The sequence below is a fragment of the Genypterus blacodes genome, unplaced genomic scaffold (genome assembly GCF_046128005.1).
Source record: "Genypterus blacodes isolate CSIRO-AG114 ecotype Tasmania unplaced genomic scaffold, CSIRO-AGI_Gbla_v1 ptg000044l_1, whole genome shotgun sequence".
In the NCBI taxonomy this organism is placed as follows: Eukaryota; Metazoa; Chordata; class Actinopteri; order Ophidiiformes; family Ophidiidae; genus Genypterus; species Genypterus blacodes.
The window spans coordinates 1598208-1742386 of record NW_027466857.1 but is presented as its reverse complement, the minus strand read 5'-3'; the positions used below and the strand labels follow the sequence as shown (position 1 = coordinate 1742386).

Below are 144179 nucleotides of genomic sequence, written 5' to 3'. Positions count from 1 at the left end.
ATTCACCCCTTAGGCAAGTAGCCTACATAGCAGTCAGCCATCCAACCAGCAAGCTAAACAGTCCAAGGTCCAGTGGGCAGTGGAAGGTCACATCCATAAGAGAGCTGACACATGGAGAATGCTGCTGCCATGATAAAAAATGCCATGTGTGATCACAGGGGACACAAGACACTTTGCCTATGTGTGTCTTTGTGCATTTATCTATGTTAGTATGAGTGTGTGCGTACAGTTTGTCAGTGTCAATGGAGGAATCCTGCTCTACCCTAAGTAAAAGTCAACAATAATTTCCTATTTTTATGATGCACAGAAGGAGATTTTAACTCACAACAGCCATATCCCTATGCTGTGTGTGTGTGTGTGTGTGTCAGGTGAGGAAGCTGAGGGTCAGCATGGGAGCAAACTAGCCACAATGTCCACATTCATGCCAAGCTGGACAGACATTTTAAGATTTCCCACCTGGTATTCATCACCATCCCTACCTGGTGTGTATAATTTCTTTTGGCTCTGTGCCATATTGGACCACCAACACCCTGACATGCCCTCCAATGAGTTCTCAAATAGGCTCAAGTTACAGGTCACTACAAACATTTCCTTATAGTAGCTCCACTAGTTTACAGTGTGAATACATTGTTTGTGATCTGGAAAACGTTTTTTTTGCAAACTCTCTGTATTTTTGAAGCTTGTAATGTCGCAAATAGAAGCGCTCCGATCGGACTTTGTTTCCCGAAGATATGACGTCAGCCGATTAACCAATCCCATATTTAAAAGGTGGGATGCCATGGCCTTCTGGAGCCTGCGTAAAGTAGGTCGTGGGGCACATGACGGTTCTCCCGTAAAAGGGAATTTGAATAGAAGGTTTTGAGCTTTGTTTCAGTAAATATATAACTTGTAAAACTCCTTCCTGAACAGTATTCACCACAAACCCTCAGGACAAAGATTTCATGTCAAGCCAAATATACACGTGAGATTTAACATTGCTGCCTGTCGGGGTTTTAAAGACTATTTCCAAAACATTTCAGATCTGCTAAATGTCAGAAAATGTTGTAAATTTTCACGCGATTTATACAAACATGTTCAGACTGTTACAAATTCCGATTTATCGCCAAATATCGTGTCAAATTTAGGTGTTTTTGGGATTGTGATATTTAGCATAAATCATAAAAACACAAACAGAACATTTGTGGGTGGACAACATATTCTTGAGTGGCAAGTCAGTGCCATTCAAGAGTGGCACTGACTTGCTGTTGAGGAAGTACTTTTGAGACTGGAAGGTTGTTGGATTGAATACCATGGTGAGGAATGTGAATGAATATCTCCTCAGTCCTCCCTCAGCAGCTATTATTGAGGTGCCCTTGAATACTTCTTGGCATGCCAAACTACTGCTATAGATGTTTAATGCCTGACAGGTGAACCGTGCCAGTACACTGGGTAATAAAACTTTATTATTATTTTATTTTTAACATTTCATACACAAGATGCAGTTGATGGAGCTTTACTACCAGCTCAGATATGGACTGAAAAGACAGAGAACACAGCAACAGTATTAAAAGCAATGTTTGTCAAGGAAAAGCTTTACTTTGCGGTCAATATGACTTCAGTAAAGGTCATAAAAATTTCATTGACTGTAAAAATCTATTTCTCATTTTCCACACAAACCAATATTGAACCTCATTTGAACTACTATAGAAATTATATTATTTAAACTCTAACCCATACTTCTGAATAAAACAGCCATGGGGCTCCAGTAGGTAGGTGTATATCTAGGGATTGAAGTTAGATTTTTATGGTGGTGAACTGTGACTCCGGGTGCCAAAACCTTACAATGTTACTGTACGTCAAAACAGCTCCCAATGTTGCCTATAGTAAAACCATTATGAGCTGCCGCTGTGCATCTAGACCTTAATAGTTTTTCCTGCAAAAGAAGGTTAATATAGATTTGTCCCAAAGGAGATTGTAGTAGACAGAAGTATATCTAACAGAGGTAAATCAAACATATGAAACCCATGAAATGACAAAAGGCAACTTGGAACCTTAATGACATTACAAACTATATTAAACAACAAGACCATTCAGGTGTGTAAGTGTCCCTGTTGTTTATATCACTTCTTATTTTAATTGCTCAGCATTGTCTCACCTGTAGTTTTGCCTTGCTTAATACAATCTGTAGTCATGCAATGACAAGCCTTTTTCCCACAGGAAAAGCAATTAAAGTCTAGGACAGCTGTGGGCAATTATCTTGACAAAGGGGCTAGAGCTAGACTGAATTGCTGAAAACAAACGCAAAGCTGCATACAGCTTTATACTGTACATATTAGAGCGTTTTTTGCCTCATCACGTCCCTCCAGTGCTCCTGGGAGGCATATAGCAGAACTCTCATAAGTACATAGCAGCGTATCCCACCAACATGGGGGAGATGGGGAAAGTGATTTTACAGAACTTTACTTTCTGCTGCCATATTCATTTGCCTTTGGTGAAACAAGCACCTTTGGTTTGTTTACTTCCTGCACGCAGTAGGGGAATGAATATACATTTTAGTTAATGGCTGAAGAGCCATTTATGGAGCCAGTTACAAATGGGAAAATGGAAACTTTATTAAGTTTTGGTAGACTATAAAGAATAAAGGATTTCTAATTAGGGGTATTGTATGTATACCTGTTTTTTAAATTTTTAGATTATTTCCCAAAATGTTTCATATTTTTATTTATGACAGATTATTGAATGTTTCAGATTAATGCTTTAATAATCGAGTTGTCACCTCTGGCTGACACCATTCACACCTGTAGGTGATTATCTCAGGCTTTATGTACGCCGTTTTGCACAATTAGAAGTCACTAATATGTAATGTAAACATTCAAATAAAAAAGTGAGAAATAAGTTATTGCAGCACAATAGGTGGCAGCACATTTTTTTGCTAGTTTGCAGACCACAATATAGAAGAGAAGTGTTGGGAGAATAATCAAACACAAGAAGACAATGGTAGATAAATGCAAGGGAAAGTGAGAAAACTGTGACCATTTCCCCATTTGTTATTGTGGACCTTTAAAACATTGTATGTGATGGGCAGAGGTATCCAAAGGAGCAGGCTGGGGGCGGTGTTGGGGACAGGCAGGGTAGGTCCGAGGGCGGGCGGCGAGACATGAGGTCGAGGGCAGGCGTAAATCCTAGGGCTGGAGACGGGAGAAGAGGTCAGGTGCAGGCGTGGGTCGGTACACAGGAGCTGAGACAAGATGTGGTCAGGTGCAGGCTTGGGTTGGTACACAGGTGAAACTAGATCAGACGAGGAGTACTGTCACGAGGATACAAACACAAGGAAACCACGAACGATAACGTACTGACAAAGGACAAACAGAACACAGGGGTATATCTTCAAGACAGGGGAGGAGACAACAAGACACAGGTGAACAACATTAGGAAAGGCAGGTAATCACACTGATGGGGAAACACCGGAGGGTAGGACGTGAAGACGCCTGAACCAGAGACAAGACATCGAGTTTCAAAATGAAACAGGAAGTGACACATGAGGTGACAGAATGTGACAGTACCCCCCTCTCAACAGGCGTCTCTACACATCCATAGAACTTTTGGATGCTCCTCCCGGAATGGAGGGGTGGAACTAATACACCGGTGCCTGTGTCCGTCGTCTGTCCGCTGCCTCCTTGTATGAAGAACCGGAGCGCGGCAAAGTGCGACGAGCCTTGACCCCTGTCTGACGGCACCGTCCGTGTAATCGGAAACCGCTTCAGCTGTCTCCTTGGCACTGGGGAGTTGATGAGGATGAGGATGACGGGGAATGTGGCGACGTATATGTGTATCTATCACCTCCCACAGTGCAGTGTGATCTTGCGGTTTCTCTGTCAGTGGGAACATCTCAAGGTTGGCACTTTGCATGTTATTGCCAGAGGTGCACCTTCAAATGGAATCCATTTATTTTATCTGTGCTTGTAAGCAGTTTTTTTATTTCCGCCTTGCATCCGTGTGTTCATTCAGTTCATTCAGATAATGAAATATATCTGCCAGGTATGCCAGCTTTGCACACCACTCATCACTTGAAAACAGATTTGAGTAATCGAACCTCTCGTTTGTCAGAAACACTTTAAGTTCCTCCTGCAGCTCATTCACACGGGCCAGCACCTTGCCGCGCGACAACCATCGGACCTCCGTATGGAGCAATAAGGCTGTATGCTCTGCTCCCATTTCCTCACACAAAGATGCAAATTTACAGCTTTTCAAAGGTCATGTCTTTACAAAGTTCACTAAGCTCACAACATCATCAAACACAGAAACTAGTTCTGCTGGTAAAGTCTTTGCAACGAGGGCTTCACAGTGCAAAAAACAGTGGGTAACAATAAGATCTGGGTTTCTTTCCTTCACTCTGCTAACAAAGCATTTGATGCGCCAGACCATGGCTGCAGCTCCATCAGTGCAAACACTTGTGCAATTTTCCCACTTAAGTCTTCCCTTGTCGAGATATGACCGAAAAATTTCCTCTCCTGTCTTTTTCTCTGGTGAAAACGCACATTGGCCAAGAGCTGAGAATGACCACTAATGTCCGTAGACTCAAGTTGAAACGCAAATTTCCCACTGATGCGTATCTTTTCCAAAACATGACTTTCGATGTCTGTAGACATGTCATCAATGCGTCTGGCAATTGTGTTATCTGAGAGCGGGACTTTAGCTAGGTCTTTAACCGCGTCAGGGCTGAGCATCTCGTTGACTATGGCTTTGCAGGCAGGTAGTATTAATGTCTCTGCCACACTTTTTTGATTTAGCTATGAGTTCAGCAACTAGGTTACTAGCTTTGATGGGTTTCTCGTTTACCTTTGTGGTTCTTCTCATAAAAGTTGCCTGTTTCACTGTGTTTTCATAAAATAATCCATCGACTTGTTTATAAGCGACAGGTGTTTAGTTTGCAGATGGCGCTTAAGCTTGCTTGGCACCATGGCGCTGTTGGACAGCTTCTCGCCACACACCAAGCATAATGGAGTCAGTGTCCTCTCATCCCTGGTGAAAGTAAATCCGAACAAAATATAGCTGTCATTGAATTGCCTCGAGCCCACCGTCTTTGCTTTCTTTTTACCACCACTCAAACTAGGGCCTTCATTTGGGTCAGAATCTTGTCCAGGGCCCATTTTTGGCCTACTAATTTTCTTGTCTCCAAGAAGGAACGGTCGCTACCTGTTGCCACCCGGATGAATATTACATTACTCTGCCAGTAACTATATTACAGCAGACTAAACTAATTAAGTGCTATTTGATCATTTCTCACGGCAGACTAGTGTGCCGCGGCACAGTGGTTGAAAATCACTGCTCTAATGTATTCCGTCATCACTTGGGTCTTGGGGCGAGACAGTGAACAGAGGCACCCCTTTGGAGGAGTGGTGTTTGGGAGGAGGTTGATGGCACGATCCCATGGGCAGTGTGGTGGTAGCGATGTGGCTCGGGTCTTGCTAAACACCTCACTGAGGTCGTGGTAACACTGGGGTACGGTGAGGTCCAAAGGCTGCTCCGGGAGCACCGTGGCAGCCTGAGGCCTGGAAGGGCAATAGGAAAAGGAGAAACAAGTGGCCGAACAGTTACCTCCCCACTGCACAACGGTAACCTGGGGTTATCGATCGAGCTGCGGATTGTGTCTCTGTAGCTAAGGGAAACCCAGGACGAGGGGGTGTTGAGGGGCCCGGAACAGACGGAACTCTAGTTCCTCTGTGTGCCGATCTAGGAAGGTAATGCTGACCGGCTGAGTGCGGTGAGTAATCTGCCCCAAAAGGCGAACGTCCAGGGCACAAGCCTCCAGAGGAACTGCCAATGCCCCTTCTCCCCGCAGAAAAGACACAGGCCCTCCTTAAATCTCCGCTCTGTCTCCTCCGGGCTGAGTCGTGTGCGCCCCAACTGCATAGGTTCCGCTGCAGTGACAGGGGGCGCCAAGTGGTGTGTGACTGACGGTTTGGTCTGTGCGAGGCGGAGCCAGATTGGCTCTGGCTTCTTCCCTGATCCTTCTGTCAGTTCTGATGGCGAGAGCAACGGGAGAATCCAGATCCTCCGCCAGATCGAGAGGATCGAAACCCGTGGAGAAAAGGCCCTTGAGGAAGTGAGGAGTGAGTAAGACCTCGTTCCAGCCGCTGTCCGCCGTGAGTGTCCGGAATTGAATGGCATACTCAGCTACTGAACAAACCCCCCTGCTGCAGGGTTGCCAGTGCCATTGCCGCTTCTCGGCCCGAAGTGACGTTTTGAAAAGTTCGGAGGGATTCAGAGAATCTGGCGAAATACTTGCACACCGGCGATCGCCCTCCCCGTGAGATGGGAAATGAGGAACGCCATTTTAGCTCGGTCAGAGGGAAAGGCGGTGGCTTGGAGCTAGAAATGTCACTCGCATTGTGTTGGAAATGGGGACAATCTCCAGAGTCACCTGAGAAAAGCGAGCTGGATCGAGGTAGGAGCCGACGGAAGGAGAGAAGCAGTGTGTACCGGGGCCGGCGGTGGAGACGGCGATTCCCGGTGTTCTGAGCTCCACATGAGTGGTAAGGAACTGAAGCTGCTCCCTAAAGGATTGGAGCAGGTGCGCTTGACACGTTACCATGTCCTTTAGCTCTTTTCCCAGGCGATCAAGGTAAGCCTGCGTCTGTTTTGTCCTGCCCCGCTGTTCCTGGAGAGTGGCCAGGAGAGGTGCTGTATCTGGCGGATCCGTTCTTGGTCATTTGCAGGCGTGGGTCGGTACACAGAAGCTGAGAAAGAAGACGTGGTCAGGTGCAGGCGTGAGTCGGTACACAAGGAAGGCACGAAAGATAACAAACTGACAAAGGACACACGGAACACAGGGGTATATATACAAGACAGGGGAGGAGACAACGAGACACAGGTGAACGACATAAGGGAAGGCAGGTAATCACACTGACGAAGCACAGGAGGGTAGGAATCAAGAGACCTGAAACATACAAGCGAGAGTGACAGTAAGTTTCAGTGATTTTCAAAATAAAACAGGAAGTGGCACATGAGTAGCAGACTGTGACAGGTTGTTGCATTAGTTGCGCCTTGTCTCATTGCCTGACCAGACAGTTGTGTTTTCAAATTCTTAGTCATGTGCAACTCATGACTCTTCAGTTTTCAAATTCAAATATTTTTGTAAAGCCTTGTTTATCAAGAGTGAAGGATATTTCTGTTATTTGAACCTCGTCTTGGAGCTGGCATTTGGATCCAGTGTTTTTTGCGCCGTGGCATTCTGACAGAACAAAGTCGCCAGAATGTCCATTCCCTTCACCTGTATGCTCAATGTAATGTACAATATCTGCTTCAATAAAAACAAATTGCAAAAATAAATGGATGGATTCAGCCAACTCTTCGAAGCCACCCTGTCCTCACAGAGCAACCTGCTCCAACAGCATGAGACACAGCTTGGCTCCATCCAGCACGGAGTGCAGGTCCTCACCGACTGTCATACGGACTTCCAAACTTCAGTCACCACCCAAGTGAACCACCTGACAGCCCAGCTACACTGACTCATCACCCAGCTGGAGACGGCCCCTACAGCCATGCCTACAGCTGTGGAGGTTCCATCTGCTCCAAGCCCTGCAATCGTTCAGACCACAAACCAGATGACCTCTCAGCCTTTGCGTCTGGCTTTCCCGGAAAAGTATTCAGGCCAGTTAGGTGATTGTAGGACATTTTTGGTGCAGTGCGATTTGCATTTTAAATACAATCCTGCCGCCTTTCGTTCAGATTAAGCTAAGATTGCCTTTAATCTGTCCCATTTACCCGGTAGAGTCGCTGCTAGGGCCACTGCAGTGTTGTCACAAAACTCAGAGATTTGTCAATCATTGATTTCATTTAAAGACACATTAAGTAAGATTTTTGATCGCACGTCCCTGGCAAATGAAGCGTCATGCATACTCATGCAAATCAGGCAACTCCAGAGGCAGGTAATCTCATCTCACTGACATCAGAACAGGTTGAATGCATGTGATATACAGATGATGTGGGAACTACAGGGAATTTCCAGAATTACAAGGAATGTGAAGGGAAAGTGTGACAGTGATATGTGGACAGACATAAATGTAAAATATGAGCGGTATAGTACTGGTTAAGTAGTTAAATTAGTAATTACATTGTTTTGTTTTCTATTAGATTAATATGATATGAATTTATATAATGTGAGCTTGACACACTGAAAATATATACAGAAAAAAAATGTAAGTGCTTTTTGATGCAAAATGTGTGTTGAGTGTTGTAATATCGACATCTTGTAAATGTTCACACAAAAGCAAGCAAAGTGTTGAACATGACCATTTCCTTTTGTCAAGGTGTTAAATTGGTGTGAGTCAGATGGGGTGCTGACACACGGTCGAAACTAGCAGACGTGTAGTAATGTGGCCTCACTAGTGGTCACCAGTGGAATATGGCATCCACCATTCTTTGTTCCATATTTAATAGAACTGACAGTTCACTTTAGATTTTTTTATTTAACATATTTTAAATAATAATATTAATGAAAATAAATGTGAAGACATAAGTGATCCTAAATAATTGGATTGTAGTAGTATTTTAAGCAGACAATTTAATTTAATTAGTGTCACAGCTGTCTTCAATCTTTGTCATTCAGCGTGTTTAAATGGAAAAAGATTCTCTGTGTGCTGTTTCTCACTGGGTCTCATTAACATGTTGGTTTTCATTGGTTTTACCTGCTAAACCTCTTTCAACATGTCAGTGTAATGGGACATTGGTGTAAGCATTAATAAAGGATGCTTTATGAGTGAGCTGAAAAGATCACTTTGCTTATTTATTGTGGAGCTTTTTTTTCCAATGAATCACCCCAAAGTTTCCTCGGTTACTGTTTGACTTGATCCATGTACACGCACACACATAGGCACACACACATACACAGTTGCAGTTATGACTCTGTTAGAATAAGGTTTACATGTCAACATTGATGCATAGTTACTGTTGTCACTAAACAGATATGTTTACAGTGTAGGCAGTCAACAGAAAGGATTTCAACCAAAACCCAAACAGCAGCAGGTCTGACAGGGGATAATGGTGATTGAATCAGAGGCCGTGGGAAGAAGGAATCTACATTGAAAACCATTGTTTTCCTCTAAGGATTAGCAAAACAAGAAATATCACATGATGGTGTCCGTTACTGTCAGGTTGATTACTTACTTAGTGAAAAAAGGAGCTTATTTGTTGCATAGAGTTTACACTACAGGTGCTTTCACTATGTATATAGAATAAAAAAAATGCTCTTCTTGGTCAAATGTATCAAAGCTGACAGACAGCTCAACAGAAAGGCAGTTTGCTCAATTGTTGAAATGCAAGCCACTAGTTTGCAGGAAGAATTGCAGTCACAATGGGACTACTACTTGTAGGATCCTGGGGTTATTTTGGGGTCAGTCATAAGCTGCAAAGCAATTGGATTGTTGAGGTTGAAGACTGATTTCTGTGGGACCAAATCACATATGTTATTCACAAGTTTTGAGTCCTAAATAAGTCATTATGTGTCCTATCCTAAATTAAATGTCATAGGCTTTCAGCAGCCGGGTCACCCACGGGCATAACAGATTGTATGTCATTTACAGATGTCACTGTAACTTACAGGTGTGTGTGGTTTTCACCTGTTTGATTGCACATATGTAGCATCATTTCAGCAGCCTGGTAGAGACACTGTTCATTTCTGTGTTTTATTTTGGTTTATGGTAAAATCACTTGTTATGCACAGGTCACCTGTTAAATAATGACAGCCAACCACAGTATCTGCATAATTCTACAATGCTAATGGGAATAGAACAGAATACTATATTGTTATCCAGCTCTTGAAACATCATGCCATGAATATTTTGTATCCCGTGCTTCCAGTCCCACGTTTTTCCACATAACTTGGAAAGTACCCGACAAAACAAACATTTCCACGCTTGGTAGAGCTTAAACAGAGGATGACAATGCTGCAGAAGCTCGCTGTGCTCCCTCTTGGTGTGTGTGTGTGTTTACAGTGACAGAGATAAATTAGGTTGTTGAGGACCAGTACAGGTTTTTATCTCGCTTCAACTTCGGTTGTTTATGCAAGATTGGTTAGACCTTCTTTATTTCACAAGTCACAAGTACCGCCATTGTTGTTTGTATAGTTGATTTAGATGATTTGGATTTTAGGCTTCATATAGGATCACCTGACCGGAGAGACCAACCACACAGAGTCAAGGCACAGAGCAAATGTAGGAGAATTCAAATATAATACTATAGCAAACCTTCTGTATTTGCACTTATTTGCACTTAACACGTCTCTGGCCTCTGGCTCTTTCCCCTCTGCTTTCAAGACTGCTAGAGTCACTCCGCTTCTAAAGAAACCAACTCTTGACCCTTCAGACATCAAGAACTACAGACCGGTATCCCTTCTACCCTTCCTATCTAAAACTCTTGAACGTGCTGTCTTCAATCAACTGTCCCTGTACCTCCACCAGAACAACCTTTTGGACCCCCACCAGTCCGGCTTCAAGGTGGGCCACTCGACCGAGACGGCCCTCCTGGCAGTGACCGAGTCACTCCAAACTGCTAGAGCGAACTCTCTCTCCTCTGTCCTGATTCTCCTGGACCTGTCTGCAGCATTCGACACAGTGAACCACCAGATCCTTCTCTCTACCCTTGAGGGAATGGGTGTCTCTGGCTCTGCGCTCTCCATGTTCGCGTCCTACCTGACAGGTCGCTCCTACCAGGTAACACTGAGAGGTTCTGTTTCGAAGCCACGTAGGCTCACCACTGGGGTTCCGCAAGGTTCGGTCTTGGGCCCTCTTCTTTTCTCCCTCTACACAACATCTCTTGGTTCGGTTATCCACTCCCATAACTTCTCCTACCACTGCTATGCTGATGACACCCAGCTGATTCTGTCGTTTCCTCCTGCTGACGCCCAAGTGGAGACGCGCATCGCTGCTTGCCTGGCAGACATCTCGGGGTGGATGTCGAAGCACCACCTGAAGCTCAACCTGGACAAGACTGAGATGGTGTTTCTCCCAGGGAAGGGCTGCCCGCACCGAGACCTGGCCATCACCATAGATGACTCCGTGGTGACGTCTACTCGGACCGCGAGGAATCTGGGTGTGACCCTGGACGACCAACTGTCGTTCTCGGCAAACATCGCTTCGGTGACGCGTTCCTGCAGATTCCTCCTCTACAACATCCGGAGGATTCGTCCCTTCCTCACCGACAAGGCAGCGCAGGTGCTGATCCAGGCTCTTGTCATCTCCCGCCTGGACTACTGCAACTCCCTCCTTGCTGGCGCCCCGGCTTCCGCCATCAGACCTCTGGAGCTCGTCCAGAAAGCTGCTGCTCGTCTGGTGTTCAACCTTCCCAAGTTCTCCCACACAACTTGCCTTCTCCGTTCTCTACACTGGCTCCCCGTAGCTGCTCGCATCCAGTTTAAAACTCTGGTGCTAGCCTACAGGGCAGTGAAAGGAACAGCTCCTTCATACCTCCAGGCTATGGTCAAGCCCTACACCCCCGGCCGACCACTTCGCTCTGCTGCCTCCAGGCGACTGGCTGCCCCGGCGCTCAGCGGCCCCTGCTTGCGATCGATGCGGTCACGGCTCTTCTCTGTTCTGGCACCTCAGTGGTGGAATGCTCTCCCGACTGATGTCAGGACAGCGGAGTCTCTGCCCATCTTTCGCCGCAGGCTGAAGACCCATCTCTTCAAGAAACACTACCCGGATCCTCCCTCTTAGAACATCACCTACTCTGTCCTAGCTCTTCTGATGCTCTTGTTTTCTAATCTTTCATTTCTAATCTGTCCTTTTTTTCTCATTCATCATAGTACCTAACTTATTGCACTTCTACTCTAGCTCTAGTTATGCTCTTAGCTGTTGGTTTAGGAAGGAAATGCGCTTACGATTTCTTGTGACCTGAAGTTCTTTTATCTACCTTTGTTGAACACACTTATTGTAAGTCGCTTTGGATAAAAGCGTCTGCTAAATGACCGTAATGTAATGTAATATATTGGGGCACCACCTACCAATGGGTAAATTCATTATTAAATTTAGGAGGAAATTAATCAAACACAATTCTTATTTATGAAGACAATTCAATCAAATCAATCTCATATCAGAAGTAATGAACTCTCTGTCACATTGACCCTTTGCACTCTCCTTTAAAAGAAATATACACAAACAAACCATTACCGATAAATGAATGTTTACTACTGTGTAAATAGACTAGCAACTCAATGAATAATAAACTAAACTAATGAATGCAATAATGAAATTAAGGTGTAGCAGAATCAACACGTGAAATTATGGAAGCAATGGTGAAGGATGGATGTGGATTACCTGAACACAGTTGTGAAATTTTCTAGCAGTCCAAATTTCCTATTAATCAGAGCTAAGTGACACCAACCCTTGGTGGAATTTCATTAAAAGATGTCAAAACCTGTGTTCTTGGAATGTTGTCCCCTGACCACCACGCTGGAAGAAGGGAGGGATGTCAACAGCTCTCTCTCTCTCTCTCTCTCTCTCTCTCTCTCTCTCTCTCTCTCTCTCTCTCTCTCTCTCTCTCTCCCTCGCTCAGTTGACCCAGCAAGGAGGATTCCTGCTAGCGAGAGGTGAAGGCAATGATGGCAGACTTGCTGAGCGATGATGGCAAAACCAGGTTGGAGTGGAAATGAAAATATTCAAAGCAATAACTATGAAAAATCTCACTTTTCTGAGCTTAGACTTACTACCAAATTAAAAATACATTTCTGACTAAGATGAAGACAGAAGACAGCTAAGGAAAGAAGAATGGAGAATAGAATATCAGAAGAATAGACTGAGCAGAAGAAAAACACTGCAGAGCTCAGAGGAGAGACTCCTCTGATTTTATCTTGTCTCCAAACCAGGGCGTGTGATAGGCTGGGCTGAGGGCCTTTTGGCACCAAACTGTGGAGTCCTGTCAAAACTTGATTCACGACAGTTGCGAAATGCCTGATGATCGAATCCTGCATATCCTAAAATTCACCGTTCATCAATTGAAATGTTTAAACACATTGGAATGAGGTAAATGAGTTAACACGAATGACAACAATTACTTTGACACTTATACATCTAAATGAATATCATCTATGTTAACATGCATTTACTAACTGAATGATCTTCTATGTTAAAAGGTTAAAGTTCTAATAATTGACTATTGGATCATTGTATATAAACTAAAAAATTCATTGTGACAAACTAGGAATATAGGAAATAACAAGGGATATACAAAGGGTTAATTCAGTGCAGATTGCAAAGGAAGCGCATGACATGAAAGGTCTCCAACATGGGTCACTATTGATCTTTTGTAGGTTTCACATTATTTTGTTAAAATCATAATCTGGCCAATTTTTGTCGTAGAAACTGGAGAGAGTGAGTAAGCGAGGCAGATAATCTTCAGGAATGTGACAATTTATGATGTCCAAGCTGGTCTGTGGCATTAGGAGATGGGGGAGACAAGCAGAGGAATGTGTGTGTGTAGAAAAATGACAAAAAGAACATATAGTGAATGACATTTGTGTGTCTGTTGAAATAACTTGATGACATCACTTTGTCCCATATCATAGCCGTAAAAAATAGATAATTAGATTAGATTACAAATACATATACTGTATATGAAAAAAGATCATAACACATTTATCTGTCTGTCTGTTCTTTGTGTCTCATCCTGGGCATCTCTCATGTTCACCTGTTGTATAATTCCTACCATTAGTGGGATGTTTTTCTGCCCTCTATAGATGGGTAAATATCCATATCCAGTGGCTCACCATGCATTGAGGCGCCGCTAAAATGTGTCCATCCATTGTGTGTACATGCTTTATTTCAAGTAAGCTTTGCACACTGCACTAAAATGTGCTGCCGTCTCGTGGAGCTCTAGGGCATTTATTTATGCTACTCTCAAAATTGACTCGAGTGCGTTCAATTTAAAGTCAAGCGGGATTCATCAGCAATTCTGCCAGTTTATGATCAAACTCTGTGTCATACACATGTGTCATGAATCAGTAGTGCACTTTTTTTTAATGCCTTCAATACCCACATTTTGATGTTCCGAGAAAGTAGGAAAGTGATCTTTGTCATCTTTTGAATTGCCTTAACAATCTAAAACTATTTTATGTTCAATAAGATCACATAACAATTGAATTCTAGACCCAAAATTATTTTATTATTATTTCCAATTTTTTCTTTAATCATTCAAATAGCTGCATGGCCAGATTATTGGCTGTGGTTCCTGAAGCCCCATTGTTGCCATGACTCCACACACTCCCAAAAAGGCAGGGTTGAGTTTGATGCCAGACCTAAGGGCTTGAAGCAGTAACTTAGGCTTTACTCAGACCTAGCTCATTTGGAGCACTGAAACCCAGAGTATTTCCCCTCTCAGATCGTTTTTTGATGAACACCACAACTGCACTTGGGTCTAGACTAAATCAGCCAGTCTGAGACCGAGACGGTGGTTTCAGCACGCTTGCAAATGCTCCATGGAGCAGTTGAATTGCAATCGTTATGTTTTCCAGGTAAGGGGTTAACTTCCAAACAATTCGGACCAAGTGGCATTTGTTTAAAAGGTTTTGTCTCCTGTTTAAGTGTGACTGTGTGAATCCCAGCAAGGGTCAAGTGTAAACATTATTCCCTGAATTGTTGAAATCAAACGCACTACAGATCTGAATAGAGCCTTAGTGCTGAATCCTAGTTACGCTTAAGGCTGGTGCTGGTTTGCAGATGCTCCTCCAAGTTGCCTATTAATGAACTCGCTCAGGTCCTTTGGCTCAGCAAATGTACAACTACAAGGCTCAGTGACAGATGCACAAACTAAGTCACTGTGCAGTAATTATGTATGGGGGCGACAGTAGCTCAGTCCATAGGGATTCAGCTTGGGAACCGGAGGCAGACTGGTAGCTGGTGAGTTGCCAGTTTGCCTCCAGAGCACTGCTGAGGTGCACGTGAGCAAGGCACCGAACCCCCAACTGCTCCATGGGCGCTGTGTAATGGCTGCCCTGCACCCCCTCTGTAATGCATGTGTTTGTGTGTGTGTGTGATAGTGATATGAGGGGGTGCAAGATAAGTATCAGTTGCATGCGATTTGCCTTGAATTGCATGCGAAATGATGAGTAATAAAGTATCTTAATTGGAAGTCGCTTTGGATAGAAGCGTCTGCTAAATGACTGTAAATGTATGTGCTGGCTGCCCCTCAGGATCGTGCCTTTGAACTAGTTTAGTCTTGGGTTTGCTGTTTCCATGCCAGGCATGGCAGGCGTGGTAGCTAATCTAGTTTAAATATTGTTCTCACCAAACTCAAACTGTTTTCACCACATCTACCAAACTCAAAGGAAAACCCTGCTGAGTCCGGAAATAATCAGCTCAAGTGTGAAAATATCTAAATACCTCACACCTGTTTTCGTCCTCTCTCTGTCTTTAGTACACACACACGCACACGCGCACACGCACACGCACACACACACGTACACACACACACACACACACACACACACACACACACACACACACACACACACACAGAGCAACAAACATTTTCACATGTTCACCTTGTCACCTCTATTTTCTGTTTTCATACACACACCGACCTTCACATAAAAATCAAACACATTTTCTCGCCCCCACACACATGCACTCTCTGCCATGACTGTCCATGCTCAATTTGACCCTGTTGGTTGCAAACAAACAGGTGATGGGGGGCCAGAGAGCAGGGGTGTGGTTTCTGTAGTACTACAAATGGACTTAACCTACTAACACAAACCAACACATGCATGTACAAAAATATCTAGAATGTTACCAATGACATCAGATGGGGTAATGCGTAAATAAACAAATGTGTGTGCGTGGTTGTGGGCTATGAGCTGTATACACACTGCCCTACTTCCTAACATAGATATGTATCTCATAGTATGTAAAAATACAAATGTTGATGTGAGCATTGTGTGTGTGTGTGTGTGTGTGTGTGTGTGTGTGCACGTCTACTTTCATCTTTATATGCAGTAAAACCAACGTGTGCATTTGTATTTTGTTTGCTAAAAGTATGCACGTCTGTTAGTTTATGAATGTGTGTATACATGTATATACAAATACTGTGTCTAGAGAGCCGTAAAACAATCTGTAATAATATACTGTGAAGATGTAAAACTTAAATAATGACAATATTTACCATTTTCGCCATAATGAAAGCGAGTCAGGATCAGGATTAGAGTCGTGTCATGTTTTAACAACAGATGGAGTCAAGCTGTCACAGTGTAACGTCGATCACGTACAATAAAAGAGAGGGAATGGAGGCAGAGATGAGGTCTTGTCAAAGTTTGTGTCTTACCAGGCTTCCTGTTGACGAGGGGATTGACACCAAGCTAATGATGCCTTTAGGGTCAAAGGTTGCAGTGACTGACAGCACAGATCCGGTCTGTGCAGAAGCATCCGGGCTGACAGTGATGGCAGACAGACATACAAAAAATAGCCAGACAGAAAGATAGACAAGTGGATCGTTGACGGGATCAATGGAGTACAGGCTGCAAAATGTTTGTCTGGTGGCGATAATGAGAATGATGACCAACTGCAAAGACAGACAGACAGCATTATCCCAGAGTAAGATGACCTCCCGCCACTGTGCCAAATTATTTATAATAAAATGTTATTAGAAAATTGTAGTAAGCAATAGTAATGCTACAGGTAACAGTGACAGCAGAAGCAATAGTAAGAGTTGTCACCACAAAAATTACCTTTAGGTGAATTGTGTGTTCAAGACCGGCATTCACAAAGGAATAATGTTTCTGTCTTTTCCAATCTGTTCATGTGAGCTGTGAAGGATTACAAAATACTTCAAGTGAGTTTATGAAAGTACAGCACCCGGTCAGGAAGGCAGAGCGAAGTACAGACAAATCACACATGCATGTACTCACTAGCAAACTCAGGTTCAAACAATACAAATGATGGCAGGAACAGTTGTAGCAGTAGCATTAGAAGAAAGCAAAACAGCCTGCAGGTCTTTTAATCTTCTTCCCTGCAATGGTCAGAGGGTAAAACGACCAACTGCTTAGCCAGATGATGCTGATGCGGCATAATCCCACATATGACATGACACACACACACACACACACACACACACACACACACACAGAGGTTTGCAGATGCTATAACTTGTTTCATGAATCCAGATAGCCTCTGACATGCACATGTCTCTCACTGTCACTCAGAATCACTCTCCTCTCTTCCTCCCCCTCTGCTCACATAAACTGCGCTGATAAATTATTTGGAATGAACAGTATGCAGTCCAATAATTAATGAGACATAAGAAATAAAATCCAATGAAAAGTGAGAACACATGGAATAAGATGTTCTCAGATCTGCTTTGGGTCATATTTACTAGAATATTAGAAATAACACTCATGTGCCAAGTGGAATGCCATTGCACAATAATAACAACCGTGTATTATCAGAAATACTTAGATTGTTGATAAATATAACATCAACCAAATCAAACAATCAGCAAAGAAAGCACAGTAAGAACATTTTATATACATTAGTAACTGCGTTTTTGTAATTAATCTACTAGTTGAAGGAGTTAATGAGTAAACCACAACGCTTACATTCTCTCTCTATATCTCCCTCTCTCTCCCCCACCTCTCTCTCCCATCACCATTGACCTCAGTGACTTTACCTCTCCAGCTCGCCCTTCACGCCTGCATGTGTCGCTCGCTCATTTCAATGCTGATATGCTGAGCACAGCACTCTGCCTCCTCAAAGGCAAAGCATGAAGTGCAGTGCGACGCGGCTCTTGCCTGATAACTAAACCACACCTTGTTCAACCCCCACTCCACACACACACACACACACACACACACACACACACACACACACACACACCCACACACACATCCTGAAAGTGTGCTCATGATAAGGGCCTGCAATCGACCTGAGTTGCCTTGAAATAAGGATCAATGTCACAGGGAAACGTAGATACTCAATTTCACACCACCAGATTGTGGTCGCTCATAAGCCTTCATTCTGTTCCCTCATGTGCTGCTGGCGATTTACAAGAGGCCTAAACAGAAGCTCCAACTAAGCAGATAAATACACAATTATCCTTCAGGTTTGAGAGAAGCAGTTTAAGCAAATACAGCAACATAAACAGCTTTTATCTATTGCTTCTCCTAACAGCTACCAAACTGGCTACAATGCTACAAATGACACACATTAAAACGAGATAGCATCTTGTGGTACAGGGTCTGTGTACGTTCTTTTAATTGGATTTACGAGGTGCTCTGAAAGACAATTCGGAAAATGAAAACCTGGGTCGACCAAAGAAGAAAATATCTGTCAATACAAAATGCTAAATCAGGACTGTTTTTAGATATCTTTTTTAAAAAGTGAGCGGGGGGAGTGTGTGCACAGCATATGGAGCGGGAGTCCAACCGCAGGACAGGGCAAACATAGCCTATAATGCCCTGCAGAGGTTAAATAAGAGAAATGGAAGCAAAGCTTTGATATTCATTCATTCATTCTTCTTCTCAAATTTTAGTTTCAGGAGAGCAAAAACAATGATTGGAATGTACACACACCATATTGTGTAAATGGATAGTGAGGGTGTATATTGATCACCAGCAGAGTTATTGATGTCGGTGACCTTCGGGCCCTGAAATGACACTCTACTCAATAATGGATCCACTCACTCTGACAAAGAAAAGTGAGCAAAGCATGGGTGTGTGCGTGTGTGTGTGTGTGTGTGTGTGTGTGAATATGAGTGAATGTAAGTGAAAGAAAGGGACACACATTTGGCTTTTTTAGATGCACGTCTTGTTACAGTGTATCTGGCAGTGCTTGGTGGTGGAAACTGATATAAAATTGGTGAGGAAGAGGAGTTGCATTGGGAGTGAGAACAGATGATACAAAACAAGTGAAACGAAACAAGAAATTGGCATTGAGCTCACAAACATTAAATATGATATTTTGATTGTCCTACATTAGCAGTTTAGTAACTTACTTGGTGTTTGTATGGTTTTGCATTAGGAGGAGGGCTAGGTCGCATCACTGGGTGCGTTGAGTCAAGAGCACAGACTGAGACAAGAAAGGGAAGAGATTCATTTGTTCCACTTCAAGCACTGGAAATAAATGATACATTCAGTCATTCCTCGTGCAACGACACGGAAGAAAAAGATTCACACACAGAGCTGCTCCATTTATATTTCTTTCATTAGAATACTGTATATTCAATTGGTATATTGGGAACTCTAAAGAGTATTTTTCATTCCTTTTTTTTCCGATTTTCCACCTCTTTCAACCAACATAAGCTGTTACCACTCCAACAAAACTCTTCCTGAGACTTAACCACCACTGGTAAAATCCTACATCGACTAAAAATCGAGTAATTTCCATTTGTTCATTGTGCCAAGGTCACTGTTAGTTTGAATAAGGCACAGCAGGGCAGCAAGAGATCTGTACCAAAGGATTTGTACATCCTTCTACCAAACCAGCTCCTATACTCAGGCACATTCATTCACATTCACACTCATTGTGCAGCTGTGTGATCAGACGCACATCATCTTTATGGACAATGAAGATGGATTTAGAACATTTTTATGTATCATCTCTAAACTTAGTTCTCAATAAAATAAAGTAGTTGACCTGCACTGTATCATCAAATGTTTCTTATAAAAACAACCCATTTGAGTTAAAAATGTATTTAAGATGTGACATGAACATAATCTCTCTGGGTATTTGACCTAATGATCATGCTAAACAAAGCGAGGCATGCGCTTAGTAACAGAATGGAGCAAATACAAAATCTCCACAGTCTCCCAATATTTTCTGTGAAGCAGATGAAAATGCATTTCAAAACATATTCTATCATCAAAATGTTCTATTCGTGGCGATGAACTGCAATTAATTTTGAGAGGAAAAATGAACAGATTGAACATTTTGTGAGAACTTGTGTCTCCTCCCTGCATCACCAATTTTTCATTTACTCCACATTTCCCCAAAGCACTGTTCCATCCTCCTGAGCAGAGTGACTAAGAGTCAAGTGAGGTTTAGTTGTGTAAGCTACGCACGTCCATCAACATCTCTCCACCCCAAAGCTCTTTGAGAAGACAAAGGATAACTACTTGAACACACCTTTAATACATATTTGAAATCAACGACTTGGATTCTTATATTCTAATTTGCTGTGCTTTGTTGTCGACCTCCTGTAGAGCGGACGGCACCGACGGTATCCGACCCAAGGGGAAAGAAATAGCCGGGTCTGGGATAGACAAAGAGGAAGAGTGAGAGAGGAGGGTTGCTAACTCCAAACTGTGCTGAAAGTCTCCACAGCTGAAGATTGAAGGAGAGCTAGATGAAAAAAACAGATAAAGTATTTAGTGTAATAATGCTCAGCTGTACTGGAAGAGAAGTCATAGTTAAATGAGGACGGAGAAACAGAAGAGACAGAGAGAAAGTGGGACTACAGATGAATGGGAGGGTGTGTGTGTGTGTGTGTATGAATCACAGTTCAAACCTCACAGGTCAGGCCTCTTCATGTCTGAAATATGAAGAAAACAACCGTGCTGCAAGAGAGGACAGAAAGCTGTGTGTGTGTGGGTGGGTGTGTGTGTATGTGTGTGTCTCTGTGTGTGTGTGTGTGTGTGTGTGTGTGTGTGTGTGTGTGTGTGTATGTCTGTGTCTGTTATTGTGAATTACAATGCAAGAATAAAAGAATGCTAGAATATGGGCTTGAGCCATCACAATATCGACCATTGCATGTATTGACATTTGCTGTGTGTATCTTTGAGGCATAGCTCGTCCTGATTGGTTCACAGTGCCACATGGGACCCCAACAAGACGAAGAAGCCCCACTTTAGATTGACAGGTGTGTGAGCAGTAGCCAGTCAGAACCAAGGTCAAATGGTGAGTCAGGCTGTCATGTGCGATGGGGGATGTAGGATTTGTAGTTTGGTTGCTAGGTGGGACTCTCTCTCTCTCTCTCTCTCTCTCTCTCTCTCTCTCTCTCTCTCTCTGCGTGTGTGTGTGTGTGTGTGTGTGTGTGTGTGTGTGTGTGTGTGTGTGTCAGGATGTAGGATTTGTAGTTTGGTTGCTAGGTGGGACTCTCTCTCCCTCTCTCTCTCTCTCTCTCTCTGTGTGTGTGTGTGTGTGTGTGTTTGAGCAGTGTGCATGATGAGGTTTTAAGAGTGCACAGTAAGTCAGTTTAATTGTGAGTGGAGTGTCCTTCCTTTTTATGTCCACCCCTACACACACACACACACACACACACACACACACACACACACACACACACACACACACACACACACACACACACAGAGACACACACACACACACACACACACACACACACACACACACACACACACACACAGCATTTTACATCAATTCTCTGTAGTGTTTATCTACCTTGTGCGGGTTAAAACACATCTGACAAGTGAGTGTGTGTCATATGTATGGCCAGGTGGCTGAGGTAAGGTCCCATGCAGCGGTGCTGATCCTGACTGTTGCCATGCATACTGTACAGTTTGGTTACTGATCCACATTCTGGTTGTTACATAGACTATTAATGAGCAGATAAACACATGTAAGGTTTTAGGACTGCTGTTATTTTTATGTTGGTAAAATGGGAGGCCCATTATGCCGGGCAGAGTTAGTGTTTAACGTGAACGTGACTGATAAATGATTCATAGAGCACAGCTATTCTGGTCTTCAACCTTCTCCGGCCAACACAACACACAACCTCACTCTTACCATCTCTCTTCATCTTCCTCTGCATGTCTTTCTCTCTTTCTTTCACCGCCACTATCATTGCCCCCTGCGTCCTCCCGTCGTCTGGCAGTCGCATTAGCGTTCTAAGCCGAGGAATAAGCCCGTCTATACGTTTTTGTTAATGTTCAGTGTGCGTGTGTGTGCACTTGTGTATTGTATTTCTATCATACCACAGGGAGCAGCCACTGGTATCCGCTCTCTTTGTGAGCTGTTGCTATTTGCAGAGTGTATCACATGAGCACAGTGGCACACGCACGCACACACACACACACGCTCTCTCACACATACAGATAAACGTGCACATGCACACTTACTCACATAGACATCGTGACCTTCACACAGATGCATTTACAAAACACTGATACTCCTACACACTGTACTGTATTTTCAGGTCACAAGCATGGAGAAGACAAAATGCAAACAGGGGATATAGGTACTTACACACACACACACACACACACACACACACACACACACACACACACACACACACACACACACACACACACACACACACACAAACAGAAGACAGTTTAAACCTCGGTGCCAAGAGATCTTATTGCATTGTATTTGTCAGAACAATGCAGAAAGAGATGAAGGAAAGTCCAAACTCGTTGTTCCTGAAATTAAATGGAAACTGATGTTGTGACCACATCACCACACCCTTACTGTTGAATTGTCAAACTTCCTCTTTCCCATAAATTCTGATTTCTGATGAGTCAACATATTTCCTTCATTACAACACTGAGCACAATCATTTCACTAGTGAAATCAAGTTGGATTGAAAGGACTGTAATCACAACATCAATGCCACTGTGTGTTACATGTTGAATGTGAAATTAATGTCCTCATTTCTGTCTGTGCATTCATTAGTGTGCAATATCTACAAATTCCATTTATATTTGTGTAAGGTGCCAGGTTTCATCATTGCTGAACACACACTGCAGTCACTGCATCTGTGCTACTGTATATTTGTGTGCGTGCGTGTGTGTGTGTGTATTATTTGGGAGCTGTCTTCTGGCTGTTCCGTGAGGTGACTACATACAAATTGATACATCATTATAATTACAATACATGTGAATTAAATGATGTCAAAGTGTGTATAAGCATTTTCAGTCATGTAGAATCGGTGCAGCTCTCCAAACACAGTCCAAGCACCTGCAAGTAACAAGATTCACAAGGGGCTCACACAGCTCTGTGGCACAATGCACTCTCACACTGTGGAAGGTAACGCCAAATAAATCATGTTGCATGGAAGTTTGAACTATATTTCCAGCACTGGTTAGGTGTTATGCCCTCCATCAACCACATTACAATTATGCCCCCACAAAAAAACATTTTATTTTTACAGATTTACTGAATAAAAACGAGTGAAAGACTATGAAATGCCATTTGAAGTACACCAGAAATTTGCAGAGATTATATAAAAATTACACCTACAAACACAGCCCATTAGCTTTTTGGGAGGAAGTAACATTGTATATGTTGTCCTGGGTGTACTGTCAACACAATGCAGGGAGTGGGAGTGAGTTGCAAAGTAGATGAGCCAGTAGGTGGAGAGGTCGCTCAATATCCGGCCTTCCTCAGGAACTCAGTCATTACAATGCACAATGCTTTCTTGCAAAGCTGTCTGCCATTTTCTCATGACTAAAACCAATACTTTCTCAGCTCTTCCCACACAGATGTTGAATGAAGCCTCTACTCCATCGCTGTATGTCCTCATGTCCATTGTCCAGTCCCCTTCGTTATCTCTAGAGATGTGATATTGTTGAAAGTACCACCAGCACATGCTACCCAAATACATTTGGTGTGCATAGGACCAGCAATGGGTGTATCAGTTTGGTAGCAGACTCAAATGACAAAGACTGGACTAAAGCTACAGATCTCTTCCTTCAACGGCATTGACGCCTTGTCTCTATATGTACATATAGTATATACAGTACATAATACGTTATGATTGAGCAAATAAACCAAAACTGAGACGGAAAATGGAACTGAAAAAATTAAATGAGGGATTTGCATCACAACTTCCCTATAAAGTAAGCTCAAATGTTTTACGCTTTCGTGGAAATTTATGGGAAAACACAACCTTAATTGTTGAATTTGTTACCATTTCTCGACCAGAGTAGAACCGACATCCCACCCTGTTCACAGATCTTCTGCTTATGTGGTCTGTGAAGCTCTATGTGCAGGTCAATGCTGCTTCCTATTCTACTACTACCTCCAATGGTGTTGATGCCCATGTCAAGGGACTTCCTCTGGGTGAGGAGCGTAACTATCCCCCTTTCTGTCATTCCCAGAAACCCAGTACTAGAATGCCACTCAGTGGACAGTCTAGGTTATGGATTTATTTCAGGGGACCTGGAAGTCCCCTTATTCATCTGTTTTTTGTTTGTGTGTTATTTTTCCTCTTCATAGTATTCATTTATATTTGAGACCTAACGAAATACTATTTGTGTATGATACATCCCTTCTGAGGAGTCAAGGGGAAAGGGGTGCAACACAGTCTCTAAAAGTATGATGAGACAAAGTCTGGGAGAACATGGTTTTATTTACAGACTTGGTCTGACTAAATAAAGTATTTACAGAAGATTCCAACCGTTCAAAGTGAAGCAGAGTGGACTGCCCACTCAAAAGAACTTGGGGAAACAAGTCCTGAGTTAGCTGAATAAACCTATACAGAAAAAAACTGGGAGGAAAATAAAAATTTAAACTACTCTAGTACCAGATCAAAAGTAACAAAGTCAACACACACCTGCTGGATATAACATAAATTCAGCTACGTGAAATATACAGGATACACTGAAACAGCCACACTCTCCTAGGACCTGAAATTCAGGAAAGTGAGAGCAAGGAGGGGAGGGAAAAAGGATGCACACACACAGACGACAAGGAGGATCAAAAGGACATAGAATACTTCCCCCCTGGCATGTAACAAGCATGCCAGAGCATTCAAGCTCTGAAAAAATAGCACTTTTTTTTAACAAACTAATTACAATTTCAAAATGGGAGTATCTGTTGTCATTGTGCTTTCAGATCCTTTGCAGAAGGCTCCTGTAGGAAGGAACACATTTGAAATTGTGATGCATGAACTTTTCTCCAATCATTTTGATGTACACTCTTTTGTATCTTTGAGCTTTAAAGATAACAAGAACATCTGTCAATGTCCTTTGGATTTCAACATTTGTGTAATCAATAATGTGCTACTATCATGTTTCTTCTGATCATCGGAAAGAACAAACTGATGCAAGCTTGTGAATAGTGGAGCTGACCACTCTTCAACTTGCATTTCTCTCCCCATCCCCAATCTCTGCACCTGTCAGGCGTTAAAGCAAACATTATAAGCCTTTATGTTGTTCCCCACTACTGCAGTGTGTGCGTGTGTGTGTGTGTGTGTGTGTGTGTGTGTGTGTGTGTGTGTGTGTAGACATTAAACAAGCATAGCTGGACTTAACCTTTACACCACGTTATGAAAACACAAGTGGTGGGGGCTGCTCAGGGTGCCCTGTGTTTGTGTTGTGTGTACGTGTGTATGTGTGCATGTGTGCATGTGTCATCTGTGCTTGTGTACGTTCATTATTTTGGCCAAATATGTGACTCTTACATAAAGTTTGAGTGCCCGTGTTTTTCAATTTGGTCGGTGTGTGTAAGACCATTTTGCAGGCATAGGTATGATGTTGTGTAAGGTTTGTCTTTGAGTGTGTTATGGCGGTTGTCTGCCTGTGGGGATGACCTGAGGCGCTTTTGTTATGAATTCCTCCAAGCCATCTGTCATAATAGAGTTGTATAGGGACCAATACAGAGAGAGGAGGAGGAGAGGAAAACTACTGGGCTGACATGACAGCTCTTGTCAATGGATTTAGAAATGGTTTAGGTATGCATAGCCTCTCAGCACAAATTGACATCACTGTAAGGTGTTGAAAACTAAGAATTTGGATATACTAACTAGTGCTAGTGAGTATTTATGTTTGAAGATTTTACATCATTACATTTTTACTCGATTACATTTAGTATTAGTTACTAAACAGTACTTCATTGATTCAAATTTTACATTGAACAGGACGTTAATTATTACATATACTGTATATACAACAGTATTCTGTATTCACTACAATTGACTCACAGCAAAAAAGTGGAATCCCTCTGCCTCACACATACACACACACACCAGAAACCACTCCCAATCATTACATTGCCTCACCAATCAGCAATTACAATGAAAGTGAGTGGTGTGAAAGAAGCAATACAGGTCTACCCTGTTACACTTGTATGGCAAAAGGAGGTGTTTTTCATCATTTGTCTTTAAATAATCATTTAGTTATCAACTATCGTTTAAAATGGCCTCTCTGGAGATAAGTATGTTTTGTTAGATGTTAGGATGCTGCTCGCTGCAGAAAGTAACAGGTGGGTGGACCCACGCTCCCCTCTTGTCCTCTGAATTTACATGGAGAATATCCTGGTTATTACATTCCCCATAACTAAATGCCCTACAGGCTGTCCATATGCAGATGAGCTCATCGGCAAATGCCTTAGAGGGCGGCTGTGGCCTCCCACTCACCCTCATTAGGCACAAGACCATGAAAAAAACTGTTCATCACTAAAATAAGTGATACAGCCGCACCCAAAGCAATAAAAGGTCATCAAGAAGTCCACAGAGTGTTTCTGCTCTTTGGAGGAAAGGTAACTGGCTATCATGTTAGAGGATTTCTACAGAACACAGGGTTGACTGTCAGATGATCCAAATTCAGTTAGGGTTTCACAAATTTCTGTCCCATTGAGTCCGAACAGGCCAACACACAGCAGAGAGTTTTGACCATAACTCTACAAAATGCTGGAGGGCTGACTCAAACCTAACCTGTAGGCAACTTAAGAAAACTCAACATCCCAATTATATTTCATCCTAATCGGTGAACATTGTTGTGTTTTTGATTTTCCTAGAACAGTCAGGTAATGCCCCCCATTATTACCCTAATTTTTATGACCTTTATGCCCCTTTATGTCCCTGTATAACCAATACAGATCCATTGTTGCTACTAAGATCTAATGTCATTATTGTCTGGAATTACAACAACATTGATGGGGCATAGCAGCTGATTCTCTTTCTCTTACTATTCTCTCCTTCCTGACTGTCCCATTGTCTTACCTATCTGGTGTACATGCTCTGTCCTTCCCTCTGACATATGGAGGCTCCCGCACCCTGAATGTTGTTTTCCAGTTCTCCTGGCTGCTGTGCTGTCTCCATGTTAGAAGGCTTGCCACGCCAGCAGGTTGTTTAGTGGGTCAACTGTTATCCATCCATTATCTTGCCACGCTGCCCCCCCCCCCCCCCTTCTGATTGGTAGATCATGAAAATAAACATATGAAACAAATAAAGATGACAACATGACAGCAGGAAATGTTTTGCAGTGAGATCAAAGATAAACACAACAAATGTGAAGTTACTGACTGTATCATGGTGCATCAGGCTCCGGGGAAGGGCATCGGAATTCCTGTTCCTATTTGGTGGCATAAGTGTGTCTTTCAGGAGGAATTTCAGGAGACACAGTCTACAGTCAAGTACAGGAAAATGAACTTGACACTTTTATAGCATTGACAACACCACACTAACCCTAACCCTTAACCTAACAAGAAAGTATGTATCACTTTAAGAGGGTGATGCTACCTAGATGTATTTGCAGCATTAAATTCTAGCTTTGACCACTAACTCACTCACACACACAAACAAATGATGAGGTCAATGTTTAGACGTTTCTCTCCAGTTGTAGCTGATTTCTTGCCTAACGTTGCTGTGTGTGTCTCTGATTATTTATCAGTTCATCAGAATTTGTTTACATTATATTTTCACATTACCTAAAATTGTCAAAATGTAAAAAGAACAAGATTTTTACATTGTGACGACCGCAATCCCCTCATTGCACTTTGGGACTCTGCAGAGCTGGAGCCTATGCCAGCACTGATTTGTTGAAAGACAGGGTAACTCATTCACACTCAAATTCACCAATTTAAGTCTTCTAAGTCTCCTAACTTGCACGTGTTTGACTGTGGGAGGAAACCAAAACCCCATAGCTACTGGGAGAACATCAACAACAACTCCACACAGACAGGCTCCAGCTTCTTTCCATGGACTGCTACCAATTTTAGCACCTCTGTCCTCTAGGAGGGAAGTGAGCACAAACATGGTGTTCTAGTCTACAGGGGGATGAGTAATAACTATAATTTGGGGTGAAGCAATCCTTTAAGCTAAATCACAAGGATTTTAAGTAACCTATACTGTGGGCTGTCAGTGTAACCATAGCTCTTTTCTTCTGTGCAAGAGTATTGATCTAGAAGGCTTATACTCCTGAGGAAGGTGATGTGGCCTTGAGATGGCCTTGGTACCAGCGGAATTAGAGGGAGCCTTATTATCATCTCCTTTCAGACACAAGAACACACACACATATCATCCAACATGCATACTAATTTACAATGAAAGATTACCAGTCCCGCAATTAGCTGCAACGACATAGACATATGGATAAACACTCATACACACATTCATAAATCCCCACATAATTATACACTGACGAGCACACGCTTAACATACACTGTCACGTGTCATACCAACCACTAGTCAATAGCAGTGCTAATGGGAACTTGGGACAAGCCACAGAGCCAAGCCAACACACTTGTGTGACACACTTCTACACGTATACACAACACATATATGCACATACACACACACACATACACATTTACTGTAACCAGAGAGGCAGACAGAGAGAGAGAGCGTGTCCCCTTCAAAGTCAGAGTTATGCCCCCGCTGTGTTTAAATGCAAATGTTGGCAAGAGGTCAACCAACTCTGATGCAGACACACACACACACACACACACACACACACACACACACACACACAGTGATGAGTGTGACATCACTGGAATGTTAGGCTGCTCATGTGGAACTGGCTGACCTTCGTCCTTGAATCACATGAGAGGGGGGATCCACTACATTATGTGTATGTGTGTGCGAGAGAGCAAGAGATACTGTATATGAAGAAAGAGAGTGACAGTGCGCATGAGTAAATGGATTAACTTGTGTAACTTTGAATGTGTGCATGAATCTATTGGCTAGCATTTTATACGTGTGTTTTTACATGTATTGCTCTGTAACTTTAAAACAAAAATGCCTCCATTTCTTAAAAAGAACAGGACAGAGACCTGATTAAATGAAATTAAATTCAGTTTCAATTCCACTTCATTTATATTGTGCCAAATCACAACAAATGCTCCAGGCACTTTACATACAGAGCATTTAAAGAATCCCAACATTCCCCAATGAGCAATCCATTGGCAACAGCGGCAAGGAAAAGCTCCCCTTTAACAGGAAGAAAACACAGGCAGAACCAGGCTCTAGGTGGGCAGCCATCTGCCTTGACCGTTTGGGTTTTGAGAGAATGAGAGAGAAAGAGAAAGTGAGAGAATCAATCATCTAGTATCAATGTAAATATATCTAATGATATTATTAGGGAGGCAGTAGCTCAGTGGGTAGAGCTTCCGCTTGGGAACCGAAGGTTTGCTGGTTGGAGTCCCTGCCGAGGTGCCCCTGAGCAAGGCACCGAACCCTAAATTAAACTGGTGAATTGGTAGGTTTAATTTAGCTTGTCATGAAGCGTGCTCAAAGTCTCGAAAGATTCTCTGTTCTCTGTTTGTTACCCAGACTGAGCAGCAAGCAAGAAGCTGCCCAATGGTTTTATACACAAAATACAGACAAGGCTACACCTGTTCAAGACAGATGAATATCTTAGTGCTTAGATTAAATTGATAGTACATTCTTGAGATAGATATGATGAATATTCAGTCAGGTTACAGTGACACAGTCCCTTAAAGATTGTGTAAGAACCTGGTGACTGGTCAGTATTACATGGTAAACTAGATACAGCTATCAAATGGTCACAGCAAGTCAGAAGCCTTCTGCCAGTAGAGGAATTGGGTTTTTCCCATGACATGATGCAATGACGTGGATATGCACAGATAAAGGGGGGAGGAGGAGAGAGGCGCTCAGTGCATCATGGAAAGTCCTCCAGCAGTCTAGGCCTACTAGGCAAAACTAGGGGCTGGTCCAAGGCAAGCCTGGCAGGCCCTAATCATAAGCTTCATCAAAAAGGAACGTCTGATAATTTAGATAAGATAAGACGAGATAAAAGTTTATGATCCCGAGGGAAATTACTGTGCAACAGTTACAGTACAGAATAAAATGAGAATCACCTCTAGTGCAAAAACAAAAGGCGTAGGAGTGCATGCGGGTAATAAAGTACACACAATAAGGGGTAGGAAGTACATACAAAAGAAGTACAAAGTAAATAAGGAGTACAAAGGGTAAAGTGCAGAATGTGCATCTGGCTGGAAGTAAGAGTAATTACAATATATACAACTTGTACAGCATACACGGTATATATGTATGGTAAATATGATATACTAAGAGCTTTGAAAGTGAACTCAACACAAATGCAGTTGCATTCTGGACCAATGGAGAGTCTTTAGGGACTTATTAGGGCAGCCTGATAATAAGAATTACAATAATCCAGCCTCGACGTAAGAAAATGCGTGGACATGTTTGTCTGCATCATTGATTTCAATCAATTGAATGGATCCAATCTGAATGGACTTCAGTGGCATGAAAGGTGGACATGGTGTGTACATGTGTGGCTTCATATTGATTTATGACCTCTAATGTAATAGTACTTTCAGTTTGCAGCTAACAGTGTTTTTATAGCTCTTGATTGGCCTTACATAAAACATCACAAGTGGCCTGGAAATGAATACACACTAGCTCACACTAGCTGTTCTTCTTCCCTCTCTCGCGCACGCAAACACACAGCCTTGATCTATGTGTAATGGTAATTTAGTTTTAGCAGATGAAATACCTTTGGCTTGCAATGGTCAGTTGATAATAGGCCTAAGTAAATTAGAACATGCATTTATGGCCTTACATACTCCGTACAACCTGTGTGTTTATGTGTATATATACAGTATGTCACAAGGAGAGTGACCTTTTATCCTTAGCTGTTTCGGCTTCAGATCTAGATAAGAAAATTAAAACAGTAAACACACTTGCAAACAAGCATTCTGGACTCATTCACCTCCACGTAATCAGAATGTCACTCCTACATTGTTTTTATAGGAGTGGTTTGAATGTCTTGCTGGAGGGCACTCAAGTCTGTTGTAATTGACCCTGCAGTAAGAGGAAAGGGTGATAGCATATCAGAGGCCAAGGTTTTTACATGCCAGCTGAAGGTGCCCTACAACTCCTGATAGTGTTTTGGTGGATTTGTGGGGCAAGAATGTAGACATTTTTTCTTTCACATCCAGACATAGATGCAATGACAAACATTGTGGTAGACACGGGCTGAATTAATGTGTTATTGCCATATTTACACTGGAGAAACATCATAGCTTTGACAATGAATGAAGAAAATAATGACAATAAGTCTAACCAAAGACTATTTTTAGACTTTAAAGGTGCAGTAAGTAACTCTGGAAGTGCAAAAATGTACTATACTATTTACAGAATAAACTTGATATACAGGTAATAAATTAATAAATAGTGAGTAAAATAGTGCAAAGTGTCTTTGTGCAAAACGAAAGTGAAATGAAATGATCCGTGCAAATACACAACAGTTGTGCAAATGATAGTAGTGGGGGGGTGGAGTAGAGTGGGCGGATGGAGTAGAGTTCAGCAGGGTCACCGCCACGTGGAAGAAACTCTTCCTGAGTCTGCTGATGCCTGAGGGTGGAAGGATTCTTTAATGATGTTCTTGGTTTTACCCAGACAGCATCTACGATAGATCTGTGCGATGCTGTCCAACTGTGTACCGGTGATTCTTTGGGCAGTTTTCACCACCCGCTGGAGTGCTTTCAGGTCTGATGCGGAGCAGTTTGCCATACCATACTATGATACAGTTTGTGAGAATGCTCTCAATGGTACAGCGGTAGAAGTTCACAAGTTCGGTGGAGATGGGTGGAGATGGGTGTGTGTGCATGACTCCCAGCCCCCTGAAGTCGACGATGATCTCCTTAGTTTTCTTGGTGTTGAGTGCCAGCTTGTTGTCAGCACACCACGTGGCCAGGTACCGTACTTCATCCCTGTAGGCCGTCTCATCTTCGCCTCTGATCAGGCCTATCACCGTGGTGTCGTCTGCAAACTTAATCATGGAATTGGAAGCATAGGTAGGAGCGCAGTCATGGGTGAATAGGGAGTAAAGGAGAGGGTTCAGCACGCAGCCTTGTGGCACGCCAGTGTTCAGGGTGATAGTGGAGGAGGAGAGGTTATCTATCTTAACAGACTGGGGTCTGTTAGTTAGAAAGTCCAGAGTCCAGTTGCAGAGGGATGAGTTGATACCAAGCTGGCTGAGCTTGGAGATCAACTTGGAGGGGATCACAGTATTGAATGCTGAGCTGAAGTCAATGAACAGCATTCTGGCGTAATAGTTTGAGGTGTCCAGGTGTGTCAATGTGGAGTGCCGTGGAGATGGCATCCTCAGTTGACCTGTTCTGGCGGTAGGTAGTCCAAAGTAGCAGGTAGGCAGGGTTTTCAGTGTGAGAGGACCAGCCTCTCGAAGCACTTGGCGATGATGGGGCTGAGGGCAACAGGACGGAAGTCCTTATTTCTACTAATTTGTGTCAGGTTGTTGGCAAGTTTGACCCTCTTCAATCTACCTTCCTGACTCACTGACCTGGCTCACCGAAGACTGGAGCCTGTGGGACACTGTTTTCAGCCTAGTGGCTAACTGAGTCACAGTTTATTTTATGTTTTCATTATGATGGTTTACATTGTACACAGTCTCCTCTGTACTGTTAATTTTGCTCTCACCCCTCCCTCAGGTACAACGGCTCACTCACACTTCCAAGACAACACCTTGAGGCAAAACTGCCAAAGTTTTGAAGGGACCTCAGTAGAGGAGCCTCAGTAAAACTCTAAGAGTTAAATTTTGTCAACTCTGATGTATTTTTACGACCTGAAAAGCTTTTTTACTTGACATTTTTACAGCTGGGTCACAGATTCTGACTGGATAAGAAACAGGGGAAGAATATGCAAATTATTCCCCTCAACAAATATCTCTTGTAATAGCCATTCTGATTAGCCACAGTTGTAGTGTGATGATATTGCAGAATGACTTTATCCATCATCCAGTGAAACATAATTACAGACGGTTGTTTGTGACATAATCATGAGCCTTTTATCCATTATACATAATAATCAAATAAAGATGAAAATGTACTTTGGAGAATTACGTTCTTTACAATGGTCCCTATATTGTTGGTGATCTGTGTTCTCCAGGTTTTTTCACAGCTGAATGCATTGGTAAGATGTGTATTTACTTAGTACTAATTACTTTATTGAAGGATAATAATGCATTCATGGATTAATTGAGTTGTTGTAAGACAAAGTCTAAGTTGTTTATTACTTCCTGCTCTGATAGGCACATACCAGTGGTACTAGCTCAGCAATTTTCCAGATAAGACTGTGCTACGCAACTGATTTAATCATTAAAAGCTGAAATAACAAAGGGGAGGTTTTAAAGATGATAGTAGAGTAGGCCATGTGATGAGAAGGCTATTATTTTCAGGAGTGCACATTTGCCAATCGATCAGGTGTGCGATTATGCACATTCAGCCCTATTGCTTACAGAAAGAAGAAAAACATCAGTCAATTCTATCTGATTGTATGTGTACATATATATGTTTTTGAGTTTGAATTTTTCCAGTAAAGAAAAAATAGTTCTCTTCATACTTCATTCATTTCTCTTTTATTTATCGTGTGTTGCTGCCCAAAATAACTTCCAAAACGTTCAAAGAAATATCCTGGCAAGTTTGTGACACCAAGTCAAAGCTGTGTGAAATATTGCAGGATTTTGATTAAAACTTTCATCCAAAGTACCTTTTAGCAGAGTTGGGCCCTATAAGATTTGAACCCTGCAACGTTATTGCTTTGCTTTTCCCAAAATGACTCGCACAATATTTGTATCTTATCTACTTCTATGATTGGAGAGCAAGCATGCCTTTGTAAGTTTATCTGTTCATCCAGAGTTGCAAGGAGCACCACTCCTCCAATTGCCTCCAAACTTGGCAGAAACGTTGTTCAGGGGTCTGGCATATGTGCAGGGTCCTTAACATTTTTATTTTATGTTCAATTTGCATTAAGAAATTATAGTAGAAGGAGACGGTGTCACAGATGTCAATGAGATTAATGACACACACTACGAAAATCATGAAGGTTGTCGCAACACGTCATGTTATTTGAGAGCCGGCAGGAAGGCTGGGGTGAAGGGGCAGACTTTAATAATCAATAATAAGAATAATCAAAGCAATACAGATTCATAGAGGTAAAACTCATGAAAATGTGAAATTAAATCTGGACAACAAACAATTAATAGATGGTATAATACACAAAATTGCCTTTATCTTATGGTTCTTCCTGAATGTGAGCATGTATGTTTGTGTGTGTGTGTGTGTGCGAGCATTTTTGTATGTGTGTGTGTGTGTGTGTGTGAGCAGCAGAATTATGGCGAATTCATCCGAGGATTCCCCCTACGTCTTCCCCTCTCTCTTGCTCTGTGTGTGTGTGTGTGTGTGTGTGTGTGTGTGTGTGTGTGTGTGTGTGTTTGTGCAGTCTTGTGGGCAATGAGGGAATTATGGGAAATTTCTTCCTCACTGGAGCATGCAAGGGGCAGGTGGCTGAGGAATAGTGTCTGTCCCCGCTTTACTCTCTGTCATCTCTCTCTCTCTCTCTCTCTCCTTCCAAAAAAAGCTGATTGCAATTTCAGATGAAAGGGCTATTTGCATAATCAACTTGTGCCAGCAGAGGAGAGAGATCAAGGGGCAAGGAACTACCCTACCTTGGTTGTTGTGTGGGATAATGTGGCATTCCAGAACTGCAGGAACACACTGGTTTGCTGCACATCTCAGGATGTGAAACTTTAACTTAAAAATGTAGCAACTGCTATCTCCCATATGCTGTCCAATGGCCGAGAGAAACCTATGGCTATTGCATCCAGGATATTGAGTAGTGATGGGTTCTTTTTGGCACTTCACAATTTGTTGGGGGGGGGTGGACAGCGTCACGGAGAGCGTCATGCGTCTCTCTCTGTCTTCCCGGCTCGTTCGCGACCGACCCATCACTAATATTAAGCAAAGCTGAGCAGAATTGTGCTCGGATTGAAAGTGAGGCTTTAGGAATTGTCTCTGGGATCTGCAATTTTCACACCAACCTGTATGGACGTCATTTTACCTTGCCGACTGACCGCCATCCACTCACAACCATACAGAGCCCAAGTAGAACAATTCCCTCATTGGCTGCAGCATGACTGGGCGTTATTGTTAGCAGCCTACTACTATACAATTCAGTGCTGCAACATTCTAATACAGACAGCCTTTTACGCTCGCACTGCACTCCCCTAAAGACAAACTTGGCACACACATCTCATACATTATTTGGAGTCTCTTCCAGTGTGCAGTGCTGACATTTGCAAGGAAACCAGACTAGAACCAATTGGGTTTTACACCAGCTAGAGGCTCAGACAGTACACCAACACTTCACATCAACAGAAAAGGTGAACTTACTATTGTACAAGGATATCTAATGTGGGGTAACCGCGTGATTGTTCCCCCAAAACAGAGACAGATTTTGTTGGCTGAGCTACCCACAGGGCACCCAGGTTAAGATGATAGCCATTTCACATAGCTATATCTGGTGGCCTGGGATCAATGCACAAATGTCAGCGCACCCAGAAATATCCACCCCTGTCACATTTACATCAGTAGCCATGGCCAGGTGCACCATGGCAGGGGATAATATTATTAATTATTAATATTATTGATGGTCAGTAATATAGAAAACCAACAGCATCAGGAAGTGGGGAGGAGTTGTGATGTGATGTATTGGCTATCCTTGTCTCATCTCTTTTAGGTAGCAGTTGACATTGTGCAGGTGTGAATGCCGCTCCTGTCGTTGGATTACTGTAGAATAAGAAATAAATGGAGTAATCTTCTCAACCATTGTGAGACTCTCATCCTACTTTCATTGATAAGAAAGTTAAGTACTCGCAATATTCATGAAGTTCTCCTGCTACTCACCATTCAATCTGTTCCCTGCCTTCACGCTGACTCAGCTCTGTGTCTCTGCTTCATTGGTGCACCTGTGTTTATACACAAATGGCTTTCAGAGGATTTGATCACTCCAATTGCCTGTAGATGGATGGCGTGGCTCAGGATGGTCTTTATTTCACCTATTCGCCAGGTTTTCTCCTTGATCAGTTGATTAATATAAATGTAAAAAATTATTTGTAGAATTAGAAAAATATTTGTCCTTTCTCAGTCTCATTTCCCATCACACACTCCTTTATACGTAGTCACACCCCTTTCCCTCTCATCGCTCTTCTTACATGACCCATTGCTCTTTCTCTACTCTCCATCACTGCCACCACTGCCCTCCCTCCCTCCCTCCTTTTTTTTTTATCACTGTCTCACTAATTCTCTCGCTTTGCTGCACTTGTCCCCTCTCTAACTCTCCTGACCATATACCTCAGTCTCCCCTCCTCTTCTCTCCTTCTCTTTCTCTTTGTCCGCCAAATCTTACATCTTTCGTCTCTGCCTCTCAGATTGTTTCCATCCATTGTCAGTATCAACATTCAACATATCAATTCCTTCTGAACAGGTTTATTATCTGTACAATTGGTTTCATAACATCATTAGAAGCAAGTGTGAACAATTATGAGTCGTGTGAAAACGATGACAAGTATGTTGTATTAATTTAACAAAATGTGTTTATGAGTAAATGTGTTTAGAGGTTTGCAAGTTTGCAAGAGTGGATGAGGTTTCCGGTTCCGGTGCTGTGCAAGGGGCAACCAGCAACAGTTACTCCCTCTCTCTTTTTAGCCTTAAGCTGTTTTTCTATTCATGTTATGTGTTTTCTGTTGCCTAATCAGTTACGTTAGGGTTGACTAGTGATTCCCTAACATCACATTCACAATGCTTTGGAAAGTGGTCTCTGTTTTCCTCATTTTTGGTACACTTCTGCTCAACCGCGTGGCTGTCTTTGCCCAACACTACGGTGAAGTCTTTGTTTACACGAGCAGTCAGCTGGTTTCTATTCGGAAAACCGCGTTGGCACGGGAAAAGCCCGAAATCCCCCAAGGAGTTGAGAAGGAAGGACAGGGGATGTAAGGCTGGGGTGAAACAACGTGAGATGAAACAGAGATACAAACCGTAGAGGATTCACCGAGAGAGTGGCAAGAGAAAAGGTGGAGGACTTGATACTTTTATTAACAACAAATGGTGTAATCTTAGCCATGTTACCGTGAAAGAACGTTTGTGTAGCCCGGACATTGAATTGCTCGCTGAGAGTCTAAGGCCATATTGTTTGCCTCCAAATCTTGTTTGTTTACATTCCTCCCTCGGCGACCGTGTCGCTCAAGAGTCGCTCACGAGTCGCTCACGAGTCGCTCACGAGTCGCTCACGAGTCGCTCGATGTCATCCACTCATCCGTGGCAAGATTCCAGACTCTGCACCCGGACGCCTTCACCTGCTGTATGCCAATGTTAAGGAGGCATACAGCTCCGTGGCCCTTCCTCCACTGGGAAGGTTTTACCATAACCTGATCCATCTGCAGCCCCTGTACAAGCCTCCTGTCCAGCGGCAGCCTGTGACTACAAGGACGGTGAGGAGATGGTCACAGGAGGCTCATGAGGCTCTGCAGGGTTGCTTTGAGGTTACCGATTGGGATGTGCTCTATGACATGCATGGAGAGGACATTGATGATCTCACGGACTGTGTAACAGGGTACATCAATTTAGGTGTAGACAGTATTGTTCCCACAGAGACTGTACGCTGCTTCCCCAACAACAAACCTTGGGTTACCAGAGATATCATGGCCCTCTTGAATGAGAAGAAGAGAGCCGTCCGTGTCGGTGATAGAGAGGAGATGAAGCACGTCCAGAGGCTGCTGAAGGAGAAGATCCAACAGGGCAAGGACACCTACAGGAGGGGGCCGGAGCGAAACTGGGAGTAGAGGATGCCGTCATCTTCCTGCTTTACCGTGCCTATGCCCATCTGGACAGACCCGGCAGCACTGTCAGAGTTATGTTCTTTGACTTTTCCAGTGCATTCAACACCGTGCGGCCTGCCCTGCTCGGGAGTAAGCTGTCGGCAATGCAGGTAGACGCTCCCCTGGTTTCCTGGATAGTGGGCTATCTGACTGGTCGGCCACAGTTAGACTGCAGGGATGTGTGTCTGACACTGTGGTGTGCAATACTGGGGCCCCACAGGGTACGGTCTTATCACCATCCCTGTTCACCCTGCGACTTCCAATTCTGCTCGGAGTCCTGCCACCTGCAGAATTTCTCAAATGGGAGGCAGTGGCTCAGTGGGTAGTGCTTCTGCTTTGGAACCGGAGGGTCGCCGGTTCGAGCTCCTGTCGAGGTGCCCCTGAGCAAGGCACCGAAACCTTAATTGCTCCCCCCTCTGCGAAGGGTGGTAATGTAATGTAAGTCGTTTAGGATAAAAGCGTCTGCCAAATGATCGTAATGTAATGTATTCTCTCTGCAATAGTGGGCTGTATCACCGAGGGGAAGGATGAGGAGTACAGAGGCGCCAAAACAGCTCTCAACACTGTGACTGAAGAGGAGCTGGGCCTCAGTACAAACTGTTGGATGCATTAAATGTGTGCCGAATGGAAGACTTTCTATACTTTCTAAATTAAAATTGCAAAGTAGAATTGCAGAATTTTGTTTTCTAGCCAACTAGCAACAAGAGCCTGGTTATTATCAGAAGTCTATCTCAGGGACTTTTGTTTACAGTAAGAAATGTGTTCAAAAGAAGAGATTTCTTACAAATATTAAAATTATCTATTTTTCAAAACATTACCTGTTATCCATGCATTGCTATGATATTGAGGCCCTGTTCAAGGCAGTGACCAGCACACTTCTGATCACAGCTCGCTTCTGCTTGCGAGGGGTCAGTTTGAGTGTAGTGGAAAAGCTACCAAGCAAGATTTAAGATTGAAGAAACTTTATTAACAGGGAGGCACACGTACACAGGAATTCTTGCACGATCCTCTACAGTCAAGTGTAGATGTTACACAAACAATTGGGGGCAGGTCTGAACCAATGATCCGCTGTGCAGTTTTGATGAGTCTTTGGAGAGCCTCAGTCAGCCTCAGTCAACCCTGGCGAGGGTCAGGGTTAGGCCACTTGGTTCAGCCCTGTCGTGGAAAAGGGCCGTAACAAAGAGTGTGGGACTAAATCTATACAGTAAGTGATTGTTCACGGTGATGATGTATTATTACCCTGTATTGTTTCCAATAAAACAACAGTTTACCTTAGTTACTCAAATTAGTGATGATTTATTTATGATGCATCGTTTTGCCTGTCTATCATTTTTGCACTTAGCATTAAAGGTAAGAGCTGTTTGAGATGTGAGTATGGTGAAATGAGAGACCACAGGGTTTGAGGTTTGGGCAACAGCATCACGTGTGATGTTGTTTTCATCACAATATGCAACCCCCATGTGTGTGTGTGTGTGTATGTGTGTGTATCTTTTCTTGCATGAGGGCTTATGTAGTATCCGATGTGATACTATATACTGTATAATATGCAGGACAGGCAATTGCTATATATATACAAGGTATAAATCTGTCTTCTTCAGTGCGTATTTCCTAATGTCTCTGTGTTTATTGACTGAAGAAACAGAGCAGTTATATCTCTGTAAACAGTAAATCATTTTATCCAGGTTCATTTTCAGACAACAGTGCAGAATAACAATTCCATAATAAAAAACATATAATTATACAAAGCAATGCATAAGGTAATTGTCTGTTCCTGTCTGTCTGTATCTCTGCTCCTTCCTGTTGCTGTCTGTACACACACACAAACACCCAAACACACACGCAGACATACACACACTAACATAACATAACTTTTCTTCACACCCACACACATCACTACTTTTCTCATGAATCATGCTCTATTCTGGTATTGAATGCAGTGTGTTGGCGTTTGGAGTACTGACTGAAAATACATGAGAGTCCTTATACAAACTGCAGCTTCAGACAAACTATCAGATTGGAAAAACAGGTCTTCCAGCCATATAGATATTCCCTACAAATCCCTTAATCCCCCTCAGACACATAATCACAGTAATGAACCCTCTCTCAGGTGTTATTACAGCATTCTCAGCTTTGTATTACCATTATTTTGTATAAGTATAAATCAGCACCCCCCCAGGAAAAGTTTCTGCAGGCGCCACTGCCTTCGGGAAATGGCTTTTCTCTTTACCTCTACAATATAAAAACTTTCTTTCTTTCGTTCGTTCGTTCGTTCGTTCGTTCGTTCGTTCTTTCTTTCTTTCTTTCTTTCTTTCTTTCTTTCTTTCTTTCTTTCTTTCAGAATCCAGAATCCTCTTTCAGTTCATTCTTTATTCATAGCCTCAGCAAACTTTTGTCTCATTACCCCACAACTGGTGAAAATGTTTATTCATGTTATTACATTCTTTCATTCCCCTACTATACATACAGTATATGTATATGCATCCATCATGCTCTCCTCGCCCATTTTACTAATGACTTACTTACTTTGATATCTGTATTGCCACCACACAAGAGAAAAGCTAAGAAAATGTCAGCTCTACTCTTAAATTAATATTGCTTTCCCTACTGACATTAGCTGATACCATAATATAATATATATATTTATATATATATATGCCATGCTCACCTTTATTTTACCAAGAAACAGGGAATGTTTTCTTATTTCTTATGCTATGTAAGGCTATGTTATAGTGTGAACTGGGATTGTGTGAACAAATACCACTGTGTGTCTACGGAAGTGTGTAAATTTGACATGGGTGTTACCATGTGTTGCTAAAAGGGAATGAGGGTATGCAGTTAAGACAGTGACTGTGTGTATGTGTGTGTGTACTCATGCACACGGACAAAATGACATGAAGTATTTGAAGAAAGAAAGAGAGGAATGCTATCTGTTTGTGTGTGTGTGTGTGTGTGTGTGTGTGTGTGTGTGTGTGTGTGTGTGTGTGTGTGTGTGTGTGTGTGAGAGAGAGAGAGGCTGACTCAGAGCAGTGTGTGTCTATTCTGCACTGGATGCGGTGCATCCATGGGTGTCTGTTTAAGGCATCTTCTGCTCTTCAGCACGCACGCACGCACGCACGCACGCACGCACGCACGCACGCACGCACGCACGCACGCACGCACGCACGCACGCACGCACGCACGCACGCACGCACGCACGCACGCGCGCACAGAGGGAAGGTGGAGAGAGGAGCTCAGTGCATCATGGGAAGTCCCCCCTCTGTCTGGGCCTCTAGCAGCATAACTTGAGGCTGGTCCAAGGTAAGCCTGGTTAGCCTGACAATAAGCTTTATCAAAAAGGAAGATTTTTTTAAGCCTACACTCAAGCACAGAGAGGGTGTCTATTCTGGACTTTACTGGAAATCTGTGCAGCGAAGCCAAAATGGGACAAATATCTCTTTTCCTAATTTTTGTATACACACATGCTGTTTCATTCTGGACCAATTAGATAGTCTTAAGAGACTTATTAGGACAGTCTGATAATAATAATCCAGCCTAAAGGTAACAAATGGATGGACAAGTTCTGCATCATTCTGTGACAGAACTTGCCTGATTTTGGTAATGTGTTTTATCAACAGCTGCTGACGAATGAAATACTCCTTGTAGCCTGAGGCCTGATAGCAGTGACATAGTAACAGGTGTGTTTGTTTTTTAAAGGTTGTCAGTGAATAAGAAACTGAGATGTCAAACTGTCTTCCTGTGAATTTGATAGTGAATGTGTGAGATATTGATAGTGCATGAGGGAAAGTTTGATGTGTGTAAGAGTAAAAATGAATAATGACTCATAAGGCCTCTTTATGAATTGCTGTGCTTATTTAGATTTAAATTGGGTTATGGAAGAAGCTGCAGGATCATCAGCAAACGTATTAGCTCTATGTGGAGTAAACATCAGGGTGGAATGATGAACTAATTTCTTTTATAAATCATGCTCTTTCTGGCTGTGATCAACAGAAATGACTAGGTCACTTTAAGTTTTCAGAGCTGAAAGTTGTATATGTTGACCTTTGGCATGCACTTCAATATTGCTTAGATCTCTGATATCAACAATGAGCGTAATAAGGATGTTTTGATGAAGTTGGTTTAATTAGTGGCAGTCTAGGTTTAAAGTCTTATAGCATCATTAGATAAACTATGAATTAGGTCCTGGATTTAAAAGTACTGGTAGAGTACTTAGTAGTACACTTGCAGCTTTGCAGATATTCCTGCTCACTACAGTAATAAAGTCAATGAGCTCCTCTGCTCCAGAAAACAAGCACCCCTGTTTTGATCATACGTTTATGTGGAGTAGGCTAATAATAAATTAAGTGACTTCTGAAGCAACAGCTGTAACACGACACTGGCGTCTAGTCAACCCTACGTCTTTGGCAGTCTGTGGTGTCTCGTGCCGTGCCGCTTCAGTAGTCATAGCTAATAATATACCAGTGACTCTAAGTTAGATTTATTTTATCTTTGGAAGTTTTTCCAAGTTCAAAATACCGTGGATCAGGGGTCTCCAACCTTTATGCCTCCAAGAGCTACTCATGTGTTACATTATTAGTAACATTTATCCACATGGCTGATTCTCCACCCAAACAAGCTGAATAAGCGAACATTTACAAAATGTAGATATCCAACATTTCCATCCAACACACAGACATTTTGTATCAAAAAGCACTTCAATTCATCAACATGAGCATGTTTTTTTCTCACACTAATAAATTCACATCATATTAATCTCCTAGAAAACAAAACTTATTATTATAACTATTATAACTATTATAACTTATTTTACTATTTGACTTATACTACACTACACATATCACTGTCACGATTTCCCTTCACATTCCCTGTAATTCTGAGAATTCCCTGTAGTTCCCATATCATCTGTACTTCACGTGCATTCAGTCTGTGAATGTGTAAATGAGATGAATGAGTGTGTGTTGTCTGCTGGAGTGAATCGTCTTAAGTTCACTCTTATGGAGCTCCTTTACCTTCTCTGTTCGTAGCCTGCTATAGTGATGGGAATTCGGGCTGTTTTTAATGAGCTAGAATCAGTGGCTCAGCTCACCAAGAACAGCCGGCTCTCTCGGCTCCCAAACGGCTCTATATTTGACCATTTCTGCCTTTTATATTACAGTCAAATTTAGTGCAAATATATTACTGCAATTATTCAATGTAATTATACTAAACCTTATAATTTCAATAAAACCTTAATTTCATTATTATTATTGTTATTTATTTATTTTTATTATATGTGATGATGTTAGCTGCATTGTCACTCACACAGCAAACTTTGTTTTCAACTTGCCACTCTTTTGCCACTCTTAGCAGTGTCACTGCCAAGGTCTCTGAAGTGTGTCTGTCACTAAACTCAATTACAATCCAGAAGACAGGACGTAAAATGTCTATAAAAATGACATGTAACAAACATGAAAGAAGTGGTGGTTCTTGATGTCCAGCAATCAGCTGTCAGGCAAACTGCAGTAGCCTATTTAACTCTTTCTTGCAGTGAAGCACTTTCTCTGCCGTATGTGTTTTCCTGTTTGGAAGAACACACACTGGATTGAGGGCCTGGGTGGAGCTTCTAAATCCCAACAGTTGTAGAAGCACTGACAGTAGCAGGCACGCGAGTTTGTCTTTTTCTTCCAACTGAACTGTTGGATGCACAGTTCTTATGTCTGTGAAGGATTTTTGTGGACCCTGCTCGACATGACAGCTTAATTTAGCAAATTCTGCATTCTGCGTTACGTTTCAAAATTGTTAAAATGCATCCAAATGCTGCTTTTTTTTCCAGCTGTCACTCATCTTTTCAGGCACGGCACTCACTGCACCGCTCTCTCTCTCTCTCACGACATTTGTATTTTACTGGGTGGAATTCTTTCGAACCAAGAGGGAAGTAATCAACTTTGTCCCCTGTGGTCTAAGTCCAACTGTCTATGTCCGTTTATAATCTGCCCTTTGCCTGTGTGCTTGTGTGTGTATTTGTAAGTATCCATGGATGTATTTACACTCCAATCAATATTCCTTCTGGTTTGAAGACAGGCAGCTTCACAGTACAATTCAACTCACGTTCCTCATCTGACAGCCATGACAAAGCAAACAGCAGAATCGGGATCAGTATCATTCCTCTGCACATGCTGCAGAGCTCAGTGTTCACTAAACAACTCACATATCGACCTCTCTACTCTTCTTTGCCCCTAGTTTGTGTATATCTTGTGTAAATACCGCCACAAATGCACAATAATGTATGCAAAGGCTGTAGGTTTTAAATAGATAGTCTCAAAGATGATTACATGTTTACAAATGCAAATGCAGGCATGACTATATACATGTGTATCTCATCGATTATCAAAAGAGTTTGCACTGTATATTGAGTGTATATAGAGTGTGCAACTGTACATCTGCCACACGTGAGACGGCAAAGAGCAGCATGCGTGTTAAACAATGTCAGCTCAGAACTGTCCGCAGGCCCTGGGTTCTCGACCCCTGAGCTATGGGAACAAGCAACCGAGCTGCAACACTGCAGAGTGTCGGAAATCATCTTGAGGGACAGGTTCAGGGGCTCAGATAACAGAAAGACCAGAGTAGCCCTAGGAAGAGCTTGAGTGTAGCTAGGGACAGAGATATCTGCGCCACTTGTTGTTCCTCTTGTTATGTACATTCATGTACAAAAATAAACAGGTATGTGATATTTTGCGGTCACCTATTATTACAGAAATCAAGATATTCAAAATATTTCACAATCTTCCGCCACAAACATTGACAGCCTTGATCTTCCCGATTGACACCTACAGCAGTGAAATAGTGGGGCTGCTCAGCTAAAACTCCAATTTTGTACTGAAAATGACTCGGAAATCTGGCTGATGGCAGAGAGGAAAAGATGCGTGTTTCTTTTTTTCCATGTCTGCACCTCTGTGCCTCTGCTGGAGGTTGGATATATTTTTTCTAAATGTTTGTTTTTGGCTCATTTGCTCCTGTTTGTGGACTTCAGCTCTGCCTTCAACACCATCATCCTGTCACTGTTGCAGGACAAGCTCTCCCAGCTTCACGTGCCCGACTCCACCTGCAGGTGGATCACAGACACGTGATGTGTTGTTCGCGAATGAGCCGGCTCAAAGACCGTCCGTGAGCCGTTTTTATTTTTTCTGCAACTTAATACAAGACAGGATGATAGGATGGTCTCGGTCTACCACAGGTACAGAGCAGGACAGAGGGACGCAGAAAGAGAGAGAGTGCAGTGAGTGCAGTGCGCGAAAAGATGAGTGACCGCTGGAAAAAAGCAGCATTTGGATGTATTTTAACAATTGTGACAACAAAAAGGCAGAATGCAGAATTTTCAGTATTAAGCCGTCACATCGTGCAGGGTCCACAAAAAACCTTCACAGACATGAGAACTGTGCATCCAACAGTTCAGTTGGAAGAAAAAAGGCAGGCTAGTGAGCCTGCTACTGTCAGTGCTTCTACAACTGTTGGGATTTAGAAGCTCCACCCAGGCCCTCAATCCAGTGTTTGTTCTTCCAAACAGGAAAACACTCCAAATGTGGAAAAATGTTACTAGTAATGTAAAACATGAGTAGCTCTCGGACACTTTTATTTTGTCAAAGTAGCTTTAGACAAAAAGGTTGGAGACCACTGCACTAGACTCATCCCGTTAGTACTATACCAACAACATTGCCTCAAAAATAACTTTTTTTCTACCTGATTTTTTTCCTTTGCTCTTTGCATCTTTCCTATGCTCCGAAGCTGCTGTTCAGTTGGAGAAGCAACTGGTTTTCAAAGTTAGCTGGGCTTAGCCAGGCTCACTCTTCACTGAATACAAGTCCAGCACAGCTGAAGAGGCGTTCACAGGCAGCAGAAGCAAGTAAGCAAGTGTTGTGTTTCAGCAATAATTTTATGATGTAGGGAAATTAATTCAAAAGGTCTATCTTGTCTGAGATGCAGGCAAACCATCCAATTCCCCTGTACCTTGTGTTCTTTTGGTCTTTATTGAAGGGAGGAAGTGTTCTTCATCTGAAGAGTGCTGACGAGCATGCTCCATGCCATTCTCTGTCAGTCACTTGGTTGAGATGATATTTTATGTAGTTTAATCCTGTAGTATGAACAGAAACACTTTCAGTGTACATAGACGGAAACAATTGGTCAGCATAATGCATTAAAGTGTTGGCATGTTAATAGCAAAATGTTCCCCTTAATTCTGTGGTAACACCTGGAGTATAGTTGCATATATACCATAGAAAAGACTTATTTGATGGAATGGATGGATTTTTACACTCACTACTGCTGACTGTTAAACTTGGATTATCTGTAACATTGATCATAAACAAAATATCAATTACCAATCAATTGATTAATTTATTGTCAATTGATTAATTGTATTATCATTTCTTTCCTGCAGTTGATGACTGTGTGACAGACATACAAAACCTGATTCTTTTACATGTAAATATTTAAAGCTTTGTAAGCAAAGTAATACATGGTCCGCTGGCCACTGTGCGTCAACACACTTCCACATTTATGTAGTGGAGCACTATGGGATTTTACTTGCAAAACAAGGACTTTTCTCACCTCTGGGAATCATGTCAAGCAGTCCATTTGTGTTATGGTTTGCACAGCCTTGTTGGAAAAGGACTTTCAGAGAGACATTATTGCTCCGAGTGTGCTGAGTTTGGAGGGCGAAGGCTTTATTTAAATATATATTTTTTGTTTATTTTACATTTTCTGATTTATAGTGTTTGTCCTCCTGTCTCCCATTGTTGATAATATTTTATTACATAAACAATCAGGCAATAACCAGGCAGTTTATGCATCCCCCAATTAGAAGAATTTGCTTCATGCTGGTGATTGCGCACGTTCATCAGTGAAATTGCAGCCAGCAGATGGGTCGTGTATCCAACACATTCTCATGAATATTGATCATTAATGTTCAGAAAGAGAAGGCATAATGTAAAATATATGAAAAACATGATAAATACAGGCTGTTCTGGAAACAATCACTAATTAAGCTTTACTGTTTTTGTTCCATGAATAACACTCAGAATACAGCTGAAATTATTCTGTAAAAGTACATGTATGTACTGGTTTAAAATCATAGGAATTCAGAGGGTTTGTGTGGTAATGGAGACAAATGTGGGAGTGCCTTCACAGGCAGATCAACGGAAAAACCAGTTTGTCCTGCCATTCACACAGGTGAGGAGACACACCCCAAAAACACGCCTCCCCCTGCTGCAGTGCAAGGTGAGTCGCCAAATTACCAACCGGGTGCAGATTTGCTGCAGGAAAAGCTCAGTGCAGAGGAAGACAGTGTTACGTCTATCTATCTATCTATCTATCTATCTATCTATCTATCTATCTATCTATCTAAAGGCCAAATGAAAGGGAGATAAACTGATTTAGAAGTTGAAACTTAGCAAGAGTAGAGTAAGAAGAAAGGCTGAAATATACAGTGAGACAAGAGGAGGTGAAGACAAGAAAGGATGAAGAGAGAAAAAAGCTGGGAGAGTGAGTAGAGAGGGGCTGGAGAGATTTGGAGGAGAAGGAAGAAAAGAGAAAGCTAGGAGGAACTTGAACAGACATTTGTGAAAAGAAAGAGATGAAGAACACAAGCGAGAGGTTGAGAGAACGCTGAGTGAAGCAGCACTGAGCGAGAGAGTGTTTCAGTCATGTGACAGAGCAGCACGTGTCAACTGGGGGTGTCTTCTCTTTCTTCCCCTCTCTCTACCTCACTCTTTTGCTCTCTTTCTTTCCACTTAGATACAAGAAGCGTCTTCAGCCAATCAGGATGCATGCTCAGTCTATATGAATCACAATGAGATGTCTCTCTCTCTGTCTGTATGTGTATGTGTGCGTGCGATTCTGTAATTCTGTCACTTATTTCTCCTCTCTCTCGCTCTCAGATTATATGTATATAGTGTATATACATATATAGTATCGTTTCATGTATACAGTATATACTGAATATATACACATATACTGTATAATCTATTTGTTTCTCATTCCAATCCGTCTCTCTTTCTATGTGCTTAGCTATGGATGAAAAGCTCACACACGCTGATTCATACTGTGATGCCTATAGGTTAAACACAATGCGTGCTAAGCCCCTACCTCTGTATATGGCAGATGTCAGGAGAGCGAGCGAGCGGGGGAGAGAGAAATAGAAGGACACAGGATAGAGATAGAAAGAGTGATCACATGTGTTTTTCATGTGGGATGTGCAGGGTTGTTGTGTGTGCATCTGCATGCAAACATTCAGTGAACAGATACAAGATATAAATAGCGCTTTAGTTTAACGCTTGTTTTCATTTCATTTAAAAAATACCCCAAAGAAGAAAATACCTCGTTCAATCATTCACATCTTCCGTTTATTCAAAATTTTGCCCACACATTTGTTTATATCACTGTTAACTAGCATTTCTCCTTTGTCAAAAGACAAATCTCCTGCACAGGTGTAGCATATTAAGATACTGATTAAAGGCCGAGGTTCCCCACCCCTGCATTAGTGAAACCACACACGCACCAATAAACACAAGTCTCACACACACAAATGAGAAACCTCCCACATATACACTAGTGAAATTGGACACATATCACTATGTGTGATCATACTTTGAATGCCAGGTGTTTGTTGCATGTGTGCGTAATAATACTTGTATTGTATATGTCCACGTTCACTTGTTTGAATCTCAGGTGACTGTGTGTGTGTATGTGTGTGTTAACAGGCTTGTTTGCAGACACGCACCCCTTTTATGAAAGTGTGCATGTCTCGGCATTTACAAGGCCGCATTAACAAATCCTGTTGATTAGAGGCTTCGTGGTACCGATTTTCCCTAATTGTGGGCTTTTGATTTAGTCAAGCCAGTCTACACAAACAAGGCTGAGATCAGTTGAGCTTCCTTCGTACTACAGGCCCATAGTGTAATGTCTAATTAACATAATCTTTATTCTGTGGCGCTGATCTTAGCACAGGATGTTACTTTTTGTCTTTGCCATTTTTGCAAATCCAGCCTTTAAATGAAGGCATACAATGTAATTGCTGTGTGTTGCATATCAAAAGCATGTGAGAGAAAAAATCATAATGGGAGGTTATTTCTGTTTCATCGCTGTGATTGTTCACAGCGGCCATACAGCTGCAACTACACAACGCTGGTGACAAACACTTTACTGCGGGCATTCATTTAACATTTACATGCAGAAATACTCATCAATTACTATAGCCGCCCAAGAATTGGACATACAGTACATGTACAGTTGTCACACAAACACAAGACGTTATAAATGTATGAGGTTACAGATGATACATATCAGCTTAAATGAAATTAGGAAGAAGACAGAGGGACTAAATTGCATGCTGGCTTCGCTTGCGACGTCAACAGCCTTGATACAGGTGTTACCACACACACATTAAATCACCTGGCATTAAAACAAGTATGATCACACATAGTGATTTGTGTGTGTGTGTGCGCTTTTACCAGTATTTGTGTGCGCTTGTATTTGCGGGAGGTTTCTCATTTGTGTGCGTGAGAGGTGTGTTGTTAGGTGGTTTCACTAGTGCGTGTGTGAATGAAACGGCTGAAATGGATTTTGTCCTAACAGTGCTTAATATATATCCACAATTGCATGAAATCAATAGAAACGTAAGTGCTCAATGAATGTGTTTCAGTTAACCGTTTTACAATTTATTACCACGTGCTTATTGCGTATAATACCCTACTGTGTGTGTGTGTGTGTGTGTGTGTCACTGCATGTTTAGTGTTTCCATATTCACACCCATTGTTTGGTAAATTTATTCACGTGTGTGATGCATCCATGCAGGCCATTGTATGTATGTATGTATGTATGCATACAGTGCTGCTCGAAAGTATGTGAACCCCTTGAGCAGTTTAGATTTTCTGTTGTTTTATCATTTCGTATTTTATCATCACCAGTTTCTTTAAATGAAATGTCAGGTTTATGTTTATCAATTGCATGTACTTGTTTAGAGGGAATTGGGTAAGTAGCCCACAAACTCCATGAAAGATGGAATTAGTGTATGTGCAAAAGTAAGTGAACCCTTTTAATTAGTAGTTTGCGGCACCTCCTTGCGTAATTTACTTCCACCAAACGTCTTCTGTTACCAATGACCATAATTTCTATCAAATTTAGGTCCAGACTTTGACTGGGCCAATCCAGAGTACGAATCCTCTTACTCTTAAACCATTCCTTCGTCGTTTGCTGGAGTGCTTTGAGTCGTTGTCATGTTGCATAACCCATTTTCTGCCATTCTGGTCAAGAATTTTCTGATAGGCCTGACAATTCATGGTTCCCTGGATAATATGGAGTCGTACAGATCCAGATGCAGAAAAGCAGCCCCGGACCTTTCCACCACCATGCTTCACTGTTGGGAGGAGGTTCTTTTCCTGGTACTCAGTGTTGGCTTTTCTCCAAACATGACGGCTTTGATTGTGACCAAATCATTTTATTTTGGACTCATCTGTCCAGAGAATTGACTTCCAGAAGGTCTCTGTGTTGTCCAAGTGCTCGCTTGCAAAGTTGAAACGGGCAGCATTGTTCTTTTTTGAGAGCAGAGACTTCCGTCTAGAAACCTTCCCATGAATGTCATGTCTATTCAATTTCTGTCTGATTGTAGACGAGTGTACATTTACCCCAGATGCTGCCAGAGAGGTCTGCACCTCTCCTGAGGTGATGGCCTTTTCCTGATATATTCTTCTTCTGGTGCTTCTTGGTGATAGTTTTGATGGATGTCCACTTCTAGGCAGAGTTGCGGTCATGTTGAATGCCCTTCATTTGTCTTACAGTGAATGTATGGAGCTGGAATCTTTTGGAGATGGTCTTGTAGCTTTCCCCACACTGATGGGCTGTCATAACATTCTCCCTGATGTCCTAGGATATATCCTTTCCTCTTTTATTCAGTGCTGCCTTTCCCAAGGATGTCTCATTTGATTGCTCTGCTTAATTGATTAATTTGGCCCCCAAATGTGTTCACCTGAATCTATTACCTACTTGATTTTACCAATGCAGCTGGGGTTCACTTATATTTGCACATGATCAAAAAAGAAAACCATGATAAAACAACAAAAACATCGAAACTGCTCAAGGGGTTCACATACTTTCAAGCAGCACCGTACAGATGCAGCTCAATAAATTTGAATATTGTGGAAAAGTTCATTTATTTAAGAAATTTAAAAAATTCAAAAAGTGAAACTCTCATATTTTAGATTCATTTCACACAAAAGGAAATTTTGTGTGAGTGTGGGTTACAGCTCATGAAAACCCAAAATTCAGTATCTCAGATAATTAGAATATTGTGAAAAAGTTAAATATTTAAGACTCACTTTTAGATATTGGAATCATCTAATTAATTTAAATCACCTGCAAAGGTTTCCTGAACCTTTAAATTGTCTCTCAGTCTGGTTCAGTCGGCTACACCAGTTGTTCCCAAAGCGAGCGGGGGGCCGAACATTGTTTTTTATCCTTTTATAACTCTGACAAGTGTGAAAACAAGTGTGAAACAAATGTATCAACTAACAGACACATTGTTGGGTAATTATGACAATTATGACAATGGGTAACTTGGACCCCTGTTTTGTGCTTAAAAATAGTTATAAATGAGGCCCCAGGTCATTTATGTTTTGGATCTAATGTTCTGGATCTTTGATATCTGAACCCTGGCAATGTGACTGAGAAAGCTCAGATCGTAATTAATGCAGTTTTTATACATCTCACTTGCACCATATCACCGTCATTGTTTGATTGTTAGATTAGATGCTTGTTATTTTTCAAGAAACTGTTCTGAAATGTCAGAGAAGGGTTCCATTTTCATTACTTCAGTGTTTTATGGGTGTGTTATTGTTCATGTGGTTCATGTGTTTTGTTGAACGTGCAAATGTCTGGCCTTTTTTCTGGTGTTCGCCTTGTGTTGGATAAAGGTTACAATAAAAAGACGATCTGAATTTGTCAATAAGGCCTCTAATATGAACATGGACTAATAGCACAGTTATGCTTCTCTGTCAGCATGTATGTAGGTGAATGGGTGCAATGTGCCGCTCCAATACGATAACGTGGATGTTTACCATTTACTCGTCTGAATACTTACGTGTCACTTAGCAGGTGGACTCCATGTTCTCAATGTGCAAGAACCACAGAGGAAATTGGGAAGCAAAGTGAAGAGGTAAACAAAGCTCTACATTGTGTTATTTTAAAAAAGAATTGCATTTTGGATTTTATCAACAGAAATGAAGAGAGAGGCAAGACCAGACAATACTGAATGCATTGAAGCAGAATATGTTCAGCTACATTATGCCTGATGATGGGTGCTTAGAATGTCTTGCTGACCTGTGGCCTGTACTTACTAGTTCTAAAATATGAATGCTTGTTTGTTTGAAACTTTTGAAAGTACATCTTAGATTTTTTTTATACACAGCATTTGAGGCCACAAACGGTGTGGACCTGTTAATTAATAAATTGCTCCTGTGGAATAATTTGTCCTGCTTCTTTACTCAACTCTAAATACATTGTATGAGTGTACAGAGGAGTGTGTCCCAGAATGTGAATACATGATTAACACATCTGTATTGACACATGGATTTGCTTACAAACGTACATGTATTTGAAGTGTGAATGAGTTATTGATTGTACAGCGGGATTATTGATGAAACCCAGACAACCGGGGTATTAATGTTATCTTTTAAAAGCACATAAGAAATAAGAAAATAAAGCCCTAAGCGCAGCTTGGCAATGTGGATGGTGGGAAGTTAATTGGGGATGAGAAAAATGTGTTGAAGACACGGACCCACAGATGCGGACAGGGGATGGGGGGAATGGATGTACTATTGAGCGGTTAAAGTTTGGTGGAGAGAAAATCAGCTTTTTTGGAGGTGCTTCTAGCATGAGCATTAGTAAAGTTAAGAGTAGAGGCTTCGCTCAATGGCATCAGGTCATCATCTTTAAGTTAAGTTTTGCAGAGGCTCAGCAGATTCAGGGTATGCTCTTGGATCAGATTATTGAGCGACTTGCTAGCTAGAGATCTGATATTAATAAGGCCCAAATTCAGGCCAGTCACTCTCCCAGGGGCACAACAAGGCACCACACATCCCCACAGTCTCAATGGAGTGAATTACACTGTTGGAAGATTGTCCATCCACATCGAGCGAGTGCCTAACAGGTGGCTAACGAGCCTATGACCTGGCAACCTCTAAGCTACTGTGTAAATTCAGTGCACAATCTATGTTTTTAGATAACATGTGGGCTCTGGAATCCCAGCCAACCCTCTTCAGCAGCTAATATGTTGGCACAGAACAAGCAACAAAGTTAGGCCTCAGTGAAAAACAAGTTTATTTATTTCTGATAATATAACTGATTTCTTGGTCACTTTTCCATGTGCGCACAATGTACTATGTTAACAGTTTGTCAACAATTTTCTTTGTAAAACCTTTGTAATTGTCATTGAAATCTCAAGAATTTAACTGATACCTTTCAGTGAGACAAGAAGCTTGCTATGCAAGCTGAGTGACCAGAGTTCAGGTACAAAACTGAAAAGCTGTTCCTATGTTAAATTAGGAAAGCAAAAAAGTTGTTCCTCTGTAACCTATGTTGCATCACCAAGCTTTCATGTAGTTTGTATGAGAACAAATAAAAGATCTGAATGCATCTGCAGGAATATCTGGTTAGACATGTCTGGTAACATGGTTACTAACATGGCTAGTAACCAAGACCAATGTTTGTCAAAGGTTTGAAAACAAACTTGTAAATTAGTATAATAAATAAATAGAAATACGGCAATCCCCTTCAAAATGATTGGCTGCAGACTTAACACTTTATTACTTGACATGACATACACATGTAGTACTCACTGGCTAATAAAGAGGTTTATGCAAAGAAATTTGACTTTTATAAATGAATACCATATGGACACACAGAAGAGCTGTTTCATCATAACAAAGTACCATGTCAATCCAGGTGCCAGAACTAAATTAATTAAGCCTGGAGACCAAACTGGTAAATCATGAAGAATGACTAATTTTCAACCTTCTGATATATTTTATATTAGACATAATTAAAAATGACCCACAGCCGGTTAACTGTTTTTTGACTGGATTAAATTTGCAGTCATGCAAATTGAATCTAGCTGCTGTTGCAAAGAAAGAGCCTAGTGGGTACAACATGCAGAGTGTGCCAAGAGTGTGCTGATCAGCAAACTCACAGACACAGAGGGCAGGATTCAACACCACAATTGGAGAAATTAGTTTTCGATGGTGAAATGTAAACTACAAAGTCCTCCATGGACCACAGCAGAATACAGCTTGTACACTGTCAATCCATATAGTGGAATTGATCTTCTATCCCATGCATCAGGGGCCTTGAGGAGGCATTAGTAGTCATGAAGAGTAGTAGTGATCCCTTTAGCAAAGGTTCCACTCCTTTCATTGAAATGGAGGAGAACCCCTCTATTTTGCTGGACAGTAATCCCTGAAGACATTGCTTAACTGCTTGCGGTAGAGACTGCTGTGAATTTAGTTAAGCTATCATCAGAGCATCAAAGCTAACAGTTAGTAGCCAGGTGGAGCTATGCTTGCTGGGCAGGTGTTGAAATCACCCACCATTTACTTCTGGCAGTGGCTTGTGGTTTTCAGCACCGCAGAGTGCCTGCATTTTTAATCAGCATTTTAAAAGCAAATGAAAGCGGGTTGGAATCCAGACAGAGATTGGACAGATAAATGCCAAAACATTCGAGAATGTGTTAATAATATCACACCAGTCATGGATAGGTCAGCATGTAGGGACATACTCACTAAAATCTATTTGTAGAATCTATTTGCATTCAGACCTTTCCTAAACATCTTAGGCTGTGAAGAAATGTTGGAATGGAACAGTGGTCCTGACCTTCACTCACATGAGAAATGTCACTCCTGCTAACCGGCAGCAGAGCCTTTCCATACAGCAACAAACACACCTGTATCATGTCCAAGTTATTTATTCCAACATAAATACCATATACAAAACAAAGCAAAGAAAGCAGGCTTAATTTCCTTAGTGATCATGTTAGTTGTAGGATTGACCCTTTACATGTTGTATTTTTAACTGGACCTCTATCACATTTGTTTTTCTTTCCAGCAAATAAACACTCACTTTGTCTCACAAAGATCTGATTAACCTTACTTGGCCCTGCTGGAAACTGTCCCCAACAGCAAACATTCTGCTCTCAGGGCTCTTTTTTATTGATATTACATTGTGTGGGGTGGGTATTTTCTCCTGTGCACTACCTTGCAGTTCGATGCCAACATTTTCCACTGGTTCAACTAATAAACCAATGTAACCAATATTGTGATGTGCAGCAAGTGGTAAAATGATCCACACATGATTAAATATGTAATATTTTAGATTAACACATTAAATGTTGACAACTGATTGGTGGAATGAAAATATGGACTCATTCTTCTAGTAGGTAAACAAAGGGCAAATTCAATGAAAATCAGAACTATTGAAATGACCACTGACCCCTGTGTACTGCAGTTTTGACAGTGTGGTACTTGTGTGTGGCTGAAACATTTGCAGCTTCTGGTGTAACATAAGTGTCGCACAGCCCCTCCCACTGTGGTAACTAGAGCAAAGGTGAAGGTCAGTCTGCTGTGAACAAGCCAGCCAATGAGTGACTGAGAGAGCAGCAGAAGATGGATTAATAACAATATCTCTCTCATATTCACTCCTGACAGTATTCTTCCTGCAGCCTTTCACCAGATTGGCCAACCACGTAATGAAATTCCCTGGTTACATGTCAATGATCCCTGCTGCCTTGAATTAAATAGTGCCATAAATCACAGGAAACAGGATTTGGTAATGTCCTCGGCAAGGCTCCTTTAAGGATAAAGGATAACGTATTTGTTTAGAGGATCCGTCACTTAATAAGACTTACAAAGTAGGCCTATTTAGATACATCATTACATTCAGAATGCTGATAGTCCCATTCGCTTATTATGTTTACAACAAAACACTCTAGTATATACTTCACATCGACAATAGTTCACTGTTTCCTCGAGATACTCTTCTTCCTCCCAAAGTTCAAAGACATGGCAGTTAGGTGAACAGGACCCATGAACAAGAAATAATCCTTTGGCGTTTGTCTGACATTTGTCTGTTAGTGGCTTTGCCACAATAATCAGGGAGCTGTGTACAGCATCTTAAGTCCTCATATGCATACCTCCAACACGGAGGCTGTCACTATTCTTAAACAGGCAAAGAGTGGAGAAAAATGCGAGCATTTCAAATATTAAAAACTCCTATGTTGTCCTAGGTATTTGTTTGTTTGTTTGTTTTTAACATTTTTTGTCATAAATGGTTACATTAATAGCTTAACATGCTAGCTTGTTGTTGTAAATGGGATGGGCTAGCTAGTGCTAATGCTAATGTTACCGCTACCGTAAATATAAATGACCATGGTACGAAAATAAACTAGCTGAGTGGTAATTAGTGTTTATCTGTAAGTAACTGCTTAGACCAGTGGTTCCCAAAGCGGGGGGTGCAGGGGGCGCAACAAGAGAAAAATGTTGAAAGCAGAAATGCTGTTACACGGTAACAGTTACACAGTATTACACTGTTAGACTTTTAATAATTCCACTGTAAAGGTGATTTTTCACTTTATTTATTTTGTTTTGTTAAATAATAAGACGCAGTTTTATGAATTGCAATGTTTAAAATAAATTCCAGTGGAGTTTGGAAGCTAAACATGTGTGTGCGTTTGTATGTGTGTGTGTGTGTGTGTGCGCGTGTGTGTGTGTGTGCGCGTGCACACGTTGAAGGGGGGCATGAAAATTTTCTTATCTACAATAGGGGAGCCCTGCAGAAAAAGTTTGGGAACCAATGGCTTAGACCGTTATGCAGATGTTTTCACAAACTACAGTGTTCTTTTTTCTCTCTCAAGGACTTGTATCCATCGTCTTGAGGTATGGTCTAGGTTTTGCTTTTCTGGTTTCCCAATCTCAGACTGTTTTGCATATTACTGTTCCCTTCTAGGATTTATATCTATCTCTAGGGACTCAAGAGTGTACTGTGTGAGTGCACCCTGCTTATAGTTGACTTTTTTGATTCAAGCATTTTTTACAGAATGCTTAATATTTACTATCCCTGATTTTTCATTATGATTGTTGTCTTCATTCTTGAGAAATATCAACAATTCAATTTAATTAAACATTATTTATATAGCCAAGGCAATGTCATCCATGATGGTTATTTCATTGGATAATGTGTATCTAAGGTGTTTGGAGCCAAGCACAATGACCTCAGTTTTGTGAGTTTAGTAGGAGAACATTGCAGGTCATCCAGGTCTTTATGACCATAAGACATGCTATGAGTTTATTTAATTGACTAGACTCGTCTGGCTTCATTTATAGGTAAGTTGGGTGCCCTTTGTTGTAAAGTTGAAGAAAGTGGGAAAAGGTTATTATATTAGTCACTCAGGGTCACGAGACCACAAGAGAACGAGTAATGTAATGTGAATCATAGACATTGATTTAAATATTTTGTTATATTTAATGACATGAATGAGTTAAAGTAAAACCATTACAATGATGCACGTTTATTTTATTGGTAGTGGCTTGCACCTCTGCACCATGGTGCCAGACTCTCGATTGGCTGGGTTGACCTGACACCTGTCCTGACAGTACAAATGAGTGGGGAGTTGGCTTTCACTGTGAATGTTATTATTAGACTGTTCCACCATGTAAGATCAAGAGGTTTCTTGTTGTGTGTTTTCTGAGTCAGAGGATCCAACTGATTTCAGTAATTAACATGAGGAGCATCTGAAAAACTTGACCAGGATCATAGACATGATTATACTTTGCTCTTGCATTAATTTTCTCATTCCTTTGTGTTACAAGTTGTGGTCAGTCCTGGTTTTAATCAAAACAGGATGAAAAAAGAAAAACAGAAATTTGTGAACTTCACATATTTTTTTGACATTAAATGCTTCAAACAAAAGCAAGAAATCATCATTACGACTAATAAGAACAACAGTTTTTTCCCTTAAACTGTAAAATTGTAACTTGTGGAAAATCCAATGATCCCTGATGTCATCTGAGGTCAGCATGGCCAACAGAGGTGTGCTGACTGTGTATTTGCAGCACCCAGTTATTTTTTGATCTGCTGATAGAAGCACAGAGATGAACTGCATGTAACCTGGGTTATTATTGGAGCGTTCACTTTGATGAACTATAGTACATGCCATTGACCACAAGGCTAGACAGATGCTAGCCTTGCTATGAGACTCTGACCTTGTTTTTGGAAAAGGGATCGCACCCTCAGGACTGAACGTTATTGAAATGTCAAGTTGGATGGCAAGGAAGCTGCTATCACGCATGAAGCATCTCAGCTTACAAACAGGGAGACAGGATTGTTTTTGGTGGTGGTGGTCCGCTGCAGCTCAGTATGATATAGTGAGGCACTAATGCCACCAGAGTTTCTGCACCTTATAGCTTCTTTGTTATGTTGTTTGGAGTTTTCCTTTCGCTTGATACATTGGTTGTGTAATCCCTGGGATATTCCTTGGTGTCTACACCACATTCTTTATTTCCTCTTTTCCCTTTCAGTTTTTGTCATCGGTACAGAGAGGTAACAAAATTTTACTCAAGCACAGACTCATAGAAAAGAGTTGAACAGACAACTCAGTGGAGTGTGGCTACATTATCCGAGCTCTCTATAAATCACATTCCTCCTCAGGAATATTTTATTCCATTTATCAATATGGTGCTGCAACCTCTGATCTTAGTTTCTCATGAGTGCTGATGATCTAGATTCTAGAAGCTGAAGGTTAATTTGCTGTTAGCCCCAGTGGAAAGGTCATCCAGTAAGTACTGGCAAAAGACCTGAAATGTAAATAGAAATGTAACATTAGGAGTAGACATTACAGGAACACCAGGTAACTAGCAGAGGCAAGGCGACCACTGATGTTACACATAAAATTCAGTTTTACTGGTCATGGCAGTGCATGTTAAATATCATCACACACCCTCTTTGTCACCACGCTGACGCTGTTTCTTTCTTTCTTTAACTTTAGTGTATAATTATGAGCAACATAGGCCTGACATTAATCTCTGATCTTATTGAATAATGAAATATTTTCACTTGTCAGAAGTACATTTGCTGACCTGAACAAGAAATCACAGTGTGCACTTTTATTATTTATCCATTTGTGCATACAGCACAAAAAGGCCGTGGACAGCACCTGTTTTACAACTTCACGCCATTAACACACTGTCATTGTTGTTACGTGTGTGTGTGTTTGACCAGGTCAATTAACTGTGGAAACTCATGTAATAAAAACAAATGTCGTAGAATTGTCATTAAAATGTCATAAAGATCCTTGGTGTAAAACCTCCATTTTGTTATATTTTAGCACATGATGTAATTGATGATTATAACATATTATAGAAATGGTGATCTAAACATTTAAAGTTAATTTTGTTACTGTTTCAGTACAGTTTTGTGTGTGTGTGTGTGTGTGGAGGCAGTGGGGAACCGGAGGGTCGCTGGTTCGAGCCCCTGCTGAGGTGCCCCTGAGCAAGGCACCGAACCACCAAGGCACCAATTGCTCCCCCCTCTGCGAAGGGTGGTAATGTAATGTAAGTCGCTTTGGATAAAAGCGTCTGCCAAATGATCGTAATGTAATGTGTGTGTGTGTGTGTGTGTGTGTGTGTGTGTGTGTGTGTGTGTGTGTGTGTGTGTGTGTGTGTGTGTGTGTGTGTGTGTGTGTGTGTGTGTGTGTGTGTCCTCTTGCTTAGTGTAACATTGAGATCACATTCAGTCCCAGATGCAGTTTTACAGCAGAATATGTTGTTGCCAAATAAATAATCTGCTAAATGTTTCATTAGAAAAATGTCCCAGTGAGGTCGCAACATGCAAGATCCAACAAGCCTAATTCAATTTCAGTCTTGCCTCATTGGAATGAGGCAACATCGAGATTGTGTGATATGAGCTAATGCTCACTGAAAAGCGTTTCCTTGACCACAATGTTGACTTGTTAAATGTGAAAATGAAAGATTTTTGTGAGTGATTGTTGGTTGTGATTTCTAATATTATTCAGTTTCTATTTTAAAGATCCAACAGATCCATGATTTAACAGTATGTGTTATATTCATATTTAGAATCAATAAAGCTTTTATTATACACCACAATTAGTTAGAACCTAGTTACTGCTGTTGTATGGTATTGACTGACTCAGACATATAATGTTACAATCAGAAGAAGCCATTTTTATTTTGGTCTTAATCACAGTACAGACAAAAAATAAACTATAGTATGAATGGAAATTGTCTATCAGATGACAGTTATTGGAATTGGAATCTTTGCTGGAACTGCTGATCACACAGAGCATTTTTGCAGGCAAAAGCAAATCTGCATTTATTCGAGTTTACATATTTTTCCATTTTCCATGTTCAGCTTGCAAAACTGATATTTAACTTTTTCGTTTTTTGGAAAGTGGGCAATTGGTAGCTTTCATTACCAACAGAAAATAGCAATAAAAGGCCTCCATTTGGAAAGAAATTACTGGAACTTTTTTCTTTAGTTAACCAATGGCATCAGCGAATGGCATCAACTGTGCTAGCTCAATGACTGACAACAGCTGATTTTGAGTTGACTAGCAACAGCAAAATGTTGCTGCCTGCACTTGGGTCTGTGCCAGTATCTTAATAATGATTAAGGCACGGTGATACACCTTTAGTTTCCCGGCCTACAGAGTGTGTGATCCCATTTGATCAGGTCCTTTGCCTTGGCCAAACTCTAGATAAGAACATATTCCAATTCAAGCACCAGTTATTATTATTGTTTGTTGTTTCTGGCTAGAATAATCTGCAAAAATATCCACCTATTGTATTTGTTTGACTATACAATTCTACAACTTAAAAGGTGGTACATATAGTGATTGAGGTTGAATAAATACCTGCTACAAAATAAAACAGTGTAGCCTTGGCAACACAGCCTGTGTCACACGGCAGCATGGCAACACATGGCAAAACCTTTCCAGGAATGTCAAGTCCATGACAATTTATGAACAAACTTCTACAGAGATGCATCTGAAAAAAAAAAAAAAAAATCAGTCAAATAACATCTGCAACAAGAAAAGTGTGGAATTAGAATTTTCTATTCATAAAATGTCTTACTGCAGGAATTCAACCATTCCACACACACAAGGTCATCCTATAGGCAGATGATATTTATGTTCATATAATTGTCAAAATTGTCCCAGTTCTACTTTAATCCCATCCCTTGGGATAGGCACTATATCTAAATTTGAATGGAAAAATAAAAAGAATAAACTATCATTACACAACATTACAAAAACACAAGGAACCATGGCAGTCTCAAAGCACCTTACTGTTTAGCTAATCAGATACAAACTATCATCAAATTGATCAATGCCTGTGAATCAAACAACTCAAACGAGTTCAGACAAATGAGAAGGAATTGCACTATCACACTTAATTCTAACAAGCTCAGAGATGTCACTCACCTGCACCACCTCATTCAGCGCAATGCATTCACTGTTCTTTGGCATTGCAATGGCCCCTTTCTTCAATAACTCAAGTACAAATGTAAAATCTAATCTAAACTCAACACTCAACCCAACAACAATAGCTTGACAAAACCCATCAATGACACATTGTCAACACCTAAAAATATTCTTTGAAAATATAAAGTAAACAGTCACTTAGCTCCTACACCTACCATTCCTCTAGAAACACAGATAGCAATCTAATCTATCACTCTATCTCTATGCTGACTTCTGGAACCATACAGGTGTATCACAATATATTAAAATATTGTAGTCTTCCCCATGATTGTGTCGCCTACTGAACCAGACTGAGAGACAATTTAAAGGCTCAGGAAACCTCATCAGGTGAATTGAGTTAATTAGCTGATTAGAGTGTGACAACAATATTGAACTTTTTCCACAATATTCAAATTTTCTGAGATACTGAATTTGGGGTTTTCATGAGCTGTAAGCCATAATCATCACAATAAAAACAAATGAAGCCTTGAAATATTTCACTTTGTGTGTAATCTATAATATATTAGAGTTTCACTTTTTTAATTGAGTTACTGAAATGAATTAACTTTTCCACGATATTCTAATTTATTGAGATGCACCTGTATATGTCAAAACATTTTCAACATGACCTAGAACTCCAACATGCAACTCATCCAGTATAAATGAATTCATAGAACACACCTCACAGAACAAAAACTGCATACAAAACAAAACTACTACACATTACACACTGTACTTATTTTCATTGTACTTGGTACTGCACACCCATACAATACTTCACAATCACTCATATAATCTCTCATATCCCCATTCCTAGTTCTCCATCCCTGTGATTAATAATTCAATGTCCCAATACAACAGCCAGAACAATCCTTGTTGCTCTAGTGGTTGCCAAGAAAACCATATTTATTAAGTGGAAATGTAGGAACATGACAAACACTACACCACTGAAGAATCTACTCATAGACCATATTTCAATGGAAACAATAACCACCTCCCAAAACCAACCACCCTTAAACAATGTGATATGCCAGATACACGTCGTCTTTCACCCAAAGAGTTTCCCCTGGAGAGCAGGCCCTAAGCAAACACACACTAAGGAAGGTTGATGCCAACTCGCTTGTTTCTAACTTTTTATGATAAAAAATATATAACTATCTTAGAGTGAAAATCAAAACTTGGCTACATTACTTGAAAACATCTCCTGTCTGTCTGTCTGCCTGGCAGCTGTGTGTGTGTGTGTGTGTGTTTGTATGTGAGTTTTCATGGTAATTGAGTGCACTGGTGTGGCCCCTCCCAAGAAGCAAGATGCTTTTATCCGGACCTCAAAATGTCTGATATTCAAATATGGTAAGAACAGTTTGGTGAAATGTTTGGACAGGAGCTGATGTGGCAGCTCAGCATTGGTCCTGTGATTGCTGCCTTGACAAATAGTGTGAGTGCCATAGTGCAGACAGGACAAACAAAAGCAGAGATGTGAAGAGTGAGACACACAGACATATGAAGATTTGACTAAGAAAATAAAACATTTAATGATGAATGGAAACACAATACAATTGCCTTGTAAAAAAAGGCCAGTGTGTTTTATATGTTCAGATTGGGTGGCTATCATACAAAAGTACCCACAGCAGTCTGTGGTAAGGACATGACAACTGAGTGAAATAAAAACCCAGTGTGAACGCTCAACAAAGGTCCCCTCACTGTACCTTACTGCTGCAGCTATAGAGAGACTCTGCTATATAGACAAACAAAACGATGAACTGAGGGGGAAATTAGGCAGATCCCTGTGTCAGCTACAACAGCATGTAGAAGATCTGAAGTATTAACAGAGGATGTGCAGACACAGTTTGATGCTGCCAATAAGAGTACAGCATGCAGGGGTGAGCAGAGGATCAATACACCGGTATAAGTGATAATATCCATGATGTGATGTTTGAGGTTTTACAATGCAGAGAAGAAGGATTTCTGTGAGGACCTCTGAGCTGTGACAGTACTGGTGACGTCCACAAGAGGAAGAACAAGAATAGACAATGGGTTGTGTTTGTAGGTGTCATTTTGGTACATGTTCACATGGCTTTACATCTTTGTTAATCGTCCAACATTGCAGTAAATAACCTCCAATTCTTGACAAATGACAATTAATAAAGTATCTTAAATCTTAAAATCTTAAAGATGATGTAGGGTGATGATGTCGTTAACAAGTCTCCTACTATTATAATTTGGTTAGCGGGCGGCAGTAGCTCAGTCCGCTGGGCCGGACAGCTGGGAACCGGAGGTTCGAGTCCCCCATGTGGACCAAGTAAGCGGACTGGTAGCTGGTGAGTTGCCAGTCTGCCTCCAGAGCACTGCCGAGGTGCAAGTGAGCAAGGCACCGAACCCCCAACTGCTCCATGGGCGCAGAAAAATGGCTGCCCTGCACCACCTCTGTAATGCATGTGTTTGTGTGTGTGATATGTAAGAGGGGGTGCAAGAAAAACTTAAATTGCATGTGATTTGTGCATGAATTGCATGCAACATGACAAATTAAGAATCTTATCTAATCTTAACTTGTCTTATCTTCTTATTTTATTTGATCATATCTTATGCAAATGAAACATTAAAAAAGTACATGAAAATGAATTGAACACTCGGACACTTTCAGTTCACATTTTCAAAATGTGCTTTTCTATGACTGATTTTTGTGTTTTTCCTGTTAATGCACAATCACCCAACACTGTGTGTCTATATCATTACTGTCAAGTTCATGCTACCCCACAACACTTCTCCACAGCTGAGGTGTAGGTAGCATTGACCCAGTTCTGTGTAATAATTTAATAATTTTGTCCATATCAATGTCAATGCTGTAATTGCAAGAAATAGCATTTAACTGAATAACTATTACATAGTTTTATCGTGGGTCCCCAAGAAAGCACTTCAAGGACCCCTCTAGGTCCCCAGACCTCAGGTTGGAGAATCACGTGTGTTAGCCTGGTTTGTTTGTGTGTGCACATGCAGGGGAGCAGATATCCTCGCCCCCTGCTGGCCATCCTCCCGCACTGCTCCTCCTCCAGCTCTATACTCCGCTCTGGCTCAACGGCTTCCTCATTCACTAGAAGATGGCGGACTGCGCTCCACTATTAGATGAGGAACTCTCGTCCTTTGTCTTCAATTACCTGACAGAAAACTCCGACAGCCAGGTAAGCTTCGGGCCTCTTTGGATTCACTGGACTTCGGGCTTTCCGGGTCGCGGTGCCATTTTGCACGTCGCCGGTCGTAACGCACGCTATGCCCCGCTGATGCGAGCCTATCGCCCGGCTTGTCAGCAGCATCTCCCCGGCTCAGCGCGACCGGCGTCGGTGTGAGTGCGTGCGTGCGTGTGTGTGTGTATGTGGATGTGTAGTCTGTCTTGACGTGTGGCTTTCACGTGTTATTGAAGGAAATGTCATCAGCTATGAGAGGATTTAGCAAATTAATACGAATAAATGCTTTTCTTGGCGTTGTGTAAAGGAGGAGCTGGCGGTGTGTTGCTGCTTTGAGGGAATATTTGGTATGCAGAGGGGCGCTTGGAAACTTTTGACGCATTCTTCGGGAAGTTTTAATTTTTGTGCCGGCGCCTTGGACACGTGGTGCGCGTCTGAACACATGAACGTTGCTTGTGCACTGTTATGATTATTAGACTTTATAAAAATCAATTCACAGGTTTCAGGTCTTTCTCGCTTAATGTTCACAGAAAGCAGCACGTATATGTCTTGTATCGGGTGGATGGATATTGCGATTTGTGTGTTTTGGTCAAAATCGAAGTGGGTGTTGAATAAAGTACATGTTTGTGCTAACAGTGCCATACATCAGCGCCTTGTAATGTTGTGCGTCGACTCTATGTAAGCTGCTTGCCATCACTGTGGGCTTAAAGTGGGGATTTCTGCAGGCTCTTTGGTGCGTTTTCAAAGTTAAGCACCGAAAAGCCCCACGCACGATTTCCTGTTATCTCTCACGATTAATCAATTTATCGGACGTCATTGTCTTGGAGGGTCCACGTGTGATCGATTCACTGGGATTTGCTTAGATGCTAAAGTTGGTGCGAATTACGTGTTAGTAGTCGTTTGCGTAACGTCGAGGCAGCGGTTACGAAACGACTGGTTGGCTTACATAGGTGGAGGTTGAGTGTGTGTGTTTGGAGGGGGGTGACAATCAATAAACCGACGATTCTGTCACGGATGGAATTTTGCACAGAATTTGAAAACAACGCCAACGCGTCACATCGCGTTGCATTTATTATGGCAAACACACACCCCACCGTAACCACCACCGTTGTGACCGCGTTGTGATGGCCATCGGTTCAATTCGGCAAACACCAAGCTGCACCGGTTTAAATAAAATGTGGTGTTGGTCACGTCATCATCAGCATACCTAAGAAGGGAGAAGGAAGTGTAGGTCAGCTCCTGAAGTTTGGCTTTTATTTTGATCGACTGACCGCTGGAATCACAACTGACAACCGAATTTACCAGGGGACCCCTCTTCTTCACATCAACCCATCAGTCGTTGCATGTGTGTGCTACTGCGGAAATGTCTGTAAAAACGTTAAAATCACATTTTCCGAACGGAGTCTGGCGAATAGCCATGAAATTCCCACCTGATAGAAGAGGCTGCATGGGCGCTAAACCTCCTGACAGACATGACATCACAGACGTCAACCTATCAAATAAACACAGGACCTCCTCCCTCCCCCCACCACCCAGTGTTTACATCCTTCCAGTGTGATGTTACATTGTGCTGTGGTGATCGTTATTGCTCCGGTTTCACGGTCATCCAAGGTGGGCGAGTGGGTGGGCTGTGTCACAGCTGAGTGGCAGCTTAAGCAGGTTAATTCAGTGTGCGGTGGGATCCAGGGAGGTTGTGGGCTATTTACAACGTGCATTGGCAACATGTGCAGACAGGAACACATGCACTCACACAAGGAGATGCAAAGGGCATCATGTGGAATAAGGAGAAGAAGTGGGAAATGAGGAGGTTGCCTCCTAATGAATGCAGCAATCTTCATTTTCCTTCCTATTTCCGAGTTTAAACAGTGGTGTTATACATCCAGATGACCCTATGATGATATGACCTATGGCGAGGTCATATCAACATAATGTTGCTGTGTCCTTTTAAATGCCAATGATAAATTGATAACACACTTAGGATCCTAAGGTATCTGAGTAATGTGCCTTATTGGCACATATCACACACCAAACACTCTTTTGTAGGATTGCTATACGATCATATTCCCATAATAACATGCTTGTGTAGCTCTTAACGTGTTTTTCCTACAGCTCTCATGCAATTGCTGCAAAGTCCTTGAGTGACAAACTCACACAATCTCACACACACACACACAAAGATAGCGTATATCATGGCTTGAATACAAGGAAACAGATCGCAGGTTGAGCTAAGCTTGCTCAACCATTCTTTCTCTCTCTAACTTCATGCGAATTTTGATAAGCTTATCGATACTACAAAGACTACTAAAATGTTAATATTTACACAGGGCTATTAGGGCTCTCTCTCTCTCTCTCTCTCTCTCTCTCTCTCTCTCTCTCTCTCTCTCTCTCTCTCTCTCTCTCTCTCTCTCTCTCTCTCTCTCTCTCTCTCTCTCTCTCTCTCTCTCTCTCTCTCTCTCTCTCTCTGTGTCTCTCTCAATGTCTCTTGCCCCTACCGGCTCGTTATTGTAATACTACTCTATCCTCGTGACTGGAGTTACAGAACAGGGTTGCTGCAGTCATGTGAGTAGTAGTGGAGAGGGTAGGGAGGTGTTAACTGTGACGTAGGCGAGTGACGGGCAGCCCCTCCCCCTCTCCTGCCTCCAACCATGTGACTGCATCCTCCTCTTTCTATGTCATACATTCTCTGCCTCTCTCTTCTGTACTGTAACCATATGCGCAGTTGGGGTCATCCCCCCCCCTCTCTCTGTCTCTCTCTCTCTCACACACACACACACACACACATACATACTCTGGTTTTAATGCTCTTGGTGCCTTACTCTTTAATGTTTAACAAATCAAGCTTGCATTTCTACACTGCTACATTCCAGCTTTTCGAGAGAAGTAACGAGTGGTGAATTGAGTGTTCATTTGGATTTTGTTTTTTTTTATGTAAAATACCATCACGTATCCCATGTTAAGCCCATATTTGTGCTTATGGAAATTACACAGGAAGTAGTTTGCTCTTTAAGGCATTTTTTTTTTGATTGGTGAATGGAGACGATTCGCAGTTTTTGCAGAAACACACTGCACACATTTGTCTTTTGTATTAAATTTTCGGGAAAATGCTCTGTTAATCTGATCAACTTGTAGCCCGTGTTCATCAGTTGTGATTGTATGGTTATTTAACCGAAGTGCCGCCATTATCAAAAACGCAAAACCCTCAGGATGCTTTACGTTTCCTAGTTGGAAGCCCAGTAGGGGAACCTCATTTGTGACAATCAAGTCAAAGTACAAATTTTGTCAGCTGTTGCCGAAGAGTGGCAGAGCCCCAAATGGCCTCCTGGGAGGGGTCACTGTATCCCTTCAAAGCGTTCTACTTGTCATGAAACTCAGACACAGAAATGCACAGTTGGTATTCCAGACCTACTTTAGTGCTAATCATTGAGCAGCTTTGATGGCCAGTCTGGACCGGTCCAGGAGATTGTCTTTGGGAAGATCAGCCTACATGTCCTGCTGTAACTAGATACAACCAGCCACTGGAACACGCTGGTAAAATATTAGCCATGGGGCTGGTTAGTTAGTCTGCTTAACCATTCACGTTGTCAGTAAGCCAACTACACGTGTGGTGTGGTGGTTTCCATATATGAGAGTGTACATTGACAGTGCGTCAAAGTTATCTTACTCTACCGGCTGCTGTAGGAGGAAACTTACCATTATTCAGAAACCAAATCCTACCATGAAAGTGCAATCGGCAACTAAAACAACTTAGGACGTAGGAAAGACTTGGAACCATAAAGAGGAGAAATGTCTTATCCCTAGATTCGAAGTCTGCTTGCTTCGATATATGCTTTGCCAAAGCTCCATATACTAATTTTACACATTATCAAGTTGACTAATCATGATAAAACACCTCTTAAGAGCGTAAAAAGCAAATTGCACATCAGGAAGAACACCGACACAACACAAATGGAAAATCTAATAAAGCTTTGAACCATTACTGTGCCGCAGTGTAGCCCTAGACGCGCTCCTACTATCAGTCAGCACTTTTTGTGTGTGTGTGTGTGTTCTTCAGGAGGTCATCTCTCAGTCATGCCTGTCTAGGGATCCTGTCAGATTTAGTTCCAGAGGTTATACAGTCTGCTACTTAACAAATCCAATGATGCTTCATGATGCTATTTCGTCACATGATGCTGTGTCATGTTAGAGTTTAAATATGGTTAGATGAGTATGTAATATTAAATAAATTTGTATTTTCTACAGAGTTAATAAGCCATTCACAAGAACAACATTTGCGTTGCCAGATTGTGAATCCTCTATCAGCATCCAGCATTGTTCTGTTCTGTCCCTGTGGAGATCCCTCATGGGGACAGAACAGTTGGATCACTTGCATTTTGGAAAAGATGCAGAATATCCAGACCAAACTACACTGCTCAGAAAAATATTTAAGGGAACACTTAAATCACACATCCTATGTTGATGAGCAAATTATCTTTACTGATGTACATGCCTCACAATCTTAACTACCACCTCATGCTACCAGTAGTGACACGGACACTAGCAGAACACAGAACTAGAGAAGAATCAGTGGGGAAGATAAGGAAAGAGCAACTGTCTGTGGCCACCGCATGCTAAACCATTCATTTCCTTTTTGGGGGTTGTCCTGCTTTTGTCTCTCCATTGCACCTGTTGGCAGTTTCATTTGCGCCAAACTTTGATTCACAATCATTTCTGCCTCCTAAATAAACAGATTGAAATCCCTGCGGTTGAACTGACTTGGTGTGAAACTGTGATGATTAAGTGTTCCCTTAATTTTTCAAGCAGCGTGTTTATACTGTTCTACTGACTATAACGTTTATAACTGTAATCCTGAAGTTTTATCACTCAACCATCCATAGGAGGTTTTGTTTCCAAGGTGACCCAGAATGCACTCATGACATGGCATCTTTAATTATGTCTTACTAATGATTTATTAACAATAATAAAGCCATTTTGCTGGTTCTGCTTATTGGTGGTATGATATAAATCTATTAAACGTACATTGATATTGGAAATATTGGAAACAGTATATTATCTAGTCATGACCATGCTCTGTAGAAAGTAAAAAAGAGAGAAAGCAGTAGGCAACAATCAGGTAGGCAGACAGGCAGCTTGGTAAGCAGATAGACAGGTGTATAAAGTAGCCGGAAATGTCACTCCTGAGTAATGGACACAGGTGTTATTGGAGATTAACCTGTCAGACAGCCGGACAGGCATACAGACAGGAAAACTGGGGACCAAAAATGTAATGTCTCGGTCCAATGAGTTTGGCTAATTTCTTCAATGTCCTGCATTTTCTCTTGGATTCTGCATCATTACCCCCCAGAGCACTCCCACTCTCTGCATTTCATTCCCACTCTTGCTCTTTTCGGCGCTTTCCTTCTGTCTGAGTCGTGATTTGCAGTGCTGCAGTGCCATGTGTTCAGCTTGCTGCCTTACAGTGACTCACCTGTCCCCCTGTCTCTGTCAGCTGCTCACACACATACTTACACACAGAGGAGTCAGGAGTAAACGCATGCAGAAATGGGATTATGGAGTGCGTATGCATCTGCTCATAAAGCTGGTACCGCGTGATCCCCTTTGGTACCACTGCATATTTTTCATACCTCCTGAATATTTATACTGTTTGACTCGCATGTAGACTGAATACATTTGGTTATTCTGTTATTGTTCCGTTCATGCTGTAAACAATGAATCAGTTTTGGTTGCTTAACCGCCAACTGTTATATAACGTCATTTACATTGAAGAGATTTACCCGCTGCTTTATTTAGCTTCCATTTGCTGGCTTACCATTAGTAAGCAGGTCAGAGGGCAATAGATGGAGCTGTGTATTCCCGGGGTCATATAATGAGAGGTGGAGGCAAGAGTAAAAGTTGTTGCGATTATATCATAACATTTTTGGACCTTGACCAGTCTTGCAATGTGAAAGTTACACCTGCAAAAAAATGTCACGTTGATGCTGACATTGCAGAGTGTGCATGAAGGTGAATGGTGAAGTGAAACAGATACAGCTATGCTCTGTGATTCCTCACCCTGTGCTTTGGGAGCCGTGTTGATCAGTGATGGTTACTGTGGTGGAAAACCACAGTGTCTGGAGGATCTCTGTGTGCTTGTGTGTATGTTGGATCACAACATTAACAACCAGTGTAGAGTGTACGAACTAAGAAAGAACAACCAGGGCCAGACTAATCTCAGTGTGTGCTGTGTGTTAGTGCATGTTGGTATGTTTGAGGTAATTGTGGTTGGATTTGGTGCATGTAGTCATTTATGTAACAAACATTTGATGATCATGGCCACCAAGATGTTTTGATTTTCAATAATCTCACTCTTCTCCTGTTCATATCAATGAAATGAAAATTTCTTTGAGGAACTCCACCCAATCAGCTCCGAACGTACACAGGCGTAGGTTTTCCTCGACTGCTTTGAGTCTAAAAATATGGCCCTCTTTCGCCTGTAAAGTTAACCTGCATATGCAAGAACATACAAATGCCCCACAGAACCGAAACACTGAAGAAAAAGATGAATGAGTGATGAAAATAATGAGTAGTTGCAGCAGCAGATGATCTGTGTGTGTTTATCGTGAGCGCTGGGAATAGGACTTCCTCCCAAAATCCCCCTGCGGCTCATCATCCATCCGGCTTAGAGGCCGATCCCCCCGGGGACATGTGTGTGAGCCTTTAGAGAAAGCATATTAAAGTGCATGTGATAAGCATGTTCATGTGTGTCCCTTGTAGGAGTGTGTATTTATGTGTGTGATGGGTGTTGTTGCTTACTAGCATGCAGGTTGATGCAGGTGAGAGATAGCTCAATAATTAATTGCATGGTGATTCGGCATCTGCTAGCTCAGAACCACTTGGCATTACACACACACACACACACACACACACACACACACACACACACACACACACACACACACACACACACACACACACACACACACACACACACACACACACACACGCACGCACACTGTGACTAATAATATCATGCAGATTCATAAAGTGCTTGCTATGGATTGTGGCATTATTATCTTCTATCATTCGTCCACAGATTCCCGCCTTGATAAGTTTGTGATTTTGTGTCTTCATTTATTTATTTTTTATTTTTTTAACTATTTGTTTTTATTGAAGCAAACATTTGACATGACATTGCACATACATTAGACTGTTTTTCATTTCAAACGTTTCAATGCTCTGTTCTGATTGGCCAGCTGTGTCAGTCCTGAGCTGGCAACACCTGCTGACTGCAAAACATGGATGCTGGCCAAACACACTCTGTCTTAGAGCCCATTTGGGTTGGGTTAGTCCAACCAGGTGTGTAAGGCAGTCAGTTCAGGTGTTATGGTACATCTATGTTGCAGTTAACATGCTACTGAAGGGAAGGACCAATCGAAAGGTTTCAGGGTGAATTTCATCTACCTCAAGTTTTTTGACACTTTGACAATGTGCATCAAATTCCTATGGCATGATTGTATTGATTTATTTTATACACAATAAAGGGGAAATACAGAAATCCGTACCACATTTAACAACAGAACAACCTACATACTGATCAGGAGTTCTGATCTGTTTAGTCTAGAATCTACTGGTGATCCTCTCTTGCCTGAGTATTGCAAGATTTTCCTCTTTCCCTCAAATGAAGCAACATTGCCGTAATCAGGCGTGTAAAGTGTCAAACAAGCACAATAGCATTGTCGTGTGTCTAAAATTCAGAGCAGGGAGATGGGACAAGAAGAAAGAAACCCCAGATAGAAGTGAGCAATGACTGTCATTAGGTATTGATCATGTGCCGTACACCTAGTTCATTGATCTGACAACCTGTTGGGTGCATCACTGTATTTTAAGGTGTTTGGCGTTTTAAACTGTGAATCAAAGTGGAACAGGATGTAAAGATGTACGTGTTGCTTTCATCTACTTCCTCTCTACTGGCTGCGGTTTCAAAACACACTATGCTTTACAGTAACTGCCATTCACTGTTGTTACAGCTCATAATATATCCACCCTGGTTTTCATTCTGCCCTCCCTAAGTTTCTATGCTGAGACGTGTTGTGACTGGCCTTACAGCTGGTTAAGTTTCATGTTTTATCTGCCTTGGATATCAGGCTCTTTTTCTTTTGAACGCACCCTGAATGTTCCCATTTAAGCATTTAACACTCTCTTGGTGCTCATGAGGCTCGGATGCTGACCCCCTCCATCTCTCTCACAGCTACAATGCAAAAATGAAACTTGTTTGTAGCCGCAGCTCATTAACACACACAAGCATACACACAGTTTATTTCTGGGGTTTTGCCGTGTGAGAAATGACTCGACTTTCTTTTCTCAAGTACATTATTTCATCTTTAAGGATTCTTTTGTGGCATTTTGTAAGCATCTTCAACTGTGAGATGGTACATTTGTAATATCCACATTATTACAGAAGGAACAATCACTTAGTTTGATCTTTGGAACACTGATCTGTGGATCCACTGCGCACGTCGTAGACGGTCATTTGTATTTCATCCAGCAGACACAAGCTGAGTGGAAATCTTTCACTCACTCAGCACATGATCGGCAGTGAGATTGCCCCTTTAGATTGTTGAATTTCTTAGGCTACAGCAGCTTATCTTTACACTTAGAACATGTAAGCTATGAATCCAACACTACACAGAAAAAGCAGATAAAAGACTGCAGTGATCACTATATACCTTTTTGGTTATGAATGTAATGGTTGGAGTGGCCAAATATACAAGTACTGCTCATCTTGAATATGCTGCTTGGGGATAGCACTGATATATATACGGACAGATGTGTCCCTTCACCTTTGTAGCTCTCTTTGAATGCCTGCTCATGGACACTTCAGCTGGCTATTTGGGGATCAAACATTTGACCTTTCACATCGTACAACGTATATCCTTCAAGGCCCCGACACATTCTGCTGCTGCTTCCTCCCCCTCAGCATGTTGTAATGTGTCTAATGCTACAGGCGCATGCGTGTTGATGCGTCGGTGCGAGCAGGTGTAGGTTGTGTGTGTCGCTACATCCTCCATGGTGGCGATAGATACACGATCCACACACACTCCCCATCTTAATCCCTCCTCACGTTGGCCATACTCCTTTGATCTGGGAACGCACGTGGACATGTATCAGCTTAATGCGTGTGTATGTGGAAGTGCAGATGTGTTTGTGTGCGTCCTGTGTCCTTAGCTACCCTTTGCAGCCAATTTGTATTCATCACAGGAAGGCTGTGGCTGTATTGATAGTGGCAACATGAGCACAGGGCTGTTTGTCATTCGTGGCACATGCACACACACTTAAACACACAATACATGCCAGGGCTTTGTACACCACCTGAGGGAGGTGTAGTGGGTTTGGAGGAGAGGGAATCGAGTCTCACAGAGCTGTTTGGGGCTCTGTAGCAAAGCGTGTGGCTGCCCAGTGATGGCCTGGCTGCCCTATTTCTTTAAGGCTCTCCTCCATTGTTACCTGATTTATCACGGGGCAGCCACAGGGGAGATGTCTCTTTTTAAAGCAGAAACAGTGTACAGAGGGCTGTGATGCTTCCTAAAATGAGAAAAAGAAACAGGAATGCTGCTGCACTGATCCCTCACTGTCATGCAGAGCCTGATGTTGGCCATCCCTCCAAGTCTGTACCAGCAGCACCACAGCACTCACTAGATCAGGTGTGTGGAAAAGATTGGGTGTTTTTAAATCATATTATAATGAAGTACACCAATTCTATGTGCTTTGATCACAGGCCTTTTATGTTGTGTGTTTGTGCACTTATCAATTTATTGTACAAAGTGTGGTTCACACGAAAGCTTAAGCAATAGTGTTTCACTGCTGTTTAGGGCTGTAAAAAAAGTGGTTTTAAAACACTATCACTATAGAACGTTGGATCTGAACACTCTTTCCCACTGTTCAAAAATTGTACTTTGATTCTTCTGCGGTTGTAAAGATTGAGACTTCGACACTGATGCGCTGTGATAAAGCGTGGGAGATGAATTAGGCCTGCGCGGAGCCAGAATGTGCTGAACGCTCTCCATATTGGTTTTGGCTCAAACACAGCGAGCAGCCTCTGCCTCTCTCTCTCTCTCTGCTGACGTGGTGCCAGTGTTTTGGCTGGGGGATCGCCCTGACATCGCCCCTTAGATAGATCCAGTTGTAGAGATGTCTGGACCACTGATGGGCAAATGTCCAAACAGCTGAAAACATCATCACTCTTCTGACACCAACACTATAACCAGTCAGTCAGTGTAGACCTGATGCACGCTCGCACACAAATATGCTGTTTGTCTATGAAGATTATGTGCGTTTGCGTTTCCGCAAACCATTAACTCGTGTCTGTCCCTTATATAATCCACTAGTCCAGAGTGATTACAGTGTGTGATTAGGACTGGTGCCCCATCAGGTTAGGGATTACACAGTGCATCTGTTCACCATGACAGCCTGCTGGATTCCCTTGTATTGTTATTATTTTTAGCATTTAGCATTTGTAGCATTTCCCTTGTTGAAAGAGATATAGGAGCTGTAGGGGGACAGCGACCTGAATCCAGGACAGCTGAACTGCAGCGCATGTATTCACGTTACAACAGGCCACTAGGAAAGAGCCAACCACTTGATTCTGAACTCGTCCTCTATAGGAGTGCTTGAAGCAGCAGCATTTCACCTTCATAACTCCTCCTCCTCTCTCTGATGATAGCGTCACACCCTTAACTGTGTTCATTAGGCTCAAAACATAAGCTCAAGTATTTGTTTTTGATCATTTTCAAAAATGTCTTTATTCCCTTGACAAGTGTGTGTCATCCAGAGTGCTATTGCGAGAGTTTCCCTGTTTTGGTGAGCGAGTTGTCTGTAACTAACTTGAGGTGTGCTTAACTCCTCTGAAGTCTGAAGTCTGACTACAGAAGAGACTCATTTTAGTATTAAAACCCACTTACGTGTGTGTATGTGGCCCTTACAGTGCCCATCTAACGCATATTATGTGTAAGATCTGGATAATAGTTCATAAAGGCCCTGATCTAACCCTAACTCTAAACCCAAAATACCTCATACATGTGTGTGTGTGTTGTCCTTGATTTTGGTATGTGTTTGCATGTGCACATGTAGTGTACACAAAAGAAAGGGTGAAGGGAAAACTTCCATGGTGTAACCAGCTTTGAGGACAGGAGACACCCACACACACACACACGCGCACGCACACACACACACACACACACTGATTTCAGCACAACATATAGCTATGGCAACCAGGTGGCAAGGGAAGGCAAGCAGAGACTGATGCGAGTGAGAATGTATCTTTACACATGTAAATGCTTATTCTAAGGGAAGTGTTATTGAATATGGTTGCATACATTATTACAATCTTAATTTCCTTATATGAAAGATGCCATGGTGTGTGCGTGTGTGTGTGTGTGTGTGTGTGTTATAATCGCCATTCAAACTGTGTTATAAATAGAGAGTTCTTGTTATCATCCATGTCACAGCTCTTGTCTTTGTGTGTGTGACCTGTATGTGACCTTTGGTTAGTCATAATTAAGGATGCATGTCACATCTCCATGTGAGTGAGAACAGCTGTGACTCAAGAGCCCTGAATCAGCTACATACAAGGAATCATCAATTACAAGTCGTACAGTAACTTAATAACCACTTGCTTTTGTAATTACTCATCAAAACATAATAAATTGCTACTGTTTTGGAGTCCAAAATGTAATAATGCTGATATTATGATGTATTGTCTTGATAATGTGATTCACAGAGAATTCGTAATGATTAGCACATTAGGGTGGAGTTTGATTCCAGTGACGGCTCCAGGGGGCTAAGAGATGGAAAGTCTGAAGGTGTTATTGTGTGTGTGCGCCTGCGTGTGTGTGTGTGTATGTGTGTGTGGGTGCGTGCATGCGTGGGATTGTAGTTTAAAGCAAGCAAACAAGCTCTTACCTGTATTGCAGAGAGAGAGAGAGCACTGGGTGAGGCCATTATTGCCCGTTGGGACACAAACACACAGGCACACACACTCATCCTCTTCACCTGGTACATTTCCATTGTTCATTTATTTCCTTGTATTCTTTCTTCCTAGTTCACTTAATCACCAGCCTTGAACTTTCCCTCTTATTTCTCTCCATTCATCACTCATTCAGTCTCATTCATCTCTCTCTCTCTCTCTCTCTCTCTCTCTCTCTCTCTCTCTCTCTCTCTCTCTATCTCTCTCTCTCTATCTCTCTCTCTCTATCTATCTCATTGACCTACTTCCTCAGGCTTGCGTGACCACCATGCTCAGCTTTCCAATGATATGGCATTTCACACACTACGCAAGCATGCAAAGGCTAAGGCCTTTTCATTTATATCTACTGCTACAGACACACACACACACCTATGTAACTAGACGCATCCTTTCCATGCATGAGTGTGTATAATTGCTTCCTGCCTTACACAGGCCAAAAATGAAAAATTCTGCTCATTATTGCCATTTTTTCGCTGCACAAAAGAAGAATCTGATCACATGACAGTCCTATTTATAAATCTTGACTCACCATGAATTTGATGTTACAATTAGTTCAGTTGCTTTTGGATTATATACACATCTGAACAAACAACTGTCTGTCTGTCTGTCTGACAGTATCTGAGTAGATATCAAAGCATGTGGTGTCTTGCAAAACTTGGACGCACTCCTCGATGCTGTGTCGTGTAGTAAATTCCTGTTCATTCCTTCCCTATTCTTAAGACAAGGCAGGGGCAGTGTTGACAGGAGGCGTGCCGCTGCCTTGGTGCAATGTGGGAACTAGGCGGAATTCTTTGCTGATGAGTGTGTTTGGAGATCAAGGCTGAAAATGTGTTTGAATGGGCTGTTGGTTTTAAGGTGGAGCTCACCATATTTACATGAGCGTCGGCGTATTCCTCCTCCTGCTGGCCGCTGTATGGTAAAGGCCCGTGCACACGCTTTACATGCCTGGATCTGCTCACTTTGGTTTGATTGTTGCGTGTGTCATCTGCATTAAAGTTGGCTTTAGATGTTTTTTTGTGTCTGTTCACTTGTATTGTGTAATACGGTTGGCGTTTGTGTTGAAGAGTGTAAAACGGGCCCTTCATTTCTGTAACATGTTGATGTCACACGATACAGATGTGAATTTACCGTCCACACACACCCCTGAAGTGGGAAGCTAGTAAGCCAAAGCTTGGACATCTGTGTGGGTGTTGCAGCTGGCCAATCATAGACATGGCTCCTTAAAACACCACCTGTTTTCACCTAGTGTTCACAGCAAGTGGAATAGTTGATCAGGTTTGTGTTTGCAAAATAAACCCTAAATGAAAAAGGAAATCTGTTATAGTTCCCCTTTATAAAGACACTGCCTGCCTATTACAGCAGCAGTAGACCCACAGGCTGTGTATGTGTGTGTGTCCCCCCTTCACATCCCTCTCTGTCTCTTTCTCACCTGTCATCATATACCTTTCAGTCTTCCGTAGCTCAGCACGCTCCTGTGTTTTCTCTCTCTCTCTTTCATGTTTTCCCTCAGCTCTACGCTTCCCTCAGCAGGGCCTGAACTTAGATCACCTTCCTTTCACATGGTGATTGGCTAGGGGTCTCACTTAATTTCTCTCTCTCTCTCTCTCTCTCTTCCCCCACCCCCCTTTACATTATTCTTTTCTCTCGCTCTGCTCTTTCTTTTCTCTATCACACATTGACTTTGTTCCATTTGATGTGAGCATTGGTTTGAAACACACACACACACACACACACACACAGTGCTGGATGTTTTGTCAGTCAAATGTTGGGTTCTCTCTCTCTCTCTCTCTCTCTCTCTCGCTCTCTCTCTCTCTCTCTCTCTCTCTCTCTCTCTCTCTCTCTCTCTCTCTCTCTCTCTCTCTCTCTCTCTCTCTCTCTCTCTCTCTCTCTCTCTCTCTCTCTCTCTCTCTCTCTCTCTCTCTCTCTCTCTCTCTCTCTCTCTCTCTCTCTCTCTCACACACACAGAGAGAGAGTCGCGAGCAGTTTAGAGAGATTGTCTCTGTAATATGACCTCCGACCCTTTATCTTAGTATGTACCTTTTTGTTGCATGGATATTTTTGTGATGGTTAATTGGCTTTTTTGTTAGTTTAGCTGAATGGTGGCCCAAGCTGCAGTAATCTTGGTTTGTGGAATCCAAAGAAAGCCGGCCTCAGACAGCAGCTTTTCACCCTGCAGTGGAGGTCTAGATCCAAATGAGCCCCTTTTTTGCCTTGGTTTCTCTTGAAATTCACACTGGTCTAATTAGTAAGCCTTGGATAGTCCATTATGGGCCTTTTAGTGGGAAGTAGGGTAAAGGACAGGTCTTCAGAGCCTCGCTTTCTCCTGCAGAGCAAAAGCAGGATAATGAACATGGCCTCACAGTGGGAAGCACCTCTGCAAGACGGACTGAATTAACTTGAGACGTCTTGAGAGTGTGTATTAATGAATACGTCAGCCCTGTATAGACCGTGTGGCCCTGATGTGGAAATCTGTCTAGAGTCCTGTGTCATTTAGTGTCAGTCTGCAGTGGCTGTGTAGATGTTAGACCTGGTGTGTGTGGACTGGACACACACACATGTAGTAGCTGCAACAATCATGCAGAATGTTAAAGTTGAGGTAACATAAGCATCAGGGACAACCAAACATGGCTGAAACTGTCAAGGAGAAGCTGATGTACAAGTTGGAAGACCATGAAACAACAAATATATGCCACCTTTGCTTCCACTGTTTAGGGCAAAGGTGCTGCCAACCACCAATGATCAATCAGCCTCATGTGGCCCCCTCCAGTATGTGAGCAGGTGTTGTTACAGTCAAATATAACCCTTGCTTTAATTTGGTTCCACTTCTTGACTAGAGTCAAGAAGTCTTGGGTGGCCCCTCTTGGCCCTTTTGTGCTCAGGATACTGCTGTTTGATACGGTTGCCAGAACAAAGCCTGCTTTCTCACTTGTGTGTCTTTGGTGTTACTGCCATATTGGTAATATAGTCGACGGCCTACCAGGAAGACAAATTCATTCCTCCTTCTCTGTGTGTTTGTGTGTGTGTTCCAGTCCCATTTGTGCGACAGGCCCGGGCCGTTTCATGAGCCCAGTTTGCCAGCCATTGAGTGGGGAGTTGAACACGTCAAAAGCTAAAAGCATTCAAGAGTTGCTCTGTGTTTTTTCTCAGGGTTTGGAGCTTCTTTTGCGCTGGCTGATGTTTTCATTTAAAGCAACCTTTTGAAAATGACTTTTCATACATGCTGTCATGCTGAAAGAGTAGCTATAGACTGCAGTTTGTCCAGCAGTTTGTCCTCATGTGTCTAAGTTAGCTAGGTTGTAAGACATGTGGTTATATTTGTGAGTATCCAAAACTACATATTGATGAAATGGAGGGCAGACAGGCAATATGTGCAGAGAGGTTGCATATGGTAACAAGAGAAGAAAGGCTGCCAAAAAGGTAAAAGTACAGTAAAATAAATCTCAAATCCCAAAGGCTAAATGCTGATTTGGGATTTTGAATTGATTATCATGAATCATGAATTGATATTCAACAAACAATGGATAAGTGTCTCTTGAGTGTCTTGTTCTTGCTACTATTCACTTGTTCTAAAGTATGATTACTGCTATGCTACACTATAATTTGTACTGAAATGACAAGTGACTGAGGGCAAATCTGCCTGCAGCTCTTGCATGGACAGAAATGTCAAAGACTGCTTAGATGACTAACGCTTGCATAAGAACATCCTACACTCACAAATGCACACACACACACACACACACACACACACACACACACACACACACACACACACACACAAACAAGCACACTCTTTGCAGCTCGTCAAACACCCACTGATTTGCAGAATGACAAAGTGTGTGTCCATTTTCATTAAGTAGAGAGAGAGAGTTTTTCAACAGTTGCAGCATTGTTACATGTTGGGACAAGTAAGATACACCCGTTCTCCCTTTGAACCTTTCACTAGATGCATGCACACACGCACGTACGTACGTACGTGTGCAAAGTTGTATGTGAGATGGGCCGTCCTACCTGGTGGATAATTTACTGCATTATATTTTCACATGTACGGACGCAGCCTGAGTGCCTGTGTCATTTGTGGACGGGTGCGGGTGGTTTCCTGTACAGCTGTGACCTGAGAGCTGTTTTTATATTAAAAAGAACACGTTTCTAGATGTATGAATAGTAAATAATTATCTTTAATCTCTCCTTCTGTTATTAATATTGTCATTAATAAAGTATATAGTATTTTTAGAATCAAATGTGTAGATTGTGTGTGTGTGTGCTCATGCATTGTGTACATGTCTAGCATGTGTGCGCGTTTGTGTGATGTACGGCGCAAGCAGATCTTTTGATGGGACAGCTGGGAACTTCAAAGCTTAGTCAACGTAGTCTGATGAACACACACACACACACACGCACACACACACACTTCATCACTGTCGCAGGATGTAAGTTCACTTTTTTCATTGTGCTGTATTTATTTGTTGTGCTGTATTTGGAGATAAACAAGGAGGTCAAAGTTCACAGAACAAAGTCTCTCTCCCTCCCACACACACTCAGTCACACATGCGCACACACAGTTTTCTACCTAATATGGCGTTGCTGCAGCATGAGTCTTTCTGTCACGTGTCGTAGCCCAGGGGTGAGACCAGTGAAAACACACACACACACACACACACACACACACACACACACACACACACACACACACACACACACACACACACACACACACACACACACAGAGCCATAAACATAAAGTTCACTGACTCTTCTCACGCACTCCAATTGTAGGTTGGTGTGTGTGTTCATCTCACTCAGGTGTTTAGGTGCTTGATTGCTGTTGATGTTTTGGTCTCCTCACTCTTGGTTTGCTCCCCGTTGCCTCCATGAGTTTTGCTGTGATTCTTTCAGTCATCATTTCCGGTCTCCCAGTTTTCCCCCCTGATTTCCTCTTTCATCAACTTTGTCTGCCCCTTGCCTTGTCTATAACCTCCCCTTTCCAAATTCTTTCTATTCTTTCTATCTCTATATTCTTCCTTGACTTTGTTTGCTTCTTTTTCCTTGTTTTTTTTCTGATGTCAGCATCAGATCTGCTGCTGGTCCAGTTCCACTTAGTTTGAAATGGCACTTTTGAGGCTTAGTTTTCTGTTTTTCTCTATTAGTTTGAGTTTTTCCTTTGTGTTTCAGCAGATCTTCTCCTTGCTTTCAAGGCAAATTTCATACAATTAACCATCTGCAGTTTCAGTGAGCATTTTGTTTCTTGTGCGTATATAACAGCATCCTTTTAGAGGCAGAAAATTCTGGGAAAACATCCAGAAATTTAGAATACACTCATATATACTGTATATCCACATCAGTCTGACTACCGATGAGAAAAAGAACGTCTTTGTTTAAATCCTGCTTAGAAATGTCATAGTATTGTTGTAGTTTTCTGTGCTAATGTAGTAAAAGGTACATTTATGCTTTTATTCCTCTAGATAAGATTAGATTGTTAATGCAAAGACTTCTAGTTTCTGAACACACTACATGGACTATTAAGCTACTAAAGGGAAGTAATTGTAGTAATAGTAATAGTAAAGCATCTTGTAAAACATGTATTACTGCAATTCTTCCTTCAACTCTGCCAACATCATGAATTTCAGGAGGCCTGAGTCATGTGACAGCTTGGTCCTGTGCCACACTGTTAAGCTAGCTGTCTACTGAGACATAATGGCTGTCTTGATGGATCAGATAACACTAGTAAGGCTGGTTATTGTGACAAACTGGAATTGGATCAATGGAGTACACCTGTACTACAACACTAGTACCTGATAGTATGACCTGCCGTGCCATTTTGACAGTTATTGCATCACACAGCAACACCAAAAGACCACGCAAAAAAAACATTTGAAATGAGGCGGAGTGAAGACATGGTGGTGGTTAGCTGGACCAGGACTTCCATTGCGTTGTTACTGTTTGTAGAGGGCTAATTTTGTGTGTGTTTTAAGCCACTAAGCCCTGGTTAGCGCCTCATTTAGCTAAGCTGCCTAGCCTACTAACGGCTGGTGTTGCAGCTCGCGTCCAGCCTCAGCAGCTCTAATCTGGAAACAAGCGGGAGTCGATTGAAGAGCAGCTCCTTCTGCTGACTGGCGTGTTGGCTTTATGTTCCCCTTCTCGGGATTCTTTGCTTCTGGTCTTTCTCCCTGTCTTTGTAGATGCAACAAGCTGGAGTTATATACGACCCACTCGGCTAAAGAGTATTAAGAACTTGGGAACTACAATATATATATATATATATATACTGAGAATGATGAAGAGTAGAGACAAATTTCAGGATGGATGAAAATGGTCAGAGAGACAAGAGATGCTCAAGCAAACCCTTTCGTTTAATTGAAAAGCGGGAGACAGTGGAGGAAAAGACAGGGGGCGGGGGGGGCAACATTCTCCATTTCTGTAATGAAACAGGCTTAAATATCAGTGACTTGGAGAATACTAACACTTAACACAGACACAGTTAGTTGGTATGGATTTGGCCTGTGATCATGTCTGTGTTAAACACAATTACTACTATTCAGCAAATTGCAAATAAGAGAAACCAGCTATTGTATTTTATGTGTGTGTGTGTGTGTGTGTGTGTGAGAACAGACTTTGTGAGGATGTGTCACCCAGGCATCCCCCTCTACTCAAGGACAGAGAAGCTGATTGCATTGACCATCCTCCACTGTGCATGCGTACGTGCTTGCACAGTATAAGTGATTGTTGGTCTGTCATACTTGCATTCATGGTGTATGGATGTTGAGATCGTAGTACGTGTGTGTGTGTGTGTGTGTACATGTGGTACTGACAGGTCGCAAGTGGTTAGAGACAGCTAAGTAGATTGGAGGTTCATAGATATATGAGCAGATTACTCACTTGATACAGTTGCGTGTGTGTGTGTGTGTGTCAAAGATACACAGCTCTCATCATTGAAGAGGTGGGAGGTCTGATACTTCATCATAGCAACCAACTGATCTGCCACTTAACACTGGCCTGAATGGCATGCATGTGTGTGTGTGTGTGTGTGTGTGTTCCCCTGTCCCTCCATCATAATGCTTCCTTATTTAGCTGTATGTGCAGGGAAACATGTCAAGGAGCCTGTGGGCTAACAAAGAAGCACAGCACTGTTTATGGCACAGTCTAACATTAGGCTGCGTCATGTGACCTAGCACATACATGTTGCATACAGCCGTGACCTCCACACACAGATCCTTTAGCACACCGCCATAGTATTGATCATGTAGCAACCTACGTTTGGTTTCTTTGGCAGTCCGGGTCCTGTTTTATTTGTTCCCAGGTTCAGTGTTTTTCATTTTAATTGCAATATCTGGTTTTTTGAACACATGATCTGCTTCACAACATAGCCACTGATTGCAGTGTTGTTCTCATCTGATCAGGGTATGTCTGCTAGAATGTGTTCTTCAACATGAGATCCAGTTTCTCATTTGAAAATGGTTGTATGGATGTATTACAGATATTTATTTTGAAAAGCCTTTTTTAACACTGCTTTTAATTCAGACTGGTTTGAAAAGAACTGGAGCAGGCTTGAGACCTTTTAGAGAGTTTGTTCCAGTTGAGGAGCAGAAAAACTAAAGGCTGCCTGGCTGTGCTTTGTTCTGACTCTGTGAATAGAAAGCAGAGCAGAACCAGAACCAAACAGCCTGAGAGGTCTGGCGGGTCCTTCCTCAGAGTGGAGTCACATGCTCTGCTTTCTTGGTTTCAGCTGGAACTTGAGAAGCAGTTGTGACTGAGCTGCAGCTGTCTGACTGTAAAGACGCCGTGACAACAGCTCAGCCGGCTGAGCATCAATGTATGGACAAGTACTTCTTTTGTCTTGCTGAGACATCAGTCCTCTTGGTCTGACTCTATTTTCTAAGGTGATAGTTGTCTGATTTTGTAGTGGTCTTTATGTGGCTGTTAAAGTTTAGGTGTGCATCCATAATACACCAAGATGTTTGACTTGGTGTTTTGTCTTCTGTGAGAGTGATTGCTCTTCTTTGGAACCAAATACAACTATTTTAGATTTTGTTTGTTTAACTGACTTTGTTTACCTTTGCCACAAGTTAAACTTTGTTTATGTTATGTCAGAGATATTGAGAGGATTAAAGATACTGCTTTCTAATAACTTTATTTGAAAGCGCTAAAGAGGAAGTGGCACTGAAATAAGTTCCTCTTGTTAATGTCAGCTGGTTGCTAGGAAACACAACAACGTTTCTAAATCGGGCACAAATGACTGAAGCTCTGAAGCTCATCATTTCACATCTGGACCACTCTACTGCTGCTTTGTGAAGAATTTGGCGATGTCTGGCTCTGCTTGATGTGTCAAAGCTCTGGTGTCTTTTCCGTTCTGAAGTCAGATCGGAGAAATGTATGAGAAAAATATTTCACATGCAGCATATCCGTTTCTCATATGTTTTCTCATTGTGATCAGGAATCTATGGGATTGGTGTGCAGAGGATGTAGATTCTGGCAGGATGAGGTCTTCTGCAGGGCTGCTGTATTTCATGTTGCAATAATGAAGGGCCTCATGTCACTGCGTGGGACGTCGTCTTTGCTATCATGTCGGGATAAAATAGGTTAGAAACGGAGCCCGCTGGTTTGATAAGAGACTAATCTCAACTCTCTTACATTGACTGTTTCTAATCTTTGGTTACATGCCGCACATCACTCTCTAAGTGGATTTGATTGGTAATTGTTTATTGCTTCTTCCATCTCTATTGGTCTTGGTGCTTTTGGTAGGATGTTTCCTAGCTTTTTTGAAGGTCTTAGGTGCTGTCGTCCTGTTGGTGGGGCAGCACAGGACAGGACAGTGTGAAGCAGCAGGGCATTTGATCTTAACTAAAAAGCTGTGGCTTCCTGCTGTTTCAATTTCCATCTACTTGTACCTCATGTTGCCTATTTTACCTCAGGGTCTTCGAAAACAGTTAAAAAACAACAATAATAATGGTACAACCTTCTTTCTTTCTCTTGTTCTATCTCTCTCTCCTTTTCACCCTCTTTCTGTATGAAAACAATCTCCAAAATGTCCTATAACCGTATGCGCACTGTCATGTTTGCTTGAATAAAAAAAAGAATGTAAAGCAGTTATTTACTCCCTGTTACCATACATATCTGTGTTTGAGCTCATGTGGACTGCTCCTAAACCTTGGCAGTGGGAGGGCAGAGTTCAAGGGACTGTATGTTCCATGTATTCTGGGGAAGCCAGCTTCCTGGTCTGGTTGCCATTGACGTCAGGTTGTGTCTTGGGAATGTGGCTCTGCACTCAAGTGTACTGTGTTGGTAGATGTGTTAATACCTAGTCATGTTTTTTTTCCTCTTTCCTTGTGTTTCTTTATGCGTATTAGGGTGTGTGTGTGTGTGTGTGTGTGTGTGTGTGTGTGTGTGTGTGTGTGAGAGTGTGTGTGTGTGTGTGTGTGTGTGTGTGTGTGTGTGTGTGTGTGTGTGTGTGTGTGTGTGTGTGTGTGTGTGTGAGTGTGTGTGTGTGTGTGTGTGTGCGCGCGCCTAAAATACAACCTTCTATTTTGGCGTGGGAGTACTTGGAGAGCTCAGAAGATGTCCCAAAAAGAAGCTGCTGTTATTTGCAATGTTCAGAGGTCACTGTCTGATCACTAGCAGTGTGTGTGCGCGTGCACATGAGGACTGTGCCAGAAGACAAGTGCTTTAGTGATGAAGTCTGATCAAAGGCGTAAAAAAAGTGAAAGCAGACACACTCAACCATTATTGTCAACTGGTTTGAAGTGGTTTTACTCCTGTGTAAGTGTATGTGTGTGTGAGGGGCATGTGTCACCCACCCTCTGCTCTCCTGTTTGGGGCTGTGTTAGCGCCAAACTGTACTACACGGCCGTGTGTAATCTAAGATTAGTGATAGAAGATGTCTTCAGTCTGCTTAAACGTGTATGTATCTTAATGTTGAATGTTGGAATAGAAGCTCATTCCACTGTTGCACTCGAATAAGAGCTGTTTGCTGAATGCCTGATTTTAAAATTGGCTTAGCTGAAATTGGATCTTAATGGAGAATTCAGGAATAATTTAGAGTTACAGCCCATTTACTTCTTTCTACATCTAGTTTACATTTTGCTGTGCATACCTTATGTAATAAGATTTTGCTAACTGCTAACTGCAATAATCATGATGAACATGTTTACATTATACGAGTGCCCCCAGACATTTTGAAGTAGATGAGAATTCCTGATAAAGTCATGGGTGATGTACATTTTCATCTCAGCTCAGCGATACATGAATCATAGGGTAACATGCTGATAGTGTATGTTGCCACCTTCGGCCTTCGATCAGGAGGTTGCCTTTAAGAGACTGGACCTCGAATGTGCTGTTTTCACTCAGTGTCCGTTGTGTTGTTATAGCAATTAAGAGCAGAAGCAGATCGCAGAAGTGTTTCATCCAGTTTTGATCAATCATTTGTTTTCCGGTGTTCAGTAAACTGCTGTCAGAGGTTTGTTCTTCACCAGTATCCCAGCACAGCACTGTGCTGTGTTGTAGGTTAGTCTGCTGTCTATCTGGGCCAAGCACAGTACACTGAGCTCTGGGGAGGAGAGACACTTTCTTTGCATCAGACCTTGGTTAAAAAAAAAATAGAGCAACATTTCAGAAAAAAAGCTTTAGCTTGGTTCAGATATGGATGTGTTTCATGCTCAAAACCTCTCAATATCGCTTTCAGGTTGACAGGGAGCTTCATGTGATCTCAATAATGATGTAATCATTTTCTTCACGCTGATAGCAGACTGGGTGTCATGAGAAACAGCACAACCGCAGAATGCAACAATTTTGCGATTAAGCTTTAGATCCTCCCTGGTTAATAGTCGATCTGAAGAGAGAAACCGTTTCTTTTCAAGACATCTAATCTAAACTATATAGAGTTGCCCCTCACTCTGTTCTGATTGGCTGGGATGCACAAGCCTTTGTACTTCATGGGTCTAACCAGTTGGGAAGAAGATCTCACAATATGTGGATTGTTTAAACTTATCGATTCTCTCTGAATTCAAGAATTCAGTAACAAGGTGTGTAAATATGTGGTTCCAGGTACTGCAGGCAGCATCACAGAGTCAAGTAAGGACACAGTGAGCAAGCTAGATATTATATTTATAGCTGCACTGTTTCCATGCTACACTCTCACATGTTGTACTGCAGAGCAGCATACTGTGTGCTACATCACCACGTCCTTCTGCCAGGGAGCACCGTGACCTTCACCACGTCTGTATGGGCAGCACGGCGGGGCGGGGGGGAGGGGTGGATATGAGTGCAGAAGAAGGGATGGATGGCAAACATGAGAAGAGGAGGTAAGAGATAAAGAGCAAATAGCAGATGGAGGAGAGTGTAGATGCTACAGGTTATTTAGATCAATTCCGCTATTGGAGATATCAAAATCGATAATGGACAATAACTTAAAACAAGTTTCTCAGGGAGCCACTTTTTCTCACAAAGAGAAAAATGGAGCGGGCTGACAACCAGGTCACTTCTTGTTACAACGTGACATTTTTTATCACATTCAGCAGCATTGACTTGTTGTCAAACTATGAATGTATATTAATATAATATATGTATATTAAAACAGTAAGTGATATCTACAGGTAAGTGCAAGGGAGAGTGAAACAAGATGGCGGTCACAAGCCACGAGGGTTGCGAAGGTGTGAAACCTAAAATGACGGATTCAGTCTCAGGAGAATGGAGATGATCAGCCCTTCTGAAAGTGAGGACACACAGAGGAACTGGAGGCACGGGCGGAGAGTTTAAATGCACACTGGCCTGAGTCAGACAGGAACTGGGGAGTCCCTCACCTCACAGAAAGGAAATAGGGCGATGGACGGATGCGTGCAAAGCCAAAACAGCATGAGCACATTTATAGGCTCAGAAGTGAAAAACTTGCAGAAGGTACAGCCACTCTTAAAAAACAGAATTTCTAACTACATCTGCCAGATGCTAAGCCTTAGTTGGAGGAATCCCATCTGTGGTGTGATTTGCCGTGGATAGAGTCCGTCAAAAGATGGAAGTACAGGTGAAGCGTTGGAATTGAGGTCAGAAGATGAGTGTAGGATGGAGACATAATAATGGAGGGGAGGACAGGGGCTGACCGCAGGAAACCGGGGTAGAAGGAGAGCAAGAGGAGAGAAGGGAGGAGAGCAGGAAAAGAGAAGGTAAGGGGGAAACGGGCAAGGAGGAGAATGTGGCAGTACAGGAGGAGAGAAGGGACATAAGGAAGTGGAGTTTCTTTACTTTCTGTGGAAGTTAGAGAGCTGGAGAGAAAGGAGAGAATGAGAGAAAGGAGAGGAGAGAAAGATGGTGGACAGAGAGGGTAGGGGAGAGAAAGAGGCAGGAAAGAGAGAGGAGAGAAAAGGGAGGATAGAAAGGCAGGAAAGAGGAGAGAAATATGTGAAAGGAGTCTGCCTCAATGAATTTGAATGCAGGCCATACTTTCTGTGACTTAGAAACAACCTCTCTCTCTCTCTCTCCAGCTCTCGAGCTCTCACAGTTTCTTCCTCTTTATTGTTCTCTCACACTCTCCGATTTCGAGTCCTCACTACATGTGGGCGCCCAGCGCGTGATTGTATGTGTGTATTTACGTGTGTGTACCCTTGTGTACATGTGTACGTGTTGTGGGTCATTTCAGGACACATTCTGCCAGTGTCATCGTTATCGCCGCCTTCTTTTCTTCCTCTCTCGCTGCTGCTGCTGGAGATGATTCACACATTTGAATGAAAGAGGAGATAATTAAGTGTGTGTGTGTGTGTGTGTGTGTGTGTGTGTGTGCGTGTGCGTGTGCGTGTGCGTGTGTGGACTTGTCTCTAAGGAGATGCAGGAGGCTACTGAAGCATCAAGCTTAGTGTTGTAAGCAGCATATATAGCATTGTGTGCGTGTACCTTTACCTGTTTGTGTCTTGCCTAGCAACAGTGTCCATGTGTCCTTTATAGCCTCTGGGGTAGATGTTCAGTCACAGGCGGCTCTGGTGTGTACTGTACTGTATGGACTGTACAAACCATTTATCACAGCAGAACTACAGTCGCACTGATGCCATTAGGTGACACATCCCAACTCCTAAACACTGAGCTCTGCCCGTCATGGTAGCAGCGTCAGATGATTCAAATATACAGTTTGCAGTTCAACTTAAGTGACTGAGCAGTAATTTTTTTTTTAATGCTGTGGCTAGCGGGGTCAGGCTCAACTGCTATGTGACACCGTGGTTGACTGGTTAAGTCGACGGCAACATAGTTATCTTAAGTTTGAAATCAGACTCTGCTTCTCTCAGACTTGACTGTGTGCAGGCTGTGTGTCCCTGCAATGCATCAACACTCGAATGGCGACTGACACGATGATACAACTCCTCATGGAGAGTTCAGGCCTCGATCTTCTAAGCACAACGAACTGAGAAGTTCTATTTATATTGTTTTATTCTGCAATGATGCAAGAAAATGCATCAGGTCATTTTCCGTAATGATGAATTAAATGAATTTCATGATGTTCTGTGTATTCCACCTGTATTCTTGAGGTGTAACAGAAATACAAATAAGCACACAAGGTAATTGTGCATTTTTACAAATTCAATTTAAAATATGACAAAAATACCTTAACACTTTCAAATATTTACAGAGATGTTAACATTACTTTGTCTGCTGACATAATAGATTGACTTCCTGCTGTAGGCTGTAGGGTTAACCACTACAATTAAGAGCGCTTGTCACACTATTATATGTTTATAAATAAATGAGACTTCCTGTGCTACTATTTGGTTAATAATGATAATAATAATGATGAATAAGCACTGTGGAGAAAACCATTAATCCCTGAAAATGTGATCTTTTTAATGAATCTATACTTTTTAAAGCCTCATTGTTAGATTGATGAAAATGCAAGTAGATGTTTGGTTTGTAGATGGTTTTAGGGGATCCTTCAAAAATTACAAATATTAGGGTGACACAGCTTTTCATCATGAGAGCCATTAGTTTGATAAGGCTAATTAACCCAGTCACCCATAAATGACCCCTGAGCCTTCTGTCAATCACTGTAATCTCGGCTTTGGCAACAGTTATTTAAAGTGGCAAAGTGGCTCAGGCCTGCCAAACACCACCCCGCCCCCATAAAGCACACATATGCCCCAAACAGGGCTATTTAAATGCCATTTCCACTTCCCCCCCTAATCTCCCACCTCACCCAAACAGCCCCCAACCCGAGGGGGCTTTGTATTGACTGGCAGGTGCATTCTGGGACATCCAGAGGGCGCAGTGTGAATTTTGGTTGTGGGTTATGAAATTTGATTGGAATTTTTTTTTTACATATCACAAGCTATTCAAGGGAATGTAAGGGGATGTCTGACTCATATTGAATATCTCATATTAAGGATCCAGGGAGATAAACTCTCTGTCACAATCCAATCTTAAAAACAGCAACACAATTTTTTTTCCCCATCTGCAATTGCTTCATTTTTATTTTGAAGTCAGATTTTTAATTATGTTAAAAAAAGATTTTTTTAAATGTAATTTAATATTATTTTTCTTTTTTTATACATCTGAAAAAATAGATGGATAAACATGGCAAAGTCTCCCCTGCTGTGAACACACCTCTAGCTTGTTGTGTTGGAATGTAAATCCGGCTTACAGTCATCTCTTGTGCAAGCTTTGTTGGCTGTTACATGAATAAAGATGCATTTTCTTAACCTTCTGAGTCTAATTGAGCCTTCGTGGAGAAACCGTGGTCACATAACACCCAAAAGTAGAAATCACCTCTTCACCCAGCATGCCTTGTTTAGCTAAAGATTAGCCGTACATAGCCACTGGTGCTGTGTTTGTTCATTAAAGCAGGCTAAAATTAGCTGAAGCCCAGGCCTGTAGCTGACATAAGGGTGTTAGCTTCAGTCCCTCATAATGCAGAACTAAATGTTCACTCTTTTCACTCTGTTCACACTAAACTTCTTTTGGCTGGGTCGTCCGCACACTGCCAGCAATGTTGCTGCGTGATGTTGCCGGATAAAAAGTTGCCGTTGCCTTCTGAGCAGATGGCTGAGCCGTCTGTCTCCACATTTGTAGGATACTGATGAGATGAGTCAGTTACCACACACTTCCCCTGACCCGTCTGGTGTGCAAGCGCGTGTGTGTTTGTGTGTGTGGATTAGTGTTCTTGTATGCAGATAACTGTGCGAGTATGAAGTTCCTGCTTGTGTTTCCTTGGTATGCATACACACCAAACTCTTAAATGTTACTCACGGTCTCCTCTGTTCTGCTTCTTCTGAGAAGGGAGGGAACAATTCTGCACTGCCTTACTCTGTTCACTGACGGTGCCTTGGGGCAGTGTGTCCTCTGATCTGTGTGTGTGAAAGGTGGTCTTACTGAAACTGACCTGATGTTCCTTAAAGTTCTTTTATAACAGTATGTCATCGTGCTCCATTATGCTGTTTGGAGCTTAAAAGGAGCATCTAGTTTCAGAAACTCTTGACTCTTGACTACCCTGCTGGAGACCTGACCGATCAACCTCAAACACACATACACACACACACACACACACACACACACACACACACACATGTGCGAGAGGAAGAAGGACTGAATTGGAACAGGTGAGAGATTCTGCCAGGTTATGCAAAATGATCAAAGGTCACCACTTGGCCCCTCATTCTCCATTTCAAACAGCCCATCTGAATGTGTGTGTGTGTGTGTGTGTTCTTGTGGCTGTCGCCCCTGAATGCTGTGAAGTTGGAGCAGGGGGCCTGGAGGGGTGGAGCTCTGACCTTTTACCTAGCAAACTGGGCAGTGTGCGTGTGTGAGAGACAAGACAGTGAGAAACGGCCTACGTCACACACCACCAAACACTCACACACACATATGCATTGCTGGCTATTAGGATATCTACAACAGTGGTCAAACACACACCAACTCCCATTAACTTATGTGCACTGCCATAACTAGAAATGTCACAGGTTCCATCCCAGCAGCTGACAGCCTGGAGCAAAACACCAAACCCCTCCAGCTGAACATATAACACACACACACACACACACACACACACACACACACACACACACACACACACACACACACACATTTGGCCCAGAAAATATGGTATTACAGTAAAAAGGAGCCCAGCTGTCACACACGCACGACAACGGAGACGCACAGCAGCACACACAGCTGCACTCACATGGCTGACAGCCTGTACATGACTCTGGCTGCACATTTCAAACAAATATACCACCCAACTCTGCTCTTAGATACTCGGCTACAATCCACAAACCTTTGAATACAAGCGAATGCCGTGCGATTCTCTTTCCCTGATTGCTTCACTGTAGCCAGTCAACCCCGTATTTCTCCAAGCTCTTACATTTATTGTTCTTTAAACTCAGTGTCTAGTCTCTCTTTTCCATCTCCACAGTGTCTAATGTGTATGGAAGCAACCTTATCAATTATTTACACGTTAGTCCAGGAAGTCATAACCCCTTTTGTTTCTGTTCCCACATAGAAACATTTACCTTTAAACTTGGTATTTTATGTACTTAAACAGTATTTTTACATTGATTTGCTGTCTGTTGAAAACAAAAAGTCGTACTTTCAAACGGAGCTGTCGCAGACGGCAGCATGCGTGTTGACACTTTGTTGTTAATATCATTTTGTTGTCCGCTGGGTGCGCGTGCAGCAAACGGCCTCTAATATCCAGTGTGTCCATTGGGAGCTTTGGGCCGATTGCTTATTTGTTTGCCAACAGGGCGATCTCACACACGCTCACAAACGCATACAAACTTAATTACGCAATTTCCGAGTGTCCGGTTGACCTCACCTGTGTGAAACCAGAATGAGGAGGAGGCAAAATGTGGTCTCGGTGTTTGATGAAGCACCGAGCAGCACACATCGGTTGTACACTCAGAACCCCGAGAACTTTTTGATATGCTATAAGCGTCTGAAGAGAAAGTGCATGATTGTCATTTTCCCAAAGCTTTTTGGAATTATGAATACGTTTTGCAGCCTTTTGTAAAAGCAGCTGTTAGCTTCCATTCCGGGGAGTTGCAGAAAGTTTAAACTTGCTTGAAAAGTCTCATCCATCACAATGAGTATGGCCCGTCTGCTCTCATTTTGTTTTGTCTTACTGTTGCGTCATTCAGTGTTGCCCTGTTGAGCTTTTTTGGGTGACTTTTGGAAAAATGTGGACGTCATGTTAGAGGCTAGTTCGGCCATCCACACCCACCTGCATCTGCCGTGTTGCTAACCTGCTGAGAGGACGAGTGGACTCTGTCTTATGCTGTCTTTTCATCCTTCTCTGTTTTCCTTTTCTCCTGTCATTCGTTCTCCTTGCAGTGTTTGGAAGTCGTGACGGGCGGGGGGGGGGGGGTTAGATGGAGGGATGGAGGTGGGGGTCGAGAGAGAAATGAGTCGTGATGCTATGCGCTGCAGGGCGGGATAGGGAAGAAGGGAGGGAGAGGAAGAGTGAGAGCTAGTAGAGGGGAAAGATGAGCTAAAGTAGCATAGAGGCTGGAAATGGAAGCAAGGGGAAAGATGAAAGGAAGGGAAGATGCAGAGAGCAAGAATGAGAGAAAGATGGGAGGAGAGGCGTGACAGGAAGAAGGAGGCAAATGGGCGAGAGTGGTATGAGTGCATATAGAAGAGGGAGCGAGAAAGAGACAAACACACAAGCACTGCATGAGAATGAGAGAAGACTGGACACACACACTGCTTCTGCTAGATGAGCCATTAGATCAGGTGACTGAGATGTTATGTTTTATCGGCTTTTCCTCCTCTCTCATTCCCTCCTTCATTTCCTTGGCACATTCTCTCCCTCTTTCATGCCTTCCTCCCTTTTCTCTCCCAAACTCGCCCGTGTGTCTCTTTTCTCTCTCCCCTTTCCCCTCTTGCTCTTATTTTCACCTATTCTTTGTCCTCTCTTCTGTCCTTTCTTGATCTGTGCCTTCACTAATGAAACTTCTCACTGTTCGCGTTAATAGAATGGCTATAATACAGCACAACCATAAATCTGTGTGTGTTTGTGTGTGTGTGTGTGTGTGTGGCACAGACGAGACCATCTACAGCAAACTTGTCCCTGTGATATAAATGCTTAATCTGCCTGGATACAGTACCTGTAACTGCTGCACCACAAGCACACACACACACCCTTCAACGTCTCCTTCAATTTACCCCCTTAAAGCCACTGTATGGTGTGTGTGATTGTGTGCGTTTGTGTAGGAACAAGTGACAGCGTGACAGTGTGTGTTACCCAAGCTGCTGTAACATTAGACACCTGCCGTCATTGTCTTTGTGTAAAGGATACCAGAGTGCTGACTGACTGACTGACTCACCCTCGCTGACTTTGTGCGCCTGTGTGCTGCAGTGTGTTCGTCCTTTTTTGGATTGTGCATTTTTGACATCCAGAGAAAATGCAGGATCAGACATACGTGTGTGTATGTTCCTGTGTGCGTGTGTGTGTGTGTGACAGCTGGTAACTGGGCTGACGCAGCATATACAAAGTGTGTGTGTGTGTGTTCTTATATAACGATAGTAGCCAGTGTTGGGAAACTATTAAGATAGCAAAGGAAGCAAAATGAAGCAAAACGTTTCACAACTTAAATATTATTGTACTGTTTTGATGAACCCAAGTGTGATGACTGTGCAAATTATAAAATCTCTCTGAAATGTCACGATTGTGTAATATATCTTATTATTCTACATAATAATGAGAACACTGCATAAACATTCTAAAATACTGCAGTAAAGTGAAACATGCTGGTGCTTCGTCACACTCAAACGCTGATGGAAACACAATTTCCCGCATGTTCCGACATCTTCAAGGACATGTAAGGACACGCGGCAGTGCGGTTGATGGAAAATGTGTTATTGTGAAGCGCCGTGACGTGGTTCGTTTACAGTAACGACACCTACGTATAATGTTTGTTGTTTTATCATTAGATTTTTACCTGGATTCTTATTTTTCAAGTGAGCCTTTCCACAGCATATGTTCACATGCTGAGTTATGCTTATCTGCGCATTTTGACCTTGGGAATCCACCTGTGTGTGTGTGTGTTGGGCGGGGGTGGGTGTGTTACTGAGGCGTGATAAGGTTTTTTATTAGGTAGAAGTAGCTGGGCCCTCCCTGCTGTAAGGGAACACAGCCTATTAGAATACAATTGAGAGTGTATGCTTTACTTGGCAAATGGCTTCTTTAGGTCACTGATTGTGTGTGTGTGTGTGCGTGTCGGTTCATGCGGATACATACATGTTTAGATTTGCAAGTTTACATCTCTGGTCATTCTTGTGGCATGCGTTTTGGTTATTTTACCAACAGCTGCTGTGTGTGTGTGTGTGTGTGTGTAGGCAAGTGTGTGTGTGTCTTCAGCATCAAATTACCACTCAGTAATTAGAACTCAGTTTACCCTGTGTGCAATTTTGACAATGCAGCCTCACACCATAATCTGCAGGCTGCAACCGATGGAGAAATCACAATCAACTGCTGTTCGTCACACACACACACACACACACACACACACACACACACACACACACACACACACACACACACGCGCGCGCAATTGTTGATGTTTTGTTGGAGTGCAAACAGGATGTGATTAGGCTTGTAATTAGACATAAGCACTAAGACTTTCATCAAGTTTGCGGTTCTGTTCAGGCTGCGCTGCCCTGCTGCAGTGAAGAGTGAGAGAGAGAGAGAGAGGATGTGCTGGTCTTGTGCTGAAAACACTTGTTAGTAGGTTCGCCACACCGATTCTGCTTCTTCCCATTGTTAAACCTGTCGGCAAGTAATTGATTATTAGCTTAATGATTGGTGAATTGATAAATGAATGAAGGAGATTGATCCAGACTTGCTGCCCCTTTTTCACCAGTTCGGGGAACTTGCATCTCTTCCTACATCCTTCCATTCTCGCTTCTGTCTGTCCTTTCTTTTCCTCCTCGCCGTTCACTCCATCCTCCCTGCTTTTTGCTCCTTCTGTCCTCTCTTCTGCTTCTTTGTTCTCTCCCTCTTTTCATTCCTTCTGTTCTTGCCTCCTGTGTCAACTGTGTTATTGTAGTTATTTGCTGTTCCGCATCAGCGTCAGTCATGTTAAAATGCAACGAGAAGGGAAGGAGCGAAGGAAGGCAAAAGGAAAGGAGACAGCAGGCCCGCGAACAACAACTTTTTCAGCTCATTAGTTTGCGAAAGTGTCAGACATCCAGATAGAGGAGAGGAGAGCAGGGACTAGATTTATTCCTCCTCTTCCCCTTTTCCTCAATTTAAATATGTCCTTGCTCTCCCTTTGGTGTGTTGGCGTCAGATTTCAGCTGCATGGGAAACAGTGCTGTAAGCAAAGAGAAATGTGATGATGATGTGATGCAAGCAGATTCACCTTGTCCACCGGAAGGATTTTAGTCCAGTCTGAAAACTCTGCAGGTACAAGTTCTCCTCGGGTTCATACGCATTCCCTATCAAGTTGTGCCACACATGGAGGCATTATCTAATTTGACTGTTGATAATTGATTCAGGCCCACTGCCACCGGTGACTCATTGATATCATTTTACAGGGCCCACAGTATCGTATTTCTCCACCGTGTCCTCGCTCTGTGGGCCCGGCTTCCTGCTCCACTCTGCAGCTCCTCTTCTCTCTAACCTCCACCATCCTTTCATCAGGATAAGCAGTAAGCGTTTGTGTTGCGGCAGCGTCGTCCTTTTATTTTTGCAGACAGTGTAGTCTTGCAGGGCGCAGGAGTGATGACACACCAGCAGACAGAAATCCAGGGTCCAGGGTCAGCACATTAGGAAGGAGGCAAGAATCCAAATTTGCCAAACCCTTTTAGGAAAGCTAGTTAGTTAAACCCTGTGGGGAAATACTCCTCTCTCTCCTCCAGATCACTATTGTTAATATATGCAATAATCAAATGTTGCACATTTTTGACATAGAAGGTCCACGAATTCTGCACATTGGACTAATTAAAGGTGATCGGCTCAGATCCATAGAAAGGCAGCCGGACCTTAAATAATTGTGTGTTAAATTCATTGGCTGACACGTTGCTGCTAAATTAAGGTCACTTGAGCTGATATACTTGTGTGGGCACAAATCCATAACCTTTGCTTCGGTAGCATTGCATCGTATGATTCTACGACATCGAAACCCTTCTTTAACCAGACACACATATACATACCATCATTAACCTTCTCGCCAACCCTTGACCTGACCCCTGTGATAAGGTTCACACTGATTTCCTCAATCCCGTTATGAGCTTTGGAAAGGCTTCCTGGCTGAAAAGATAGATTACCAGCTGAGCAAAGGGATGAAGCGACGGTCTGATGGACGCAGAAGCACAAGAGAATAGCTTTCACATGTTTTTGACATTTGATCATTAACACATCGCAGAAGGTCACTATATATGCTGATGTCCTTCATGTCCCCAGTTTGTGTTTTCGTCAGAATGTATAGCTTCCTCTTTGTCAGACAGATATATATTTAATTAGCAGAGAATAATGAGTGTCATGGCTCAGGCTGTCCACAGACTGGGAAGGGATGAGGAGGTGGAGGGCAAAGATGGAGGGATGAAAATGAGAAGCAGGACGTTGCACGGGTTGTCGGTATCCTTAATTGTTGCCCCCTGAATGAGTTCTACTGTGTGATCAATTGCAGGATTTGAAGAGGATGAATGGGGAGGAGAGGAGGAGATGCAAGGAGATGAGACGAGGGATGAAAGAATGGAGGAATGATGGATTTAAGGCAAGAGGGAAAGTTGTGCAGAAGCAAAGGACAGTGGGACATGTGGCATGAAAGAAAAGGGTTAGACGTGGGAACCGATGAACAAAGTGGGCATGGAAGGACAGAAGTGTAGAATAGAATTGAGTGAATCATTTTAATGTTTAAATTGCACTGTCCATGTAGATGGATGAACGGATGGATGGATAAGATAGGCAAGGGGGAAAGAGCAATGAAGCGAGATGATTGGATGGAAAAAGAGTGACGCAATAAAGGATGGGAGAGAGAAAGGGACAGATACATAGATGAAAAGAGATGCTAGAAAGAAGGATGAATCAATGGAAGTGATGGAGGATAGGTGGGGAGCTGTAGTTTGAGTCGTGTATGGAGTTTTGGACAGTTAGCCAATATAATCTGCTCGCTAGCCAGGATCAGCTAATTGCTAAAAAAGCTATTGAGGCAGTCATCAGATCCACTGATCAGAGTGTGATGGATTCAGTCCTCAGGGTTAGGAAAGGCTACAGGAATCGGAGCTCACGAGCTCATTCGTCAACCATAACTACTCTTTATGGAACCATAAAAATAAGAATCTGGTTGAGCTCAGATCACATAAGAACAGGAAGAAACTGTATGCTTCTTATAAACTGTTTTTCAACCAGCAATGTTGTTCAGTTGAAACTCACAGGGTCATAAACTAAATCTCATTTGGTTCAGAAACTACAGATAGGAAATGATGAACAGCAGCAGGAAAAAGGTGTGTCAGCACATTTGGGCGCATTCGACAACATATGGATACATTTCTTACTCGGTTTAATAAGTTCTGCTGCACTTAAACTCCATCGGACAACAGTGTGCACATTAGGTTCTGTGATATAAAAAGAAAGAGATGTTGAGGAAGACTTAGCAGCAGGTTTAATAATCACGGGATCAAAGTGTTGTACCACTGCATCGTCTCTCCGCTTAAGGAAACATGCATTATAAATAGAGAATGAGGATGCCAGCATGGGCGACTCCTAATGGATTGATGGGCTGAGTAGAGGTCTGATGGTGCAGAGCTCTGGAACATTATACAGAGACAGCTGGACACCTGAGCCCGGCAGAGGAACATTGTAGACTCTGAATGTTACTGTTTGGAAGCAATTTAATCAACAGCGGTTCCCTAACAAGGATTTCGGAGAGTTGATAGATGATTTAATAACCAACGACTGTACAACTAGACTGTACATGTTCACTGAAAGTCTGCATTTAAAGTCTTGAAAGTTTCCAATGCCTCTACTGCAGCTTTCCTTTTTAGAAATGGAAATTATGAAGATATATTTCAATGTAATTTCCCAGTGTAACCAGTCAAACAGCCAACCGTGTTGCACATGATTGCAATAACAATTGGGAGAGATCAGGTGTGACATTTGGTCACATCATGACTCGTTTAAGACTCAAAACTCAAATGTTATCAACTTGTGACTTAACTCTGACTTGCCCTGCATAGCTTGGGACTCGAGTGGCAACACTTCAGACTTTGACCTGATCTGTGCTTTTGGTCCCTTATCATAGTTTTACAGTACAGATTTACAGAGCCTCTTTGTAAATTGACATGTTCCTAAAGGGCCCAACCACTACTTGAACTCTTTTCATGTTTTTTGGAATCATAGACAAATCCACTCCCACTGCTCGAACAAACCCTTTTATAAACGGAATTCCTGTGCAGGTCCACTCAGTCTCCATGCCCTCTTTCCATCCCCCCTTTCTTTCCTTTTTGTTCTCACAAGAGGTGAGGTGAGAAGTGTTGGCCTGAGTGAACCTGGCTGGCAGGACCTCCATGCTGCTGCCTCCGCTGCCTCCGCTTTCATTTCTTGGACCTGACTTGGCGTTCCCTCTCCTATCTCATTACAGACCTGGCTACCTGCAACGATAAGATGGCAGCCCTCTGCTCCTTCTAGCTCACTATCTCCTCAAGCTCTACCACTCTTGAGTTATTATTAATTGTTATTGTTATTATTAATACCGCATCTTCTTTTTTTCCCATTGAATCTTTAGTTTGTTTATGTAAAACATCTACTTGTTTTTTCCCCCAAATTTAATTACTTGTTAGAATTAAGAAAAGGAAAGTAATGAATACTAAACTCTCCCTTTCCGACACACGTTTACACACAGGTAAAAAGATGAAGCCTGTGTTTAGGACAAGGAAAGAGGAAGAGAGGCTGATGGGTGACGCGGTGGAGTTTGTGTGCATGTGTGCACGCAAACGAAACAAAACGAAAGAAGTAACAAAAACAAAAGAAGTAACAAAAAGTTGGTCCAAAAATGTGTTGCCTGGGTGTGTGTTTGTTAGTGTTTTCATCATACTTGGACAAAGGACAAAGGAAGAAAACAGTGGTCAAATGCAGACTGGTAGTGTGGTGTTTTGCTCTAGGGCACTTCAGCAAGGCAGTGTACAGTGGAGGTGGACTAGTAATGGGAGCAGTTAATGAAGATTTAACTCACTCTAGGCTCCTCTGGTCACCTGCAGCCTGTGAAAAACACGGACACGCGCACACACGGGCACACAAAGCAGCAGTTGTGACAAAGTCATACTTTTGTACTTCTGGCTTTCAGCAGTGTCCCATTTCCTTCTGAGTGTGACCTTATTTAGGTTCATCTCTCACACACACACACACACACACACACACACACACACACACACACACACACACACACACACACACACTGACCTCTTGACTTATTGCCTGACAAACTGAAATCCTGCTGAGTATTCATTTAGTTAAACGAAATTAACAAGATGAATGGAAATTAAATGGAATGTCCCTTTAAGGGTTTAACAAATGTAATAGAGCTTTCTTTCACACACATTCTCTCTCTCTCTCTCTCTCTCTCTCTCTCTCTCTCTCTCTCTCTGTCTGTCTGTCTGTCTGTCTGTCTGTGTGTAATAAGACTACACTAGCTGCCAATTTAGCTGGTCTGCTCTGTTACATGTGTGTGAGTGGGGCGATCTGAGTGTCACTTTATTAGTCATGTGGAAGCAACAATGTGTTGTTGCTTCCACTTGCAATTATGCTCTGTTGATGTGAAGTACTCTTCGTGTATCTGTGTGTGTTGCCCTGGAAACCGTTTGAAACTGTTGCTGCCGGAATTTGTTTGGATTTGATTGATTTCATTCTAATTCCATTCACTTGCACCATCAAGTTGTGTGTGTGCGTGTGCGTGTGCGTGTGCGTGTGTGTGTGTGTGTGTGTGTGATCTGTGTCTGGCAGATGCTACTAAAGTCACCAGCAGCCTGTGAAAGAACTGGTCATGAGACCTAGCAGCTAAATATGGAACATTCACACACTCAACTGCTACTAACAATAACACACATAACATAAGACATAACCTTATAACAGCTCATATGAGGCTGTGCATTTGAATTAAACATTGGTTCATCAGTCTGGAGGCATTTGTCCTTTGGTGAAGGTGTAGAATGATTCTGTTAAATATCTTTGCTTAATACGCTACATCAGTGGCGCTCAGTGTTGAGTCCATGAATACATGCATATGGTCAACCTCTCTGCTCTACCATTACCCAAATATCAGAACATCAGGTTTATTCATTCCAATATACTGTATTACATTTAATTGAAAGGCATTTTAATGCATCAAGACCTCTTGCAATGACCTTATAATAGCACTGTTTGTTTGAGACATAAGGGAGAAGTCATTATCTTTTTACTAATATGGGAACTACAGAAACCCCACAGCAATCGTTTAAGAAAGAAAGGTGAAAACCACTGTGGATTCCTGCTTGCTGAGGGAAAATAAAATCTGTAATCCAGTCAGAATGGAGTGTTTTTATGTCTCCAGCTGAGCGCTCCTTGTGTGCGGGGTGGCCATGACTCCATAACTTAGAGAAGTCGTGCAGAGACATCAAGATTGTATTTCACTAACAACTACCCGTCAAAGTGACCTACAAGAAAGTGGGAATGAACAGTGTGGGACACTTAGCACAGTCCCCAGCCTGGCATGATGTCTTATATCTTCCATGTCACTTCAGTGTGCTGGGCGGGAGGTGATTACAGCTCTCCATCCAGCTCCTCTCATCACCATTTCTCAGCGATATGGATGCCAGTCTGTCAATTAACCTTCATATGCACTCCCAATGGATGTCTGATTGTCCAGTGTTTCTCAAAGACAGGTTTGAGACACCCATTTGGGTCAGTACAAGTTTAGAAACTGATTCAGAGATTTGTATGTAGATTGAGGAACTAATGGCTTTCACAGCTCAGGATCTCTTCTTCGATGGTCCACTGCTGCAGAAGAAGTAACCATCATGACCTTTGTTGGAAAACCTTAATTTTCATAACAAAGCATAGAGATCAGATATAGGATAACAGATCATATATTTGAGATAAATGTTGATAATACCCTGTAGTTTGACACAAGGAGGAAGCACACACCTATTCTTTACCAGACCTTTGCCTGTTATTTCTGATTGCTGAGTATGGAAATAAACTTTTTTCTGTCAGGGAATTGGATGAAACAGGAAGTTCCCTATAGGTACTGTCTCTCTGTCCTGAGCTGTTGTGATCTAGACCTGTGGGTACTGAAGCCTATGAGTGCTGTTCTTCTTCTTATATACCGATCGATATACGACCTAACCTGAGAAACTCATCCTCAAAATCAGACCAGAGGCACCATGTAGGCAGGTGAACTTGACCTTGCATGGTGGCAGTGCTATGTGTGTGTGTGTGTGTTTGTGTATTTGTAAAGGGAAGTTTGGAACGCTCTCAAGGACTCACTACCACATGACTGAACTTGTGACGGATCTTTGCGTAACACAGCAGACCTGCTGCTGTTGTGCTGCAGGACAGCTTTGATTTACTAGCACAGACCCATAAAGTATTTTTGTTAGAATTACAATTGCTTATCCAAGTGTTCAAACACATACACACTTACAAGATATAATGCCAGCAATGCATGCAATGTAGGCAACAATTCAAATAATTCCTGATTCGTAGGGGCTTAAGTCGTGTACATGACTTAGATTAATAGTGTTCTGTGTTTTGCAGAATAAAGATGACATGTTGCTTAATCATAGACTGATAGGAGTGGTTTAACTCAGCCAATAGGATGGTAGCAGCTTCTGAGAATGGCTTATGTAGCTCATGCTTGTGGTCTTGGAGCTTAACGTCATGTCTGTGGTGGGAAGTCAAAGCAGAGATGCTGAATGTGTTACCTGTACCCTGCTGGTTAGCTTGCGTGCGTGCGCGCGCGTGCGTGTGTGTGCGGGCTAGTGTTTAAAGATAGACATGAAAGATGCTGCAGCCCAGTGGAGTCCTGCTGGCCTTTCCACAGCCGCTGTCTTCTTTTAGCCCACATTGCTCTCTCATGTGCAGGCCCGCTATATTTAGCACAGGTTTAATGTGCAATTGTCCCGGCAGGCTCTTTATGTCAGAACACACCAGCAGCTCCTCACTGTTGTCACCGAAGCAGAAATGAAACGCTAAAGGAAATCACTTGCTTGTTTTCCTTTAGTCCCCAATATCCAAGCTACTAATATCACTTCCATCCATTAACAGAGAGGGAGATATAAGCACAATACAGTGCAGTCATATTATGGATTAGCAGGAAAAATCTTAAATGTTCCTACATTGAGGAAGTTCTCCTGCCACTCACAGTCCAGCCCGTTTCCAGTTTGGAGATAAGGTTTTTGTTTGAGAGCCAGTTGTTCCATGTGTAGTTTGTTGATAGATGATTTAAATAGGCTGAATTCTACCACACGGTTACAAACAAATGGAAACAAAGCATTTCACCTGCTAGTGCTTCTTCACATACTGTAGTTACACACCTGGAGAGACTATCAGTCAGACCTTGTATCTCCTTCATGCCTCCAGGTACAGAATCCATTCAAACATGTTTCAGGCCATGTTTCAGGCACTTGTTCAGCACTTGTTCAGCACTTGCCAAGGTTTTCAACGGTTGCAATCACAGCACATTTTCTACAGCCTTTCCAATTTTAATTTGCAGAGCGTGTCATTTCTTCTGTTCGACATGTACCTCACTCTGTTCTTACTCTGAAAGTCATTTTGTATAATTCACTATAGATTGTTTGACTATTCAGAATTTGAGTTGATTCTTGAAAAGAAGCGGTTGATATAAAAGAAAAGCAATACCCACGTATCACAATCATTGATGTTGACCTCAAAACTCTGATGTTTGTGTGTTATAAAATGACAAAGGTCATGTCTGTTCACATTGCCATCAATCATACCTGTTGCAGTTCACAATTTTCTTGAATTTCTCCAGCTCCGTATCATTATTGCTGTATTTCTTCAGCACAGAAGCTTAAGCATAAAAACCTTTTGAACTCTGAATTAACTTCTGGAGTTTTGCCCTGAAGTCTTTTCTTGTCAACACCAGCAGTGTGTGTTCTATGTTCATTTTAGTGGCTATTTACTAAATTGGGCTGTCTATAATTATATAGATTTGGACTGAGACTCAGCGAGTTATGTTATTGTTTTGTGCAAGAGCCATTATGCTGCCTGTGAGCTGAAGAATAAGCCTCTTCTTTTCTCACATAAATCTATTATTAATTAAGCAAATATGACAGGGTTGTGTGTATGTATCATTTTCTGTGGCATTTTTCTAGAATATTGCTATATTTAATTTTTGGGAAAATTCTTAGTTTTGCTTCAGGCGGTCTCAGTTTTGTCTCCTCAGGAAAGGGTGAGATATGCTTACTCTTATTCTTATTCTTGTGACAATCAAACCAGTGACCTTGTGGGTGCATGCTTTTATCTATCGTGCTGCAGCCTCTTAGCCTGGCTGAGCTAATTTTGCTCTGAACTGTGTTTGACCTAGAGAGGGATGTGTTATTGTTACCCTCAAGCTTTCATTTCCATTTCAAAATGTCTGCATAGGACAATTTAATATGAGGAAATGCAAACTAAGGTCACTGCAGAAGAAGGTGGTTCATACACACTCCATTTACAATGATTATTTTTGTACAGCTCCTATTCTGTGTCTGTTCAGTTTGTATTTAATTATTGATGAATATTTGTAAACTTTGCAGTTTAAAGTTGACTCAACTACTACTGTCATCTGTGATAATAACTTTTAACTGATAATTAGGAATTACAAATTAATTACAAATGTAAATGGGGTCACTTCTCTTTAATAGGCCCGATTGAGGAATCTTCGCCAAATATAAAGATGTGTAATAAGTGGCCAATAAATCTTGAACTGATTTTTGTTGTCAAATAAATAACAGTATTGTTTGTGGTGACTGCAGTTTTTAGATTTTCAGCAAGCAGTGATGGTTGTATTTGCATCTGTACTTTGCTATGTGACAAAGAAGTGTGTGTTTGTGCGCACGTTGCTCTGTGTCTTTTGTGCTACATGTGTGTGAAGGTATGTGTGACAGAGAACAGGACACACCAGCACAGTGTCTTTTAAGGCAGACGACTGCTCTGGTATGTGTACACACGGGGCGGGCAGGCATGCACGCACGCACGCACGCACGCATGCAAGGGGTTGTGCCCAAGGATATATTTTATTGATTGACGGCTGCTATGGGGAGATGGCGGAAGAGCAAGGGATGGGGGATGGGGGGGGGGGAAATCAATCAGTATGTCCTCAGACTTTATGGGATGACAAGAGGGAGGGATGGAGGGACAGGACAGTGAGAACGAGGAGAAGTCGGGAGAAGAGGAAAGAGGAAACTAGTGTAGTTACTACTAGATTAGTGGAAAAACCATTTGTCAAGGACTGAAAGAAAGACAAAGTAAGAGCAAGAAAGGGAGGATGAGACAGAAAAGGAATTTGAAGAGAGGAAGGATAATAGGAGACTTAAGGAGAAACCAAAGATGATCGAGGTAGAGAAGAGGTAGAGAAGAAGGGAAGACGGGGAGGGATGTTGAACAAAGCAAAGGACAACTGGAAGGGAACCAGGAAAGATAAGATGGAAGAGGAAGGAAAGAAAGAGGAGAGGGGAATAGGAAGAGCTGAAGGAGGAGAAAGGATGGATTGAGCACATGAGAGGGGTCAGGCCCACGTGACAGGGATGTGAGCTGCACATTAGCAGTAACACACACACACACACACACACACCTGGCTAGAGAGAGAGATAGGGAGAGAGGGGCAGCAGTGGGAGGGTGTTATAGAGAATCTGCCCTCCATCTTTTTTCGTCTATCCAGTCACGACTTCCCTCCCTCCTTCTCTCCTCCCCTCCCCCTCTCCTTCATTCCTCCTCTGTCACATCCTTCTTAATGTTAACACACACACACACACACACACTTCCTCTCCATCCTTCTGCCCACTCCCCTCGGACCCTCTTTCCTTACCTGTCTTTCCATTTAACTTTTCCTCTGTACCCTCCTTTCCTCCATCTCTCTTTCCCTCTCTCTGTCTTTTCCCTCCCCTTGTCCTCTTTATCGCTCTCTCTCAGCTCCATCTTTCCATTCCCCTCATCCCTTTCCATGTTTCTCTCATTTTCTTTGGTTAATCTCCTTCATCTTTCTCTCTATCCAACCATCTCACATTGTGTCTCCATGCTCTCGCTCTCTCTCTCAATGGCTCTTAGAACATTTCTGCTCCTCTACATAATTCTACTATTTAATTTAGGATGACATGAATGTTATTAGCTTATTGTTCCCTGACCCAAATATACAAATACACACACACACGCGCACACACAGAAATATCTGTTGGCAAGATATTCTCACTGTTAGTTGATAAGCCAGTTGGTGTAATGGTTCGACCAGTCAGAGACGACATGAATGGGAGTGTGTGCGTGCATGCGCGTGCTTGTGTGTGTGTGTGTGTGTGTGTGGGTGGAGCTGTAACAGAGCACGCTTGGTCATCACATACAATAGGTATCTTGTGAATTTCTTAAATTCATAAGTAAGTAAGCAGAGGTCAACACAAAGTGATATTCCACAGAGGAGTGAGGTTTACAATGGCTGCTGGTGTGTTTGGTGCGTGTTCTGTCTAACCCTGCATTGTCCCGGGGCAGATGCCTCTGTTGATTTCACTGTCAAACCTCCGCAATGGTGGAAGTCTCATTATCTACAGCATAATGAGAAGCTGTTGAGAGATGAGGGGCTTTTAATGAGAGCTCCTTGTGTCTCTGACAGTGAACAGTGTAATAAAAATATACAGTATATTCCACTTGATAGAGGCTTTTATCCAAAGTGCCTTTCAGTACTTCAAGCACATACATATTTTAGCAAGGGTGGCCCCAACAGGGACCTGAACCTCTAATTCTGGCAGTTTGTGCCGCTGTCTTAGCAGGAACTTCCTTGGAAATTCCGACACTAACAAAGATGTTTTCTTACAGTAGGCAGAATCAGTACAATATTGTTTCTCTTGTCTCTTGATGTGTGTGCGTGTGAGACAAAGAACTTTGAAACCAGGGAAAACAGAATTCCCTTTGCGATCACGTAAAAGAGCAAACACGAGCGACGCCGGAAACACTGCAATATCTTACTGAGGATGTTCCCAGCTGTGATCATCAGCACCTCCAGTTTTGGCATTTCACAAAGTGACACTTGAACTTTTGTAGCATCTCCAAACAACAAACCATCAGGGAAATTGGCTTTAATCTTGATGTTTGGCTAATGTGACCTTTCTCTCTGTCCATTCTTCCCTCTCTTTTTCCATTCTCAGTATGGGGAGGAGGAGGTGTGTTCGGACCGCTTGGACACTGACTTCCCGGACATCGACCTCTCCCAGCTGGATACCAGTGACTTTGACAGCGTCAACTGTCTCAGCGAGCTGCAGTGGTGCAATGACCACTCAACAGACGCATCACCAGCCTCCATCCACTACAGCACAGCTGATGAGCTCTTTGAGGTGAGGCCTCAGTTATGTCTGAATGTCTGCTGCATGGTCCAGCAGTCACCATCAACCATCCATTCAACCTGCGCAGGGTTGTTGAGGTTCCATGCTTCGGAATTATACGCAGCTTATTTTGCTCTCAATTTAAAAAAGTTGTCTGTACTTGTACATTTTAGCTGAAGGAACACTGAATTTGACTGGACATTCATGTTCTTTTTTAACTTGTCAAACTGTAAACACAAAACTCAACCAGACATATGATAAAGCTTTTCATGTTGGAATATATCAATTGAAAATATTTAAAACAACATAATATATGAATAGTCCAAAGGGCATGTTTTGCAGATGTGCAAAATAGAGAAATTAACACAAAAGGCTACAAAATAAAGTAGAGCCTTAGGACATTTCATCAGTCCTCCTTTAAACTGAGGTTTCATCCCGTTATAAGGGACTTTTTTCTTGCTACTGTTGCCAAGTGCTTGCTTATGAGGGAATGTTGGTTCTCTTAAAATGCTGTTAGTGTTAAGTGCCTTGAGATAACATGTATTGCGATTCGGCACTATATATATATATATATATATATACAGTTGAATTGAATTTTCCTAGGATACGTTTTGATGAAGTTGTTGTTACTGATACCTGCTTTGGTATCACCAAAGTCATAATGTCAGTATTGATCCAGCAGTATTTGGGAACAGAGTGGTGTAGGCTGGTGTGGCCCATGTGCTGTATTATGAAGAGAATCTCCTTCAACCTGCAATGATAGCAGCGTTGATATTGGGTTGTTCTTATTTCTGATTCACTGCATGTTATTCTCCTTCACAAACCTTTGGTGATCTGGAGCTATTGACTGAAGACCAAACCTGACCTCTGACCCCAGTGGGGACTTTTGGATGTGAGGGCATGTCTCACAGCGGGATGCCAAGAAAGTAATTCCCAATTGTGCGGTGTGTAATATGATGATGGAAGCTCCCCCTCCAATTCAATCAGCTAATGCTGCCTCGAGCCAATGTAGGCTCTATGGCTGCAGTATCGGCTATCATTGGATGATTTCAGGGAATACCCTTGTTGTTTTTCTCTGTATGAAAGCCAACCCTGGATCATTGATTGTCCATAGGTTTCCGGTCCCAGTAATTTCTCCTGGTCCCATTACAGAGGCTCAATTGAGTGCATCTCAGGCATAAAAACAGAACAACAAACAACAAGATAGAGATAATGTTGCGTTTAAGGTCAGTTCATTGGCGAGGTAATGTGGCTCCTGAAGTGGGAACGGCCCTAATACCGCAATAGAGTGTTGGTGATATAAAGAAATGCATAGCATGGTGGGAGTGCAGGTGTAGCAGACACTGTACCCACCTGGAGTGCCTCTACTACTAGAAAGGATAGGAAAATAATGGTAATTATGAGTATTTATAATAAATACGTATTAGTTAACACTTGGACGGTACACAAGTAGGAAAACAATTTGCAAACAACCACCCCAACATTCACACTCCCCATCCTGGCCCATCTCTGTGCTAGTTTCACCCCCTCGAGGTTACTGAGAAAAATAGCACACCCATTTTAAAACATAGGTACTTGAAAGTGCAAGTTAAACTTATTTCTGCCATTTCTACCCTTTTCTCCATCTTTCTTTTCCTGTTTGAAATATGTCTCGGTGTTTTGAATTTCTCTTACTTTTTCCCCTCCTCAGATATGGCTCACACACACACACACCTCCTTCTCTCACAGGTCCACATATTTTTCATCCTTCTTAGTCTTCCATCCTTAGTGGCTCTATCTGCTTTTATGTGATCCGTCTCTTTCCTCACAGTCCTTTTTTAAACTTTTGAACTCTCTATTTCTGTTTTTTTATTCTTTCAGCTATTTTTAAGGGAGTACATCATGAAAGTGTCAAAACTTGTGGTTCATCTCTAAAGTAATGCATCCAGTCATGGTCCTATACTTCTATAGTATAACATCAATATTTAACAAACTTAACGCCTACACATCTTCTCTGACACACCCGACAAGTCTGATGCCAGTAAGTGTTTGGCATCTCTGCATCTGTGTTTCTGTGATGCAGTGAACAGGCTTTTTGGGATGGGAGCTATAAAGAGACGGTATCTAAAGAGCCTGTTTTTGCTCAGCATGCAAAGCAGCGCTACAGCAATTGCATAGTTTGCACGATACAGCTTGACACGGGAAATCTGTAGAATATGTGCCTTTAATTCTTTTCCCCACTATTGTAACCATGGCTGCACTTTTTGAGAAGTGATTCTGTGAAATCGGCTCTTTCTACTTTCAATACCTCTGCTACCACCACAATCCCACACGTCATAGAATATGTTGACCCATCTTGTATTGAGCAGACTAATACAGCCGAGCACACAGTCAGACGGCATTGAGTGATAAACACAGAGCGAGTCTGCTGTCTGTCAATACACTCTTTACTTACAGTCACATGTCTGAATATAATCCCATGTCGGGTGGGATTGATTTCTGTATGTGAATGTTGCCCGGGTTACCAGAGATTTAACCTTGGAGAGAGGACAGCTGGAGAGAGACATAGGAGGAAAAATAAATAATGAAATGTTTTGTTTGCAGGGTGAAAAACTGGCTATCTGAAACGTCTGTCTGTCTGTTTGTTTGTCTTTTTTGGACTTCAATCTAATTATCAAGAAAATCTAATTCATATCTGTACACTAATACTTATAATTATCAGTGCTTTTTAAACAAAGTAAGAAAAACAGGCGAGAAAAAGCAACTAGGATCGCTTCAGACACCAATGCAAATTACTAGATTCATCCCAGTTCACAGACCATTGGAAATCAGATCAGGGCGTGTTTGTTCAGCGAGGGCAGAAACCATTCTTAAGCCCTAAGAATAAGAAAGCTCAGATTAAATTTGCAAAACAACACCGATAGATAGATGGATAAATAGATTGTATAATGTGTTTATCCTAGAATTATGTCCGGATTTTAAGTTTACATTTATTTTTTACAATATTCTGAATGTTCTTCACTGCCAGATTTCTACAATTAAGAAACATGCAAAAAAGGATTTCTGGCTAGATGTATTTATTTATTTATTTTCTTTTTACAGTGCATCCATCCATTTACATGGCAAAGAGAAGCCCAATTCATGCCAAAATGATGTAACACTTATATACTGTACAATATATCAGCCAGTCGGTTATAGTTAGAGAAATATGATGAGTTAATGTCTAGCTCTCCACGTCTCAGTCTAACTTACACTTTGATGCTGCCTACTTTGCTGAATAAAATATCTGAAGCACCTGATTGCAAATTGAAGCATAAAACTCAAAGAGCTTAAGAGATGGGGGATGATTTTGATAATAAAAAGATTGGCAGTTGGGAGCAGAGGAGATAAAGCTGGATGATAAAGGACAGATAAATGGTGCTTCCCGTAGGCCAGCGGTGATATGGCCGGTCTCAGCCACAGCTTACAGCTTTAAACAGCCCCAACAGAGTGCTGAGAGGGGAGCATATCGCTGTATTACAAGCTAAAAACCAAAAAAACAAGTCTCAAAGTTTCTTCTGGATAGCGTACTAACAGTTATTTTAGATACACATGTAACACTGTAATGACACACACCTCTCAAGGTCTGCATAAGACAATCAATTCCAGGAATGAATTCAGTACAATTACTCCATAAATCTGTCCAACCTCTTATGAGATTTGATCCATGACTATAAGATGAGTTTCAAACATCTGCTAGTTTTGGATGGTTCCATGGAGGGTGGAGTCATGCTATCATGAAACAGTCATAGCTTGCACATTTTTGCTACTTCCTCTTGTACTGACTGGTGGCCCATGGTGGCCTCTGTGAGTAACAATGTGGCCATGACTTATGAAGTGAGGGAATAAGATCCTTAGGCTGTGAGATCTGTAGGCTGCAAGATCTTTAGGCTGTGAGATCTTAAGGCTGTGAGATCTTCAGGCTGAGTTGTGACTTTGAGAACCTCGTATCCAAATGGACTCTGGTCAGATATCTATCGCCCATTCCATGGGTGTCACAAGATTTTGTGGACATTATTGAACCTTTTTCATCGTCTTAAACAAAGAATGACATAGAAAGATGTAAGGAAGTTGCTAGCATGGAGACATTTGACGATATCACTGTTGTAACTATGCAAGTTTGATAACATCGCTATTGTCCGTTTAAGTAGCTTTTGAGTCTGACAACTGTTGCAGTCTGTCATTAAACGAAAAGAAGACTAAGATCTGGTTTAGTTCCCTTGGTCCTATTCAGCTGGGCAGGTCCATACTTACCCATGTTTCATGCTCCCTTTTCCAGATAGAAGAAGAGAATGCAGCCCTGCTCGCTGCTCTGACCGACAGTCTGGACAGCATGGTGGATGCCGAAGTGGGCGGGCTCTCCGTCTTCCCCACCCTTGCGGAGGAGCCCAAACAAGAGGAAGAAGAAGATGACCGTCTTCCTCTTAGTGCTGAGGACTTCAGTCAAACCCTGAAGGCTGAGACCAAGGACCCTTCTCTAGTAAGAACAATTTCTTACTCTTCAGTGGGGCCAGTGTTGATGTGGGGTGTTCCTCCTCTTTTTTTCATTTGCACAGGAAATGATGATCTCAAGGCTACGTTCATGGATGTGAATCAAAGTGTTTGGTTGTGTTATGGCCTTTATAACAAAACTTTCTTTAAACACTCTAAAGTGCCCTGAGACAAACTCTGTAGAGATTTGGCGCTGTATAAATAAAGTTGAATTGAAATTGAATTTAGCTATAAAGGCACATTTTCCAACAGGCTAGCATGGCAAATCGATGTAAACACTGATGTATCCATGAGCCTCAGTGGCTGTACATGGATTACTATGTTGCCTGGAACATAATTCAGATCCTCAGAGACGGAATTGTCCTATACTAATCCAGAATCGGACCCTGACCCTAAGTAAAGTTGCTTAATCAAACATTTCTGCCAACAAAACAGACCTCCAAAACTATGTTTTTGAGGCTCTGGGGGCTATACTTGGTGTTTTTTACAAACTTTGAGCTTTCAACTCCACACCATTCTGTCACCATTTCAAATTAAATGACCCCAATACTGTCATCTTTTAAATTCCCATCTGTGTTCTTTTTATATCCACACACTGTAAAGTAAAGTTTCCCGCTGCTCCAGCCCCACTGCCTGCTGAAGTGGAGCCTTTCATACATGCTTCAAACATGACTTGTCTCCTCACTTTTTCGCTAACCCCCAGCACTCCTTCATGCTGGGCCTCTCTCTCCCTCTGCTCACTACCCCAGGCTGTGTCGCATTTGCTAGCCTTCATGTTCCCCTTGTTAGCCTAGCTAGAGTCAAAGTCTGTCTTAAGCTAACCAGAGGGTGCTGAATGACCTTTCACACGTCTGTCAGTCTGTCTGTCTGTCTGTCTGTCTGTCTGTCTGTCCAAGTGTCTGTCCGAGTGTCTGTCCGAGTGTCTGTCTGTCTGTCCGAGTGTCTGTCTGTCTGTCCGAGTCTCTGTCTGTCTGTCTGTCTATTCTTGTATTTCTACATTTCTAAGGACTAAAGGCTATAGTCACTTCAGGATTCGGATTTTAGAATTTTTCTAGGTTTATTAATGAACAAATATTGTGTTAACGTGTTGTGTATATGTATTGTTTTGCTAGTTTCTTCATAAAGCAAATTACCTCAGTATGTATCTCTCATAACCCTTTAGTTAATCAAGTTAAGTTAAGTTAATAGTTTTTTGCGTCATAATAAGCTTTAAAAATTAATGATCAGGCGAGCTAAAGTCCTCTTTAGTGTGCATGTGTGTGTGTCCCCTACAGCACGTGCTCAGTGTTATGTGTATTTGTTTTCCCCTCATCCCCTCTCACTTTTCACGCAGTGCTGCTGGATGACCCTCTCTCTCTTTTTCTCACTCACTCACTCACGCACTCACTGGGGCCCCCCGTCTCTCCCAGAATCACACTTCTAGGAACAGACCTTGTTTTTCTCTTCTCGCTCTCAGTCTCTCTCGCTGATATAAGGCCCCTGCATGCTCCATTTCACCATGGGGACATTTTTGTGTCCCTTTCCATTGAAAATTGCAGGCCAGCAGTCGGCTCAGGAGCCTAATTGAAGCAGGAAGCTGTTTGGGTGTAATAAACTACTTATGATTACTGCTGCAACCACTCCTTATTGCACTTGTCAAGATGAATCCAGCCTGCTTCCTTAACGTTCAGAGACGTGCAGCAGAGTGCCACTTTTGAGGTTTTCCTGCACATACTGGTTTAGTAGCAGCCTAAAGAGATGCTTTTGTTTGGCTGAAGGCTTGAATACCGACAGCGTAAGTATTCACAGAGGTTGGTCCATCCCAAGTCATTCTCTAAAACCTGTCTGGCACTAAAGTCATTGGAGGTTTTTGTGTTGTGCGTTTCCAAAATGAAATCTTCCGTGTTTAGCTGCTGCTACCCATAGCAACACCTGAGGCTCCAGGAAGTCAGCAGGGAGAGCAACAGGACTCCCCGGTAACAGCAGAGAGCTGTTGCGTGGCCAATCTAACAAAGTAGCTGAGGACCTATAAGTTTGTTTAGTTAGTGCCAAACTCAAGTTAGAATAATTCTCACCTCATACTCATTATTGTACTATTAACAAAACAGGCAAAAAGCACCACATACTCTCTATAGGCAAAGCATATCATATCTCCACAAATTGTACACCAACACTCTGGCTTTAGTAAAGAGCAGAAATGTACTTTGTAGTGAACTCATTTATTGATATTTTCATACATGAGTCCCTCCAAACAACGAGCATACAGTTGTGGGACCTAAAAGTGAATCGACTCTTACAAACATTAAAGAGGAAGGATCACTGCTCACATTTGACCCTCTTTATCCAGCACTGATGGTAACATTGCAGGAAGTGAATGACATCAGAGTAATTACTTTGATGACCATAGAGATAGTTTAGTGTAGGAATCAAAGTAGATTGGTTGTTAAGGAGGCCAGATAAAATGTCAAACTTTCCAAAAGTGATGACCGTTATGCTGGCATAGCAACCAAAACAATCAGGACACAAAGAGACAGAAGAGGTTTTGTTGCTTCATTGTGTTGTGTGCCATGTGCTTTTGTTTATTGGAAAACAGAGCAGTGATACTGGAAGGGCAGGCCATGAGATGCCACCATCTGCTGTGTTACTAAACACCACTGCCCTGTCCTTGGTGCAACCTTGCAGCCTCCTTGGTTGTCATGTCAAAACAAAGTATACAGACACAAACACACGCTGGTTAATCACTTACACCTGCCAGTCTTAGTTTCCACACCTGTCAAGTGAGAAAAGACACTGAAGATGAATTCAAAAAGTGTCTGTCTGTGCTTTTGGGGTCGTTACAGGTGAAATGCACCAACATGAGAGAAGAGCCCGTACAACTACAAAGTCTTTACAGCTCCATGTCGTCTGGAATGAAAGACCAGTCACATTCAGGAACACTAGTGAAGTGAAAGTGTTTTTTAGTCTTTTACAAGTTATCTTGTAAAGCAATAATCTCATTGAATAAATGAAGACCTGGTCAGCAATCTGATGAAAAAAAAGTCAAGGAACCAACACATCAGCTCCTGTATGAACTGGGAACTTAAATTCAATGGTTTTCCCTGTGGAATTATTATTTTTAATGGTGGAAAAAGTAATTGCAATTGACTGAACCCTTTGGATTCATCTATCCTTGTAGTCCTAGTAACCACCAAGTAATAACAATACAAACTACAGCCGGTTGAAGCACAGCTACAGTATCTAAATGCCTGCTCCTTCAGTGACATTAAAATCATTCCATGTAGGGTTTAACCTGACAGATAGCGGAGCATCTCATTCTTATGTGCACAGAAAAACAAACCTTTCCACAAACACAATCATCACAGTATAACACCAAGTCAGTTCAACTTCAGCAATATCATCCAGTTAACTTACCTGGTGTTATACTGTGATGATTAAGTGTCCCCCTAATCTTATGAACAGTGTTTATACTGTACACTCATCCAGCATCATACCTTTGTTTCCGTTAGGCAAGGCAATTTTATTTATATAGCTCATTTCAGCAGCAAGGCAATTCAAAGTGCTTTACAATAAAATAAAATGAAAGCATCAGGAAAAGAAAAGGACACTTAGATACAATTAAAATCAGAAAAATGTAAATGTATTACACACACTGTTAGTAGCAAAAAATAGCCTGACATTCACACCCACTCGTAGAGGAAAAGCCCGCTGTAATAACATTATCCTCTTTACCCTTCTGAAGCTGCCAGATGTGTGTGTGTGTGTGTGTATCATTCAGTTTCCATCAGTAGAGTGGCTTGATGTGACATGGTCGCTGTCCCTTGTGCATTTAGCCTGAGTGTGGTAGTGCCCTCTACTGCCATCTAGTAGTAGGGCAGGTGACCTCACTGTGTGTGTGTGTGTGTGTGTGTGTGTGTGTGTGTGTGTGTGTGATTAATTCATTCTTTTTGAGCATTGTGTCATGTGTGCATTATTTTCTCATTCATGTGTGTAAGCATCTTCATGTATTTTTGCAAATGCACCTCGACTTAATGTGTGTGTCCTGCAGCAGAACAAGGCCTCCATTGATAGGGCTTTTGTTGCTTGGGACAGCAGCCAGTGTTGAGTAGAGTCGAGCGAGGAAGAGTAGAGTCTTTGAGGGTATCCAAATGCTGTCCATGCCGCAAACAGACACAAACCTTCAGCCTCCTCTTCACTCTCTTCAATGGAGCTCTCAGAGGAGCATCATCATGTGCTCTGAGCCAAGTTGGCTCGCCCACAAACCGGCCGCGGCGGCCCCATTAGCAATGCAGGCACCCACCCTGGTCAATCATTTGACCCAGATAATACTGTGTGTGTGCGGTCAACATAATTGGGTACATTTTTACTCATTCCAACAATATCATAATATATAAGGCTTCATAAAAATGTAGTTTAACCATGACCTCTAGTCAGCAAACTGGAAACAACATTTTTTTAATTTCATTCAGTCTGATTTATAATATTCAATTTCCTCTGTAATGTATAGTAAATTAAATCCATACACTAGTACAGTATGCCAACTTAAAAAGCCTATAAAATATTATTAAGTACCATCCTTGGATAGAAATAGCTTAGCCATATAAAATGTTCACAAGAAATAGTTTGGCAGGCCAAAACATATATATTTGTAGGTTTCTGGCCACCATCATGACAGTCATTAAGTTTCTGTGTGCAGGTCTAGTCAGTATCATAAGTCAAAATAATTGGTCTGATTATAGACCTTTGTTTAGAAATGATCTTTACTCAATGTTAATCTCTCTTTCCTCATTATTTAATATTGCAATAAATTGTTAGTTGACTTTACAAAGCACACATTTTCTTTTATTTGTGGATTTCCATGCGTTGAGATAAGTTGTTGAAAGTGAATAATTGTATTTTATGACCTAATTCAATATATATATGTTTTTTAAATCCAGCTGCCAGATAAATTTAGCGGACAAAGTACAATATTTACCATGCAAATACCCAAGTAGTACCTCAAATCTATATGTAGCACATACACGACCTGTTTAAGATGTCCAAGCTCGCAATATCTAAATACAATCAGATGGGTCAGTGATGGACAGGTGAGGTCTGTCAGTATGGCTGCATCACGTGAAAGTCATCTCTTTGGAGGCATTTTAAGAAGCTGTGGTATGTTTTACTCTGCCAATTCCCACTGCCTGTATTTTCGCCATCTTCCTCAAACGCTGCGCAGCTTAGCGAGGGGATTTTCTCCCTTAGATGATTCATATCAGCTGATAACCCTGTCATGAATACAGGCGCTGGAATGAACAGATGAATGGACAGATGAAAGAAAAATGGAATGGTAGACATTGGGAGAAGTTTGGGTTAATATTCATTTGAAAGGTATTACCCAGGGGACGAGTGGAGAGGGATTCACTCTGTTTCATCATTTTATCGTGAGAAATCGCTGCTTCATGGCTGATCTAAAGAAATGAGGGGAGGGGCAGGATGAATGGAAACATATCGGGGAGGAAAAGGGGTAAATTAAGAGGACAGGGATTATATGAAAGGATATTGATATAGACGAGATGGGATAGAAAAGGATGGCAGTAAATATTTAGGAAAGAAATAAGGAGGGCAGCAGTTAGATAAAGAGGATGGAGATGGACAACAGAAGGATTGAGAAGCTTTGACTGATGATAGCAAGAATGGGACAAATGGAGCTAGAGAGGGATGAAACAAAAGAAAAGGAACTGGACCGGTCCCGAATAGGGGAATTTGATAGCAAGAAGAGAGAGGCAATGTGATGGAGGGATGTAGGAGAAAGTGAGGAAGAGAAACCATATTGGAGAGAAATGGCTGAACGAAGCTCCTTAATGGAAAACGTGAATTTGCCATGAAGCTGTCAGCTTTAGCGATGTGATAAATGTACAATAACATAACCTCATGGTCTCCGATTCACACAATCATCCATCTGCGGTGTGTTAACGACGGAAAATGTATTAAGAATCAGAATGAAATGATGAAGGAACTGTCATTTCACTGAGCAGTTCCCTCTCCACTTTGTGTGCTTGGACGGCAAACTGCAGCCTAAGTGATCTCTAACATTTATCTCTCCTTCCTCATCAGTTGATGAAGCTGCTGTTGACACCTCCTAACGTGCCCAACACCATCGATGCACACAAAGATGGAGTCCATGGGCATCGCCATAACAACAGGAGCCTCCACCTTCGGAAAGTCAGGCCTCTGGTCAAGGTGAGACACAGTTCTGTTTCTATAGAAATGACCTGTCAACTAAGGGGCTGTCTAGTGGATTTACCTACATTTTCTAATTTTTAAAATGGTATAGATCCACTCCTCCTTCCTGCTTTTATCTTGCATTAGGACTCCAACAACATTTAAATGCTGTTAAGTAGATCTGAACCTATTTTGTAATGCCAGACACGTCTCTGGATTCAGTGATTCATTTCCTTTTTCTCCTGGAGACTGGAAAAATCTAATTTTGTTATTCTGCCAATCACTTCCTCTCATAGGTGGAGAATTAACATATAAGAATCTCACCTGCATATAGAGCATGCATGCCATATCACTAAAATGTTCTCTTCTATGCATATATGTGCACTTGTATCTCAGCGCAGAGTGAGACCTATTCACAGAGCAGATATTGGCATTTGAGTAGAAATTATTGGATATTTTTCAGACATTTTGGACCAGAGGAGTCTTTCTCTGTTGCTTGGGGGTGTCAGCTTGTAAAACCTGTTGTAAAACTGTCACTGGCTGCTTATGCTGTGCTGAAGCTGTGCTGCTGCGTCACTGCTGATGCTGTCTAGAAGCATCGCTGCTGCCGGGCAGAACAGCCAACCAGTGCTGCAAATACTTATAAATAAAAAATCTATACAGTACTGCTTAATGGCTGTTTGTGTTGGTGAGTTGTGAACCACAGCAGCGAGCACATGGATACACATGGTGCCCCTTGTGTATCCCATTGCTTCCAGGCCCTTGGACTGTAATTTGTATCCCTCTGAGAGCTGTACTGACTGTATGTGTCTTCAAAATGCTCATTCAGTCTATAAATAATTTTGAATTCTTATCATTACACCAACAATGCTTTAATAGAGGATCCACAAGCCATTATTTTGCCATATTCAGCTCGTAGCTGGCAGGCAGCTCATGGACTTGTCACCGATTTACAGTTGCTCACGCTCGGCTTCTGAGTTGCTTTGCTTACGCACTGTCAATGCTGTAACCTGTTTACATGAACAGAGTAGCAATATTTCCCTGCCTCAGTGCAGATGCTGCCAGTTACCCTGACTGAAAAAGGGGATGTGATTCTTTTTTTAATAGTGGTGCAGTATTGAACATTCTGGAAGTTGGTGTTTGTTTGGATAGCAGCCGTCTCTCCATAGTCTGCAGCTGTTGCAACATTTTTTTGTTTTGCACATTCAAGCATTGCCTTTACTTTATTACCTATACTAGTTTGGAACTTACGAAAAGAAAGCAAAAAAGCAGCTAGTTTATCAACCTAAAATTTCAAAATAACAGATATTCTATTTGAGACGTAGTAACTCTTTGAGCCTTCAAGCTCCCAGAGTCCTTCAGCCACGATCCGTGATGGATGTGGCGCTGAGGTGGGGAGGACATTTACAATGGTACTGCTGTATGACTTAGCAGTAATTGGATAGCTCCTAGCTTTGTGGTTACAGTGGTCATTGATAACCTGAGCAGTCATCTGTCTTGTACAGCTGTAAAGCCAGGCGTGAGTTCATACGGCGTCTCTGCTGTAGCCAAAGCAGGGAGGATGTGAGGAGAGATATAGGACCGAGTGCAGGGTTAAGCTGAGCCCAGTATCCATCACTCTCCCTCCCAACCTGGCTGGTACTAGTCGTGTGTGTGTGTGTGTGTGTGTGTGTGTGTGTGTGTGTGAGCACAGAGGTTTAGGGGAGTACAGCTTTGTAGTGGCAGATGGTAGACATATTGAGTGACAAGGCAAGAGAGCAACAGTGAATCAAAGTGAATCATAGCCTCATAGTCTCTCTCCCTCCCTCTAGTCTATACCATCAGCTACTCACTGAATCAGCTTTCACAAAGTAGGAAGATTGTCTCGCTATTATCTATGGCATAGAACCTTTCTGGTGTTAAGTATTTTGTTCCTTATTCTCTCTTATTCTTATAAATAAGTGTGTGATTGAATCCCTCTGTATCAGGGAGCCTAGGCTTCTTTCTGGAGCTGTCGTTTTGTATCAGTGCCAATATCCAGATCCCTAACTATAACAAGGGACCAAAGGGTATGTTGCTTTTGCTTCCTTAAAAGGCATCTGTGGAAACACTGACAATAAGCGATTGAAGCAGATGTGCGTTAGGCTAGTTAAAGGGAAAGACCTGAAATATCAGACAGAGTGAGGATATTTAAGGGTTTTTCGCCCTCTAAAGTGTTTGTCCACCGACCATGGCTGAGGTACAGCATTACAAGTACTGATTACAATGTCTGCCAGAGTAATTGTAACCAAATTGGCGGCTTGCTGGTGATAAATTCACAAACACACACCGTCATTGCTGTTATTGCACCATTTAATTATTTGGAGGGGATTCATGAAACACAGCGATGGGTTTCACATGTTATTATGGTCAATTGTGGGATGGAACCAAACTCATTCATTAACACCTGTTGCATTTTAAGAGGTGTTTGAATTATTCCAACATTTGAGTTCAGTAGAATGAAATCTGGGTGATATTCTAAAACATGTCTGGCTCACTGGTCTTGGTGATCAATAAAAAGGACATCTACACAGAATGAGTTGATAAATGGAAGGTTTGGGTCTAGCAGCACCTCTTCCTTGAACCCGAGGACTTGTGACAGCGGTCAGCATGTTGAGATATCCACCATCACTGAATTCCCTGATGAATTGACTTTTTTGGTGCTCAACACATCACTGCAGACAGTTTTTAGTAGTTTTTTGGAGAAAGGTGAGGTCATTAATCTGTTTGACTTGTGTGTCTACCTTCAGAGTAATATTCCTCAGGAACGAAAGACACGAGCGGTGCGTCCGGCTGGCCGTCTATGCACTGAGCTCCACCGCCACCTCACCACTGCCCAGGACGCAGAGGACGCTCCAGCTCCTGATACCGAGGAGGAGGAAGATGAAGAGGAGGATGAGGACAGTGAGTCTGAGGAGGAGGAGGAGGAAGAGGAGGAAGAGGAGTCTTCCGGCAGCGAAGTGGAGAGTGCATCGGTAATAGCCACAGCCCCCGTGGAGCCGCCGAAGCCTCAGTTCAGCTCGGAGAAAGAACTGCACTCAGTGGTGGAGCTAATCACGTACATGCACACCTACTGCCTGCCCACACGCAAGCAACAAGGCTGGGAGCGCAAGGACCGCGACCTGACTGCTTTGGCTCGCAGCAGGGCCCGACCTGAGGCCTCCCGCCCAGCCGCCTCTATCTCTCACAGCAGAGTTGTCTTGGTGGCAACCCCCGGGACTAGTGGAGGCTCACAAGGAACGGGCAGCGGTGCCTCTAAGAGGCTCCCATTTGCAAGGAGGAGGGAGATGAAGGCCAACTCCCTTCTCCGTGAGCTCCTGCAGCAGAGCAGCTCTTTCGATGTGAGCAAGCCTTACAGACTGCATAGCCCGCCCTACACCCACTCCCACAGCCCCAATAGAGGAGGAGCCCCAGGTAAATCCGCCCCAGCCCTCTCCCCCAATTCCAACCCCTCTAAGCCGGAGCTTCAAAAAGTCTCCTTGTCCCCTGAGAGGAGAAATCTCAGCTTCCCCTTTGAGACCCCACAGAGCACAGAGGAGAACGTGGAGGACAGTGCCTCCTTCTCAGTACGGCGCTCACGACGTCTGGCCTCCTTCCCTAGCCGCTTTGGCAAGAGGCTGCGGCCTGGACACGCAAGGGGAGACGACGTGAAGGACAAGTTGGAGAAGGAGGAGCGGAGATCTGGAGTTAAACTTCTGCCAACCCACGCAGGTGGGGCAACGACAATTGAGCCGCCGGCAGAGCAGCTAACTTTGAGTGACAGCAGTGCTGAGCACACTACAGTGGAGCCGACCACACCCTGCTTGCACAGTGGTAAGAAGGACGTCAAAGACACATTAACACCACAGGCCTCAGTCCTATTTTACTGCCCATTTTTTCAAATTGTATTTGAATAACTGCAGCTGTATGAAAGGTCAACAGATGAACCTATCCAGATGTATTTAGCAATTTAGAGAACAGGACTATCCCCAAACCCCTGCTGTTTGGCTGATTGTCTTGTTCATTGACCTATTCTGCATGGAAACACCAAGATTATGACAAACACAAAGGAATGATGCATGATGCACATGGGAACATGAACAATGCTCATTCTTATCATACTTAGTCACCCATTGGACTTTGGGTGACTAAAGCAAGGTCATCAACAAGTTGTCAGTTGAAATGGATAAACAATTTGAAACCCTCTTCAGGTCAGGATGTAGGTATATATGGCAAAGTTTGAATATTGACATATGTTTTAAGCTTGGCCATTGTGTAAATTCCTTTGTTTTTCTTATTGCAGAAAAGCGAGCCTGCCTCTGTCTGCCTCTGAACAGCAAGTCCACAGGGTGAGTGTCTCCATAGATCTGCTGTAGTACAGTAAAGTATAAAAGACTCCTACAGGAATTTACATTCTCCATACAGTCATTTATATCAAACTTATATCCAGCATACCACAGATAGATGGCATTTTAGTGAGAATTGGTTATAAATTGATCAGAGAGTCTCATCCACCAAGCAGCAACATATTAAATAAAGGCTGTGTTATTGAATCAAATCAAATAAGCTCGATGTGTCTGGTATAATCTCATAAATGTGCTCATATTGAAATAAAATGAGTCCAAATCCACCAGCCGCTGTGTCAAGATCCCTAATGGATCCAGACCCTGGCTTGGCTCAGTGAGGTTTTTAATATGTGCCAGTCAAAGTGCCCCTATTGTTCTTTCTTGTCCGAGTTAACCACCCATCTGCTCAGCCTACAACACTGGCACACGTCCACCTCCAGTCAGTCACAAACGCTGCTTCAAAGCCCTTCCATCTTTGATATCAATCTGACGCACTCACCGAGAAAGTTCCGCTTTTCCATTTTATACTTTATCCTCCCACCTCTCTGATGAGGGGAAACAATATCCCAGCCGAAGCCAAACTGCTCGGCGCCGCTCACACCTTTACGGCAACCGGAGACACAGAAACAGATTGCTAGAAATAGAAAGCAGAAGAATGGAGAAGAGGACACTGGAGTGACAAGTGCAGATAGTTTGGACTGTGTGAAAACATCGCTCAAATTCAGCAGATGTCAGCTGAAACCCTTTACCACTTTGTAATTTAGCTTTTGCTGAGAAGCTTGAACAGGTGTAATCCGAATGAAATTGACTTGAATGTTTGGAACTTGCAACTCAAAGAGATTCACACACCAGCTAAATGAAGGACTCTTATCTCTCTGTCTCTCCCTCTACCAGAGAGTCTCAATACAGCATCAAGCCTTATGAGCAGACCCTCAGTGTGGATCTGTGTGGAACAGCAGGTAAACACTTCATCATTCACACTTTAAACCATGAAACACAATCCAACACCGAAAGTCTACCTTTAATGGCAATGTTATGATTCTATCAGCATTTACCGCATTGTGGAAATCACAGCCCCCTATTTCTTCAAGCAACATATTCAGTAAATGAATCTTGTTAAAACTATTAATACCTGATAAGTACTGATATTGGGAAACTCCAAACTGGCCAATCAAACTGGATGGCAAGGTTGAGGTTATAATTTGTATGTTAAGGCTGCGATGTAAACGTTTATGCTTTTTTAAGGATTCCACTGTAGCTAAAAATAAAAACCTTAAAGGAGTTAAACTTCAGAAAAAGTTGAACTGCTTTGTTACCAGCATTAGAAAATGGTGCTTCTATTGAGTTGAGGTTGCAGTGCATGGAGCATGCAGTCACCTCATGTTCCCCATCTCTCCCAGGTCTCACCCCTCCCACCACCCCACCTCACAAACCTGTGGAGGATGACCTGTTCAAGCCAGCGGAGGGAGGAAAGGGTGGTGGTGTAGCAGGTGGGAACGACGGCGGAGGGGGGGAGTCAGTCCATCGCAACACCAACACCATCGCCGCCATGAAGGGCTCGTCCTGGCTGAGCCGCAGCCACCACCAGCGGAAAATCCCGGAACAAACCGAGCTGTACGCCCAGCTGCAGCGCATGGACCAGGCCGGTGACGGCGACCATCGCAATTTTGGTGACCATGACTACTGCGCACTGAGCCTCGGGGAGAGCCGTCAGCGGAGTGCGGCCAGGCTCAGTGCCGTGTTGTGGGCACAAGGAGGTGGCGATGTGCAAGGTAGCCCAGCACTCAAAGGAGATGATGACAAGGGGAAAAGCATGGAGGATGGGGAAAGTTTAATGCTATCAAAAAAGGTCCCGGAGAAAACACAGGCGCGACAGACGGAGACGGTGGTGATCTTATCATCGCCGCCGTCTGACTGCCACTCAGAAGCTGCCACGCCACCGGTCTCAGAGGAAGAGGCAGAGTGCTCGTCAGCATCCCGCTCGCCCTCACCTGTCCTCCGCCTGTGCCCTGACTCCCCGGCCAGCAAGACCGACTCCAGGTGAGCGACAAAGACCGAGTTACAAACAAGAAGAGTAAACTGCAACACTCATAGTAATCCCACTAGGACAACACTCTGGATAAGAAATGAAAGCATTTCATCCTCTGTCTAAGGCAGGGGTAGAGAACCTGCCTTTGTCTCTAAAGTAACAGTAGATCAGTGAATTGAAATGTTGAGTATTCAGATTCTAGTTAGGAATCTTAGGTCTAAATGTGAACTATCTTGCAGTTCTATTCTGCTTGCATTCTTTCCTCTTATGTCTTGCCAAAGGGCCTGTAGAAGCCTCCACCAAGACGCTGATGAGAATAAAGCAAAATGCCAGACTGACTAATGAAGAAAAAATTGGAGGGTTTATTTTCAGTTATTTGGCTCTGGATGAACAAAAATGTAGAAACACCTGGTGCAGACATGTTTCTCTGATTACTGCGCTGCCATTTTTAGAATAAGGTCAGTAGTCGGATTAGCGCAGTGTATGAAAGACGTTAAAGGAGAAGAGAGGCGAGAGAGAGAGAAAGAGAGAGAGAAGGAGGGTAGAAAAATAGAGCAATAACTAATGTGCAGCAGTCAGTGGAAGACATTCTTCCTTTGTTTGCCGCGGCTCACCTGTTCCCTCATGTCTGATATTTCAGTCTCACCTTGAGTCCTTTCTCTCTTCCGTATTATTCTGTCTCCCCCTCTCACCGTCTTTTCTTCTTTGGTTTTCCTCCAGTGAGAACTCGGAGATCTGTTCTGACGACAAGCAGAGGAACAAAGCCAAGTCTGATGAGGTATAAAGGATCATTCTTCTTCTTCTCTTCTACTCCAGAGGCCCCTGCAGTCACTGAATTAAAGCCACAATATGCAATTGTTTTATGCTTTGTCAGCAAGACAAACTTGAACACCAACATACATTCACACTTTGTTTATGCCTCATGTCACTCACTCTAACATTGATCAGATTGTTTAAGGCAAACAAGGAATTTGAACACATAACATACTCTACATACCAAATTATGTTGCAGCTTTAAGATTGGACAAATGAGTAGCATGTTAAACTGTTCAACCTTAAACTGATCTTCACTTGGCCAAACAGCTCTCCTGTTTCAGTGTCACCTATCCGTATTCTGTTTTGTCATCCATCTTGACTGTTGCTGTGGTGTCCCTGTTGCCAGGACAACTGCCAGGTGTTCTACATCCACAACCTGCCAAGTAGCGTGACCCAGAACATGCTGAGGAAACGCTTCCAGGTTTTCGGCAAAGCAGAGGACTGCAAAGTCATCATCTGCAATGAGTAAGTGGTACACTGCACATTCTGCATTTTTTTTGGGGTCCCTATCAACATGGAACGCTGACATGAATTAACATTTTCAGTCATCACAAGCAGAAAGAACTTGGCTGTTATTCCATACAAAGTACAATCAGATTTGTTTTATATTGGCAAGTAGTATGTCTGCAATCTAAAATTGAAATCTTCATTGAGTGCCTTAGAAACAAGAAGACCTGGGTCACAATTATCACTTTGGTACTGAACACAGTTATTCATCAGCATTAACCTTATTATTCACCACCTTTGTCTCCTTATAGACCTAATTCACATATGTATAACATATCCTTGTTCTCATTCATGTGTCTTTGTTCTTTTCTCCCACTCTCTGTGTTTAAAAACAATCTCCAGAAATGTCTCATAAGTGCATGCTTGTTTTTTGGATACATTTCCTGTCGGCATCAGTGTTGCCCTGGTGATTGTACGTCAGTCTAAGCAGTGCTCCTGCCTTAAACAGGCGTGTTGTCCACGTTTCCCACTATAGTTTTGTCATTTGCACCATTTATTCTCTTAATTGCTGCATTCAGGTAGCAACCTGTTATTGAGTCAGCACCCCACCTCTACTGATGTTATAGGAAATCTAATTACTTTAATTTATGCGTGTTTGTCTACTTGTCTGTGTTGTTTTAGTGAGCGCTGTGGGGTGATAAAGATCCGTCAGGCTGCTCCTGAAAGACACTGGAGGGAAAGGGAGACACTTTTTCAGAACGGCCCCGGGGGCCAACGGAGGCTCACCAGGAAACGCTACATTGACTTGGGTACAGAATATTTACACATAAACATATTATGCTTTTTATGTAAGATCAACTTGTAAAGTGTCACTGTAAACCAAACGAATGCCAAATATGTTGTTTATTTGCTGGCATCCAGCATTAATTTGACTTCTTCATTCCCTGGTCTCTCTGCTTTTAGATGAGGCAGGTCCAGGCCCTGTCAAAAGCAAGTACGACGCTTTGGACTTTGACACTCTGCTGAAGGAGGCCCAGAAGTCCCTGCATCGCTGACATCAGAGCGCCCGTGACTTGAAACATGCAGCGAAAGTCCTCTGACAACATGGCTCCGCCCTTAGGCCTCTCAGTACCTCCATACAAGGCAACCTTGCAAATGTTTACATTTTTACCATTGGATGATAAGGACCTTGTTGTTTTTTAAGTTTCTCTCACTGGAGGATATTGCTTAAAAACAAGGTTTCTGCTGGGGTTCTGAAGGAGCTCAGAGACAATGGAGGACACTGGACATCTAACAGCAATGGTACAGTGACGATCAATGATAAATGACACAGTTCTCTGCAGAACAACGATAACAACAAAGCTGCTTCCTTGTCTGTGTTGGTGACATTATCACCCTGCACCGTGAGAACGGGCATGAGAGACCTCTGTAGCAAATAACCTTGCTATCCCTGCGTTGCGTCGGTCATTGTGGTGTGTGTATCTGCGTGTGTGTTCTTTGTTCTGTTTGTTTCGTAAAAAAGAAAACGCCCTCCCTCTGTCCAGTCGCGCTTGGTGAATCTCTTGAGCTTTGTTCGCCATGAAGTGTGGTTATATAATGAGGAAAAAACAACCCTGCTTTGTTTGAGCAAATAATTGTGGATGTTATAAAATTTTACTGTGTGTTATGGACAAATTATATAACAAAAAACATTTAATGTAATCATCTGATGACAGATAAAGTTTACAAATCTAAAATGAAGAAGAAAAAAAAATCAAGTTTTTTTTTTTTCTTTTTGTAATTGTAGTGCTTCCTTGATTTGATCTATGCACTGTATGGAGAGAACCGTCTCCATCCCCCACTTCCCCATGTGACTCTAATCTCTCTCTGCCACGCTGACTCTGGCTCCTGCTACTGGCTGATACATGCTGTGTGTGTTCTTTTATATGCTATGATAAGACCGAACTAACTCAGATTTGGGAAAAATGTCGTCTCAATATTTTTATTCCAAACTATTCAAACTAAAAGAATTACGGGCAAAGCACTCTGGACTGTTGCACTTGCTAAGCTACCCTCAAAATCAACTAGACTGAGTCACACACATCTCTGATCATTGGCCCTTTGAGCTGATGACAACAATATGTACTGTAATACTGTTTCAAGGGATTAGTGTATGCTTCATACAACGTTGAACTAAAAAGGCAAAAAGACGTCATACAAGGCATAAGATGTTTTCGGCCTCATTTAGGCCTCAGTATACTCACCATAGTGAGTATATTGTCATTAAGAACTGTCTTCTGTATCAAATATCACATGACTTACTGTATATATCACCCGTGAGGGGCCAGTGGGCGGAGTTCAATCGGCAATTGTGTAATTTGGACCAATGATGACCAAGAGGAGGTGTCAGAAGTAAAGCCTGTATCCCACTGTGCTGACTCCACACTGGAATAAGCTGAGGAGGCACATTGGGCAGACTTGAGACTTTATCCAAGTGAGCCGCAAGACAGGCAAGGGCTTATCACAAAGGGCGCTGCAGCGAGTAGGAGAGCAACAGCTCCTTATCCCACGCCTGTCTGTACCACCATTTAACTTTATATACACCTTTCTTTTTACATTGACTCATTCTATTTCACTTTAAATTGTATATAAGCCAGTTGGACATTTAAATGTTAGTCATGCCTTGTGCCTTATCGTAATCTCAGTATTATAGTGGAAAAACACCAAACGTGAAGTTAATCAGTGATTTCTTTATGTTCTTGGGGGGTTATTTTTCTCTTATTTAAATAAGAGAAACGGATAGTTAAGAGATCGGTTAGCTAGAGAGGCAAAACTTTAAGGCCCTGTAGCCCTAAATTGGTCTTGACCAGATAAAACCTAATTACAGTATATGGTCACAATATTCCAGACAAACAGTTAACATTCATTCATTGTTCCATGTTGTCATCACACAAATAAATAAACCTTAACGCTGGCACCAAAAAAAAACAGCAATAGCGAGCACTCCAATCTGACATCGTTATGCCGTCTCACTTTGCATTGCAACGAAGGGTTAATGATTCTCCAAATGCATTGACAGGATTTTTATACGTCAGAGTTTGGTGGTGAGCAGGTTCACTGTGAGACTAGTGTCAGGTGAGCGTCCAGGAACATCTGGCACCTGTTTCGCATGTTAGCACATTGGGATACAGCCTAAGTTCTCTTTGGTGGACCTGCACGAAAAACACTGAATGAGTCTGAATCACTGCACCTTGAGCTTTGTACGATGTCTTTTTGCCCTGAAAGTTCTACTACTTGGTCCAAATCCAAATGTGGCTGGTGTAACATCGCCTCCCTGGTGATGCAATCAGCCATGTAATATTTGACCTATCACAGCCGGGTTATTATGGTTCCACTGCAGTTCTGCCAAAGACCTGCCGTTCGAGCGCTACGATTGGCCAGGCACTTATGCTTGTGCGATGCAATGCAAGTTCTTTAGAGCTCATCTTATTTTTCTTGGAATATACAGTGGCCTTAAGTTTAGAGATAACTAAAGATAAAGCAGCTCGAACAGTTCAATATCAACTGGTCTGAATAACAACTGGATATTGCCAAGCATTCTATTTTACTTTATTCATTACTAATATTATCCAAGATGGCACAAGCTTTAAAAATTCTTCGTGAATTTGTGAACTGCCAAACATCTAGCTGAAGCTTTGCTCTCTGATGCCAAACCATAGAGAGCATTAGCTGTACTTCAAACCAGGCCACACTGATGGTTCATTCACTCATTGGATCCCTTTTTTTTAATTAGGAGATCCCAAGTTCTGTGCTCACAGTTTCATCTCTCCTCTGTTGCAGAAATTAGATAAGCAACCAGGGTCAGTGAATAATTTTTTTTTTTGAACAAACCCCTTCAATGGTTGACTTTGGCATTTGACAATTTTCCCAAGTCTTGAGGGGTCTTCACTTTCTATGATAGGGTCCTATTGAACATGTGTCCAGTAAAGGCTTGCGACCTATGAACACGTTGCGAATGCCACACCCAATGGAACATTAACCGTTTACATTCTGACTGAAGTAAGCAGGTGTAAAATAGGGAAATTTCTCTAGTATAGGGAAATTTCTCAAGTTAAACCCCCTCAAATTCACTGTTGTTAGCTCACATCCGAAGAGTCGCATCACAGATCATCCCAGAGCCAGAGACAAATCAAATCAGAAATCCATACCAGTTGGGAACAAATTTCTCTGGATTTTTAAACTTTTTTTCCTCCCTCATTGGACATCATCTTGTCTAGCAGTGGATGATTCTTTTGGGTTGAAAAGGAATGTACACTGAAATCTGAATGTAATCCTTGTGTTTACCCAGTTTACGCTTGCTCCAAGATTGTGGGGCGTTTTGGTGCTTTGAAGTTGGCAAAAGACTGGCTCAGTCATCCAGTTACCTCGATGCAGGACGATTCAGGACTCAAGTGCATCCTGGGTGGTGCCTCATTTACATTCTTGGTACAGCCAGTAGCACCAGCCCTGCAAAGGGAGAGAGAGAACTTCCGAGAGCCTGCCAATACGGTGGCACCAAACCACAGTAAAACACTACAGTCGGACGAAGTGAGGGATGGGTTTGAACGTAAAGAAAAGAGGAATTGGCCCAGAATCCAATTTCTTGTACAGGAGATACTGTTTCAGCTGAGCATCTCTACCTCACATCCATCCATCCCTGCACCACCTTTTATTTCGTCTCTTCCCTCGATGTTGGGCCCCCCCCCTCTTTCCTTTGCTTGCCTCATCGCAAATGTTTTTTTAGTGTGTACCGTTTGTGTCGACTGCGTCATTGTGTATTCCGAGTGTTTTGTCCTCGTCTCGTGTTCCGAGTCGGACCTCTGCTGCCGCACAGTAGGCAGGTGAGGAGGGTACGGGAAAGGTTGAAGGGTTGACTGGGTGGCTGATTGGTCTTGAGTGTGTTGGAGGTGAAGATAGGCCTTCTTCTCCCCATCCCTCATGAAACATTTCTTCAGGGACTTGCCATTCCTCTGTTTCCCGATTCTCTTCTTCTGCAGACATTTAATAAATGGCAGCCCGACTCTTCTATCTCTATCTTTGTCTCTGTGGGTTCAAGGTCTTGTTTCCAGGTCTTCCCCAATCTCTGATTAACTTCCCCTTTTTAACAAATAATCCCACTTCCTTGTCATTTTCCTCATCTGTTCTCTACCTAATCAACTCCTTGATAACACACAAAAAAATTGAATGTTTACATCACTCAATTCTCCTTTGACTTTATTAGGAACGCACACTAAGTACAAAGGCGCCTTATTCAGTGTTTTAAAAGAAACAAAACAGCAGTAAAGAGCATCGTCTCCAAGCTGATTGACTGATTTCCAAAACAAACAGTGATTTAGTGCTATACATACTGATTGAGAAACAAGGTGTCATCTGTATATGCAAAAAAGTAACAAAACATAATTGCAAACTGAATGAGTATTTGTGCTTAGTATGTATACTACTAAAAAGTGAGAGAATGTGCTGGTTTACATAAAAAAAGAAACAATATATTATAATATATGAATATATATAATGTGTATATAGCACTATGCCTCGTTGTAAACATAAAATGTGTTGTGTGTCTTTTTAATGGTGGTGGGTTATGGTTGATTGCTAATCAGACAGGCGATGTTTGGGTCAGTTGTGTTCCAATGGGTTTGTGTTCGTTTAGTACAGGGAAGAAATGAAGGGAAGTTTTAATGTTAAATTGTCTTCACACAAAGTCCAACACTGTTTAAATGGAAAAAATACAAATATCCCTTTAGACTATCACTCTAGAAGGTTCTATTTCGTTGCTGTTTATGAAATGATATTTTTTGATGATTTTGTTTTCTCAAGCAATTGCGATGCAATACATAATAATCTTACCTACAAGACAGCCTTTTGGAAAAACTGAGGTAATAATGTACAGTGTGTTTGGTGGTTGAACGACAACACGGGCAATCTCTAAACTGCAGATTAAATAGGCTACTGTATGTAGACTGCTGTAAAACAGAAAACAAACTACAGGAAGAATGTCAGTTGCAACATATTCACATAAGAGTACAAACATTAATACTAATATACTCACATACTTACTGTCCAAGTAGTGATGTTGAAGGTGCACAGGTTTGTTAAAATGTGACTGAGTTGCATTATTACAATACTTATCAGCTAATAACTATGGTAACAATACTATATACAGTGAACATGTATGACTCTTAATATTGGAATTAAGGAGGGAGAAAAAGAAGAAGAAAAAAGAAAGTGTCGCTGGTTTGACCCCGTTAAATTTTTTTCAGAATGGTTGATGCATATGGCGCTGGCACTGTAGAAATTCTCACTTTTCAGTCCTTGCTGAGATACTGCAGCAACTTTTCTTCATCCTCCAGAGGAATCATTTGGATGAAATCAATCATTTGCTCAGTTTTCAGCAGTTAAAAGTTGCAGGAATGGTGCAGGAATTGGCAGAGCTATAGTGCAGGATGCACGGACAATAAGATGTGAAGGAACCCTTGTCTGAGGTTCAAATTCTGTGCTCTGTGTAGAAAAAGTAACAGCTATATTCCCCGCGTCAAACTGTGGATACATGAGCAGAAACAGGAAATGGGTTGATATTGAAAAAGTGAAATCGAAAATGAAGGTTGGGTGTGAAGATTTGACAAATTCCAATTATCTACCCTGTCATTTTTACATTTACTTTTTTATTTACCTAAATGTTATTTATGATGTTTGTGGTTTATTAGTTTTTTAAGTATGTGAGAGAGAGAGAGTATGTAGGAGATTTCCTGTTCTTGCCGTTGTACTCTTTGTGGTGGAGGAACATAGACACAGCTGGTTTCTACATGTGATTGGAATTCCTGCTGATGTTGGAGGATTTTTCAGGAAATTTGAGAGATTGTGCAGATTTGATTTCTACAGTGAATACTGCTGAGCCAGTGAGGTTGACCCCATTCGACCCCATTCTCATCATGGCAAGCCTTAAAAATCAAAAGGGGGGGGAAACAAAGCTTCAACTAGCTTTTACGATTACCATTTAAACTCCTTTCCAGTCCAATGTGGAATATTACTAAATAATTACTGACGTAATTAAAACTTTTTTCAATAGCCATATTATAAAAAAGGTATATACATATATATATATATATGAATATATATTTGTGTGTTTGTGTAGATACTTAGATGATTATATACTTTCTTATAGAAAACTTTGATGTTGATCATTCTCCTCAGTGTTTTGAGAACACGTTCAACATAATAATACCGCTGTCCGCTTGGTCTAGGTCCTGGGTCAAAGGGCAACAAATTAAAAAAAAAATCCTTCCAAAGGGAATAACCCCCGTCAAAATGCAATACCTTTCTTTCCACTCTTCACTTCAGAAAAATGGCAAGAAAACCAGAAAACTTGATGGCAAGTTGACCAAAAAAATCTACAATAGAAAATGTATTTGATGATGGCTTTTGAAGAGCTGCATCAGATTCTGTTTTATAGATGTCATGTTTCCAATGCAAACACCCACTAAGAACATTTTTGTTTCTACGTCGCTTATTGTCTCTCTAGTTTGTAAATCTACACCATCAGATTGTCCCCAACAGGACAGGAGTGTTTGCAATAGTGGCCTGATTCTGGCCTGAGATTCTCCTTTGGGTGTATGACCCATTCATGGCTGTCCACACCACACAATGCTGAACCATTTGTTTCACCCAAAACTGTTGTTAAAAAATCTCTGAAACATGATGGCAACAGTGATGTCAAATAGGCACTTAGTAGGGACTGCAAACTGTCAAAATCTGCTTGATCTGGGTGAGTCGTTTTGATGGAAGAACATATTGACATAAAGGGCATACATTGTTTTTTTGCTTTCATCACTGTTTTGATTTTACTGTCTGTTTAGATCTAATGACTAAATTCACATAAATGATTTTTTCTTTTTTTAACTTAGTTTTTGGTAAAAAAGAAAAAAAATACTTTTAGTGAGATTTTATATTTTTACATATGTTGGTTTTATTTTGCGTTTCTTTCTTTTTTATTTATACACCACTTAGTTTGGATGTCTTTAAATGTTTTTTTTCTCTGTTTTGTGTGATTTCATATGTCTTGAGAATGTGGAGACAAAGGCATTTCAGTATTTTTGAATTGTTAAAATCTAGTTTCATAGAAGCGGAAGTATCTGATGTTATAAATTATATTTTAATTCATGTAAATAGTTTAAAACAGAAGGCTATGGCTTCCTTTTAAACTGAATACATTTCTCTTCAGAGATTGTTTACATTATGAAACTGTAGAGATGTGCTCCTCATATACTGTATAAATTACATATATTCAATGATTTGCCTCCAAAAAATAAAATCCTAATGAACAGCAAATTTGTGAGTGTTTTTAGTAGTAAGTAACACACTGACATTTCAAGAAGTGTGCATTTTTTCGGACTGCTGACATTTTATACATGTGTTGAAACAATGGCTTTTCTAGTCAGAGCTCGAGCTAAAAAAGTTTAGTTGTCCTATGGGTGGAAATGGGAAGCATGACTGCTCTGTCAATCACATGCCCTGCTTACAGAAGTTTCACTGAAATGATTAACCTTCTTGTCAAGTCGTCAGAGAACTTGTGTGAGGCAGTGGCTCAGTGGGTAGTGCTTCCGCTTGGGAGCCGGAGGGTCGACGGTTTGAGCCACTGCCGAGGTGCCCCTGAGCAAGGCACCGAACCCTCAATTGCTCCCCCCTCTGCGAAGGGTGGTAATGTAATGTAAGTCGCTTTGGATAAAAGCGTCTGCCAAATGATCGTAATGTAATGTAATGTAACTTACATCCGGGTGCAGTAGTGGCAAACGGCATCCAATAAGCTCCATCAGGGCATTCATGAACGACCTCACCATCCCAGCAAAATCAGTACCTAAAGGGAAATGGACATTGTAGGACTTGGTTGAACTCACCGGATGGGCACAGATGGAGTTCAAACCTGCAGAATTCAGAAGCCTGGTACTGAGGAGGGGGGTGGGGCGGGGTGTCCAGGATCAGTTTTGCTTTAAGCTTGGAGAGGATATGATACCAAGGGCTCTAGAAGAACCAGTGAAGTGCTTGGGGAAGTGGTACAGGGCGGACCTCAACGATGAGCAGAGTGTGAAGGAGATGCTCATTCAGGCTGAAACCTGGATGACATCTCTGGAGACGAGAAGCTTGCAAATGTGAGGTTTGGGGATACCAGCATTGGGTGCTTCTGAGACTGCTCTGGCCACTGCTCGTTTATGAGGGACCGGCCTCCACTGTTGAGGGGCTGGAGAGGAAGATGACCTATCTGAGGAGATGACTGGGTGTCCCAACAAGCTTCTGCTCCATTGGCCTGTACAGCACAGGCAGCAAGCTGCATCTGCCAGTAACATCTGTGATTGAAGAGTACAATGTAACACCAGGCAGACATTGATGTTGGAACAGGTTGCATCAGGTCCAGCTGGAACAAGGCTAATCCAAAGGAGCAGTGTTGCATGGTGCTGAGATAGAACCACAGGGAAGGATAGGAAATATGACATGTCAAGGCTGTAGCCATGCTCAAGCAGGGCAGCTGGAAAAGATGGGAGAGTGTGTGAGAGAGGTCACTGACCTGGCAGGTCATCTGGAGCATGGAAGGACACTGGATCATATTTCAATTTTCAATCAAATTCAACTTTATTTATATTGTGCCAAATCACAACAACCATTATCTCGAGGCACTTAACATACAGAGCATTCAAAGAAGCCCAACATTCCCCCATGAGCAAGCACTTCAACATTCCCCCATGAGCAAGCACTTGGCAACAGCGGCAAGGAAAAACTCCCCTTTAATGGGAAGAAAGCTCAGGCAAGAAAGGGGCAGCCATCTGCCTTGACTGGTTGGCTTTAGAGAGAAAGGAGAGAGAGACACACAGAGAGGCATAGCATCAACAAAGATAGTAAGTGTAAATGTGACGACTGATATTAATACTAATAGCAGGACAGGGTCTTCATCTCTGCAGGACAGGCTTCCACAAGAACCTGTGAGACGAGAGAACACAGAAAACTCTGGGGAAGAAGTAAAGATAGTGAAATGCAGTCATAATGGACGTGGATATGCAGATAGAGGGGGGAGGAGGAGGAGAAAAGAGTTCAGTGCATCATGGGAGGAGGAGAGAGGAGCTCCGTGCATCCTGGGAAGTCCCCCAGTAGTCTAGGCCTATAGAAGCATAACTAGGTGCAGGGGCAAGGATTTCTAAAGGTGAACTGGTAGTGATTAGCCTGTATTTTCCATATTGGTACAGAATGTATTCAGACCCCTTCCGTTTTTTCACATTTTATAATGTCATAGTATATGCTAAAATATTTAGCATTAATTAATTAATCATTCTTAAATGGCAGACGTTTCGCACAACTGAGACTGTTCCTTGAGCTGGCCAGCAATCATGAGGGAAGGGCCTTAGTAAGACAGGTGACCAAGAACCTAATGGTCACTCTGGCTGAGCTCCAGATATCATCTGTGGAGAAACGAGAAACTTCCAGAAGTACCTAATGTAGTAGAAGTAACTATAACTGTAGCACTCCACTTGGACATTGCCAACAGGCACACGAAAACTCACTTTGCCAAAAGGAACCAAAAGGACTGTCAGGACTTTGTTTTTAATGGATAACTTATAGATTGTCTCAGTTAAAACCCTTAGAGACAGAGGACCAAGATGGACTCATGGACTTAAAAAAGGGGAGCTGACTTGGGTTAAGTCCCTAAGTAGTAAGATAAGAAATAAGATAAAGAACCTTTAACAGGAGAATTATGTAGGCCTACTAAATAATAATTCTACTATAATAATTCCACTATAATAGTATTCTATAAATAAATAATACTTTGATATAATGTAAAATAATTCAGAATACAATGCTCATTGATACAAACTTAGTGATATTTAATGTATTTTTAATATGTTGCAAACGTACCCTGATGGTCTTGCAGCTGTCCCCAGGGTTGGCGTGGGTTGCAACAGCTTACTTCTTCGCTTAAAATAAATATTGGGAACTATATGTCATAAGTTATCATCTTTAAATTGTATGGGTAATTAGCAAACAGATGTAAATTTGATACATAAGATATGTTTTTCTAGTCCTAATAGTCTCTGAGTAACTGAGAAAAATCCAAAGGTTTGCAACTGTTTGAAACTCCTACATACATTTCTGCAGTTATGAATTTTGGCTTTGACGTCGGCATTCTGAATTACAATGAAACACAGGCATTCATCATTTATGGCTAGTTGTGGGAGTGTAGTGGGCCGTATGTGAGTTTTTTGCACAAGTGAAACTTTTGATGAAGGGGAAATTGCGTACCGATGCACAGCTTTGTAAATCTCACTTTTTTTTCTTTGCACAAACAATTTCTCTGTTTTCAGCATACACAGTTATAGTCAGCATGCCATGCAATGTATTATAAATGAGGCCCAAGCTCTCTTAAATGACTGAGGAGCTGAAACACAGTCCTAGCAAATAGCAATAGCAGCAAAATTGTGTCACTCCTACAACACAATTAAGACTATTCTATTTAGAGCTGCTTGTAAACATAGCATCCCTGATCTTGCTCCGGAATAACTGACCAACACACACAACCCGCTCAACAAAACATCAGTGATTGTTTTATTGAAACCTGAGCATTGAGCTCTTTGTTTTGTTTGTTTGAGAATATATGATGTTTAATCGTAGGTGCCATGGTAAAGCTACATCTACAACATGGACAAGAGATAGAAAAGAGGAGAGTTGTCTGAGAAGATAAGGAAGAAAATAATTGCGTGGTAAAGGCTACAAGACCATCTCCAAGCAGCACAATGTCCCTGTGACCACGGTTGTCAACATTATTTGACATGATCAAGGTACTGCAGTGTCTGGTCACACTATCAGTCTCTTTCTGAATAAAAGTGGGTTCCATGGAAGAAGGAAGACCCCACTTCTGTAAAAGAAACATAACAACGCTCCACTGGAAAAAGTCCATTGGACAGATAACCCTAAATGAGAGCTTTTTGATGACTCACATCAGCTCTAGGTTCACAGAAGTGAATTCAGCTCTCAAATAAAAGAATATCATCCCTACTGTGAAACATGGAGGAGGCTCAATTATGTTATTGGAGTCACTTTGCTGCATCTGGCACAGGGTGTTTAAATAGGAAAATGACCAAGGTCAGTGACAGAAAGCTCCGTCTCAGTCACAGGCCAGGGCCCCTCCAACAGCATAATGACCCAGAGAGTGGAACTAACTACCAGCTGAGAATGGTGGAAGTCTCATTTAGACCTACAGAAAGCATTGCAGATTGCAGTTATTAATCCAAAATGGGCAATAAAATATTAGGTTAAGGGTCACAATTATTTTGTCCAGCTCATTTTCATTTGACTTATTATTAAATATAATACTTTACATTGAAAAGCTCAAATAAAATGTCAGTTCTTGCATTAAACCTTTTTAAGGTTCAGTCCAAAACTACAGGAGACATTAGCGTATTAAAAATCATCCTGTCAGCCTCTTCTCATCCTGCTGTCCTCTATTTGGTTGTTTCTATGGGGCAGTCGTGACTGCAGTAAACAGAGCTGCTCTGCAGTGCAGTGCAGAGCATTAGACACAGCAGTGTCATCCCTAAGGGCCTCAGCTTAACTCTGACAGGAATAGCACAGCCAGACACGGCTGTCAGGAATAAACCTTCAAAACTTAGTCTATTGTAACGATCGCCTGTGATGAAATCAAGTAAAGAAGTCCAACGGATCAGTCAGTGTTTGATCATTTGCTCATTTGTTCCTTCCTCCCCCTTGCAGAAATTATTTTTGTCAGATACAGATAACAGTATAATACATTTAATTAATTCACTGTGCTTTTAAAAATGAAAATGGGGTAGGCAGTAGCTCAGTGGTTAGAGCTTCCTCTTGGGAACCGGAAGGTCACCGGTTCGAGTCCCTGCCGAGGTGCCCCTGAGCAAGGCACCGAACCCTCAATTGCTCCCCCCTCTGCGAAGGGTGGTAATGTAATGTAAGTCGCTTTGGATAAAAGCGTCTGCCAAATGATTGTAATGTAATGTAATGAAAATGAAAATATCTGCACATCTGTTACGTTTTCATGCGGATATTGGCTTCATAAAGGCAATACCTCTGCTTCTAGATTATCCATATGTCAAAAATGTATGGGGACAGACACGTCCACTGCCGGGCTCTTAGAATCTCAGTGTGATTGTCCCGTCCTGAGGGCAATCAGGTCACCTCGGCAACCCCTCAGGGTTGTGGTTGCCCTGAGCAGGTTTATTCCACGATAATCTCCCTCTGACAATACTTTATCCCTTCCTTATTATACTGCTCCCTGAATTGCGCAATTCTGATTGGTCAATTGCTGCATTCAATGGTGATAAATGTTCTTACAATCACAGCTGGACTTGATAATGGACCACTGATCTGGCACCTAATAGTTCTGCCATTTCACATACTCTGTATCACTGCTGCTGCACTAATGCTGAGCTCACCTGAAGGTCATTTATGGCACATGGTAAAGTGGCACAAATGACTCTGGTGCGTTTAAGGACCTCTTGGACAACATGACCATAACAAGTATGTTTTGATGAAGATCAAAACAGTGCGTTTGTACTTTCAAACAAAGACATAAAAGAACAAAATTGCTATTTCAAACATGTAAAATTGGGTCATTGCTCATCTGTGTCATCATCTTCATCTATCTGAAAGGTTTACGATGCAAATTCCATGTATAGCAGTAGTGCATTCAACACTTTTATTATTTACATGATAGACATAGTTTATTTGTTGCTACTGCTGCAAAACTTAAATTAAATTGCTAAATCATCTAATGTAACTGAACTCTGGCTGTTTCCAAGTTTATCCTCCAGTTAAATCAAACACATCATTGTAACAGTTGTAGAGGAGGATAGAAGCGATGATCATTACCAGGATGCAGCAACCAATGTGTAATTCGGGCAGTTCTCTTCACGCTGGATAAAAAACTGTAAATATAAGCTTTCCATAACATCTAACCACACTGAGATGTAAACGGGCCCAGCAGTGTGGAACACGAGACACAGAAAGAAAGCAGGTCAGGTCACCCTGATGACACTGATGACATTGGCATTTAGTTGATATAACATGAGTACAAAATCTGAACTACAACCAGTGACCTCGTTCCACAGAGGCTAATTCAATACATTGATTTTGTTTTAAAGATTTAACATTTTTGAATATTTTTTACAAAGGAAATGCAAAAACAGTATTGATTAAATAGATACACATGACGGGAAAAATGGTGACGTTTTTCTAACACAGGAATATGTTCATATTACTTTATGATATCATGATAGGATTGCAACCCTGATGCACCACAGTACAGCAGTGCTCAGATGCTGGCAAATTCAGTTTGTGTTGTGTTGTGAGATAAGTCTCTTCACTGTTCTCCTGAGATGTCTTGCACCAGGCATCCACTGAGATTCTAATGATGCAGTTCCTACATGGATTTAAAGTAAGAGAGAAAACACGATGAAGGGAGTCACATCTTCGTGTCGTCCCCATCACAGCCCATTTCTCCGTTCGCCCTCTAGAGAGATATTATAAGCTGTGTATCTCTGTATATAATAGTTCTGTATATAATATAGTACATGTTTGCACTTCTGGTTGGATGCTAACTGCATTTCATTGGCTTGTACCTTTACTCTGCCCAAAGAAGTAGAATCTAATCTAATCTATTCAAATACCTCCTCTAATATGATCGTGTACCTCAGCTGTGATACATCCTTTGACGTTGTATATTTTTTTTATTGAAGCAAGCATTTGACATGACGCATACAGTTATGGGACATTTTGTAGATCGTTTTTTTACACAGAAAGAGGGGGAGAAGGTGAGCAAGATAGAGAAAAGGAAAGAAGGTTGTTTATTTATTATTCTTGTTGTTGTTGTTTACTTTTTTCGAAGAGAGGCAGAGAGCCAGAGGGAAAGAGAGAAAGGAGAATTTAGACCCTGAAGCAAAATAGGCAATATGAAGTTCAAGTAAATTGAAACAGAAACAGCAGAAAGCCATGGCCGTCGAAGGTTGTGAGAACATGGCACAGTAGTGTGGACGCAGAGTCCAGGATGGCATTATGGTGATACATTCTTTAAAGCACTGATTCTTCAATTTAGCACTGAAATGAGTAGTCAGTTTAATATAATTGTCCTACCAATTGTATATCTGTTTTCTGAGTTTCTCTACCTTAGCAGATGATTTGTGGTTATACCATCATGGCCTACATTGCATGGAAAACAACATTGCCTCAATAGTAAATACCTAAAATTATAAATCATCACAAACTGCCGATGTAAATGTATTGGTGACGGCAAGAAAGCTGGAGCAAACGAATCAAATGTCTCCCCCTGGATTGGACTGCAGTGCATCAGTCCTTCACATTAGTCCTATAAATAGTCCCGCATTGCTCCCTCCACTGTGGCTTTGTAGGCTGGCAGCTCCGCAGTCACGACTGCCCCCAATCGCTGCAGGAACGAGATTCACTTGCTCTCATGCATTCTCTCCCTCCCTCTGCTTGCTGCAGTCACGGGTTGTCCCTGCGTCAGAGCTGAGCTTTACAAGCTCCACTGATCATCACAACCGTATACGGTAATCCTCTGAGCTCCCAGCGTGCCGTTACATCACAGGCACCCTGCGTAATTCAGGAGTGACGACACACTCAGATTACGTATGCTTTTATATTACTACAGTGCGTGCGTGTGTGTGGAAGGGGAGGGAGCTGCAGAGACAAATTTAGCTCATGTCCTGCCCCCCATAAGGCTCCAGTGCTGATCAGTTTTCATTATTCCACTCTGCTGCCTGACATCACAGCTTTGTCACAGTGTTATGTTTGGCTCAAGTGGGAGAATTAACTACAAAGTATAAAAAGATGCACACGCACGCACGCACGCACGCACGCAATGATAATAACATGCCTACCCTTTCCTCTATCTGATGTATGGTGCATTAGGATTAGCTCATGCAGACAATTCTTTCCCATGCACCAACACAAAACTAAAGTGAGTCACCGACATCTTTGCAGTTTATGCCTTCTCAGTACATTTTTGAACATGAAACAAGTATAATATATTTTTCTGATATCTGCTCAAAATAGTTTGCGAACCTAGTTTTAGTGTTAGTCATGGACCCACACAAAATCAGGAAATCAACTGAGACTTGATTGATATTTTAACCGTCTAACCAGAATTAAACTGACAGCTGTTCTCTGCAACCCAGCTCAAGCTGTATGCGAAGGGGCAAGGGCGTTGCCTAGCAGCAGGTTAAACCTCAACGTCTGTCCGTCTTCACATTCCTTGAGCCTTTTGCGCAGTATCTATGCCGTGCTGATTATGGTGTCTTTGTGTGTGTCTACCCTAACCCCAGACACTGTCTGACAGAGGAGCGTCCTACCAGGCTCCGTTTGTGGCTTAGTCAGTTTACTTTGGGGTAACTTTGGAAGTTATTGGGAATACGAATGTGAGGTGAGTGGGAGGCATGCAGCCCATCAATTTATGCTCCGCTTCAAATCTGGTCAGAGCAGGTTAGCTCTGTGGTAAAGCTGAGGTCAAGGGCCAGACATTGAAAAAAACACAGCCTTTACATTTCAGTTTCTCTAAATATGGAATTAGTTCTGTTTTTGAAAACTTGACTCCTTCTTTTCAGGAAAAGGGCAATGTTCCAGAAGATCGTTGACTTATCCAAGACTTATGAGAACTGGACCGACTGGACAAATTACATGATGCTGGAGACAACACAGAAAGAGATTGTCATGTAGGCACAAACACACATCTCTCTCTCTCTCTCTCTCTCTCTCTCTCTCTCTCTCTCTCTGTCTCTCTCTCTGTCAGGGTCTGTCTTGTGCACTTCCTGTTTTACTGTGAAACTCGGTCTTGTCCATGTCCCTGGTGTCTTTACTTCCTGCCCATGTGTTTCCCATCTTTGTGATTACCTGTCTTCCCTAATGTGTTTCACCTGTGTCTCTTTGTCTCCTCCCCTGTCTGGTGTGTATATATACCCCTGTGTTACATGTGTCGTTCGTCAGATCGTTGCTAATGTTACGTTGTGTGTTTGTCTTGCCTGCGTGACCGTGCCTGGACCTACGCCTGAACCCGACTTCTCGCTCACGCCAGCCCTCGGACTTACGCTTGCCCCCAACCTTGTCTCTCGCCCCAGCCCACGGATTGACCCGCCTGTCGCCGACACCGCCTTTTGCCTGCCTCCTTGGTTACTGTTGCCTTTTGTACAATAAACTCCTGTATCTCTCACTCTGCACTTGGGTCCTCTGTCCTGCAGTCTCTCTCTCTCTCTCTCTCTCTCTCTCTCTCTCTCTCTCTCTCTTCAATGTCAATATTTAGGAGGTTAGAAATGTTATTTGTAGGTCTTGTGGTTGATATGAACAATCAAGTGTTGGCAATAAATGTGCAGGTAGTGGTTGCACCATCACACATCAGGCTCTGTCTGAAGAGCGGTTGGTCCTCTGGGCCTGTTGCCAGTTGACCTATTGACTAATCCAGAGCATACTCACTGCGGTGGTACCACTGTGGTGCCTCTATTGGCTCTACAAACAAGTTGGTACTTGGACAGACATGCATGACTTACTGTGCTATCATTTTCCTTTTGCCCTGAGCTGCTTTTAAACTTAAAGAGGGTTTGGCAGTGTGTTTCCCAAAAAATATGTTCTAGAGATGGTGTGTTGTTATTTTGTCCTTTGTATTTATTGTGTTTTTTTCTGTGTGGAAAAAATATTCTATGGAAAAGGCACAACATTCACAGCCTGCATACTTTATACTTCTTAGAACCCTGATGAACATAATCTGCAGAAAAGTCTGTCTGTTAATGTTACTCAATTGCCTTTGACGTCTAATTTCACCACACTTGCACATGTACA

The 144179-nt window shown here is 42.2% G+C and overlaps 1 protein-coding gene across 1 annotated transcript; it reads left to right on the top strand.

Moving 5' to 3' along the window:
• Positions 1 to 64432: 64432 nt before the first annotated feature.
• ppargc1b (peroxisome proliferator-activated receptor gamma, coactivator 1 beta) lies at positions 64433 to 134413 on the top strand. The gene is made up of 12 exons (XM_076148964.1): positions 64433 to 64525; positions 107814 to 107999; positions 112285 to 112485; positions 118569 to 118694; positions 121445 to 122507; positions 122977 to 123022; positions 123914 to 123978; positions 124420 to 125059; positions 125769 to 125826; positions 126211 to 126329; positions 126993 to 127120; positions 127275 to 134413. The coding sequence occupies exons 1-12, from the start codon at positions 64445 to 64447 to the stop codon at positions 127364 to 127366; spliced, it is 2805 nt and encodes a 934-aa protein (XP_076005079.1). The 5' UTR covers positions 64433 to 64444; the 3' UTR covers positions 127367 to 134413.
• Positions 134414 to 144179: the final 9766 nt, after the last annotated feature.

Coding starts and splice junctions, on each gene's coding strand:
- ppargc1b (XM_076148964.1), top strand. CDS start 64,445: ATGGCGGACTGCGCTCCACTATTAGATGAGGAACTCTCGTCCTTTGTC. Junction 64,526..107,813: donor CAGAAAACTCCGACAGCCAG/GTAAGCTTCGGG, acceptor TTCCATTCTCAG/TATGGGGAGGAGGAGGTGTG. Junction 126,330..126,992: donor AAAGTCATCATCTGCAATGA/GTAAGTGGTACA, acceptor GTGTTGTTTTAG/TGAGCGCTGTGGGGTGATAA.